At 44.2% G+C, this 121523-nt stretch overlaps 1 protein-coding gene across 2 annotated transcripts; it reads left to right on the top strand.

Moving 5' to 3' along the window:
• The first annotated feature begins 43709 nt into the window (after positions 1 to 43709).
• Positions 43710 to 112528, top strand: LOC147684132 (cytochrome P450 2J4-like). Of its 2 annotated transcripts, XM_086944517.1 has the most exons (9): positions 43710 to 44332; positions 57919 to 58081; positions 59723 to 59872; positions 69649 to 69809; positions 76395 to 76571; positions 83719 to 83860; positions 105789 to 105976; positions 107768 to 107909; positions 110827 to 112528. In XM_086944517.1, exons 1-9 carry the CDS (start codon positions 44162 to 44164, stop codon positions 111003 to 111005), a joined length of 1473 nt encoding a protein of 490 aa, XP_086800643.1. In that variant the 5' UTR covers positions 43710 to 44161; the 3' UTR covers positions 111006 to 112528. The 2 variants fall into 2 exon arrangements, with proteins under 2 accessions (XP_086800643.1, XP_086800644.1); XM_086944518.1 differs by lacking the exon at positions 107768 to 107909.
• The last annotated feature ends 8995 nt before the right edge of the window (positions 112529 to 121523 follow it).

Below are 121523 nucleotides of genomic sequence, written 5' to 3'. Positions count from 1 at the left end.
CTTGTTGCCCTTCTTGCGGCGCCCCAGAGTGGAAATCATTGGTCAATAGGAAAATACTTTGGCCAAAACCCACCCTGATCTTCAGGAATTCTTCAAATACCCAAGCAAGAGTGATATAAAAAGAGTCTGGGCATAGATCCTAGATGACCTATTCAGCAAAGAGATCAAACTGTAATCAGTAGGGTAGCCACATGAACCATTCTTGGGTTTCATTACTGCACCTGTTCATAAATTCAGATTTACCCGTTTTGGAAGCCCATTTAAAAATGGAACTTAGGACATTCTGCCACCACAATTGGTTAGACATATAAAGACTAGCTCGGCCACCCACCTGGGATGGTTTCAAATCGGAACTCACCTCTAATAAAATACCTGTCTCATGTGCTTGCCACAGACTGATACAATGTGCTTGATGATCCCTTACATCTTTATCATTGAGTATTTTATAAATTTCAGATAAAAACAGGACCCATTTGGAATCAAGAGTCTGGGCCTCTAGGATGGAAGGAGATACTGTATGCACTTTAATTTCAAAGTGCCAGAAGAGCCTTAATCCACTCTAGGCAATAGCGTTGTGCATTTCTGAAAAATTTGCCTCATAAAGTGGGCTCTTTTTTTGGGCCTATTAGAAATTTTTTAGGTGCCCATGGTTATGCCTAGATTTCCTTTTTTATCAGAGATATTTCTGTTCCTCAGTTTATTAAGTTACCTTCTGAGAGGCTAACATTCCACATCAAGTCACTGCCCATTCTCTTGCCTCACTTTGGATGTTATTCGGGGTCATATGTCAGGAGCGTCACCACTTCATTAATCAGCCATACTTACCTCTCTATTGCATTGCTTTCTACTGCTACAGCATTTTTTAAATCCAGCTTATATTAAAGGATTCTACTATATTTCTGCAACAAATTTCTATTGCTTTTGGTATCATTTACATTTGCACACAAGATCCTATTTTTATCCTATACATATTTAAATATCCCATTTCTTTCCTATGAAAGGACATTGCACCAATGATGTAAGAGGTTTGTGGGAAAGGTGATGTTGTGATCATGCACAATATGGCGTAAAGTTTCCCATGAGGTACATTATATGGATACAGCTAGCCACCAGAGAGTTCCATGACCTTATAAATGAACTCACCAAAATGCCTTGTTCCTCTCTATCATCAGGTAAAATCATTTGTGTCCTGCAGAATCAATATAATTTAAGACCGGGGTACTTTATCAAATATGAAATGTTATGCTGATGGGATGCTCTGGTACAGTCATGACTCACTGAACTGGAAAGTGAACTGAGGCATCAATGGCATCTGTTTGACACAATATTTGACACAAAGAAAGCAGGAGGTGTATTTTCACCCAAAGATAATATTGGAACACCTATATCCGACAATAAGTTTCTGAATTATTTGTCTTTGCTAATTTATAAGTTGAATCAAACAGGCCATCAATAAAATCCTTAAAATTGTGTAGAGATTTTCCTATGAACAAAACTAGGTTAGCCAAATGTGCACATGAGTCAAGTAAGAAAATAATCATGAGTGTTATCTTCATACCACTTCCTCGATGGTTTCACAGTTTTCCGACCAAGTCTGCAACATTTCAGATCAGTATTTACTCTACTTTCTCAGTATCTCCTTCGACCACCAGATCTATCTAAAGGGGTGTACATTAAAGCTGGCTATATGTGTTTATTGTATTCTGGGCTATGTTCAAAATAATCTTATTTCTATGGATATTGGGGTCCACCTTAAGTCAGGGATAATATAAGACAACTCTGTATTTGTATAAGAATTGTTTAGGGCACAGCTAGATTACCTCAAGATATGCTATTGCTTCAATTACATTTCTAAGGATTTGCACCAAAAGGCAATGCTACATATTAGCTAGTAGTAGCACTTGAAAAACTGGAAGCGTCCATGATTATGAGTTACATGGTAAATATGGAGTGCTAAAACCACACTGAGATTTACTGTTACTGGGCAGTAATATCATCCATTGGATCCCTAAAATTGCTCTTTGATGAGTAGATTTCATTATGTGCGGAACGTATTTTAGTGGGTGTGGTTTTATTGCACCTGAATTTATTGTATGCAGTTTCCTAACCAGTAAAAATGCCTGATAAATACACATTGGCAGACTTTTTGCATTAGCTGGAAATGAAATGTAAAAAACTGATGTGTGCCATTTGCTGTTTGCTCATTGCCAGGCTAAATGATTGACGTTCAGCAATACAAACAATCATCTTTTGGTTCCTAAGAGTAATCCTCACGTCTTTGACCATACACTTTATGGATTTACAAACCATTATAATCCAACAAAACAACAATCCATCTATTCAGCTTATTCAACTTTCAAGCATGGTTCCTGAGGGGAACAGAAAATGTAAATTCAATGATCTTGACTGGCATGTGCTTGTGGAGTATTCAAAGAGGAAGAAAATCTAATGGAGCATTTGGTGTCATACACCAGTACCAGAAAATATCAAAATTATGAAACAAATACCAAATATAGTCAATTCTATGTCTGCACAGCCCAGGGCTGAGTAAAGCAAAAATAATTCCAGGATCTCAAATGTTGAGGTCATGACCTGCTATTTAAGGACAGATATGACAGCTTAGACGCTGGCGGGAGACCTGCTCCAGAACTTAAATTAACTTCCTGAGAAGAGCATAATAAAAATAATCAGCACTGAGGGAATTGAAGGTGGAGCAGAAGCTGTAGGTGTAGATAAATCACATTAAGTTCCATACAACCATACAACATATGTATTTGCAGCAGTATAACACATAGGACTTATGGCGTGTTACAATTTCATGATTGATGTTAGCAGGCTAATAAAACATCAGAAAGAATTACAAATCAAATCGAGTATGCTGAGGATAAAGGTAAATATTAATGTCAAAGTAGTAAAGAAGTTATTACTCTTGTTGCAGGCAACACAATTTAAGAGCACTCATAACTGCCTCTACATAGAAAGCCCACAAAACCAACGTGTGCAAAAGAAGTGTGTGCCACAATTGCTACAACAGTGTATATTTGCCATTAAACAACACCATCTGTGATCTCAGGCATGGTGGCTATGACCCTTCTACTGAATCCTACCACTTCAACTGACACAATAACACACAGCCAGCTTAGTTCTGGAATAATGACCACTTCCCAAAATCCTGAAACCACTTCAACTGTCACAATCACTACTACTTGTCAACTTTTGTTGGCACCCTGTCCTCGGAGCCTGTCAGAAGTGCCCATGTATGAATGTAAACATGAGGGTGAAGAAGATAGTGTGAGAGTGCCAAAGGAAGTTTGGGATAGACTGTTCCCACGCGAAGCAGGGTCAAAGCTGATTTGTTTATGGTTGGGTCCAAAATGTAGTGGCATTGTGGGCAAAGAATGAAGGATTGGGATGCAGCCAGCGTGATTGCCAGTGTCTGAGATTAATCAAGCATTCCATTCATCCCCTTACTGTTTTTGCATTTGATGCCCTAAGTGTGCCATGTATGCACAGACATGGGTCCTGGCTCACTGCATCACTGGAAGAAAGCTGAACTGGTCCTAGGTTCCCATGAGGAGCAGGGTCAAGGCTGAATTGCATATGGATGGGTCCAAATTGAGGTGTCATGGTGGGCAAAAAATACAGGATTGACATGTGGCTCGAGGGATTGCCAGTGGCTGAATTTAGTTCAAGCATTCCATCCATCATCTTGTTTTTTTGCTTTTGATGCCCAAAGTTCACCGGGTATGCCCAGATAGGGTTCCAGACCTCACTACACCATTGGAACCAAGCTATAGCTCATTGGAGAGCCCTAACTAGGGTGACACTGGTCCTAGATTGCTCGTGTTCCCCTTCACAGAGGTCAAAGCCTGGCATTTTGGGCGGGGCTATACCCAGGAGGAGCAAGGTCAAGGCTAACCTGCATATGCTGGGCCCAAATGGAGGTGGTATGATGGGTAAAAATATGTTGAATTGAGATGTGGCTCTGAGTGATTATCAGTGGCTGATATTAATTCAAGCATTCCATTCATCATCTTGTTGTTTTTGCCAAAGGAAGGGGCATACATTTAGTGGTGCCCATCAGCACAGGAATATAGCTTGTGTCATATGAAAATACCACCACCTGTCACCACCACCTCTGTTGTATTTAATTTGGCTGACGTTTTGAAAGAATTGCTGCAATGAAGGATACTCATGCTTCTTTACAGTAAAATACTAAAGACTCCCCAAATGCACCAATCACAATGAGGAATCAGATGGTGTCTGTGTAACAGTGCAAGTCATTTGGGATGTCGTGAAATGAACAACGTGCTATTGCATACAGTTGCGAGGCAACATGAGGTCAACTCATAGGCAACAAATTATAGACCTTTCTGACGAAGAAGGCTAATTCAATGTGCCATTTGCCAAATGATGCATGCTGTAAAAGAATTACCGTCGTTGAAGGAAGCTCCATCAAAAAAGGTCATGTGTTATCCAAACCCAGGGCCAGCGGTAATTTGACTGCTGCCTGTGGATTTATCCTGGCTTACCAACCAGCGGCTTGGCGAGAGGTGTACAGCACACAAGAACATTGCAAAAGCCCATGAAGGGCGGAATTACAAGAAGCAACTGGCACGCACTGCGACAGGTTATGAGAGTAAGTACAATGATGGAATACTCACACATTGAGGCAGAATGTTCGATTGAGGCATTTTAGTCGATAATCTAACATAAACTATAAGTATCAAGACGTTGCCTTTCCACCATGGCGGCTGCTATTGAATGAATACCTCTGAAGTCCTTCCTTGTTTACCATCATTTTCAAATTCACCAATGAGAAGGGTGTGCACATTATTTAAACAAATTGAATGTTTTGCAACAATTGGTGCCACTTCGACCCTCTCTGTCCAAACCATTTAATGTCCACATTTTGAAAACCTAGGGCTAAGTCAATACGTCTCAGTTATGCATATACGAACCACTCTAGCATTTTGAAGGTATGTCTGGGAGGAATGGACAGATGTATGTAGCTCATGCAGTCTGTTCGTAGAGTAAGAGATATGTTTAAAGATGGGGAACTGCTTTATTTTGCCATACAAAATGATACTTGATTAGGAGATGAATAGCATTGTTTTTTAAAAGTAGGGTACACGTTTGTTTTGTGGAAAAGCATCTTTGTGATTGGTTAAGAAAAATCAGTTTAAACGTGGAGTAAATATCATAGCATAAAATTTGCTCAACTCAACCACACCTGCTACTTGCATTTGGAAGGCACTGTTCAAACTTTAAACAATTGTGAACTTTTAACCTGCATGTGCCGATAAATGTTCGGGAAAATGTTGCAAAAAATATTGTTAGGTTTAAAAAAAATGGATGAATTTTTAACCTGCTCGTATTGTAGAATGTTCTAGAAAGTGTGTTGATAGAATACGTTGCACTTCTGACTTCTAAGTGTCCTTAAATATAAAAAAAAACTGTTAACATGGAAAAAATTTAAAAAAACAATAGAGAGAAGTTTTGAAACCTAAAAGAATCAAGGAACCATTCTAATTTGTTCATTATGTGTATTTATGTGTGGAGCAACAAAATTACAGCTACAACAGCACCAGGAAGAGGAAGCACAGGGAGTGGGGGAATGGGGGGAGATGGGCACAATCGCACACATGCACAATTAAGTACAGCACAACTATAGACAAACATGGTCAAAATGAAACACATCAATAAGAAGGACAAGTCACACAACCCGCCAACATCACACCACTGAACGGGCATAGAAGTGAAAACCACACTGCCTGAAAGGGAGAAGGGTGAACAAAAGCTCACATGAAGGAACATCTCACACACAATGAGGCACACACACATAGGAAGCAGAGTCCACCAACATCCAAACACAAACATTCGCACAATCGAACACAGGACACAAATGAACTCGCCTGTGGTGGATAAGCATCCAAAAGCATCAGTATGAAAGAGGCACATGAGAACGCATAAGTACAAACCCACAGTCCGGATGGGGTAGCAATTCACGTATGGCAGGCAGCCAGAGAGTGTGTGACACCCATATTTGCATACAAATGAAGACACAACACAATTGGAAACAAGTGAAAATGTGGAAACTTTATAAAAACAAGCATTGGCATATCCAATAGGTCTCGCATTTGGGGTCTTATAAGTATTTAGCCATTCAACAGTTGGTGTTGTTGCACCAAGGATATTCTGCTGCAATACAAAATACTTATAGGGTCCATAAAGCGAGATCTATTGGCTATGCCACTTCTTGTTTGCCTTGGAACGAAGTGAGCACAAGTGTGAGAATTACAACCTCTGCGTTAGCCCTGAGTCTGGCCTGAATCCGATGCTGCTGGTGTCCGTCTGGTGAAGCCACCGCACGGGTCATCGCTCCCATCGTAGCTGGTAAATCACCAATAGAATAGTTGGGGGGTTGAGGGGATATGCGGACTAGCACATAGTAGCACCATATCCACTTTACAACAGCGGGCACTGCCCTACTCCCAAACCGGCCGCTGTTAGTGGTGCTACTATGATGAGTAACAATGGCAGGTGATTGCCCAGTATAAGGCAGAGTAAAGATGGTCTCCGCGGATAAAAATATGGCAAGTGTTATGCCCAGCCTACAGTGCAGAATAGAGGCTGTGCGTGGGGGCTGCAGCCGAGAGTGATGTTATAAGCAATTACCCATGCAGAGTGGAGCAGAATCCCCCCCAACGCGCCTCTCCCGTGTTTCTGGCTCAAATGCAGGTATTTGTTATTTTACCCCCACATCTAATCCATGCAGTTCCCCACGTTCAGACATCATACCAGATATATCTGTGTGTGTGGTTTGCTTGTGTGTGTGACTTCCCTTGTGTGTCCTTGATAATAAAAGTAAAGTGAACCAGCTGCAGTACTTCACTGGGATTCCCCTGGCTGTGACCCAAATATGCTTGCAATACAAGGGATCTTTAGTTTCAGATTGGGAGGGGCAGTGCAGTATATGATTTGCATCACTGCTGAGTGGTTTTGTGTGTGTCATGGGATATATTTTCATCCAAGCCTCACTTGTTAGCCAGCAGTACCATTCATAGTGACATTTTGTGCAAATGTTTGCATTGTTGTTGAAAGTTAAGCGTGCAAGCTGTGTGCATCTGTGAGTGCACACAGAGAATCCCACCGGTGCGAGGGCCGTGATCTGTGCGTTCTGTTCAACATCCTGTGATTCTGGGCAAATTCTGGGCAAATCATCTAATCTCCCTGCGTCTACCAAATAATGAATGTGTCCTTGTGTAACGTAACTGGGGCTCGTGTAAAGCGCTTCAGTGCCTTTGGGTCGAGTTCACGCTATATAAATCTGCACACACAAAAGATAGACTGAGTGACCTGTACACTAGCCATGTTCTCTTGGCTCATTATTTGCATTCGCTCCTGTGGTAGTTTACAACCCTCATAAATGCAGTGAGTGTCCCTTGTCCAGATGGCTGGGATAAAACGTACACAGTTCGTCCGACTTCCGTAACACTGTAAAGACGTGCTGACCAATATTCTTTCTCCACAACAGTCTGCTGTGAATAGGAGCGTCTGTGTCCAAAGGAGATTGCTTTGACTTTGTTTTCCGTGGCATACTGGAACAAGCGCGCGCTGAAGCTGACGAGGAGGGAGTGGGAGGGGGAGTGGGGGCGGGCACAGTGGTGCGGCTGCAGTTGTAAAAGGCAGAGAGAAGGTAAGATTGACAAAGGGAAAGATAGGGATCAAAAAGCGTGGTGCTGCAGTATCACAAAATGTCAGCTGTACAATGCTAAAAGAAAGGCACAGTATAGAGTGAAAGGGGCTCGTCATACAAACTCTCTGATGTACTCTTTCAGTGTAGGAGTCTGCGTCCAACAGAGATTGCTTTCACTTTTTTTCCAGTGGCATATTGGAACAAGCGCGCACTGAAGCTGACGAGGAGGGAGTGGGAGGGGGAGGGGATTCACACCTGTAGAAAGCCAGATGGCAGGATAGCTGTCCATTTTGGGTGCGCTTGTGTCCCTAACAGCAAGCTGGTGGCCGGCAAAGGTAGCACTTTGAAAAACCCCTTACTAAAACGTGAGCCGAGTAAGCAGCGCATGCGTTGCTCTAGGCTCGACCTAAAAAGTGTATGTCAGATTGGCCAAGAGTAGTGCCACGATATGCAGACAAATGCAGCAGCATGCCTGAATAAGGAACGTCGGTAAACGTCCATGTTCACCTTGGAGTAGTCCCTCACCAACACACGTCAGTGTCAAGCAGCGTTCATTGTCCGTTCCTCGGACATAATTCGATGCCAATGCAGCCATGTCCACTGTTGTTTTGGGACATGTGCCCAGATGTACAACGTGCAATGATTCGGTGGGATACGTGCAATGTGGCACATCGAGTCGTGGTTGCAGGTACCGTGTCACTTGCCCATGAACGCGTGTGCAGCTGCGTAAGCAAGGTTCTGAGTGATGGTTGGCCACAATATTTGACATGTCGTCGACGTAATCCATCAGCTGACCAGGCCAGATGTGCAGACTCCAACCACTGTACCCAATGTGCACCAGAGCAGAATCGGTAAGTGGGTCAATTTGCTCACTGCATACTACGACACATGCAATCTCCCAGCCCAGTCCCAACATGCATACCAAATATCCATGCATGCCATACATCGGCATAGCGATGACACTCCTGGGCGTGGGCCAACAGGGGGCGCACACACTCATCGTAATGCATGTCACCTACCCACTCGTTGGAGAGGCACAAATCCATGCACCACTCGGATAGGCATGTGCAACATTGGAATACAGGTTGAACGCAGGTGACGTCCGCAATGCGGAAGCTCAGACGGTAAGTGATCCACAGTACGGCCAAAGGCAGTGCACCCAGGACATGCAGTAGATGTGCAAGGTATAGGTGGACATGAATGGAGTTGACCATGTGTTTGGGATGCCCTGCCATTGCGTCAGTGGCTCTGCTTGTAGCTGCACTGGCTTGCCGTGTGCCAGTCTTGTGCATGAAATGGCACAGCTTGGTGCAATGTTCTGGGTGTTTGTGCAATGGGTGCAGGGGTGTGGTGGGAGCACGTGAGAAGGCCATTTAATGCGCGATAACTACGACAATGGACTTTTGAGTGTGGGATGTGTACTTGTTTTTATCAAATCGGGCAGTGAGTAGTGTGGGAGACGGATGCGAATATTATCGTTTCTGTCAGGGGGCTGGCCACTTGCAAGTTCCTTCTCAGAGCAGCAGATGTGCTAGCGCAAGATTGCTCAGACAAAGAACCTTTCATCCCTACAGTAACTTCTCCAGCTGCATTCATACAGGATGTGTACAAAGGTCGGTCGTGGGTGTTGTTGGATGTCTGCGACCCTGGTCATCATGGATGAGATGCCCAGCACATGGCACATGGGCGGGTTGACTGTGTGTTACGTTGCCAAACAGCTACTCCTCCCTCCCACGAGCCCCCACACTTTTGTATGGTGCGCTGTTGTATTCCATGCACTCCTACGGCACACCATGGTAATGCCTATTCATGCATGTCCTGTGGCATTCCAACCACACTGTTATTTAAAAAACAGGGGACCCCTATAAATAGACTAGCTATAACACAGGGTATGAAACTAGTGGAAGGAAGTTATAGCTAGAAAAGGTACTAAACTGTTGTTAACTGAAAGAATACCCTTCTATGTCTCAATTGTAGACATATATGAGATAAGCACTCTATAACAGCCTGATAGACAAAAAGATTTTTTATATACTTATTTTAATTAGTTTATTTGAAATATTTTTTTCCTTTTTGTTGACTTATACAAAGTTCATATTTAAATAGACGAATCAATGATACAAAAAGTGCGTTTGAAAATCAAAAATAAATTACATGTGAATAAATGTATACAGTATCAGAAACTATATACAAATCCATGCAATAGATGCAAGCGTTGATTCGGGCAGTGCGGCAGATGTCTTACAACGCGCGTTTCGGCACACAGCCTTCATCAGGTAGCCGTCCACTACTCTATAAAACACATAACATAAATGTAAATAATATAGTACGAGTGCCTCTCTGACATAACCAACTGATAAATGCCGGTATTCACTAAAAGAACAGAACTATTACATCTATATATACACTTGCACAATAGGTAACCTAATACATTACATTATTAGGTTGACAAAGCTTTCGATTTGATAATGTCATAGCTTCACACAATGAATAATTAGAATAGAGTGAAAAGGGAAAGTTTTTTTATAAACATATATACATTTATCTACAAATATCTCAAACAATACACAATACATTCATATCTACATATATTTACATTGAATTATACAGTGTCCTATTTAAAACGACCAGTTCAATCATCCTAATCATTATGACGCATTGCTGTAGCTTTTATTAGACAGTTCGCTACCATGATTTGAAAGGGTATATGGGATGGATATTCTTACCATAGTATAGATGGCATACAGGGATATACTGTGGTTTCAGCTCGGTTGGCATGTTAAAATGCATGTAATAGGGTTCCCTGCCGATGCATGAAGATTTAATCTATAAGTAAGGAGATGCCTGTTAACCCCTTCACTGCGGCGGCTATTCCGCCGCAGTGCTAAGGGGGCGGGGCGGCCGCATGCTGGTGACGGAACCGCTCCGTCACCAGCCTCGGTTGAGCTGTGCTCATGACGGAGCGGTTCCGTCATGGCCCGCCCCGCTCAATAGAACGTTCAGCGCAGGCGCGGAATCCGCGCCGCGCAGGCGTTCCGAGAGGGCCATGACGGAACCGCTCCGTCATCAGCACAGCGCACCCGCAGCTGATGACGGAGCGGTTCCGTCATCAGCGTCCAAGGGGTTAATGGAAGTGATCAGAAGAAGATTTAAATCAATGAACAGTAGCTATAGCTGCTATTTATAAATCCTATACCTGTAGATGGTAAAACAATGAAGAAAGGAGCCAATATATTTATGTATTTTAACCTTAAACTGGGCCGTTTATTTGAAGCATGGCATGACTATATGTTCTGCTGGTCCTTCTGTTCTGAACAGCGATGGTCTATGTTGCCGATTTTTTTTTGGTTTACTTTTCATATGTAGAACCACCTTGTCTGAACAATGAAAATAATACTAAACCTCGTCCTATAAATATCCACAAGATGGCGCTGGAGTCACATTTTATGTAGTAGATGTAATGCAGATGGATCACTTACTAATAGGATCAATTTCGAGGTATCTGTTCTTGTTCTCGTTTTATGAAAACAAACAGGCCCATATATGAATAGTTTCGATGAAAAAATATGTCAGAGACTCTTCCTGGACAAAATAAAATAAACATACAGGCAAAATATTATAAGAACCGTAGTGCTTGGTAACTGTGATAAAGTGGATTACTATAAATAGTTGAGTCCACGTGTATTACTTACGAGTGGGAGATCTAGACGAATGGCAAAGCCAGCTTTTCAGATTCATAAAGGAGGGAGAGGGCGATTGATTCAGAATGTTCGGGATTCTTAACCTAAGGGATGCATGGGTGTAACAATTAGCTAAATACATTCAATATTCGTGTAAATCCTATTCAGCTAATTGAGATACAGGGTTAGCATTTATGATTAATTACCTGATTCGTGAACGGTTAAATCTTTAATGCTTGATAATAACCGCCAATTGTTATACGTTTTAACTGGAGGCTGCCGCTATGGTCGGCTGTGATGATGTTTCCCTGTAAAAGACCGGGAGATACAAAGGAACAGCCATAAAAAGACAAAAAGCGCTTAGTGGCGTCATTATACCTTGGTCAAGAAACGATGCGGACAAACTTCCGTCTGGAGATTACTGGCTCCTAGTGGGCTCTGTGGAAAACGATGTGAACCGAGCCCCATATCGCCTTGTTCTTTTTAACTAGGCAGGAAGTGCTCGATGACCAATGACAAGGTCAAATATAAATTCAAACAGCCGAAACGAAATATGGTTCACGTGTGGCTTAGAAACACGGCAACCGACCTAAATACTCTGATCACGTGTTCGTGCGTGCTTAAGCCACTTGTAGAGCCACGTGTATTTTGCTCATGTCAAATGTGCCGAATTGACTGCAAGATAAATTGATGTTGGAACCTAGTTGCAACCGATCACAAACCACAAATTCACGTATTAGTGCGGGCTTAACCCCTTATAAAGTCGCGTATAATCTTTTCACGACAATTGTGCCAAATTGACCGCACGAACGCTCGACGTTGAAGGCCAATTGCAACCAACAACGAGACGTCCAGAAGATGTCGAAATACTAGCATGAACAGATGCCACTGACGGTAGTTATACCTGGTAATATATGGGTTGCAAATGTGACCGATAACGAACCCCCTTAACGGTGTTGGAGTATTAGCATACACACATGCCACTAAGTGCTTGGTATACCTTGTAATATATGAGTGAATATAGTAAATGAAGAAAAAGGGGACCTGTTCTAATGATTAAGATAACCGTATGCGGGTGTGATCGCACTATATATGAAGTTATTAAATGAGTATTAATAGAGTGACACGTGTTGTGTTACCCCGTAATTAACCAAGGAAAGGAGAAAATATTAAAACAAAGTAATGGGGCTCTGATATTATATTTTATATAACGATGGAGTTATCCACAATTTGATGTTATAGAGCAAAATGGAAGGAAAAGAGGTGTATGTCTACCTGGTTGAATAGACATGCAATCAGTATAAGGACTCGGGAGCTTCAGAACTCGAAACCACAGTATATCTGTTATACAAGACCACTAGGTACAAATAAAATTCATACTTATAAACAACCCGTTCATGATTTCAGATTACAATGAGGAAACATTTGTTATAATCAAAGTACCTGCATAAAACCATGTGAAAAAACGGCCATAATGTTTTTACCCTTCGATTTATAAATAGGCATATCGCTGCACATTATCTTGGTTATTGGATGTATACATAGCAAATTATATATTCTTGAATATAAATCATTGGAAACATGTTGAAACTCTAAACTCGTTAGAATTTACGTTATAAGGATATTCTAATTCTAGCTAAAGAACAATCAGGTCAAATGATTGCATTCTCCCACGGTAGTTCTTGATTAAGGCCATTTTGGACTGTGTTTAACATGAAAATATAGTACACTTCTCGTTTCTTCCTGAGTTTATCAATATCAATTCCATCCTTAGGCACCATTTTCTCCAATATGAACCACTTGATATCTTCAGATGTGTGGTTACACTCAAGAAAATGTGACACCATTGGTGAATTAATTTTTGAAGTACGTATTGCGGACCTATGTTCTGTTAGTGTGGCATTCAAAGAACGAGAGGTTTCTCCCACATATCCTTTCTCACATGGGCAGATTAGTAGGTAGATTATGTTTTTTGTTTTACAATTCCTCATACATTTGCTTGCAATTTTTTGTCCGTTATATTGCACTTCTTTAGCTTGGATGGCAAGGGGGCATACTATACATGTGCCACATTTAAAATTGCCTACCAAAGGTGTCATGTCTGTGATGTTGTACTGGATGGGCTCCTTATCTTTGTTGGACATACGAGAGCGGACAATCAGATCTTTTAGGTTTCTATTTTTTCTGTATGCGAACATTGGTTTTTTGATTAGTTCTTCTTTGCTGTTATTTACGTTTAATAGATGCCAACAGGAACAGATGGTTTGTCTAATCTGTTCGTTCAATATAGAATGACGTGTGACAAAGACTAAGTCATCCGATCTAGTTTTAGAGGAGCCTGATAAGATATGTTGCCGATCATAGAATCTGGCCCGTTTATAGGCATCCCGAACCAGCCGGTGCGGGTAGCCTCTTTGAATAAATTTCTCCTTCATTTCTGTGGATCTCAGGTCATAGTCTTCAAGTTTAGTACAGTTTCTTCGTAAACGAAGAAACTGTCCAAAGGGGATGCTGCTATTTTGTTTAGTTGGATGAAAACTATTAAAATGTAACAATGTTTTACGGGCCGTTGGCTTAAGGTATAAGTCTACAAATAGTTGTCTGTCATCGTGTTTTACGGTTATATCCAGGAAGTCCACTTGTACATTACTTATTTGAGGCGTGAACTTTAAGTTTTCATCACATAAATTCAACCATGAGATGAACTCATGGAGAATGTCTTCATTGTCATCCCAAATAAAAATATTGTCATCTACGTACCTTGACCAACAAAAAATGGACTCAAAAAATGGCGCTATCTCATTGAAAATATATTGTTGTTCGAAATATGCAACGTATATGTTAGCTATAGTGGGCGCACAAGAGGCGCCCATGCTAACTCCTTTAGTTTGTTGGAACAAGTCGCCACGGAACTCAAATACATTTTCTTCTATTATGATCTTTAGGCATTCAATAATGAAATCATGATCACATTCAATTTCATATAGATTCATGAACCATTGGACTGCTAAAATGGCACCATTACCCGGAATGTTGGAGTATAAACTCTCGACATCCAGTGTGACTAGCCACTGTCTGTGTACATTGAAGGGTGTACCTTCAAGGGAATTGATAATGTGACACGTATCTTTGACATAGCCAGGGATTTTATGGATATGTGGGCAAAGTATTGCATCCAAGTATTTAGAAATCGGTTCCGTGACAGATCCGATCGTCGTGACAATCGGTCTTAAAGGTGGATTGTCCACATCTTTGTGGACTTTTGGGATACCGTAAAAACTGGCTAGTTTGGGGTTCTCAATATTCATATATTGGTATTCCTTGTCACAGATGATTCCATTTCGTAATGCTCTGTTGGTTAGCTTAAGGATCTTTGATTTAATTTTGGTGGTGGGATTCTTATTAATCTTTTTGTAAAATCTGTCATCGTTAAGCATGCCTTCAATTTTTTCAATGTACTTTTGTTTTTCCATAATGGCTATACCCCCACCCTTATCACAGCTTTTTACTATGATATCTGTAGATGTTTTCAAAATGTTAAGGGCTTCATGTTCTTTAAGAGAGATGTTGAACGGGGTTTTAGGTACATATTTTGTTATATGTAGTAGTTAATTGTAAACGACTTGTTAAAAGATCTTTACTTCTGGAGCTATTTGTTCACAAGATGGAGTAAAACTCGATTTTGGAGCTAGACCAGATCTGTTAGTCAAACTAGAAATGTTTTCTTTGTCTTTGAAAAAACATTTAAGACGAATTTTACGGAAACATGCATTGAGGTCATTGAACAGTTCAAACTTATTAAGCCCTGCATGAGGTACAAAAGATAACCCTTTCGTTAAAAGGGAAACATGCAATCTCCCAGCCCAGTCCCAACATGCATGCCAAATATCCATGCATGCCATACATCGGCATAGCGATGACACTCCTGGGCGTGGGCCAACAGGGGGCGCACACACTCATCGTAATGCATGTCACCTACCCACTCGTTGGAGAGGCACAAATGCATGCACCACTCGGATAGGCATCTGCAACATTGGAATACAGGTTGAACACAGGTGACGTCCGCAATGCGGAAGCTCAGACGGTAAGTGATCCACAGTACGGCCAAAGGCAGTGCACCCAGGACATGCAGTAGATGTGCAAGGTATAGGTGGACATGAATGGAGTTGACCATGTGTTTGGGATGCCCTGCCATTGCGTCAGTGGCTCTGCTTGTAGCTGCACTGGCTTGCCGTGTGCCAGTCTTGTGGATGAAATGGCACAGCTTGGTGCAATGATCTGGGTGTTTGTGCAATGGGTGCAGGGGTGTGGTGGGAGCACGTGAGAAGGCCATTTAATGCGCGATAACTACAACAGTGGACTTTTGAGTGTGGGATGTGTACTTGTTTTTATCAAATCGGGCAGTGAGTAGTGTGGGAGACGGATGCGAATATTATCGTTTCTGTCAGGGGGCTGGCCACTTGCAAGTTCCTTCTCAGAGCAGCAGATGTGCTAGCGCAAGATTGCTCAGACAAAGAACCTTTCATCCCTACAGTAACTTCTCCAGCTGCATTCATACAGGATGTGTACAAAGGTCGGTCGTGGGTGTTGTTGGATGTCTGCGACCCTGGTCATCATGGATGAGATGCCCAGCACATGGCACATGGGCGGGTTGACTGTGTGTTACGTTGCCGAAACAGCTACTCCTCCCTCCCACGAGCCCCCACACTTTTGTATGGTGCGCTGTTGTATTCCATGCACTCCTACGGCACACCATTGTAATGCCTATTCATGCATGTCCTGTGGCATTCCAACCACACTGTGACAGTGCCGTTTGGAGGTGGTGCATGCCACTTTACAACATCGACTGCTGCGGCCATTGTGGCAGGCCACACCAGAACACAGAGACACATTTATTGCACTTCCTGCACACGGACACATTCGAGACACCCCGTGCCCCTTGCCGGATAGGCACACCCCTGAGCTGACCTGTGTGTGCCAGACCAGTCCAGTCGCTTGTGCATGCAGGAGGATGCCTGCGTAGCTACATGTCCAGGGTCACTGCCAACGCTTAGGTGACATGTTAACCTCAGCTGAAGACAGCACACTGTGATGTTGCAGGGCCCCTGACTATCATGCTAAGACAATGACCACATGGACACACTTGCTCAGATGCGGGTTTGGGGGGCATTGGCGGTCCTGGTGTTGTTACGATGAGTGTTGTGGCCCTCATGGGTATTCCTGTATCATGCTCATTGACTCTATGGCACCTGGGGGTGTTCCGGTGTGGCTCTTGGCTGCGTTCCCTTTCATGCTGCAGATAGTCGCCTTGCTTAACCCCAGCAGAAAGCAGGTGTAAAATCCCTGGTGTTAAAGCGGCTTATTGCCGGAATTTGTTTCGCATCGCAGTTATTGTCAAAGTTGTGATGTGATTTTTTCGTGTACAGAAAAATAAACAAACTGGGCAGTGTATTCCGTCAAGATCCAGCATCTGACCAACTATTCCCAATCAATATAAATACAATGAGATTTCTTCATTGATTTTGTGTGTACACTCTAAGTGCACCCACTAAGACAGTGCAATTCAAAACAGGATTTTAGTATTTAGAATAAATCGCAAAGCTGCACCTCGTGTCTTTTTGCACAGGAACGGCTACTCTGTATTTCATTATCAGCACTTTAATGCAACTAACGTTGAGATACATCTAACACACTATTCAGAAGCTGGTGCAAACTGCAGACATCACCAGTCCACGATAACTGCCCCAAAATTTAACACCATGGTGGACACCACTAACTAACAGTACTAGGAACAAGAAAGAGTCACACAGCACTTAAGAAAACAACCAAAAACGTTATTGAATTTTTTCTTTCAAACTTTATTTTTTCATAAACAGATATACAGAGGATAAACTAATAAACTAAATTTAACAAAAAGAACACAAAACAGCAAGGCGGAACACTCCTATGGGGACCATTAATGTCGGCGACACAGCCTGGAAAATAAAGCACAAAATACGTAAGTGTGTAATGCGCATATCAAAGGAGTGAGACACAGAAACAGAGAAGGAAAAAAAAGCCAGAGAGAAAAAGAGAGAGAAGCAAAGAAAGGGCGTGAGAAAGGGAGAAGGGAGAGACAATGAAAGAGGTAGAAGGCAAGGAAGGAAGAGAGTGAGAGTGAGAGAGAGAGAGTGAAGAGAGAGAAGTGAGAGAGAGAGACTGCAGCCCCTGCGCATCCATGACCAAATAGTTACCTGCTGCCACCGAAGTGTCTACCAGTGGGCACTCCACGTGCCCGTCAAAGCTCTGCGGCCCGGCAGATCTCACAGATGTCACTGAGTCCTGAGTCATGAGTGTCGGAGACCACATCAGCTTCTCTGCGGCCTGGCAGATCTCACAGGTGTCGCTGAGTCCTGAGTCATCAATGGCAGAGACCACATCAGTTTTTGGTGCTGCTAACCCTGTGCAACACAAATCAGCACCACGTGGTGGTAGGCCTCTGATGGCCATAACTTAGGGTGCGACTAACCCTGTGCAACTCAAGTGTGTGCCACGGGGTGGAAGGCCCTTGATGGGCACATCAGCTTTGGGTGGCACTACCCCTGTGAATCTCAAGTCCGCACCATGTGTTGGTAGGCTTGTGATGGCCACATCAGCTTGGGTGGCACTAACGCTGTGCAACTCAAGTCTGAGCCACGTGGTAATAGGCCCCTGACTGCCATAAAGCTCAGTGTGTGACTAACCCTCTGCGCAATTCTTCATGGACTCTTTATGATTGAGACCTGTGGAGCTTCCGCCATCCAGTCACCACCGGCAATAAAGGATGTGATGTTGTCGATCCATTATATTTGCGTGGTCACATGGCCTGTGCCACATTTGCCGGATGGGTGTGGTGTGCAAACCTGCCCTCAGGGAGTGGCCGTAACATGTTGACAACTAGACCACTGACCTGCACACCAATAGCAAGTATGCCTGCAACAGTTAGCTATGTGGAGGGGAGGTGAAAACGTGTTTTCTCAATGGATTTTCCATAGGAAATTTTAGATAAGGCTAGAGGTCAAACTGCTGAACGGAATTACGCCAAATGTGGCAGGGAGAAAGTTGTTGGTCCAGAAAGCGCGCTTTCTTGTATCGAGTGAAAATATAAAAGAAAAGTCTTGGGGGCAATTTAATATACCGGAGCTCTGTCTGTGTGAGATAACTCTTTCACGCTCCCTCTGCCCAACATCCCCACTTTGCAGCTATGTTGTTAGAAGCCAGCCTGTCGGCTCATAGCGCTCTACCTTTGTGAGCTAGTAAGCTACTGTGCCTGTATCTCTGCAAGCTACAACGCTGCTGTTCCTTTGGGAGTGGACGGCTCGTAGTTCTCCCTCTGCGAGTCAAGCCCAGGGGCCGCAGCTTTCCTCTGCGAGCCTGGGTACAAACTGTTCATAACTCACACTACATAAATATTGAAAAAACATTTTGTGATTCAGTCCGTCAGCTGGCATCTGTCCGAGGCATTTCTGAAAACACAGACCAGTAATGTTATGAGAACCACGGTGTGAAACGGTCTGTTAATTTTAAGTACATCTAGATAGAATCACAGACCGACAATTAGTAACACAAATGCCCGTGAATTAGATTTTCCCTTCAAGAAATGAGGACAATAGTATTTACGACCAATACACACATTTAGACCTGTTTTTTCATCTCACAGGTCAGAATCTCGCCCCACAGCATTTATGAGTGGTGCCAAAAGGATCACTAGGGCAAATTAATAAAAACCATGGCAGTCCACCTTCCAACAAAGCTTCTGAAGGGATTGAACAGTACCCTCATTAAAGGGTAAGTGTCGTATTAGAAAGTTGTAGGTGATTGAATAACGGCATGCATCTAGAGGGTTAATACTTGGTCTCTGTAAACCCTTATTATTGAGGCATTAGACAAGTGGCCGATCTGAAGAGATAAAAATGTATTGTGAAGATAGCAACCATTCTTAGTGGGCAGCTAAACAAAGGCCCCCCATGTGAGTATGTATAATTTGAATAAGAACATGATAAATTAGAGGAAGCAATGGATAATTAATACTGATATCCTTCAACAGAAATGGATTAACTTATCCACATAGAGATGGAAGTTTGAAGTACCGTCCAATAGAAAATATACTGATCCTCTAGCAAATTACTGAAAGTGGGTAAGAGATTGACATATATACCCAGAAGAATATATGACTTTGGGCTATGTAAAAACATAAGGTCATTGGAACAATATATAGGAACTGCCTGGTCCTTGTATAATATTTGAATAAGGGTAGTGGAACACCATATAAGAAAGTGGGTGTCATTTTTTAGACATGTTTGCCTAATATGAGGCATCTCCATAAAATACCGGTTTTTAATATTAAGTATACAGTTCGGTATAAACATTGGAACAGAGATATAGAACCTAGGAGAATATAAAATACATATGTAATAATACTAGAAAGAAAAGAGTTTCCCCTCCGGAGGTAAAGCACACGCAGGTAAGCCTCATACACACAGCAGGAGCAGCCTGTGCACTCACAATCCTCATCAACATCCACACTGCCTACGCGTTTGGGGCGCGGTGCCCTTCTTCATGGACAGCTTGTTTAGTGAATGAAGGCAAACTGACCATTACCAGCAAATTCCCTCTTTTATTTTTAATTTCACAATGCACACTCAGGTGAGTAGTCCAAAGGCATTCTGGTACTGGTAATGTAGATAACTCCCCAGTGGGTCGCCACCATCACTCCACCATTGAAGTTCAATTCAAGAGGCATTTATATGTCCTGCATGTAACAATACTAGCACACGTGAGTTACATGAGATTAATTGTATGTATTTATTTTTATATTGATTATATGAAGATTCAATGTTTTCATTGTTCTGTCCAGAGGAAGGTGTTTGTACATAAGAAAAAGACACCGAAACGTGTTGACATAAGGACCAAGTTTTATACTGTTGTGATGGTATTTGATTTATATGAACTGTAATAATTATGTTATGTAGTAGTTTTTGAAGTGAACATTATTTAATGTATTTTGGAAAAGAAGACACTAGCTGTGTTTCACTTAAATGAAATATCTTCATGTTGAATTTTTTATCTTTTAGAATATTATGTACATGTTGATGTTTTTAATTGCTCCAAGCAAAATGTTTTGGATAATGTTTTGGATTATACCCAAATCTAATTCTGTTTTTTAAATAAAAATAATGGAAGGATATGATTCCACGTGTTGAGACATATGTATCTTTATAACTAGATTCCCTATGGTTTACTGTATATTGCTGAGATCAATCACACTATAATTGAATAACACAGAAAGGAAAGCTTTTTTGTTACTTTGTATTACCCGGTCCTTTCTGGTTTACCTGGGAAACTCTCTTTTTATGTGGAGGACTAAGTTAATGGTACCTTTGGCGCTCAGCGTGTGTGCAGCTTGCGATCATGCATGGTCCGTGAGGACCGCACTGGGAGCAACGTGTCTTGCCTACTGGACTGCGTCATCTGCAATCACCACTGCATTAAAATTGTGAGCCCTGCTGTCCGCAGTGTAGAATGAAGGCAATAGTCTGTACAAACATAAGTCTGTAGTGCTCTGCCGCTGGGTTCGCAGGGGGCCTGTGTCGAGGAGGCCCGCGGTCATGTTGGAAGCCATGTGGCAGAGTGAGGGCTGCCGCTCTGGCAGACTTGTTGGCCTTCCCACAAGTGAACTACGCCCAGGACCTGGCCTATTTATTCATACTCTTCTGCTGGAGTGGTGTACCTTGGACCAGCCCACTCCGCTTCCGCTTCCTGGGGGGACAACACAGCTACATGACTGAGATCTTCCCCATTGCCTGAAGTAACATGGGTGTGTGCACAGTGCAAATCACCACAAGTATCCAATGTATTTGTCCACATGGTGAGGTTTCTGCTTTGCATAGTGAGGTCTGTGCAGCACATCACCGCTACACTTGGCATTGTGTGCATTATTATTGATGGATGACTTGCCTCCTTCACACATACTTGGTTGCCACATCTCCCAGCATTCAGCTATTGTGCGGCTGAGGGGCCATGGTGTTTTTGGAAGGTCCGTTGTCCTGTTTTGAGCTGCGTCAGTGGTATTAGGGGGGTGGTCAGGGGGAGGTTCTGGTGGTGGTGGCACTGGGTGTTGTGGCCTTGTTAGGTGTAGGATCTGCATGATCAGTAGCTGTATAACGTGTTGGTCTTTAGATGTGGCTGTGAGTTGGGTCGAAGTCACGCTGTAGATAGTCAACCTCCTTACACCAGTTAAAGGTTGATGTTAATTTCTTACTGCTAACTCGGCTTATCGCCTGCTTTTTGGATTGCATTGCAGATTTGGCTGGTTGTTGAAAATGTGGGGAAGTGATGTTTTAGTTTTTTTTTCCATGGGAAAGCCTACTTTGCATATCATTAGCGTTAGTTGTGGCTCTCATTTTTGGCAATTTTTTGGGCGGAAGGTATCGATGGATAAGTGGTGAGATTTGTAGTTTTGACCAGGCTGAGAATGGAATGATAATTAAAAAACACAGAAAAAAAGATAGGTTTAATGAACATTAGAATTAGAAATTAGCATGTAAAAAACTTTGAAATTCACTGAGAAAACCGTAGGTTTGAGACTTTTTGGTTAGAAATTAGCATTTAAAAAACATTAAAATTCACTGAAAAAAATATCGGTTTCAGAGACGTTATAGTTAGTTGGACATTTCACTCATACAAAACCATAGAAATTCCCCCGTTATAGTTAATTGAGCTAACTATAACTCGCGCCCCCGCAATGCACTGCTGATGACGTCACATATTAAATCATTCATGACATGGTCAGTGACATCACTGATGACATCACTGTTTATCAAAATCTTTTACATTGTGGATATTGTTAGTTATTATTGCACTCGCACTTCCTGTTTTATCCTTTTTACTTCATTATTAATTGAGTACACACATAGAAATGCTGCATCTTAGCGATTTCCTAGGTATTTACAATTCTCATTACGTGATACTTGACTATTTAAATCTGGTGTACTAAATATCTACTTTTAATTGTGTTAACTGTATCATGGGCTCCACTGCTAAGGAAGAATATGTGTTTATCTTTTTTGGTTTTACAACCGAAATAAAGATTATGATGATGACATCTCAAATGACATCACTGATGACATCATCCACGTGAAAATCTGATGCACCTTATCACACTCTAATATAACACTTGATACACCAACTCTAAAATACAGACTATCATTTTCGAAACCATGAACACACCAATACCAGTTAATACATATCCACTCAATAATTCCTAGCTCTACACACACATCCACTCATTCACCCATACAGTCACTCATACATACAGTAAGCCATCAATACAGCATTATCATATGCACTCACATATCTATACAGACACTCACACACAGCCTCTCATTCATAGAGTTGCTCACACACCTAGTCAGTCATGGAAATAATCAATCACTCTTTCATTTACTCACCTGTACAGTTATACACACACCACCTCACTTATTTAAACATATACTAACACATACTTACACTCTAATACAATAACTAATACAAGCACACACTGATCCATACAGCCACTATCACAATCACTCACACTCACATATAGTCATTTATACACTCCAACACTCACATATACTGCCTTTCACATATGCAGTTACTCACACATGTACCACTGAGGCATCCATTCACTTACCAACACACCCATACACACACTCACCCAGCCCTTCACAGATACAGCCTTGAACCCATACACCCAGTGAATCATCCACTCACACTACTATGCACAGAGTCACCCCCCACCTACCCGCACAGACACTCAGGCACCCATACAGATACTCAGACAACCAATCAATAGCCCATATAGATCCTCATTTAGCGACTCACCAACCGATGTATATCATTCTTTGTTTTAATTAAGTTTTATGTGCAGGTTGTCAGTGTTGTGTCGTTATATGTTGGGAAGTAACTAAATTATATTTATGTCATGAATATATTTTTGTTAATAAATACTTTTTAAATAACAATGTTTATTCGTATGGAAATAATTTTTGCATTTTAGTTATCATAATATTTGTGGGTATTTGCAACATGTATTTAACATTGTAATATGTTTTAATTTTTTTAAACTTTTAGTATTAAATATATTTGTATTTTTTATTCAGCATATTTGTATTTTAATTTATTTCATTTTTTTTTCAATTTCCTTTTGTGCCAGATATTTTATTTGTTTTTAATGTTGTACTGACTAGAGTGGAAATAGTACATTTTACCCCTCCTCAATCCAGCACTTTCCCTACTGTTACATGTACTGAAGTGACAATAGTAAATTATACTTCTCCGCAATCCAGCACTTCCCTACTGTTGCACTGCCCGGAGTGGGAATAGTACATTTTACCCCTCCGCAAAACAACACTTTCCCTACTGTTGCACTGACTAGAGAGGGAATTATTATTATTTTTTTTTATTAATCATACATTGTATTGTTGTGTTAAGTGTAGTGGATATATTAATATACATTGTAGTATTTTGCAATGTTATATTTAATATAATTTTATATTTATTGTAGGTAGAATAGTTAATCTTATTTTTGTGTGATGTAAAACATTTTGTTACTGTTGTGTGGTGTTAGGTGGGAATCAATAATTTTATATTTATTTAACGTAAACATATTTTCTTTTTAATGGAGTAGGAAATGTATATGTATTTGTTTTAATTTGTAATAATTTATTTTATGTTTATTTTATGTTGCAGTTTATATAGTTATGTGATTGATTTATTTAAATAATTATATTTTTAATTTACCCAAAAATCTGTTTGTATCTTATGGCTTATTTTGCATTTAAAATAAATGGGGTCCATTTTTAAAGTTTAGGGCCTTATTTCGATGTGGGGATACAAATTCAGTCCTGGGACTGACCAAGACCGATCGCTGGTCCCAGTTGCCTCATTAGGATTCTACCGAACACAGTTCAGTCGCATTCCTACATTTCAGTATGGGAGCATACATTACGGCCATAATGCATGCTCCCATAGTGAAATGGGAGGTGTGGTTCATCTCTCAAAGGGCCTGCCACAAGGTGCAGGAATCAACAGGGGTGCCCCTCAATCTCCAACCAGAGGCCTTGCACCCAAGGGTGCCCTGCTGGGAGCCCCCAAACATGCTCTCCGACTTGGTTTCAATGTTGGACAAGACGGCATAGAAACCATGTCAGAAGCCATGCATTGTAATCTCATGGGTAGAAAGGCCCACTCTTGAGATTACAGGCTGGATTCTGACTGGCCAACATGCTCACTGAGCTTGTCGGCAGCCAGCCAGAATGACTGGTCGTATTACTTTCCAACCGCCTATAACTTAATTAGGCGGTCAGAAAGTAAACTGAGGAGCCCATTATGATGGGGCTCGGAAGGCTCCGGCTGTCGGTGGGAGACTTCCAAGCCACATCATAATCAGCCCCTTTAAGTTTATGGTAAATTTAAATATGTAGCAAAACTAAAGGGGATGATGGACGGAGTGATGAACATTGCAAGCACTCACCCCCAGTCAACTGATCTGGGTTTAATCCATCATCATTCTTTAGCTCACTCCGCCACCTTAGTTCAAACATGGCCATATGCAAATCAGTCTGAACCTGTGCCTCATGGGAACAGTCCAGCTCGAACTGCCAAGCCATGTCTTCCCTGGACCAGAAACAAGCATCCTGGAACCGGTTGCTGGCTAATCAGCCGTCATCAACCAGGCTAACTTGAATCCAGTAGCAAAGTGACCCGGCGGTAGCGTGGTATAGCCGGCGGTCCGATTAGGATAAACCGCCAAAAGTCAAGTCAAGTCAAGTCATAAAATTTATATAGCGCACTACATACCCGGAGGGTTTCAAGGCGCTTGGGGAGGGGAGGGGGACTAGACATCCCTAGGGAGGGGGATTATTTGTCAAATATCCACGTTTTAAGTTGTTTTCTGAACGCTAGGTGATTCTGGGTGAGGCGAAGGTAAGCGGGGAGTGAGTTCCATGTTTTGGCAGCCAGGTATGAGAAGGATCTGCCTCCTATGGTGGTTTTGTTGATGCGAGGGACAGTGGCGAGTGCTTGGCTGGAAGAGCGAAGTTGGCGGGAGGGGGTGTAGAAGGACAGTCGAGAGTTGAGGCAATCTGGTCCGAAGTCGTAGAGTGATTTGTGTGCGTGGGTAAGCAGTCGGAAAGTAATCCTCTTATTGACGGGTAGCCAGTGGAGGTCTTTAAGGTGGCCAGAGATGTGTTCATTGCGTGGGATGTCTAGTATGAGCCTGGCTGAGGCGTTTTGGATTCGTTGTAGTTTCTTCTGGAGTTTGGCGGTGGTACCTGCGTAGAGGGTGTTTCCGTAGTCCAGTCGGCTCGTGACCAGAGCATGGGTGACTGTTTTCCTTGTTTCGGTGGGGATCCAGCGAAATGTTTTTCTGAGCATGCGAAGGATGTTGAAGCAGGATGAGGATACGGCGCTGACTTGTCTGTTCATTGAAAGTGAAGAGTCCAGGATGACGCCAAGGTTCCGTGCGTGGTCTGTCGGGATGGGTGCTTTTCCGAGGGCTTCCGGCCACCAAGAGTCGTCCCATGCAGAGGGGGATTTACCTAAGATGAGGACTTCTGTTTTGTCTGAGTTCAGTTTCAGACGGCTTTGTTTCATCCATTCGGCAACTTCTTTCATTCCTTCGTGTAGGTTAGTTTTGGCGGTGCTGGGGTCCTTGGTGAGAGAAAGGATCAGTTGAGTGTCATCCGCGTAAGAGATGATGTTGAGGTTGTGTTGGCGGGCGATGGTCGCGAGGGGGCTCATGTATACGTTGAAGAGGGTGGGGCTGAGTGAGGATCCTTGTGGTACGCCGCAGATGATTTCAGAGGCCTCGGACTTGAATGGTGGGAGGCGGACTCTCTGGGTTCTTCCGGAGAGGAACGAGGTGATCCATTCCAGAGCCTTTCCTTGGATTCCGATGTTTCTGAGGCGCTGTAAAAGGGTGCTGTGGCAGACTGTGTCGAAGGCTGCAGAGAGGTCGAGGAGGATGAGGGCGACTGTGTCTCCATTGTCCAGTAGAGTTCGAATGTCGTCTGTTGCTGCGATGAGGGCGGTCTCAACCAACCGTGGTGGAAACCAACCGTGGTGGAAAGAGCCAACAAAAAAATGCCCCATTAGTGTGCACCACAATACCCAACACAGGTCTCACAGATGTAACATTCACTTTATCTGAATCACCTCAAAGCTTCACAACATTTACAGGGTGGCATGTGTCCAGGCAACCAGCATCACAACTCACACCATGCACCCCTGTCCCACCCCCGATCAGGATGGAGCACACCCTCCCACCCAGGTGCATGTGGCAGGCATTGTATCTCTCCAACCAAACTCACAGGCAGGTAGCCATTTACCAAGGTTGTTCTGTATGGGGGTGGGAGGCCTGCAATTCAACTCCCACCATACAACTCTGTCCCACACCTGAGCAGGATGGAGCACGCTCCCCCACCCAGAAGCATGTATCAGTCAGCAGATCACTACAAACAAACTAACAGGCAGGTAGCCATCTTCCCAGGGAGGGCTGTTTGGGGTGGGAGGACTGTACCACATCTCACACCAGGCACACCTGTCTCACCCTTGAGCAGGATGGAGCACTCTCTCCCAACTAGATGCATGTGGCAGCCATTGTATCTCACTCATTAACCAAACTTACAGGTAGGTAGCCATTTGCGAAGGTTGTGCTGTCTGGGGGTGTGAGGCCTACAATATAACTCCCACCATGCACCCCTGTCCCACCCCTGAGCAGGATGGAGCACTCCGACATACCCAGAAGCATGTGGAAGCCGTTAGATCACATTAACCAAACTCACAGGTAGGTAGCCATTTTCCCAGGGAGGGATATTTGGGGGTGAGAGGCCTAAAATACAACTCCCACCAGGCACCCGTGTCCCAAAGCTCAGCAAGATGGAGCACTCTCCTCCATCCAGAAGTATGTGCCAGCCATTATATTTTCCACCTTCACCTAACAGGTTGGTAACCATCTTAACAGGGAGGGGTGTCAGTGGTTGGGAAGCCTGCACTACAACTCCCACCAGGACCACTTGTGTCAAATCTCAGCAGGATGGAGCACTCACCCCACAACCATGTGTCATCCATTGCATTGCTCTCCATAAACTTATAGGTAGGTAGGTAGCCATATTAACAGGGAGTGGCATGTGTGGGTGGGAAGCCAGCACTACAACTACCACCAGGCACCCCTGTCCTACCCCTGAGCAGGATGGGGCACGCCCTCCCACCCGGATGCATGTGGCAGCCATTGTATCTCACCAACCAAAATCACAGGTAGGTAGCAATTTACCAAAATTGTTCTGTCTGGGGATGGGAGGCCTCCACTACCACTCCCACCATGCACCCCTGTCCCACCCCTGAGCAGGATGGGGCACTCCCTCCCACCCAGATGCATGTGGCAGCCATTGTATCCCACCAACCAAACTCACAGGTAGGTTGCCATTTACCAAGGGTGTTCTGTCTGGGGAAGGGAGGCATACACTACCACTCCCACCATACACCTCTGCCCCACACCTGAGCAGGATGGAGCATGCCCCCCCCCCACCCAGAAGCATGTGGCACTCATCAGATCACTACAAACAAACTAACAGGCAGGTAGCCATCTTTCCAGGGAGGGATGTTTTGGGGTGGGAGGCCTGCACCACAACTCACACCAGGCACGCCTGTCCCACCCTTGAGCAGGATGGAGCACTCCCTCCCACCCAGATGCATGTGGCAGCCATTGTATCTCACTCATTACCCAAACTCACAGGTAGGTAGCCATTTGCGAAGGTTGTGCTGTATGGGGGTGGGAGGCCTTCAATACAGCTCCCACCCTGCACCCCTGTCCCACCCCTGAGTTGGATGGAGCACTCCAACACACCCAGAAGCATGTGGAAGCCATCAGATCACATCAACCAAACTCACAGGTAGGTAGCCATCTTCCCAGGGAGGGATGTTTGGGGGTGAGAGGCCTACAATACAACTCCCACCAGGCACCCTTGTCCCAAAGCTCAGCAGGATGGAGCACTCTCCTCCATCCAGAAGCATGTGCCAGCCATTGCATTTTCCAGCTTCCAGGTAGGTAATCACCTTAACAGGGAGTGGTTGGGAAGCCTGCACTACAACTCACACCAGGACCACTTGTACCAAAGCTCAGCAGGATGGAGCTCTCCCCCCACACCCACACCCACGTGTCATCCATTGCATTGCTCTCCACAAACTTACAGGTAGGTAGGTAGACATCTTAACAGAGAGTGGCGTTTGTGAGTGGGAAGCCAGCACTACAACTTCCACAAGGCACCCCTGTCCTACTTCTGAGCAGGGTGGAGCGCTCCCTTCCACCCAGATGCGTGTGGCAGGCATTATATCTCACCAACCAAACTCACAGGTAGGTAGCCATTTATCAAAGTTGTTCTGTCTGGGGGTGGGAGGCCTACACTACCATTTTCACTATGCACCCGTGTCCCACTCTTGAGCAGGATGGAGCACTCCCTCCTACCCAGATGCATGTGGCAGCCATTGTATCTCACCAACCAAACTCACAGGTAGGTAGCCATTTATCAAAGTTGTTCTGTCTGGGGGTGGGAGGCCTACACTACCATTTTCACTATGCACCCCTGTCCCACCCCTGAGCAGGATGGGGCACGCCCTCCCACCCGGATGCATGTGGCAGCCATTGTATCTCACCAACCAAAATCACAGGTAGGTAGCCATTTACCAAAATTGTTCTGTCTGGGGATGGGAGGCCTCCACTACCACTCCCACCATGCACCCCTGTCCCACCACTGAGCAGAATGGGGCACTCCCTCCCATCCAGATGCATGTGGCAGCCATTGTATCCCACCAACCAAACTCACAGGTAGGTAGCCATTTACCAAGGTTGTTCTGTCTGGGGGTGGGATGGAAGCCCTGCACTACCATTACCACCATGCACCACTGTCCCACCCCTGAGCAGGATGGAACACTCCTTCTCATCCAGATGCATGTGGCAGGCATTGTATCTCACCAACCAACAGGTAGGTAGCCATTTACCAAGGTTATTCTGTCTGGGAGTGGGAGGCCTGCACTACCACTACCACCATGCCTCCTTGTTCCCAAGCTCAGCAAGATGGAGCACTCCCCCCACCTAGAAGCATGTGGCAGCCATTGCATTGTACACCTTCACCTAATAGGTAGGTAGCGATGTTATGCTCATTTGTTCCAACCCTGAGCAGGATAGAGCCCTCCACCATACACACACACAGATGTGTCACAAATTCCACTCAAATGTCAAAACAGAACAGGTAAGTAGACAATGCATGCACCCAGCCATTCCTCTCAAAAATCACGTTGCCATATGACAACACCAGCCCTCTCAACACACCAAAATTCACACAGATCCTATTTCCACTTACAGTGTGCAGCCAGACAAGCAAATGTAACTGACACCGAAAACCAAAAAGTGACTCACCAATTCACATGTTGATGAAAGTGTGTGCACAATAATGCACAGCACTGAATGCCATGTGTAAATGCCAGGGTGATAGAGCATCAATGACCATATGAGAACAAAGAAAGCATGGTTGGCAGGACAAATTGAGATTTGCACATGACATGACAAAGGTATGCATAAGATAACAATGGCCAGTCCATGCTCGGATATAACCTTTGCCAGGCAGAGTAATCAACAAAGATGCTTCACATTAAATCATTGTGGCGCTAGTCGTCAGGTGACAACATGTCCTTGTAAACACAAAATATGCATGTGGCGCATTGTATGTACTGACATGTCACACCATGGACAAGCAATGCATGTCCTGCCACATCATGTCAGGATGCACAGTAGTGTGCAGACAAATTATGTGACAACTAGTAAACTGTTGTGTGTGAACAGTAAATAAGGTACATCTAACACCAAGCTGAGGACGACAACAGCAACCTGCTGAACCAGTCTCCCCCGCAACATGGACTCTTGAATGTTGGCTGGCTGGATCGGGGTCTCCAACTAGTAGCTCCGGAGCTACTGGTAGCTCACCAGCCCCCTCAAAGTAGCTTTCAGAGGTGAAGCCAAACCAAGCCGATCTCAGAGATTCTGTGTATATTAAAGAAGACAGCACTGCTTGTTTCATTATCCGTAAGAGTTACAGACAGCCAAACCAATGACAGGACTCTTGAAAACACTCCAGCACACACTGTGTTGGCCAATCAATCAATCAGGGATTTATAGAGCGCACTACACACCCATGAGGGTCTCAAGGTACAGGGGGTATGGATTTGGGTTGCTCCGGTCATGGGTGTAACATGCCAATGGAGACTGTGCAAATTTCATGTGGCCAAATGTAGAACCTTATTGAGTGGAGTGGAAATATAATATGGGGAAGGTCCCATAGATGATTTATTTAGTCATTTTTGCATGTTTTCAGCCCAATTTAGGGGCATATGTACAAGCCACTATAGCCACCTCAACATCAATTTTACAGATGTTGTGGTGGTGATAGGGGCTGCGCCTTATGTACAAGACACTTATCGTGGCTTAACGCTGCCTTGTACATAAGGCACCCTTTCACACTATGGTTAGCTTGAAAGGGGCATACAGTGGGTGTTGTGGTGGGTGTTCCACCGCAACACCCATTATATTAGACACTGCCCCATATGTACAAGAGTGGCGTACATAGGAGGCAGCACCAAAATTAAGACCAGGAAAATCCTGGTCTTAAGTTGGTGAAACGAGGAGAAACACATTATTTCTCCTCATTTTTACCTTTTCCATGTGCAGCCCACAGTGAAAAAGCAAAATGCCATGGTTTGTTTATGTACAAGAAGGTGTCCCTTCCTGTACATAAACAGACCTTTGAAAAAGTGCAATTTTGTAACTTTCATGTGTGCTGCATCAAGCAGCACACATGAAAGTTACAAAATGGCATTTTAGGATTGTTTATGTTCAGGAAGGGACACCTTCATACACATAACCAATCCTCCCCTGCACACACGCACCCTTGCACTCTGGTGCAAGGGTGCCTGCTTTGGCGCTAAGTTGTTAAACTTAGCGCCATCGCAGGAGGAAACACAAGGCTGCACCACATTCTTGTAAATATGGTGCAGCCTTGCGTTTCAGAAGTGGCGGAGCATATCGTTAAGCCAAGGAGGCTAACAACATGCTCTGCCCCTTCCTAGTATATATCCCCCTTGATTTTTAAATCTTGTCTAAGACACACCATATGCTGTCGCTTGCAAGACAAATTGCAAATTGTTCTCCAGCAGTGGGCTTAGAGGCCTCTCATTGCTTATTGTTGTTTGACTTGATGGTCAGTCACATTTGATTACATCATATTGGTCAGCTGCCGTAGACTACCCTCCTTTTTGTGTGTGTGTTACTTCCTTTGAGCATGGATGCTCTACTTGTGTCCTTTCACTGCTCCATTAAGCGCACTACGTGAGTGTGTGTGTTTCGAATGGCTCCCTCATGTGCTTCTCCCACCACTATGGGGCATATCATTAAACAATTATCGCTGCTTTAGCGGCTGTTTTCGGCCGGATAATTGCATCGCACTATTATGAAGGTCACCCTATTGGGTAAATCCTTGCCTTAGCGCCCTGTCCCTGAACGCCCAGCTTTGCATCTCTAATGAGATACAAAGTGGGCGTTCCATCCCAAAATAACGTGAGAAATGTCACTAACCAACATTTCTCCTATTTACAAGCTGCAGGATAATGAGCATAGAGATAAGAAAAGTAGCGCTAACCTTGGTTATCGCTACTTTCCTGACGCCTGCTTTCAGGTTGACTTAGCCATAATATCCAATGGAAGGTGGATATTATGGCGAAGTCTGGCATGCCCTATCAGCAAGGTATCGCCTGTCGTTGTGCGATTATCGCTGGATTGCCAGCGATAATCCCACAATTTTCAGCTAACTCTGGGATTTTTATCACTTTTGAGATAAGTGTCGCTTATAGAGTGCTATCTCAGTGATAAAATCCTGCGATAGCCGGCGATAATTACCCTCGCGCTAGCGCGCTGAGGAATAATTATCGCCGGCCCTTGATAATACGCCCCAAAGTTCCTTCGGCCAGCTGACCTTCTGGTGCTGCGGTGTTAGCCTCCTCCCCTCCCTCCATCCCTCCTGCAGTTGTTCATGTTGCACAGATAATATGTACCAGATGTTTGGATATACAATGTACATGGATGCTGTTGACACAAGAAGTGAGGCATGTTCTCAAACAATAAAAAGAGATGAAGAGAGATATATGTCTCTGGAGTGGGGGCTTCCCTCATGCATTGCAAGGACTTTGACACAATAGAAAGATGTGGAGGGGTGGTGAATAACAGTTGGTTATATTGCTTTTACTGTGGTAGTGGGAAGCAGATATGATATTCAGCCATGATGGTATTCTGTCACCGTTCATTTATAAATGTTGGTCCTAGTCATACAGATGTATTTAAAGCAAACAAGATGGGATAGGGAGCAGTGTTTTATGCGTAAATATGATTTTGGGCTGCGCACCACTTTATTAGCACATATTTTGCCACTTTTTTTGCAGAAGAAGATATTCAGAGAAGCGTTCATTTGTGGTGTTCCTCTTTTCCTATTCTAGATGTGGTAGTTTGTGAACTTGACTTATTTTGCTTTATGCATACCATTTCTTTGAATATCATGCCCATTGCTGTACCTGAGCTAGCTGTGCAATGTTGTAAGTGTCTGTGTGCACAGAATGTGCCATTAGCAGCTCCTTAAAACCTGGCTGGAAGTCAGCAGCATAACCTGAATTTCAACAGACTTTGCATCATGACGCAACGGTGAAATGTTCACCAGACTTTGAAGAGGAGAACATTCAAGAGAGTTCCAACAGGGAGAAGTTCGGCCGAGTTTGATGAGGCAGAAGTTCAGTGGAGTTATCCAAAGCACATGTTCAGCACAGTTAGTTCCCTTGAAATAATATTGGAGAGGAAAAAGTACAGGACAGTTTATACATGTAAACATCAGACTAGGATAAAGACAAACGAGTTCAGCAGAGTTTGTAGCAGGAAATGTTCAGGAGAGTACACAAATATAGAGGTTCAGGAGAGTTTGAAAGGGGAGATGGTCAGCAGAGTTCAACAATGTCAAACTTCAGCAGAGTCATCAAGGAACAAAAGAACAGCCTTGTGAAACCGGTGAGCTTGGAGATACTTTCAAGCGCAATTCAGAAGGATGTGAACCGTCGAGTCATAGTGAAGATGTATAGAAATCAATGAGTGTATTGTGAATTTGTTGGTGAGTTTTTTTCAGATGTAGATTTATAAATTGACCATCCACCCGCGTGTATCTTGTCGTCGTTTAAACAGGGATGGACAACCTTGCTACAATAACTAGAGGATCAATATGCTCCTTTTTGTAAGTAATAGGGACAGGGTCATGACCCTAAACATTTTTTTCCCCTTATTTGACCTACTGTGCAAACTCAGGATACAGTACTTAAGAGGAGAATGTGACAATATGTCTTGCTTTATTTCTCAATATAGTGGTCACCTGTTTCCAGTTGTTCGCCACCACTGGGCATGTCCGCATGTAAAGAGATGCCTCTTTTTGCATGATCATCCCCAAAATGTTTGACTGATGCTGTGGGTGATTTGGCACTGAGAAGGCACTGAGACCTGCTAACTTGGCCTCTGTGCCAGTGCTCTGACCATTAAAAGTATACGTGTGATTGGCTGATTCCCAAGTGGCATACGTTAACTTACTTGTAAGTCCTTTGTATATTGAACTTGGGATTCCCAGGGCCTAGAAGTTAAAGTGCCCCTCATGGGCTGCAGCACTTATTCTGTCACTATGAGTGTGACAATGAACAACATGTCACCCAGCCTGCCACTGCAGACTAGACAAGCTGCTTTAAACTGCTAACTTATCTTTGTCATTTAAACTAACGACTAAGTCCAGACCTCTCTTTTTAATTTAGATAAGTCACTCATAGGATAGGCCTGTCGAGTCCTAGGGCAGGAGGTGTGTATTGAAAAGATGGGCATATGTTTAAATATGTCCTAACAATAAAGGCCCCAACATGTGCCAGTCATCCTCCTGTCCCTTCTGTGGCTTACAGATTCATTGAGCAGACAATACATCTTGCTATACTTACATGTACAATGCCTCACTCCTCTTTAGCTCAACCTCACAAAGTGGGGTCACCCTTTCTCAGCCACTGGTTGGGTCTATCATAAGGTGGGGAAGGGCCTGGTTGCCCATTGAATAGCAGTCACCACATCCCTAGAGGCAAGTTGGGGCATACACGTGGCACCCCATCAGCCAGATCTCAGATCACATCTGTACTGGAAAGACGACCGAAGAAGGGCTCCTCTGCTGTTCCTTGAACCCAGACTGGACTGCACCTCCTGATCCTTGAGCAGAAAGAGATAGAACTGTGACGGTGGATCCCTGCTCAATGAAAGTTGTCCACTAGCCCCATGCAGAAGAGGTCAACTCCCAAAGTCAATTGGCTGACTTTCTGCTACAGCTCCAGGGCCTCAAAAGTTGAAGAAGACACCTTATGCGAGTTGGTAGCTACAATTGCTTGATCGCCACTGACAGCTGAAACGCAGCCGGAGAGACCGAGATCCAACACTGTAAAGTTGTACCCCAGTCTTCTGCACCCGGGAGTATTGTCGGCATGCAGTTTGGCCACCCAAGATGGACACTAGCCTTAGTTAAATGAACAGCTGGTTTTGTTGTGACTGGAGATCAGTAGACCCACCATGTTTGCAGACTGAGGGGTGGCCCAAGGAAGTCCCTTGTTGACAGGATCATCATCCACAGCATTTTTAGCACCTTCAGCATCCCATATGCCTTGCATCAGAAACATTTCATTGATGTCTATGGCATGAGGTAACTGTCCTGCTGAGCATTACTGGCCCCTGTTACTTGCTCCCTCTTGGAGCTGGTTGCCAAAAGTGGGCTATAGTAACCAAACACAACTTTACAAAAGCTCCCAAAGTTTTTAAAGTAACAGCTAACTGCATTAGTTGGCAACACTTATTTATAATTGGGGTAAAAAAGAAGCAATTCATGATTTCCTTAATAATTGATATCCCTCCAGTGGATTATATTTATTTTGGTGTCTAAAAATTCATAAAAATTAAGAAGAGTTTTATTAAATTGATGTTGGATTTCCTTTGAGTTGTGAATCCTTCTTTTTTGGCTGTTTTGGTAGTTCTACATCCTTTGCTCTTGTTACTTTGATAAAGGCTGACTGCTCAGAGCCAGAGCTACTCAGGGTTGAGCTAAGGTTGTACACACAAGCCTCAATGGACACAAGACAGGTTTGTGAGTGTATTACAGGGTGAAGCTGCTCAACCACACCATGTAATAAACTGCATTTCCTCACACCACAGTATCTGAAAAGGTGCATCCTCAATGCGATAACATCAAAAGTGGTCTTTTGAACTGGCTTGTATATTTTACCCAGCAATTATGGATATTTTAGTGCTTAATCTTAAACCAGGTAAAATGTAATCTTGCATTACTTATCACAGTTTTATGCTAAACTAGTGTTTCAGCCAATTCATTATAGAAAGAAAATCAAGGTAATGTCCCACTTTCAAATATCTTTAGGGGTTTTGTCTTTACCAGTAATTGAAATTACTGCCAGTGTAGCCAATTCCAGTGGTTTTGCAAGGAATCCCTCCAGTTTACAGTGTGTGTAGAGCATGTCATGCTAGTATAGAAAAGGATTTGATCAGACCCTAACACAATTAGTTCTAATTTCTTCAATTTCAATTTCTTTATTTGCCACAAATCTGCTCCCATTATAATGGTCACCTAATACACAACACCCACCCTGATGCCATCCTGCCACTTTAGCCACACCCCACATTTGTGAGAATGGGGAAGACTCAAATCCTGGCTGTCACAAGAAATAGGTTACAGCAAACAAATGATGGACGGAATGCTGACAATACAAACATTCTCACCCCAGATAAACGATCTGGGTTAAATTCATCATACTTTTGCCCTCTACGCCACCCCAGTTTGGACCCAGCCATATGCAAACAGTCTTGACCCTGTGCCCCATGGGAACAGTCCAGACTGAACTGCCAGGCCAGGTCCTCCCTAGACCGTAAACAAGCATCCTGGTACCCGTTTCAGGGTATGTCACCCTTCTTCAGCCAGGCTAGCTTGAATCCAGTGGCACAGTGAGCAAGGGACCCACGTCTGGGCATACCCATCCCACTAAGGGTGAAAAGTGTTACAGCAAACAAATGATGGATGGAATGCTGGCAATGCAAACGTTCTATCCAAGTCAAAAGATCTGGGTTAAATCTATCAATTTTTTGCCCACTACCCATCCCAGTTTGGACCCAGCCATATGCAAATCAGTCTTGAGCCTGTGCCCCATGGGAAGAGTCCAGACCGAACTGATAGGTCAGGTCTTCCCTGGACCGAAGATAAGCATTCGGGTACCCGTTTCAGTGTATGTCACCCTTCTTCAGCCAAGCTAGCTTGAATCCAGTGGCACAGTGAGCAAGGGACCTACATCTGGGCATACCCATCCCACTTAGGGAGAAAAGTGTAGCAGCAAACAAATGATGGATGGGATGCTGACAATGCAAACATTCTTTCCCAGTCAAAATATCTGGTTTAAATCCATAGTTCTTTTGCCGACTACGCCACCCCAGTTTGGACCCGGCCATATGCAAAACAGTCTGGACCCTGTGCCCCAAGGGAACAGTCCAGATCAAACTCCCTGGACCGGAAACAAGCATCCTAGGACCGGTTTCAGGGTATGTCACCCTTCTTCAGCCAGGCTAGCTTGAATCCAGTGCACAGTGAGCAAGGGACCCACGTCTGGGCATACCCATCCCACTTAGGGTGAAAAGTGTTAGAGCAAACAAATGATGGACGGAATGCTGACAATGCAAACATTCTCCCCCAGTCAAAAGATCTGTATTAAATCCACCTTTCTTTTGCCCACTAAGCCACCCCAGTTTGGACCCAGCCATAAGCAAATCAGTCTTGACCCTGTGCCCCATGGGAACAGTCCAGACCGAACTGCCAGGCCAGGTCCTCCCTGGACCGGAAACAAGCATCCGGTTACCCGTTTCAGGGTATGTCACCCTTCTTCAGTTAGACTAGCTTGAATCCAGTGGCACAGTGAGCAAAGGACCCACGTCTGGGCATACCCATCCCACTAAGGGTGAAAAGTTTTACAGCAAACACATGATGGACGGAATGCTGACAATGCAAACGTTCTACCCCAGTCAAAAGATCTGGGTTAAATCTATGTTTTTTTTGCCCACTATGCCATCCCAGTTTGGACCCAGCCATATGCAAATCAGCCTTGTGCCTGTGCCCCATGGGAACAGTCCAGACCGAACTGCCAGGCCAGGTCCTCCCTGGACCGGAGATAAGCATCCTGGGACCGGTTTCAGGATATGTCACCGTTCTTCAGCCAGGCTAGCTTGAATCCAGTGGCACAGTGAGCAAGGGACTCATGTCTGGCCATACCCATCCCAGTTAGGGCAAAAAGTGTTACAGCAAACAAAAGATAGACGGAATTCTGACAATGCAAACATTCTCCCCCATTGAAAAGATCTGGGTTAAATCCATCATTCTTTTGCCCACTACTCCACCCCAGTTTGGACCCAGCCATTTGCAAATCAGTGTTGACCCTGTGCCCCACGGGAACAGTCCAGACCGAACTGCGAGTCCAGGTCCTCCCTGGACCGGAAACAACATCATGGGACCAATTTCAGGGTATGTCACCCTTCTTCAGCCAAGCTAGCTTAAATCCAGTGGCACAGTTAGTAAGGGACCCACGTCTGGGCCAACCAATCCCACTTAGGACGAAAAGTGTTACAGCAAACAAATGATGGACGGAATGATGACAATGCAAACATTCTCCCCCAGTCAAAAGATCTGGGTTAAATCCATTGTTCTTTTGACCACTACGCCGTCCCAGTTTGAACCCAGCATATGCAAATCGGTCTTGACCCTGTGCCCCAGGGGAACAGTCCAGCCCAAACTCCCTTGACCGGAAACAAACATCCATGGACCGGTTTCAGGGTATCTCACCCTTCTTCATCCAGGCTAGCTTGAATCCAGTGCACAGTGAGCAAGGGACCCACGTCTGGGCATACCCATCCCACTTAGGGTGAAAAGTGTTAGAGCAAACAAATGATGGACGGAATGCTGAAAATGCAAACATTCTCCCCAGTCAAAAGATTTGTGTTAAAAACATTTTACTTTTGAACACTATACCACTCCAGTTTGGACCCAGATATATGCAGATCAGTCTTGACCCTGTGCCCCATGGGAACAGTCCAGACAGAACTGCCAGGCCATTCTTTTACAACATGTTTGGGGACCTACAAGCTTTGAAAGTCTTTTAACTGTTCATGGACAATTAATGCCTACCTACCAAGCTGCATGTAAATCACTTGGACTCATTGAAGACGACCAACATTGGAAACATACTTTAAGTGATGCTGCCCTTTCAGATTGCCCAAATCAACTACGCCAATTATTTTTTACTATTCTGTTATTCTGTAACCCTTCGGATCCTATGTCTTTATGGGAGGAATACAAAGAACATTTATGTGAAGATATACTACATAGAAAACAACAAGATTCACATAATGACTCAATACCATTCACTAATGGCATCTTTAACCAAGGACTCATAGCAATAGAAGACTCCCTCTATGAACTAAATGAGAAATCTTTAAAAGATTTCAAATTGCCAGAAAGTTATAGAACAATACATAACAATAACAAACACACTCAAATACTACCTTCAAATTATAACATCCATCAATACGTAGAACAACATTTACCAAACTTAGTTCCGGATCAAAATGTTGCATACAACGCCATTGTTCCAAGTGTGGAAAGTAAAGAAGGTAAATTATTCTTCTTAGACGCACCGGGAGGAACAGGGAAAACGTACTTAATAAACCTCATACTAGCTAAAATACGCTCTTCAGGACTATTGGCTCTTGCTGTAGCATCTTCGGGAATAGCTGCTTCTTTGCTAACTGGTGGGAAAACTGCACATTCAACGTTTAAACTACCTTTAAATGTTTCAGTGGAAAAAGAGTCAACGTGCTCTATACGCAAAAATGGACCCTTAGTAACACTGCTTCAAAGAGTCTCTCGTATCGTGTGGGACGAATGTACTATGACACACCGCGCACATAAAGACGCCGTCAATAGAACTCTACAAGACATTCAGAATGTTAATACCATAATGGGTGGTGTTACTTTTGTGTTTGCTGTAGACTTCAGACAAACTCTTCCTGTTGTTCCAAGAGGAACACATGCGGACATACTAAAAGCATGCTTAAAGGCATCACAACTCTGGGACTGTGTTCAAACTCTCACATTACGCACAAACATGAGGACACATTTAGGTGGTGGAGATAGTCACTTTGCTGATCTTCTACTCCAACTTGGTAATGGTGAAGTACCTACCAATAACAACAATATTAATATTCACAACTTTGGTACGCCAGTGTCTACCTTACAGGAACTCATACAACATGTATACCCGGACATAGATCAGATTGTTACAAAAGACTTCTGGTGGATTTGAGAAAGAGCTATAGTTGCACCCAGAAACTCAAGTGTCAACCATATCAATGAACACATACTACTTCAAATACCAGGAGACACAAAAGTCTATAAATCCATTGATACAGTATTAGAAACTGAAGACGCTGTGCATTATCCTCAAGAATTCCTAAACTCACTTAACCGATCCGGACTTCCACCTCATGTACTACAAATTAAAGTTGGGATTCCCATCAGGTTATTACGTAACCTACATCCGCCTGATCTATGCAATGGGACACAACTACAAGTTATAAGTCTTTTACCCTATGTCATTAAAGCTACTATTCTCTCTGGCCCTGCCGCAGGACACTTAGCACACATTCCACGCATACCCATGATCCCAAATGATCTACCATTTCAATTTAAATGCTTACAGTTCCCTATTAACATTGCTTTTGCTTCTACTATTAACAAATCTCAAGGACAAACATCTTTGTATGTTATAGGCATTGACTTACGAGAAGACTGCTCTGAAAGCCTCCAGTGGATTTTTTTCATTTTGGTGTCTAACAATTTATAAGAATAAGATCTATATTTAAAAATGTATGTTGAATTTCCTTTGTGTTGCATTGCGTTGGTACTTCTACATGCTTTGCTCTTGTTCCTTTGACAAAACTAGAGCTACAGCTACTCAGGGTTTAGCTAAGATTTTAGAAAGGAGCCTGGCTGGACCCATGGCTGGTTTGTGAGTTTATTACATTGTGAGGTTGAACAAACACACCATATATTAAACCGCATTTCCTCACATAACAGTATCTGAGAGGGTTCAGCCTCCAAGTGGTCTCATCAAAACTGGCGTTTTAAACTGGCATGTATATTTTACTCAGCAATTATGGATAAGAAAATTGTGTGTAATCTTAAACTGGGAAACATGTAATCTTGCCAGAATTGCTGTAGAAAGCACATTATTACCACGTTTTGCATGTTGAATGTTAAGGATTCCATTGTAGATGGGACAATTAAATTGATGCATTGGAAGGCAGTGTTGCGCATGCTCACATGTTAATCTGCACAACTCCACCAGTGCCACATTGGGCATTTGTGATGTCGTGGTAAACATGTCATAGAGGTGATAGGCACACAAGGTTGACTTCGACCAAGGAATAGTTGACTGTATTTAACTTTGTAGGTATGCACACCCATACAGAAGTAATAAGGTATAGGTTTGTGATCTATTAGTGTTGTGTGCTGACTCAGATCTCACTGGTGACTGACAGATCCTTAAGCTTTTGATCTATCATCATTGTGTGTTACCTAGATCATATTCAGTGACTGACACAACATTTAGCTTCTGAAGGATTTATGTACGTGTGCTGACTCGAGGTATACCCAGTGACAGGTAAAACATTTTCAGGGCAAATACACAGAGTTTGTAAAGCGAGGAACAAATGACACCAACAGATTTGATTACAAAACAAAAATCAAAACGTAGTGGTTTTTGTGCCTCCTTCAATGATTGACAAACCGCTTTGGGCTGGCACAGAACATATTTTAGTGCAAATGATGTTCATTTATGTCAAATAGGGGTATGTAGTTACAGAAATGTTATTGCTAAATGTGTTCATCTGTTGTGAGTAAGTTATTGTTAATAAGCATGTTACATTTTTCTGGATTATCATTTTTCCTACTCAGACCTGGAGAACCACAAGTACAGTGGTCAACAAAAAGGTATATTTGTCTATGTCTAAACAATATGACAGTGGATAACAAAATGGTTCTATTGGTACATTGTCCAGAGGTGGAAGGCCATGAAGTACTTGAAGATTTACCAGAGTTGGATACAGAGGAGGTTTGTGGGTTAAATTAATTATACATTTTTGTTAAAAAACTTCAGTTACATTAGTTTCTGAAAAATAAGCACCTGCTTGGAGCATTACCATTTTGTAAGAGTGCTGGGAGAGAATAAAAGTCTGGAGGAGTATGTTACAAATCTTCAAAAACCAGCTGGAAGTTGTAACTTTGGTAGACTGTGTGGAGACCATATAACTGATCAATTGCTTCTCAAGAGTAAGGAGGAGGGGTTAAGGGAGGAATGTTGGCTAAAAGTTGAGCCACATTTGCACGAAGTATTAATGACATCTAAAAGAGTGAATCACTTCACTCATTGGAGCTAAAGAGGAATTCAAGTGTAAAAGTGCAGACACAAGTTAGTGCTTTGAAAGGTGTGAAAGAAAAGGAAGTAGAAAGAATGATGGGGGAATTAAGGGAGCACATACTAGGTATGTACAGAAAGGGCACATGGCCAGTTTCAGAGATTGACCTGCTAAAGAAAGAATTTGTAACAAAGGTAGAAAAGGGTAATTTTATGAAGTGTTCCAGGTCATTAATAAATGTCAAAAAGACATATGAAGTCAAGGAAATTTGTAGGGAAGTTATTTTACAATTGTGTAGTAACATGGGCAACCTGTTTGATCTCATAAGTGTGGAGGGTTCGAAGCTGAGAATGTTCTTCGACTCATGCTCAAGATTGACAATAATGCCTTAGAAAAACTACCAATGTTTGCTGGGGAATGTAAGAATCTGAAAATATTCTATGTAAACCAAGAGGGTTTGGTGGATAGGAAATCCCTGTGTGAGGTTATTTTTACAGTAAAGTAGAGTTTGGAAACAAAATAGTTATTATAAAAATGTATGTTTTCGAAAGGGTGATGATGTACTGCGATGACCGAAGCAAAAGGAGAAATACCTTTGTCGAAGTTGGAAAACTTGAGTCATGAGAATCATCAAGAAAGCAAAGGAAGAAGCAGAAGGGTTAGGAAAACTCAGAACCACAAACACCTGAAAGAAAATGTTCAAAACATAAAAAAGAAGAGGAAAAAGGAGTTTTGGTTGCATGCATTATACTAGTTTAAAATATAGTCTACTTGTATCTCCGATTTGGGGTTCAAACAAACAAACAAAAAGGGGAAGAAGTATAATGTTGTGGAATGTTTATGTTCAAGAATGTGATATAATGCCATGTGGAGGACATTTTCTATGTGGAGCCAGTTGATGAGAAAGCTGGTGGATGAGGTCTGTTTGGAATAAAGGACTGATATATCCATCCATATGCTGTGCCATTGTGCCTTATTTCACATTCTGCTTTTGAGGATAATGTTCCTTGCACAATTTAAGTCATTTACCGCACAACATCCACAGTCAACACTCCATTTTTGTGTCTAAAAATGCATTTAGCAAGACAAATGGACACCCCTAGACAGCCAGGTTCTCTGGCCCATCCTCCAAGCACAGGCCCACAGCCCAGAATACCTATTCTGTCGCCAATGTATTTGCATGCACTGTGGAGAGGGCGAATGATAATAGAGAAGTGACAAACAGCAAATCATCCGCCCAGTGTGTTATGTACAGAGCAACTGGAGAATATTCACATTATCTAAAGAACATAGCTATGGTCATCTTTTTCTAAAATACCCACTGTAATTATTCCTTATTTGCACCTGAGGAGTCAATTTAAATCTAATTTACCCTTTACAATATAAATGAGTCATCAGGGCCTGTAGCATAGATTCCAAGCACTGGACAGAAGCCCAGAAAAAGAGACGTTTTTATTGACAGTACATTTGCATTCACTTACAATATGTCAAGCAAGGCCAATCACTAGCAGTGAGGAAAGAGCAAATGTTCCAACATACATTTGATAAGCATGTTTGTCACACAAACACACCCTCTGATTGAACAGACTGAGGATATACGCCTCCTCTGGAGTTCTTATACAAAGTATAAAAGGGCAGAGAACGTGAGAAAGAATCAGTTAGGCAAGGTGGGCTTTAATGAAATAGAAAGAGACAACGGTGCACAGGCTAAGCTTATGTACAAGAAGATAGACATTGACATAAAGGAGGAAAGGAAGCAGAGAGATGTGGTGGTGAAAGCAGGCAAAGGTAGAGAAAGAAGGTGAAATTGGGTAAAATAAAAGGTCAGCTTAAAAGGCAAGGAAGGAGAACAGCCATTCATGGCAGAGAAAGACATGCTGTAGAATCAAGGTACAAAGGGAGACAAAGAGAGAGATAGGAAGATATAGAGAGTGAAAGAGATAAAGAGAAAAAAGGGTGCAGGAGACAGCTAGAGAAACAGATACAGGATTCACAAATAACAAGTCACGATTTATAGAAAGCCAATAGGGAAGAATAACACGTAGAATTGTTTAAAAGTAAAAGTTCATTGTTTAGGGGAACAGCTCGAAGCAGAGACAGGCGTCCACCATGCCACTAATCACAGAGCTGTTCATTGCTCTGTTTCTTACTCTCTTCATTGCACATTACTTCAAGCTTCAGTGGTTGAGAAGAAGATACCCTCCTGGACCAACTCCTCTTCCCATCATTGGCAACCTGTGGACCCTAAACTTTACTCTTCATCATGATACCCTCATGCAGGTACTGTAGACCTGATTAGAAGGTTGTTGTTACTTCTGTTGAGTATATAAATGTTTCCCAGCTGCGTGTGTAGTTTATAGTGCTCTTTACACACACACACAAACACACACACCCTGATACTTGGGCCTAAGAAAAAGTTGTAGGTGGGTCACTGGTCATAGATTGTTTGTTCTTGTTGCTCTGGCACAGTGGCTCGAGCTAGTTTGTCTTTGACCCCACTCACACCCCCACACCCCCCCACTCCCCCCCACACACATGCATGTGCACACACACACACGTACACCCATACATATGCACAATCACATACATACACACATGCACATATATGTGTATAAATTAATGCAAACACACACACACACATAATTACCTATCAATCAAAATGCTTCTTCTACTGCTCTTCCATCCACCATGATAATGTTGTTCAATTATAATGATACTTTTAATGCTGCATGTTTTCCCATGGGTGCATTTTTAGGTCTCCTGTGTACCAAGCATAATCTTTTCCTAAACTAGTCTATGCCCAGTTTTACTTACCTCAATCAAACTCCTAAAGGTGGCTTCTCATAGGCGTGTTTTCAAGATGACCAATGAATTCAATAGCGTGCCAATGCTCTGTGCCACTTTATGTTGCTCTTTTTTTCACTATAAGAATAAACCCATTTATAACAAGACCGAGAGGAGTTCCCCATGTGCTGTTTCCACTGGACTTCTCCCTGCCCACAGAGAGTAGTAAGTGAGCACTCGGACTAGCTAGTAAGTTGATAGTTCCTGCGGGTGGGTGCTCAGGTGCAAAGGTTCAGAAAAATTTACTTGGTGCAGGTTTTAGTGCACCAAGTACATACTTTTCCTAAACTGAACTGCACTCACTTTTACTACAAAGTTATCTCAGTCAAACTCTCAAGGATGGATTTGCACATGCGTTGTCCAAGAAACCAAGGGTCTTGTTTGCTAACTAATGCTTTCTTGCTCCCTCTTGTACACCAAGAGCGAGTCAGTTCATTAGCAGTCTACACAGTAAGAGGATGCCTCATCCTGCCTTCACTGAGGTGCGAAGGATCAGCCAGGGATTTCCTCAGAGATTCATTAGTATGTGGTGTCCTATTGATGTTGGTTCAGGACAAGCAGCTGCCTATTCCAAAAACTCCATGTATCCACTTTATATGTGCCTGCTCACATGTCCCTCTTACTTGGGCTCTTTTAAAATCAACACTGTTGGTGCCAGAGTTGTTGGCACAGTTTACAGGTTTTGCATTCTCAGGCAGGAGATTTTACGCTCAAGTTACAGAAAGTGCAATAAGCTAGTTTCGAAATACATGTAAATGTAAATGTACAGGAATTTATATAGCACAAATCACCGAGCGGTTTCTAAGTGCTTGCTTAGGGAACCCGTCCTGGTATTCCCCCTGTGAGATAACCCCAGCAGGGTATCCGCAAGGTGAAAGCCAGGCATCCCGCCACGAGGGGCCGTTGTGGAGATTAAGCAAGCGATTGCCCAGAGTTGCAGAGTGTGAACCCGTGAATCGAGTAGGCACCGGAGCGAGAATTGTCGAGTCCATGGACATTTTAGGACTCAAGACCCGGCGAACCGGGAATTGAACCCTGGTCCAAGGCTGACCTCTGCTTCCAGGTCTGCCTCCTCTTACCAGTGAGCCACACTTCTCCACTGCCCAGAGATCATGCATTATCAAACCAGCTTTCACATTGCCAGAGTTAAGCACACATTGCTCTGCCTGTTTCTATGTTGACTATTAAGTGACCATGGTGATGTCCACATTGATCTTGTAAAGCACATCACACATTGCCCCACCACACAAACAAACACAATAACAGAAAGATATGCACAAAAAGAGAAGTGCAGTGCAAGCTTTCCTCACACTTAGGACAGGTAAAGCACAGGTTGGAGAAATGCAAGATTCCCTCACACACAAAGCAAGAGCAGCACAGACATCAGCATTGCAACCTTCCAGCATACACAGGCACTGCACAGGAGTCAGAAGTGCAAGTGTTGCAGAAAATAGTACATCTGATGGAAACAGCAATGAAGATGTCCAGCAAATTCCCAGAATAACCACAGCAATGCAAGATTCCCTTGCAGATGACATAGGCAACAGCCGTGCAGGGACCTCTCTAATTATCATCATCATAAAAACTTTATTTCGGCCTTTATGGCCATAAAAGCACAGATAAAAATACAGTACATTACATTCAGCTCATAAAAAATAACCATTTCTCTGCACGAGGCACCAAGAAGCACATTGTTAATATAGACTTACAGTCATATTACATAGCGTTCTCGCCGGCCTCAACATACCAGAAACTAACCCATAGGTATGCAAGCCATAAAATACATTTATAATATACTAGCAGCCCGCCCCGGCGTTGCCCCGAGCAGAAGGGGGCTGGGGGCAGCATTTTCGGCTTTTGTGCACTCCCGTCCTGGCCCCTGCCCGCCCCGATATAGCCTAGACCGCCTCCCGCCTCCCGGCCGCCTCCCGCCTGCCTCCAGCCTCTGCCTTACCTGAGCCGCGCTCCGGACTTCACCGCCACTCCTGGGCCCCCGCCCACCTCGACATTGCCCACACCGCCTACCACCTCCCGCCTTGCCTTTGCCTTACCTGAGCCGCTGCTCCTTCCCGCGCTACGGACTTCCTCGCCACTCCTCGCCGTTCGTCACCGCTCCTCCCCGCCTGTCGTCATCACGCACATGTAGGTCGCGGTCAGCGCTACGTCGCGGCCGGCGCTAGTTTTAGGGGACTACTTTGATTTTAAATTTTAATTTTTTAATTTACGTTTTATTTTAATTTTATGTCGCCTATGTCCATCTACACACCCTGAGGATTCCAACAATATATTGGGTGTGTGGATTGGCGCTGTGGTTCCCGAGTTTACCTTGCCAAAAGGTTTCTGTTCTCTCTTTATACTAGTAGTATAGATGGGCAGCATGGTGGCCTTTGCGTTGATCAGACGGTTGGATTCTATAAAGTGCACATGCATAACCAGTAAGAAGGCCATTTACAGAGAGCCAGCATCACTCAACTATAAATATAAAATTCGATAAAGTGCTTGTGCAGTACTTAGGCAACGTAATAGCATTTGCATTGTTTGAAAAATCAGGGTCAGTTAAATGGATATGCAATGCCTAAACAAAAAAAAGGACTAAACAATGTGGGCTGACCCTCTGAGTAAATGTGTGTTGATCACTGTTGTGATAAGCACATGGAACCATTAGGTTTTCTTAAAAGACCCCTCACACACAAACCTAGTTGGTGTCATGCTTCATTGGGGTCCCAACTGGGTGGCCGAGTGCTCCCCGGTTGTGCTACAATGCCTGATTACAGCGGAGCTGGTGTGGGGTGGTTAGTGTGAAGTATAGGATATGGTTAAAAGCTGGTGGTGCAACTACTGGATGGATATTATTTGCTCCTAGTTGACTAGTAACGTAGTCTACATGTTTTAGCCCAAAAAAGTGAGTACAGTGGGATTTCTTCAGGACCAGGTTAGTGAAAAACGTGAGTGGCAAAATGAAGTCACCATGTGAATTTGTGAAGTGCCTGCACACGTGCTAAGGTGTGTGGCAGTAACTTTAGGGTTTCGGGGTACTTACAGATACTCTGTCAAATAAAAACTCTAGATGTAAGTGCTAGGCAGAGATTTGAGGCTCAGGAGTGCGTGCAGGCACTTCACCAATTCATATGGCAACTTCATTTTGCCACTCATGTTTTGCACTCACCCGGTCCTGAAGAAAACCCACTGTACTCACTTTTTTGGGCTGAAACATTTAGACCACCAGCTTTTAACCATATCCTGGGCCTCATTAATAAATACTACATGCAAGGATTCCCAGAGATATTTTTAATTCACAAACTTCACACTAACCACACCACACCAGCTCCGTTGTAATCCGTCGTTGTAGCACAACCAGGGGGCACTCGGCCACTAGGTAGGGACCCCAATGATGAAGCATGACACCAACTAGGTTGGTGTGTGAGGGGTCTTTTAAGAAAACCTAATGGTACCATGTACTTATCACAACAGTGATCAACACATATTTACTCAGTGGGTCCATTCACATTGTATAGTCTAATATTGAATTGGGGACAATGACGAACCCCTTAGTTCCCCTTGCTCTCTCCTTGTTTTTCACTAAACAAAAAGAAGCCCATTACAATAAATCTGTATTACTCAACTATCCCACAAACCTGGCTCTGGGCGCCATAAATTGGCCTATGGATATTAGTTTCAATAAAGTGCAAATGCAATACGTCAGCAGCATAGTGTTTTTAGCGTTATTCTTGAACCGCACTCTATAAAGTGCATGTTCAATACATAAGCGGCTCAAACAGCATTACAATAATCTAAAACCGGCATTTTTAGTGCTATCATGTGGCACTCACCTAGCAGCATTCAACAATAGATAAAATGGAGAAATATAAAAACAACAATTTATACAACACATCATAATTAAAGATAAGATTGTTAAAAAGACCTAGAGTGATATCATTCAGATAAAAAAGGGAAGAACAGGGCCCTGTTTAAAAGATATATAACAATGGACCAGCGGTTTCATCTTTAAGATAGCCAACTATGATAATTTACCCGCACCCTGTAGGTTTCAGAACGTCACTCAGCTCGTCCCTATATACAGCCAGTTCAGGGGTACTCCACAGATGTCGCCAAAATAAAAGGGGTCTAAGAGCTGCTTCGTCTGCGATTGGTCTGGTCCCAAGATCCATTTGGAGTGGTGTAATTGGGGAGCTAGGAGAAAGCCTAGCATAGGAATTCACAATGCTCGCTAAAGAGCCAGATGGACAATGATCCCAAATTTCAGCACCATACAGGACCGCACCCCTGGCTTGTGTTTTATAGAGTTCCACTGCCGGGCCAACAACTTTGTGGGTACAACTCCTATATACCTTTGTCAGGTCCCCAGTAGTCCGAGCCAACTTTAGACTTGCTTTCTTAATTTGCACAACACAGCCCATTTTTTCAGTGAGCATAATCCCAAGGTACTCAAAAATAGCCATCCCCTCTAATGGTCTCCCATCTAGACGGGGATTTGGCCAGGTACTATTACTTTCAATGAATGCCATTTACTTGGTTTTCTGAAGATTAATCTCCAGACCCCAGTTTCTACAGAAAACACAAAAAATTTCAAGGGCCCTCTGAATTCCCATAGGTGATTTTGAAAGCAGGAGGGTATCATCCGCGAACATCATAGCTGGTATTTCGCGGTTCACTAACCTGGGGGCATCAATGTCCTTCCCAGCAATTAACGACTCAACTAAGCCATTGATAAAAAGACAAAAAAGGGTCGGGCCAGGACACAACCTTGCTGTACACATCTTTCTACAAGTAGGGGGGCTGTGAGTTCACCATTTTTGCCGTACCGAATTTGTGCTGCCACACTTTATACACACCGGGTTCCAGTATAATAATTGTTACCTAAAACTGTGATCAGTGGTAGAGATCTTTGCTCTAAACCCGGTTTGGAGGGGGCTAAGGACATTATGGTCATCCATCCAGCTCTGGAGTCACCCCAGGAGTACTCAAGAAAATATTTTTTGGCTTACATCAATAAGGCTGAAAGGGCGACAATTAGCAGGGAGAAGCAGAGAACACTTTTTAAAAGTTGGTAGAATTTCGGCCCTGCCCAGGTGGTAGGAAAAGCCATACCTTGCAAGATAACATTAAACAAAGACAACAAATAGGGGGTCCAAATAGTAGGTTCAGAATGATAGAGGTCCCCGGGGATCTTACCTAGCCGTGTAGCCTTAGATGCTGTTATACTGCTCAGTGCATCAATATTCTCTTTGAGGGAGATCGGAGGGGCAGCTAAAGAAGTTGTCTCAGGGGGCGTAAGTGTATTGGCCACAGGCCCAACCTCATCCTCCACCCTTAGATAAATTCAAAGTGTGCCTTCCATACATTCTCCTCCATGTTGGGTTCTATAGCCAATTTGTCTTCTTGGGATCCCAAGTTAACCACATTCCAGAAAAATCTCATGTCATGAATATTTAGGGTGCTTCTAAGGGTATCCCATTTTGACACTCCCAACTCCTTTTTGCCTTCGCGATGGCACTTTTGTAGGCTGCCCTTTTTTGTCTGATTAACAGCCTGTTATTTACTTTAATAGCAGGGATAAGATCTGACTTGGCCACATCACAGCTGTCATTATACCATGGGTGATGAGGTTCTTTAGTCCCTCTTGTCCTTTTATTTGGATGGAAAATGTTGGCCATAGTAGAAAGTAAATCTTGATGAATATTACACATTTTAGAAAGTCAAATGGAGATGCCATCGTTCAAAGTAAGTTTGTTCCCGACCATGAGGGATGGAATAATTGATTGGTATACGGAGGCCAGCTTTTCTTGCGATTGAACAAATTCCCGCCAACAAACTCTCCTCCTACAATTGATCAGTGTTAAAATAGAATCAGGTGGTGGTAGAGTTTCCGATACATTCTTGGTACAGGGTGAAATTACCTCTATGATGAGAGCATTATAGTCGCTATCATAGCGGGCATGATTTTGAAGTCTAACATCCTGTGCCAGGATTTGTATCTACCAGAATGTATTCTATGATAGAAGCATGCCACGGTCTAATGAAAGTGTAGTTCCCCGGTGTATAGGATGTTGCATGGCCATTGCACGGTTTTAATGAGAAGTTCAGTGTGAGGGTGTTCATCTGCAACACCAGTGGAGTCCATGCCTGTGTTGGCGGAATGTTGGGCTCTGGGATGGCCCAATGTAGGTCCTCGTCACTGGGGTTACCTGTAGCCAGGCCATTAAATGGTTCGAACTGACAGTTGAAATCCCCACCTATGATTACCCGTATCAGGGATTGTTAGTAAAAGGGCGGTCAGTTGGTCAAGAGTCGTTGACCTTTGGCCATAACTAACCGGCCGTGAATAGACTTTAATCAGGGGAATTTTGACGGTTGTGCGAAAGGTCAGAAAGATACAGAGGATGTCACATGAAGAAGTCTCTATCTGTTTCGCAGCACAACCCAGATGAACACCAACCCAGGTACACAGTCCCCCTGATGGTCTTCCCCTACCCCTACAGGTAGCTGTAATACTAAATGGCGCATAACCCATTCTATGTGCGCCCACCCTAGCTCATGTTTCCTGGAACATGAGGATCTTGTATTGTTCTATGAAGGACCTCCACTCCAGGTTATCAAATTTGGTGGTGAGTCCAGCTGTGTTCCAGGAAAGGAACTACAACCTGGGAGGGCCAGTGCAATTATCTGGAATACGGGACTGATCACCAGACTTCACTGTGTGACCTTGGGGGGGCTGGTTTAATCGCCTCCAACCCCACCGACCTTGGGCCATTACTGATATCAGGGTGGCCAGCTGAGGTGGATAGGGGTTTTGCAGCTACCCACTGTTGATGTTTGGTTGCCTTTGTATTCCCTGGGGGTAGATTAGGCTAGAGTGGCCTAATATGGGCCTCCTTCTGTTCTCCACTTTCAACTCCTCTCTCTCCACCCACATGCACCTTCAACTGTACCCCTTTTGCTTTAGAAATCCACTCCATGGTATGGACTCCCCCTGTTGGCTTGGGGCCCCCAGTGTCTCCTTTTGGTAGTCTGATCTCTCATATGAGGGTCCGGTGCTCAGAAGTCAATTTACAGACCCTAGAGAACTGAATCTATTTGATAGTGGTAGATTGTAGAATAATTAACTGGGTTGGTCCTCTTCCAGAATAGCATACTGCCTATTCTGGTTCCTCGCCCACCTTTCACCTATTGTGTGGGTTAAGCCCTGGGAGGGGGGGCGGGGGGGAGTAAACCTGTGGGAGGGACCCAATTCCCCTATCATCCCTTCGATGATTGCGATCTAGGAGAGATCCTAGAACCATTGGGTATCTAAAGTTTATCACAACGCTATTCCCAGAGACATCTTTCGGCCTCCAGCCCACCCATCCCACCCTACGTGTCATGAGAATTTCATATGCATCTTTGTAAGAAGGTTGCCGGTGCTTGGCCAGCCAAAACATACATTTATTCTTAAAATCAGAATGAGATTTCCTACACCCCTTTTTCAGCTCTGGTACTCCAGTTAAAATGAATATGTAGGGTGTTGAGTCCGGGGGGAGTTTAATGCCTGGCAAGGCTTACCTTGCTTCATTGCTTTCTACTCGTGGGGCAGACCTTGCACCAGCCCTGTGACTAATCCCCTGTTATGGATAGTCACATGATTGTGGCCTTGCTGTGTGTGGCCTGTGATTGCTTATTGCTTCTACCTCTTGGATATGCCCCTGGCAGTAAGTACTATCATCTTTTCTTGACTTAGCTGGGCTACTCATGCGTTTACTTGTACCCACCGGGTTAGTGTGGTTTACAATTGTGGTGGGGGTCGTATTGTTTGTCACTATGGGTTCCAGCCTAGTAATGCGAGAGGCTGGCTGTAGTTTCAGATAATTTGCAGACTCACTTCCCCTTAAGATTGCCTCTGTCTTACCAACCCTTAACTCAACCAAAGTTGAAAGCGTATCTACCCGCTCCATCAAATTGTTAAGTTCATCCTTCACTATGGCTCTTATTTTGGGACCTGTAAGTCCACGACCCGGTTGGTCACCCAAACTGGCTACTCCATGCCTACTTGTAATGGAGACCCTGTCCCAGCCTCCCTCGAGTCACCAATCACTATATGTTCTGCAGGACGTTTCTTGCATTTGGTCTCCACAATTACAGCTGGTTTGAGTTCCCCTTTTCCAGCATGACCATGATGAGCACCTCTGGGTGCAACTCAGCACTATGTGTCTCGCAACTCATTGCACGTGTCCTTGAGTGGGGTGTTGGAGAATCCGGAGCCAAGGCTGATGGTGAGCTTGAGGCATCATGGCTAATAAGTTATAAGGCTAGATCCAGAGTTACTGATAGGTGCCTTTCAGTCAATTTGATTTCCGTAGCCACTGCACCTATTGCCCTCTGGAGCATCCTGTAAAACGAGGTTGGTTAGAAGGACTTTACAGTTTGTAGGGGTGGTATTTGCTGTTCGCCATGTAAGTACGCTTTCCCATATTTGCAAATGGCACATTGGAACAAACCAGGCCTCCTTAAAAACGTATGGCCACGTTCAGACCTCTCACTAAGTCCCGCTATAGGTGGCTACCCAGAGCAAGGGGGGGGGAGTGATGAAATCAGTAGTGAGCAAAGCTGTGGGCGACAACGAGGAGATGAGAGCAGCTTGGAAGTACTTTAGCAGCAATGAGGCACAACTGAGTGATAATTCACTGACCTTAGCTCCCATGATGAGTACGTACATCAGGTCCAGAGCTCTCCAGGAGCAGGCCTCAGAGGGGTGGCCCAGCCCAGACTCCTCCGGGTTTTGCCCATGCACGGCCCGGGGTCTGATTTTAAGCGGCTCCTGGTGTTGGAAAGTTTGTCGCCACCTCTTGCACATGGAAGTGTGGGGGCTAGAGTCCCCAGTGATGCAGGCAAGGGCAGAGGACAATGGTGACGGACTCCCGCGCTGAGGGAGCTCAGGTCCGATTGTAAGCGCTTCCTGGGTTGCTCGCGCTGCATCGCATTTGGCAATGCAGCAAGCGCAAGGAAATTTGTTTTATTAATTTGTTTGTGTACTTACCTCTGTGCAGCCGTATTCCACAGTTTACTACCCCCCACCCTGCCCCTCCACCGCCCCACATCAGCACCCGGAAGGACTCCAACCACGGGCCGCTACTGCTGCTGTGTGTGATTTTTATTTAGGCGCCGCAGCACCTGGGGCCACGCTGTGTGGCCCACCAGCCACCAGAGGAAGCTACATTCCATCTAATGCATTTGGCATGTCTGCTGCCCCTTGCTGGCGTGAACCTTAATTGCCTGAAATCATCAGCGCAACTGTCTCTGTAGTGCCTCAGGTACTCAGGAGAGTCTTTATTGTTACCACTTACCACACTTGATGCCAGTGTTTATTGGAACACCAGCCAAGACGTGTCCATTACCCCATTGATTAGGAGAGATGTGTGTTGTCCTGCGGGACTTAACATCCCTGTCATTGGCCCTCTGGCTGCAATACTGTGCTGGGAGAACCCTCTTATTAACCCCTCATTGGCTGGCTGGAGGTCCCAGCCTTGCTAACATTGACTGCCCTAATGCCTAAGTATAGATAACCATTCTCCAATAATGAGTGATGTGGAGGAGACCTACCAGGAAGAGGATAGTTTAACCTACGTCCCTATTGCTGATTGCTTATGTAAGTTTGTGGATGCCTCCATCTCTAATGCAGTCCTGCAGGTGGGGGCCCCCATGAGGAGGAAGTTTCTGCAATATGCAGAACATTGTTTCAGATCCCTCCCTAGGAGGGAAGACCCCCTGGGATTATGACCCTGTTACCCCCAGAAGAGCCCACCCCACCAGTACTGCTCCACAACCGTAAGAGGGGTCCTGTGCTAAGCTTTTGTTGCTTGGTGACTTTGTAAGCCGCTGGATAAGGACTTGCACAACTGTGTGCGGGTGGCATGCAGATGCCTCTCCCTGGAGAACAACGTGGCGGTCACACCTGACATTGATGAACGAATGGCTAACTTCTTGCTGAAATACGTTCATGATCCCAAGAAGGGTATTGGTCGTCCTACCGGGCTTGCCAGGACAAGCATCCGGACATATCGGGTCCCCTGATGCGAATCCTAGATATGGCAGAGGATTTTGATCCATTAGGAGGATGGAGCCAACCAAGGTGAATGTTCAGTCTTTTCCCCACCAGGGCTTGTGGGCAAACTTCAAACATTCATCCACCCTTGGGTCCTTCAGACAGTATGGGGATTCCATATGGAGTTCTACAGCTCCCCTGTCCAGGAAATGTCACCGATTTCCTGGTTTTCTCTCCCGCTTACGCTGAGCTAGTTGGCGTGAGGTATCGGATATGCTCCTCAAATAAGCCATAATGCAATCCTCTCCTCATCCAAGAGTTTTTTTAGGCTCTAAATACCAAGCCAACCAACTCAGACAGTACTCAAAAGAGCCCTGAAGAACGAGGTCTAAGTAATTGAACGTTGTGATATCCACAGGAATAATAAAGATTAGCAGTAAATAATTAGTCCATTTTCTTTCTGGGCCTATTTCTTCACCATTGAACATTTATTTAGGATAAGAAAGGTATAGGGGCACGTTACAGTTAATCATAAAAACAACACGTAGGACTGGGGAATGCATATGGCGGAGTCCAAACAGAGGTGGCATGGTGAGCAAAAGAACGATTGGTTGGGAAGCTACTCTGTGCGAATGCCAGTGCTTAGACAAATTGCAAGAATTCCTCCTATCACCTTTTGTGTGTTTTATTGTCAGATCAAGTAATGTGATCTTTGACAACTTTGGTGGCATTTTTGGTGTTGGTGGTGGTATGATCTCTGGGCCATGTCTGAAACTCCAAAGCTCTTAATAGACTCCTGACAACTATTTCTAGTTAGAGAATTGTGGCTTCTCTTGTGTTTCGGTTGGATTCCCTAGATTGTAAGATATTGCCATATTTTAAGCTTTCATCCACTGCTCGACTCAATTGATATTATCAAAAGCACCTAGGGAGGAAGGGAGGAAGGGAGGAAGGGAGGAAGGGAGGAAGGGAGGAAGGGGGGAAGCAGATACCCCCTGGAAAGGGAGTCTGAAGTTGGCCAACATTCAAGTTCCCTCATGAGCTTGTGAAGCATTGAAATTGAGTCTGCTAGATTAAAGCTTTGACATTGACAAAAAAGGTATATGTCTGTCTGATGAGAAGCTGCAGGTTATTGTACAATACCTTCCATTCAGAAGATGGGTCTCCTAGGTGATAAGACCATATGAATAACTCCTTTGAAGTGAAATGCTGTGTCTAGTGCGGTGGGTAAAATAGTGGTCTTTTTTTGTTCAGGTGATATGTATAATTTTGTGTATTACACAAGAGAGGCGGTCTCCATTTAATATCATACATGATATGTGCTCTCATATCCAAAGATAGGGTCCAAACGTTGCTAGTACAGAGCATGTAGCTGCGGCACAGGTCTATCTTTATAGTTCCCACAAGACATTTTGTTTGTACCAAGTCCCTGGTATTTGCCTACTGTGTATTTATGTAGCACTTGTACCTCAAGACAACAAGGTTCACCCAGGAAACTAAGTGACAGTACATGGATGTGGCATTTTTATTCGTTTAGACAGTCCAGTGTACTTGATTTGAGCGCACCATAACTTCAATAAACTCCTATATGTTATTTCTAGAGCAAAGTCTTTAAACAGGTGTAGGACAACATTCGCATAAGAGTCTGGACCATGTGAGGGAAATTCAGTTGTGTGTCTAATTGCTATTAAGACCTAATTTTAATCCAGAATAGAGAATTTATGATTTACATCGCTTCCGTCATTTGGATTCTATATTGCCCTCTTGTATAAATCAACTGTAATCTGTGCACCTTTTTAATTGGTCGTTTTACACTCAATCATGTATAGGACTCAGTTAAGACAATTTCAAATGTGATGATTGACAAACAGTACCTTAAATTCTCAGAAGATAAATAATGCATAGGAAGAGACATGGTTTGTGTGAGGCGCTATCTTCCTGGATGGTACTCTCCAGCTTAGTACTCTACATAAACAGGGGTGGCTGCTGCCAAACTGAGGTGGGTGGATGGGAAAAAAATGGTTGTATGACACTACAACGCGGGCTATTACCATGCGTGCCATTACACCGCTGTTTTTACAATGAAAGTCGTTACAACGACTTGCGCTGTAAGCACTGGATAGTGGAATAGTTTAATTTTCTATTCCAACTTCAGCCCATGTTACAGTAGGGAAGGTGTTGGAATAGAAAATTAAACTATTCCCTATCCAACAGCGCCCTCCAGCGCAAGTCATTGTAACAACTTGCGTTGTAAAAGCAGCGTTGTAATGGCAGTGCGTGGTAATGCCCGCGTTGTAAAGGCTGCTTAACGGGGAAAAAAAAAATATATATATATATATATATTTAAACTTACCTTTCCTGCCGGCCACTATGATTTTCTGCTCCCGTCCCAGCACCACAATTCCCATAAACACAGGCTCCCAGACCATACCCAATCCCAGCGCTTCTCCCAGAATGAGGCAAGGACTGGAATTGGGCGGTGATGGACGGTTTTCTGGTCCAGCACAGTCTGGGAGCCTGTGCCTCTGAGAGCTAGGATATCTCCAAGGAACAACCTGAAGATATCTGAGTGCACGTGTTGGTTGGGATGCCTTCCCAAACCGATGTGAACACTTTTAGTGCCTACCACTCCTCCGCCCCCTGTTGGGTGATACTGCGGTCTGGCCCCGCCCTGCCATCTACTTGGGGGACTGAAAGTAAAAGCAAAATGAAAATTAAATTGTTTTATTGTCAATTTATTTTTCCTCTGACTGCTGCATTTCAGCAGTGGGGCGACGCTCCTCCGCCATAACGAAGAAGCCACCCCTGTACATACAGTAACATAAGCAGTACTTAGCTAACATCTCTTGCCCAGGCTGCCCAGAGTCTGAAATGGATAGTAGTTACCTTCCCCCAAGAGATCATATATTTATTGGCAAGGTTAGTACTTGTCTTCCTCTTCTTTGCTGTTCCATTAAATCGCTGCATGATTACTTTCCACCCCCAGCTTGCCAAGACCTATGGGAGCGTGTTCACAGTGTGGCTGGGGCAGAAGCCAGTGGTGGTGCTGAATGGATGCCAGGCGATAAGAGATGGTCTAATCTCCCACTCCGAAGAGCTTGTTGGACGCGCTACAACCGCAACTTACCAGGATCTTACAAGGGGCAAGGGTAGGTAGCCCTTGCTTCACAACAGCATAGTTAAGCAGAAAATAACTTGTTTTTTATACTGTGCTTCATGCCACACTTTAGTCATTTCTAAGCTTTGTAAATAATAGGAGTTATTGAGATCCAGTTTAATGGCACTCAATTTACCAACCTTGAAGAACAAGATGCAAGTATTTGAATGTGTGATCTGCACAGCCTTTTCCAGCATAATAGGTGCAACTCATTCAACTTTTCAGGGTATTAAAAAGCAGGGGTCAGAGAGCAGGAGGGGCAATTCGTTGGGTGATGCATGGATGGGATATGAACTGTGTAGATATTTATGAGAGCTTTAACACCATCGCTGCTGCAGCAATTCTCCTCATATGCTAACTATTCTGCATTCCCATTGTTCATGACGAGCTCAGCTCGACATCAGCACAGCTCAACCGTGCCTCATGACGAGCTGAGCTAGTTATGAGCATCAAAGGGGTTAATAACTTCCTGAGCGAATATAAACGGTTCTCTTAGTGGGATTGTAAGACTTCCTCTTCCCCTATTCCGAGTAAAGCGTTGTGCATTGGGTACACATTGAGCAAGGGGATGGATGGATGGAAAGTGGAGCAATATTGGCACAGACGATGAAGAACTAGGGCTGTCAGGGTGGGCAGACAGTGAACGCTGTGCCTTATTCACATAATACAGTATTGCCGCCACAAGGGCACAGTGTGTATAGTGACCCGGTTGTCAGGAAGTCTTCTCAGCAACCTTCCCCCTCCAGTGGGTTACAGCTCTGTGCTCTCTCTGTCAAGGCCCATACAGTGTGAGCTACTGACAGTGGCGGCAGAGCTGCAAACCTACCTCTGAACACTGGTATGTTATGCAGATTTGTAGAGGCACTATCACCCAAGAGAGTATCCTGGCACTGAGCTAGCTCTCGAAACAGAGTAGGCACAGTGGTGCAGGCATACATTTGCAACAATCAGATTCAAAGAACTAGCATTCTGTACATTCAACAAAAAACAGTGGGCCCGATTCACAGAACCAACTTAAGACAAAATCCTAAACTTACTACTTTTGGTATTCACAGCAGTTAGGATTTTGTCGTAAGTTTGTCTTAAGACAGACTTAAGACAGACTTAAAACAGACTTAAGTTAGGATTTTGTCTTAAGTCTGTCTTAAGTCTGTCTTAAGACAAACTTAAGACAGAATCCTTACTTCTGTGAATACCAAAAGTAGTAAGTTTAGGATTTTTTCTTGAGTTAGTTCTGTGAATCGGGTCCTGTGAATCCACTGTGTGTCCTGTGCTGCAGAAATGGGGCTCCTGGAAGTGCAAAGGAGGAAGACAACTGTAGATCCCACAGTGTGTCAGCGACTCTGACAATCTTCAAATGTTGTTTTCTCAAGCTAGTAAAGGCAGCGAGAAGAGCTGAATGAGTTGGAGAGAGAGAGAGATAGATGGAGGGATTGGTATTTGTAGCTCAAAAATGAAAGTCCTTGACAAACAAGTCTCTCTTGCAGCCTTTTGCATAGAGAACCTCTACTTGTCCATGCATTCCGCTAGCAGAGAGGACCAGAGCATTCTTTAGCCAGACCTAAAAATAAAATGGGTATATTGCGTTGAAGGGACAATTAACTAATAATGTAACACACAATTGATTACTTAGGAGTTATCTTTTCCTCTGGACACAACTGGAAACAGCAGAGACGCTTCGGCCTGACGACTCTGAGGAATCTCGGGGTTGGCAAGAAAAGTCTAGAAGCCCGAATCCAGGAGGAGGCCCAGAGCTTGGTGGAGTTCTTTGCGATGACGAAAGGTAAATGATCTCAGGCCCAGGTGCCACTTCTATGATATTAAACATCTGAGCCCCATAATGGGCTAATTCAGTTTCATCTGATATAATGTGAATTTATTTATTTATTTGCATGGTTTTATATAGCGCAGGATAAACACAAAGGGATGTCTGAGCTCTTTACGTAGAAAGGTTACTACTGCATGCAAGCAGTTTGCAAAAGAACAGGTGCAGTGGTTAGGATACAAATGATCGTTTTGTGTAGCTACATACATTTAAAGCAGCCATCATCCACATTAACAGTTTCCAAGCTAAGCATTAGTTGTGAGGATAAGTGGAGATTAACAAACCAAAGGCAAGAACTAAAGAAAAGCGATTGCAAGCGCGCACCATTTATCTTTCAACATGGCCGACAAAATCAGACCAAGATAGAGTGAACAAAGATAGCCTTACTGTTATCAGCCCATTTGAAATTCACAATGAAGTTAAGTCACAGCGTGGCAGTAAAAAGCATCATGGTGGCCATCTCCAACCTCAAACTCCATCACCAGAAAGGAGGCAGTCATACTACTGGCTGGTCACCAAGATGTGATCTCCTGTTCCATCTCTTGACTTCTGGTCTCGCTGGACACCCACAACATAATATCACTTTATGGATATATATCCAGTATCCACATCAGATGGAGGAAGTTCAGATTTCTTAGACTGGCACCAGTTGAATATCAGCCAAAGATTCCTTTCTTCCTATGACGGAGGCTGAATCTATGGTGGTTAAGCCTGCACTAATCAACATGGACAGTGTCCCCCACTCAGTATAGCACTACTCTACGCTCACGGAGTTTGCGAAGTTTGCGCAACTTCGCACTACGCGAGCTGCACGTAGCACAGTGCGAACACGCGTAGTGCAGCGTAGCGTAGTGCAGCGCTCATTTTTTGCTTGTTCGTGGTCCTTAACGTCATGTTCGCAAAATGACATCCCGGCGAGATTCTCAACGCGGGGAGGTAAGGTTTTTCATTGTGAGTGGTTGCTCATGCTCGCGACCGCTCACAATGAGAAACTACCAGTTCGCGTTGAGAAAGCTGCAGCTCGAGTAATAATCTACTCGAGCTGCAGAAAACTACAGCTCGCACTGTGCAAGATGCTGTTTTCAATGATTGCACAGTGCTGGATGCTTGTCCGCACTGTGCAATCATTGAAACCGCATCTTGCACAGTGCGAACATGCTACTACGCAGCTCGCGTAGTGCTATGTGAAGTTCACGTAGTGCGAAGTGCACTTCGAGTAGCTTCGCGTAGCGCTACTTCGCAAACTACGCCCACCCCTAGTAATATATCCAACAAAATATATATGCACCCGACCCCACAACACTTTTGATTTTCAATCATTTATTATCAAACATATACAATACTTTTTTGTTTTTCATTAGTTTTTCATTTGTTTTGTCCAAGTTAATTCTAAAAGGCACACTCAAACATATAATAAACAATTCGCAAAATGATATCTAAATAGAGGAAGAATAAGAGTAAGAAGAGCCCACAATCTATACTGAAAAGACATTCAATGGTTGTACATGTTTCCCAAGTGAAAAACATAGCAATCATGTGAAAAGACAATCCGATAAAATATGCTACTACATTAAACATATAAACAACATTACATACAAAAATTCACAAAATGGACACAAAGAATTACAAAACAAGGGGAAGGTTGCACCAACGTGAGTTTCGGAATTACCATGTACTTAAAAGTCCTTCATAAAGGCGCAGGATCGTCATTATTCGATAGTGGTTAGAAAGGCCATCTGTAATTATGGTACTGTATCCAATATTAACATTCAGCCAACTACTTAACCTGTCTCATCAAAGCTATTGCCTGCCTGTTTCATGAGGAACATTTCACTCACCAGGATTTTATTTTGGAGCTGTCAGGGATTTCAACTGAAATAACCATACTTTCTGCCAAAAACAGATGGCTCACAGATGGTTGCTATGTGTCCAGTGGCACAAACAGTTTTCTGCACATCCTCATGTTGTGTCGATATGACAGTAGATATTAATGTAATATAGGTGGGAGAGAAGTAAAGCGATTGCAGCCTGAACCCTGTGGAAGCTGTCATGAAATGTTGGTTGAGCATCATTGGTACCGACTATGAACAGAGTTATTCTTTTTGGCAAGTAGAACATGGCTCTCTTTAGTTTACAAATTGTTTAGTGGTCATAAACACTTTGGAACTCAGAACAGCATATAGTGTGTGTAACTTCTGTGCTCAGTGTTGAAGCTGTATTTCTCTGTGTCACCTTATTGCTTGCATTGTTTTTCTTTTTTGGCTACTAATCTTATTGCACAGAACCGAATGTGACTTGTTACTTTGCGAGCTATTACATTGCGTTGCATTACAAAGCAGTTGTTACAACGACCGCGTAGGTACAATGCAATGCCAATACTACGCAAGTCATTACATCGACTTGCAGCAGATGGTGCGCTAACATTAGAAATGTATAATATACTAGCAGCCCGTCCCGACGTAGTCCGGGTATGAAATAGAATGTATGTAATGTGTGTATTTGGCAAGGGCAATTTATTTTAAAATCTCGCGGTAGACAACATTTTTTGTTTCATTAGAATAGGGATGGAGAAGGCCAAGCTGCAGCCCTGGTTGATGTTAGCAGGCACGTGTAATTGGTGTAGTGATCCGCCGCCTGAGCCCAGCTACAGCCCTGGTTGAGGTTAGCAGGTGCGTGTAATGTCGTTGAATGAGAGAGTTATCAGCCGCGGGTAAATCCGTTTAATGAGAGAGGAGAGTGACAGTGCAGTAATTATCCAAGCAGACACGCTCATTTGCTTGTTCCCCCGCTTCCGCTTGAGGGCCAGATGCAGGCCTGTTTGATGTTAGCAGGCGCGTGTTCCCCCGCTTGAGGTCCAGCTGCAGCCCTGGTTCATGTTATCAGGCGCGTGTAATTAGTGTACTGATCCGCCGCCTGAGCCCGGCTAGAGCCCTGGTTGATGGTAGCAGGCGCGTGTAATTAGTGTACTGATCCGCCGCCTGAGCCCAGCTAGAGCCCTGGTTGATGGTAGCAGGCGCGTGTAATTTCGTTGAATGAGAGAGTTCAGTAACAGCGCGCCGGAGAGGCTGCAGTAAGGTTACTTACCAGGCCTCCAGGTGAACGCGTTTGTCATGCCCCCAGCACACGGCCACAGCAGACGATCTTCTGAATAATGTACGACCCACGTGGCATGAAGGGCGGAACGTAGCACACACCCCCAGCGTGCCCCTTGATGCGGTGCAATTGCGTTCACATGGCATGAAGGCCGGACACACGCCCCCAGCGTTTCTCATGCCCCCAGCGTGTCACACCCCCAGTGTGCCCCTTGATGCTGCGCAGCAACGTAATTGTCGTTTGTATGTATGACTCACATGGCATGAAGGGCGGACACACGCCCCCAGCATTTGTCACGCCCCCAGCACATGGCCACAGCCCACGATGCGATGGCCGTACCACACGCCCGAGCGTTAGTCACGCCTCCATCCCATGCCCACAGCACAACGCAGACACGCCCACAAGGGACTACTTTCCTGGCACGGTTCTTTTATCTTTTAAATGTATAGAGGAGTTGGCCTAACGGCTAAGGCGCTCGACCTCGGACCTGGGGATCCGGATTCGAGTCTTGGTAACGACGCCAAACATCCTGTGATTCTGGGCAAATCACTTCATCTTCCCATGCCTAACAAAAATGAATGTGTGTCCTCATGTAACGTAACTGGTGCTATGTAAAGTGCTCTGATACCTAATTCAGTTTCGGTCAAGTTTGCGCTATATAAAACTCTGCAAAAAAAAATAAAAAAAATATGGTGGCCATCTGCATAGCCTATGTCCTTCTGCTGCAACTGCCCTTTCCAACGCTGTATTGGGTGTTATGATTGGTGCTGTGGTTACTGAGATTACCCGCCTCAAAGGTTTGGGCTCTCTCTTTATAATATTAGTATGGATTATGTTCTTTTGACCAACCTCATACCTGAGGAGGTCCATCTGGCAGTTACTAATGACTGAGCCTACTCATCTCTAGAGGAGCCTTTGGTCCAGCTAGATAGATTGGCTGTGGGGGCTAAAATCTATTTGCATTTTTCCATAGGAGTTGTGATTCCTGAGGCACTGGAGTTGGCACAGTCTCACCATGACTGCGTCAAACACCCAAGGTTCTAACCTTGTTTCCATCTTAACATGTCTATGTGGGCTATGACATCTCTGAGAACCGCTTGCTTGTGTTTGAGGCTCCATTGGATGTCAGGGTTCTTGAATCCAGAGTTAGCAAAAAACACTATTGGCAACCGTGGAACCTTTCCAAGGTGATAAAAGCCAGAAATGCACCTCTGTGGCCCTGTTATTTGGGACGCTTGGTACTCAATGCTGTGGCCTGCTCGTTCCTTTTTCGAGCCAAGGGGCCTCCGGCATCTCAACAAATTCAGTGAATACGATCACTTCTCCCCCCATGACCTCGAAGGGTGGTACCCTTCATGCAAGCCGGGTATGAGAAATGTCACAGAACAGACCTGTGATATTGCCTCAACCGGAATGCTGCAATATCTTATCCACCCGAACCGGGGGGACAAATTTCCAATTTTCCAGAGGACTTTTGAACCTGGCTGCCAAGGTGTTCCTTAATGTAAGGAATATCATGGCTACCAGTAGATTTTGGGACCTACCTCAACATTTTGCAGACCGTTCACAGGGCCCCAACTATCAAAAGAAAACGGCGCTCCACCTCTGGCTCTTGGAGGCCGATATGTAGGCACGGTGCCTTTCTGTATTGAGGTTGGTGTTGCTCCCTTATGACTCACGGCCCCAAAGTGAGGACCCGAAGCTCAGGTCCCAATCTATCGACAAGTCCAGGAGCTATCTGAAAGCAGCCTCTTCAAGGCGTGTTCCTCGCGGCCCCACGCGGGGCTACCTCCTGTCTGCTCACCGCTGTCTCAGGAATCGAGCCGCGCCTTCTCATCTGTGACCACGTGTTCAAAGTCGAGAGCTCCTGATGGTCCTTCATTTAAATGTGGCATCAGTGACCCTTTGTCCCACCCAAGACTCTGCAGAGATGTTTTATGTGTGGATTTGGAGCAATCGCTTGCTGGACACGCGGTAAATGACCCACACAGTGGATACCATGCCATGACCATGTCACTGTATCCCCTACCGGTGCGCTCAAGAGTGTGAGGGTCCCAGAAACACTCCTGGACATTTCATTGGATTCATGCAGAACACAGCATTGTTGCCAGATTGTCTTTCATTCCCAGTTTTCTGCATCAGTGAGGCGGCCAGGCCTGGCAGGTCCCTGTGGGCAGGACTCACTTGTTTCTATGCAGGGTCCATAGCCCTGACCTGTAACCTGCATGTATTATAGGATACAGGGCCTGCAGGGTTCACACTCGGATGAGTCCCAGTGTGTGGGCTCTCCTGCTCATCCTGTGACATTGTCCCTGTGACAAACCCTTTGGGACCCCCAGGGCAGCGCTGGCCCGGTCTGCAGCCCATACTAAGGAATCCCTGGGTAAGTAGCATTGGCAGCATTTACTGGGCTGATGATATTACTTTAAAAAAGGGATCTAGAAAAGGCCCAGCAAGAAGTGATGACACCTGACGTCTGTGTGAGCATCACCGGGCGCGCCGCTGCAGCGCCGGGAACCTCCCTGCACCGCATGGAACGCATCAGAAGACCGTCACTGCTTTTACTCCAACATATCATTACCTGCACTGTTATTATTGATAATGCAGTCCTAGTGCACCCCTAAGCATTATGCGGCATGTGGAAGAGAGCGCTGGCCCGGTCTGCAGCCCATACTAAGGAATCCCTGGGTAAGTAGCGTTGGCAGCATTTACTGGGCTGATGATATTACTTAAAAAAAGGGATCTAGAAAAGGCCCAGCAAGAAGTGATGACACCTGACATCTGTGTGAACATCACCCGGCGCGCCGCTGCAGCGCCGGGAACCTCCCCGCACTGCGTGGAACGCATCAGAAGACCGTCACTGCTTTTACTCCAACATATCATTACCTGCACTGTTATTATTGATAATGCAGGTCCTAGTGCACCCCTAAGCATTATGCGGCATCTGGGAGAGATACCCCTCAATATGCGGCACCCGGGAGAGAGGTTCCTGGATGTCCCGGGGTCACTCTTCTGGTATTTCTTCCCTGAGGACTTCGAGGAACTTTATAAAACCCTTCCAAAGTGCCGAGGGTTAGAAGGGCCTCGCGCTGACATGAGCAGGGTGCATGAAAATGTAAAACCCTTCCGAGGTGCCGGGGGTTAGAAGGGCCTCGCGCTGACATGAGCTGGGTGCATGAAAAGCGGACGCTCCCTTTACGGAATATTTTAAATGTAACCTCTGTTCACTTCGATTTCTCATCGCTGTGTCAAGATAACCTATGAGTTTCCATTGCTGAGATGGCGCGCACACGGTTGTGCTAAGATGAAAACAGGGCGGAGACGTCAGCAGTTGTAGCGCCTCGATGGGACTTGGTCTCTGCGTGGCGCTACTTCTGCTGTGCTGCGCATGCGCAGACACCCGCGGCTCTGCCTGCAGGTTACACGTTTGTTAGCAGGAGTCTTACTCCAGGGATGGAGCCCTGCTCCTGGGGGCCTCCCTGGCGGTCCACGCCGCCCACAGCGCCTCGGAGCCCCGCTTCACTGAGGAGCCGGGGCACGTCTCCTGTGAGGGGTAGGAGAGGAGTGGTACACTGCAGGGGGGCTGTGAGAGGTCTCCTGGCCCCTCCTACCTCTGGGCATGTCCGACCTCGCAGGGTGTTGTTTCCGCGCTCCTGGCCCCTCTTGGCTCCTGGCTCCTGGCTCCTAACTGACCTGTTTACTTTACCAAAATGTCTGACCCGTGATGCCAGCACGCACGTCGTTAGCGCACACATCCACCTCAGAGATGGCGCTACTTCCAAGGGACTACTTTGGCAAAGAACGTACTTTGCCCTTCTAACATATATATTTTTTTGGTATATAGCCTATGTCCATCTACACACCCTGACATTTTCAAGCATGTATCGGGTGTGTAGATTGGCGCTGTGGTTCCCGAGTTTACCTGGCTCAAAGGTGAGAGTTCTCTCTTTATAATAGTAGTATAGACTATTCCAACTCCAGCGTACGCAACAGTAGGGATGGTGTTGGAATAGTAAACTCTCCTATTCCTTATGTTAGTGCGCCATCTACTGCAAGTTGATGTAATGACTTGCGTAGTAATGGCATTGCGTGGTCACAACGGGGTCGTTGTAACAACCGTGTTGTCATGGCATCGCGGTGTAATGACCACGATGTAAAGGTCGTATCCACACAGAACCATATATATACTCAGCGTGAGTCGAGCGGAGAAGTCCTCCAACCCACTTGGGATTTTAAAAGTTAATATTCCTGCAGCAGAAAGGCAACTCACTTGAGCTGTACCGCAGCAGTACCACAAGTACCAGAAGGCTGTGTTGATGCCATGTCCACGGGGGCAGGGACTTGTTAATGTATTTCAGGTGCGCTGTTTGCCTGTGACTCCAGATATGCCTGTGATGAAGGGCATCGGCTACAACAATGACTGGGGGTTCCCTGTTCTCCACGCTGACAACCTCCAATAAATGAATGAAGGTCATCCACTTGTGCAGGCTCTTTCTTCGAGGGCAACTCTGTGTGTTGGATATATATATATATATATATATATATATATATATATATATATATATATATATATATATATATATATATATATACACTCCCAAGACCGCCTCATGAACGAAGCTGGCAATTGGCTGCTGTTAATGACAGGCGGTGTTTGCAAAGGAAGGAGGGATGATTACACTCTCTTCACAGCCCGGCTTGGTTCGTGTATTGAGGCTGAGGCGTTGGGGACCCGAGGGATGCCTTAGCACTGTATTAAAAGGGACACTAGCTGCTACACGGCTCCAATTTTGAGAGGCAATTTTCAGCGTCCAAACGGATTTACAGAGATCCTGCTGCGGTACTTATCATCAAGGTGCATTTTGGGAACTGTAGTTATAACATGGACTGCAGTTGCCTCTAGCAGCGAGATCAGCTGATCTCCCGCCAATGGGAGTGCCACAACTAGTTCAAAGGTGGGAGGAGGTGTAACCTGGGTAAACAAGCAGCATCTGAGGAAGGCGACAAGCCGAAATGCATTATTCCCAGCTGTTACCTATGAATAAAGGCTTCCTGACAAGTACCCCGCTGTGTCCTTGGATTGATTGAAAGAAGTAATCATTTTGTGGATATTTACGCACCTGCCAGGAGCGCGTTACAAGGACCCGCCTTACAAGTTGTCCCGGGATTTTGCTGGCAAAATGAACTGTGGTATTCAAGGTATTGAATTCTCCCGAGACCGCCTCATGAACTAGCCTGGCAAGTGGCTGCTGTTAATGACAGGCTGTGACTGCACGGGGAGGAGCGATGATTACACTCACTTCACAGCCCGGCTTGTTTCGTGTATTGAGGCTGAGGCGTTGGGGACCCGAGGGATGCCTTAGCACTGTATTAAGGGGGACACCGGCTGCTACACGACCTCACCTTTGAGAGGCAATTTTCAGCGTCCAAACGGATTTACAGAGATCCTGCTGCGGTACTTACCATCAAGGTGCATTTTGGGAACTGTAGTTATAACATGGACTGCAGTTGCCTCTAGCAGCGGGGTCAGCCGAACTCCCGCCAACGGGAGTGCCACAACTAGTTCAAAGGTGGGAGGAGGTGTAACCTGGGTAAACAAGCGGAATCTGAGGAAGGCGAGAAGCCAAAATGCATGATGCCCAGGTGTTACCTGTGAATTAAGGCTTCCTGACAAGTACCCCGCTGTGTCCCTGGATTGCTTAAAAGAGTTAATCGTTTTGTGGATATATATGTATATATATATATATATATGTGTGTATATATATATATATATATATATATATATATATATATTGAAAAAGCCACTGTGGAGAAACAGCGCTCAACTACAGGTACCAGCATGCTTTTTTTTGCTCACTTGAGACGCCCACTTGGAACATTTAATTAAGAGCATGCAGCTGATGGCGCCATGACGAGCATTACAGTGCATTCCGTGTGGTCATCCTATGAGGAAGGGGCTATGCAAAGCCCCGAAACGCGTCAGGACTTTTTTAACCTAGCTGTCTGAAGAAAATAAAAGCGCAATGTTTTACCTGAAGTCTGGTCAGGCGTACTTCTTTCCTTGTGAATGGGAGTTTTGGTTGGATATATATATATATATATATATATATATATATATATATATATATATATATATATATATATATATATATATATATATATATCTCTCTATATATATATATATATATATATATATATGTTGATATAGAGGTTTTGTTCTTTGATACAAAAAAAGAAACTCTGGAAATTCATCTTCTTTCAACTTCATCTGTTTTGCACTGTGTCTAACATCGAGCCTCACACCATATCTTTTGAGCCAGACCTTCACTGATCAAAGCAAGCTACTGCCAAAGTCAAGGAGACTTGGGAAACCAATTTTCCATCGCAAAGAGAGTAATCAATTTCTTGATTAGTGCCGGACACTTGGGTTCTCACATCTCATTGGTAGGTTGTCCTTGGACGTGAGAAAACTAGGGAAAAGAAGGAGTAGATCGAATTCTTGAAAAAAAACTCTTAAAATTTTTCGGCATATCATTTCAGTCCATTGCTGTTTTCCTGGTTTGATCTGCCAAGGACCCTACAACTCTCTGGTTTACTATAAATTGCTTCAATGAGTTACTTCTTTCTTTTTGTGGTTGCAGGGAGGAGCTTGGATCCCTTTCAGACGATTGTCCATTCTATCGCTAATGTGATCTCTGCTGTGGTTTTTGGGCACCACTTCTCCAGAGACGATGAAGAATTCAATCAGCTCATTGAAGCCAATGATGATGTTGCTCGCAAACTAGGCAGCGCGTGGGGCAGGGTGAGTCTTAAGATGAATTCATATTCTAAGGGAGTGGTTAATCAAAGGAAGCACAATCACACTGAAGGGGGCCCATGAGAGGATACCAGGGCAGGGGAACAGGGGAAAACACAAGTATCCATCAAGAACACACACACTGCCTGTAATTAATCTATGAAAAAAGCTGTACGTCACGGATAAAGAAAAAGGGAACTATGTAATACCGTCCTCAGGAGGCAAAAAACAGTGTGCAACAGCAAAAAGGGGTAGGCTGCTGTATAACTAATAACTAATGCCATGAAACCATGCTTATTAGGGCATGTATCTCAAATGTATTCTACCCATTCTCGTTATATCAAAATATCAAATATACATGTAATAAACCTTTAATAAATACTCCAATAAATACAATACCACATCAACAAATGATTGTACATACTAGTGGTGCCCAGGCTTGACAAAAACATACAAATCAGCAACACATACTATTAACAGAAACATACTCACTCACTCACTCACACAACCCATTGCTCAATGGTGATCCACTGCATCAGACACAATAATCTCCATAAATGATAGTTGAAGGTATTATACATAAGATTAGACACAGGATGCTTCATAACTATTCCACCATGCTGAATGGCCACAGTTTAGACATGTGTCCCCAATGAATAATTATTACATATTCTTTGAAGCTTCATGTAGATCTCAAGGGGAGACAAAAACATGAACATTTTGAATGAGAAGTGTCGATCAGTGGGCACCAGCACCGACGCATGTTTCGGTGGATGACCCCAGATGTGGGTCACACCTTCTTCAAGGCACATTAATCATAATGCAGCAGAGGCTGCAGGTGCCTGGGAAACCTATTCTAGTATCAGCTCCAAAGGAACTGAACAGGAGCCCTGATCATATGGGTCAGTCTTCTGAGAACTGGGGCACCCTTTTGGATAAAATTATGACAAGCTTTAAGATGAAGTACCCACCAGGGGGCCTGGAAAGTACTGATTAGAAGCGAGGGTCTTCTATCCATGGACCAGGTGATCAGGATTTCTTCTCACCTTGAATGACGGACCAACTGAAATGACCAATGTTTATTGTCCCCAATCGTCGGCTTGTGGGTCGATAACAAATTTCACAAAAGAAACGGATCCGGAAGCATCCACGGGGCTTCCCCCAATGAGGAAACAACCTGAGCTCTCTGTTAAAGTTAGAAAGAGAGAATTAGGCAGAAGATTGACGCCCAAGTACAGAGAAATTGATTGAGTAAAAGAGTCTGTAGAATGAGAAAGAAGTTAACGGAGAAAGAGAACGTGAAAAGGAAGAGCAGAGAGAGAGAATATCAAAACATAAATGAAAAATGGAGAGAGCGAGTAGGAGAAAAAGGAAAGAAAGTATGCTAAAACAAGAAAGCAAAGACATGTATAGTAAAAAACTGCAGCAGTAGTAGAGAGAACATGTGCAAGGTCAAAAAAACAGGCCTAAGTTGATCATGGATAAAATAAATGGGAGGGAGCACACATCCAATACGGAGAAAATAGAAAGACAAAAAAGAAAAAATAGAAGTGAGGTGAGAAAAGTAGAAAACAATATATATTTTAGGAGAATGAGATATAGAAGGTGATGAGAGATGAATACATCAGTCACAGGATGAGATGGAGTAATTCTCAATCTTACCCAATTTCGCAACAACCCCTTACTGGAACAGATCTCTGGGCACTTGAGTTGAAAGAGATTGCTCCATGACTATTTTGGAATAAACTTACATCAAGGGGCAGTTTGGATTTATCACAAAGCCTGATGTTTCCAAAGGTAGAAATACTCTACCACAGCTGACATAATTTCCATGTTCCCATGACCAGTGATTATTTTAGTACCTTACTCTCTTACCTTACAGAGTTAGGTAGGGAGTTCACCTAGGTGTTTGCATATTTTGCAGTATATTAGTCTACTATTAATCCAATTCAAAATTATTTAAAATATACACAAAATAGAAGAAGCAGATTGATAATTCAAAACAGAAGATAGCAACAGAGCTTGCATCATGCATTAAGGAAAAAACACAGTACAGCTAGCGAACAGTATAGTATGATGTGTTCCTCACTTATATATGTAGGTTTAGGTAAGAAACTTCTCACCATTGAAATTGAATTTACATTGACTGTGTTTAATTCCCCATCAGTTGTGTGCTTTAGTTTTTAATCCATCTGTCCTCAATTCTTAATGTCGTCACATTTTTATTAAGATTTTATTTTTTTCTACCCTGTACTTTTGCACATTCTTTTCTCATGTAAATCACAAACTACATGCATGCTCCATTACTTGTTTTTAGTGCCCTAACTTTCTCGTAGGAGTGTAGGAAACTGTATTAGAGACAAATCTACTTTCACAGCCGATATATTTGAGACGCTTCTCCAAACAAGTAGCAGAGATTTGTAGTTGTTATGGATCCTGGCTGTGGGTGGTGGGCACCAAAGGCCTTAGGAGATTGGGTGAGCGGGGACCAGTCGAACAAGAGGTAGAGTATGGACATATTAAACTGAACCTTGAAGCTCTGAGAAAGAGAAGCCACAAAGGTGATGTGAGTTGTGACAACAGGATGTGGGAGCACACCGCTGACCTCTCAGGCAAGGTTGGCCCCGGCATTCTGGGAACTGCAGTCTCTTGTAGCTCACTCCGATATTTTTGAGCATTTCGCCAAGGTTGGCACAGATAGTGCTGATCTCTAGACACGTGTTTCTGGTTTATTTGCCGTCATCAGTAGAGAATACAGTCTTGTATTTTGGGGTTTGCTGAGTAGGCTGCCAAACATTATATCAGGTCCGGTATCTCTCACTGGCGCGCAGATGCTTCATCTACGAGCTCGTCAGCTCAATGACTCACTTGAGTACTTTATATAGATAACAGGATGTGGGAGCACACCGCTGACCTCTCAGGCAAGGTTCGCCCCGGCATTCTGGGAACTGCAGTCTCTTGTAGCTCCCTCCGATATTTTCGAGTTTTTCACCCAGGTTGGTCCAGATAGTGCTGATCTCTAGACATGTGTTTCTGGTTTATTAACCGTCATCAGTAGAGAATACAGTCTTGTATTTTGGGGTTTGCTGTACAGCTAGCGAACAGTATAGTATGATGTGTTCCTCACTTATATATGTAGGTTTAGGTAAGAAACTGATTACCATTGAAATTGAATTTACATTGACTGTGTTTAATTCCCCATCAGATGTGTGCTTTAGTTTTTAGCCATCTGTCCCCAATTCTTAATGTCGTCACATTTTTATTAAGATTTTATTTTTTTCTACCCTGTACTTTTGCACATTCTTTTCTCATGTAAATCACAAACTACTTGCCTGCTATATTACTTGTTTTTAGTGCCCTAACTTTCTCATAGGAGTGTAGGACACTGTATTAGAGAAAAATCTACTTTCACAGCCTATACATTAGAGACGCTTCTTCAAACAAGTAGCAGAGATTTGTAGTTGTTATGGATCCCGGCTGTGGGTGGTGGGCACCAAAGACCTTAGGGGATTGGGTGAGCGGGGACCAGTCGAACAAGAGGTAGAGTAAGGAGGATTTATGGACATATGAAACTGGACCTTGAAACTGTGAGGAAGAGAAGCCACAAAGGTGCTGTGTGTTGTGGGTCAGTTCTAACACAGTTACACAATATGTCACCAAGAACTAAACACTAATCATGGTAGGAAATCCAAGCTCAAGCTTGACACAAACAGCAAGACTTTCCTTGGAGAATACATAGGAGAATCAGCATTTGTGTAGATTGGGTTTAATCTATGTTCTCTTGCCTAGTCCTAACATAGGGGCCGATTATGATCGCGGTTTTCCTGCATCTTCCGGGCCGGCGGAAGCCACCGCTGGCCCGGAGGATGCGGGAAAACCGCTGCGGAGCCTCCAAAGACCCACCGCCAAATTAGGATGGCTGGTGGGTCTTGAATTCCGTCCACAGCTTTTCCGCTGCGGTCGCCTTCCGACCGCAGCGGAAAAGCACTAACATGGCTGGCGGTGTATATCAGCCACCGCCAGGAATATTAGGATGGAGGCAATCACATGCTTTTCCGCGGCGGGTTTTCCGCCGTGGAAAAGTATACATATCTTCACTGCGAGGGTGGGGGGTGCACATGGGGGGTACCTATGGTATCCCTGTGCATTTGTATGCAGAAAGCGGCAGGCACCGCGCGGTGCCTGCCACTTTCTACATACAAATGCAATGCGTGCATTTTTAACGTTGCTGCGGGTGCAGCTTGAAGCAGCACCGGCCGCAATGTTAAAAATAGAGGATGTGACCGCCAGGGTGGCGGTCACATCCTAATTGCACAGGAGGGAACGCCGCAGCCCATGCGGACGTTCCCTCATCCTCGGTGATCGCGGACGGAATCAAGTCCGTCCGCGATCATAATCGGCCCCTATGTGTCATTTTAATTGTAAAGTTCATACCACAACATTTTCAACTTATGTTCTAAACTTTTCTTGCAATGCATTTTCCAATTTAGTTTTGCCTCAGACACTCACTCAAAAACCACAGTTGATGCACAGAATGCAGAACAATGTCATACATTCACCCGTGTACAGAGATCTGGGCCTAAATCCATCGGTTTTTTGCACTCCACACCACCCCAGTTCAGACATGGCCATTGGCAAATCAGTCTGACCCTGTGCCTCATGGGAATAGTCCAGCCCGAACTGACAAGCCATGCCTTCCCTGGACCGGAAACAAGCTTCTGAGGACCGGTTTCTGGCATTCCAGCCGTCTTCACCCGGCTTGCTTGAATCCAGTTGTGTGGAGAGCATGGGACTCACGTCTGAGCATACCCATCCCACTCGGGGTGACAAATGCAAAAACCACAGTTGATGGACAGAATGCAGAACAATGTCATACATTCACCCCAGTACAGCGATCTGGGCCTAAATCAATCATTTTTTTGCACTCCACATCAGCCCTGATCAGACATGGCCATATGCAAATCAGTCTGACCCTGTGCCTCATGGGAACAGTCCAGCCCGAACTGCCAAGCCATGCCTTCCCTGGACCGGAAACAAGCTTCCGAGGACCGGTTTCTGGCATTCCAGGCGTCTTCAGCCCGGCTTGCTTGAATCCATTGATGTGGAGAGCATGGGACTCACGTCTGAGCATACCCATCCCACTCGGGGTGACAAATGCAAAAACCACAGTTGATGGACAGAATGCAGAACAATGTCATACATTCACCCCAGTACAGAGATCTGGGCCTAAATCCATCGTTTTTTGCATTCCACACCACCCCAGTTCAGACATGGCCATATGCAAATCAGTCTGACCCTGTGCCTCATGGGAACAGTCCAGCCCGAACTGCCAAGCCATGCCTTCCCTGGACCGGAAACAAGCTTCCGAGGACCGGTTTCTGGCATTCAAGCCATCTTAAGCCCGGCTTGCTTGAATCCAGTGGTGTGGAGAACATGGGACTCACGTCTGAGCATACCCATCCCAGTCGGGGTGACAAATGCAAAAACCACAGTTGATGGGCAGAATGCAGAACAATGTCATACATTCACCCCAGTACAGAGATCTGGGCCTAAATTCATCGTTTTTTGCATTCCACACCACCCTAGTTCAGACATGGCCATATGCAAATCAGTCTGACCCTGTGCCTCATGGGAACAGTCCAGCCCGAACTGCCAAGCCATGCCTTCCCTGGACCGGAAACAAGCTTCCGAGGACCGGTTTCTGGCTTTACAGCTGTCTTCAGCCCAGCTTGCTTGAACCCAGTGGTGTGGAGAGCATGGGACTCACGTCTGAGCATACCCATCCCACTCGGGGTGACAAATGCAAAAACCACTGTTGATGTACAGAATGCAGAACAATGTCATACATTCACCCCAGTACTGAGATCAGGGCCTAAATCCATCGTTTTTTTGCACTTCACAATACCCTAGTTTAGACGTGGCCATATGCAAATCAGTCTGACCCTGTGCCTCATGGGAACATTCCAGCCCGAACTGCCAAGCCATGCCTTCCCTGGACCGGAAACAAGCTTTCGAGGACTGGTTTCTGGCATTCCAGCCGTCTTCACCCTGGCTTGCTTGAATCCAGTGGTGTGGAGAGCATGGGACTCACGTCTGAGCATACCCATCCCACTCGGGGTGACAAATGCAAAAACCACAGTTGATGGACAGAATGCAGACGGCTGATAGCCAGAAACCGGTCCTAGGATGCTTGATTCCGGTCCAGGAAAGACATGGCTTGGCAGTTCGGGCTGGACTGTTCCCATGAGGCACAGGGTCAAGGCTGATTTGCATATGGCCATGTCTGAACTGGGGTGGTGTGCAAAAAAACGATGGATTTAGGACCAGATCTCTGTACTGGGGTGAATGTATGACATTGTTCTGCATTCTGTCCATCAACTGTTATTTTTGCATCAGACACTCACGCAAGCACTTGTCCCAGAAACCCACTCACATAAATGCAGGTGTGAGGCTTGATGACTGTCTGGCCATAATTCAGAATGTATCTGTTTTAAAGGTAGATTGTGTCTAACAAGAACATTCAATTTATTTGTTAAAGCTTTAATCAGTAAAGGATACTCTGCTTAATCAATACAATATCTTTAACTCCAGCTCTTTGATGCGTTCCCTTGGCTGATGCAGCATCTTCCAGGACCTCATCAGGATATCTTCAGGAGCAATGCCTTTCTGGAGGAATTCATGAAGAAGGAAATACAGAGTCACAAAGAAAACGGAGTGCCTGAGGAGCCCCAGGACGTGATTGATTTCTACCAAACTAAAATATCAAGTGTAAGTGTTCTCTTCTCCCCTGGTGGCTGCTCTTGTCAAGCACCCAGGAGGTGTGTTGTACATAACACAAGCAATGATAAGAAAAATGTCACACAACACAATTCTGTATGACTGATTGATTTCTTATGCAAATGGGTATTTATACTAAAATTAACAGAAGAGTAAAGTGTGTGAGTAAATAATAAAAAAGCTCAGTGTTCACAAAATTTGAATAACCTCAGCTTTTACCTAACAAACCAAATGAGCTTTCAAAAGCCAAGCATTTTTAAGGTCATACATCAACACCTTGTCAGTTCTTTGAAAACCCTTCTTACTCTTCAAAAAGAAGGGGCCCCCATCATCAGCAAACTTAGCACCTCACCTGATTTCTTACAGGAATAAACAGAAAACACAGCCCCAACAAGTCAACTAAACCCTATTGACAGAGATCCTTTCACAGCTTTACAAAGGATGTGAAAGGCAATAAATGTGGCAATTAACAGAAAACAAAATGAATAAATACATCACACTTCACTAATTAAATTGTCCTTTCTTCCTTTACCTCTTTATATATGCTTATAAGTAATTATATTCCACCTATCAGAGGGAGATACTGCTCTTCCCAATCACTCCTCAACCTGGGATTATTGAAACTACCCATCTCTCTCATTTCTGAAGTCTTTATTCAGTTCAATTCCTCTACTTAGAGGAATCAATTAATCCCATTCATAAATACTACAGGCATGAGACCTCATCCACATCCATTATGCCCCTATGTCAAAGTTCATAACATAACCTTACCCTAACCCCTTCTGGGTAGAAAACTTTGGGGGGGGGGGGGGGGTGTCCAAGCAAGCAATACCCTGCTGGACTCCCCCGGGTCTCTAGTTTTGAGAAATGTGTGGGGTTGGTAGTTTCCCAAGATGGCCGTCGAGCAGGGGCCAGAAACCTAGGTGACCCCCCCTTGCAAAACTAGGATGTTTTGTGATAGGTCATTTTGATGTCTCCTCAGTAAGTTTTGGGCCCTTGACTGTCAAAGGTACTTGGGCCACCCACACGAGTGAGGTATCACTTTTATCAAGAGACGTAGGGGAACACTGAGTGGTAGGAAATCTTTGTCAGCCCATGATCCCACAAATTTGCCACACAGAAATTTGAGAAAAAAGGGATTTTTTCAGCAACATTTTAAGTTTGCAGGGGTTTCTGGGTAGGAAAATGTTGGGGGGTCCATGCAAGCCATACTTTTCTGGACTCCCTCAGGTGCCTAGTTTTGAGGTAGGAGTGGGTTTGGTAGTTTCCCTAGATGGCCACTGAGCTGGGGGCCAAAAACCCAGGTGTCCCCCCTTGCAAAACCAGGATGTTTTCTCTGGTAGGTTATTTTGATGTCTCCTCAATACATTTTGGGCCATTCCTTGTTGCAGGTACTTGGGCCACCCACCCGAATGAGGTACCATTTTTATAGGGAGACCTAGGGGAATGTTTGAGGAGGATTCTGGGTAGAAAAATGTTAGGGGGTCCAAGCAAGCCATACCTTGCTGGACTCCCCTGGGTGTCTAGTTTTGAGAAATGTGTGGGTTTGGTAGTTTCCCTAGATGGCTGCCAAGCCCGGGCCAAAAACCCAGGTGACCCCCTCCCTTGCAAAACCAGGATATTTTCTTATAGGTCATTTTGATGTCTCTCCAATAAATTTTGGGCCCTTGCCTCTTGTAGGTACTTGGGCCACCCACACGAGTGAGGTACCGTTTTTATCCAGTGACCTAAGGGAATGGTGGATGGTAGGAAAATTGTGTCAGCCAGTGATCCCACAACTTTCCGACACAGTAATTTGAGAAAAAGTGATTTTGTTAGCTAGATTTGAAGTTTGCAGGGGATTCTGGGTAGGAAAACGTTGGGGGTCCATGCAAGCCATACCTCGCTGGACTCCCCCAGGTGTTTTGTTTTCAGAAATGTGTTGGTTTAGTAGTTTCCCCAGATGGCTCCTGAGTCCAGGGCCCAAAACTCAGGGGTCCCCCTTGCAAAACCAGGTTATTTTGTGATAGGTGATTTTGATGTCTCCTCGATACATTTTGGGCCCTTGCCTGTAGCGGGTACTTGGGCCAGCCACACGAGTGAGGTACCGTTTTTATCAAGAGACCTGGGGGTATTGCTGTATAGTAGAAGAAATTTGTTTTTTTCTGATACCAGATTATATGAAACAGTAATGGACAACAAATGTGTGGATATAGTCACATTTTGAGGTTTGCATGGCACTGTGAATAAAAAAAAACTTGTTGGAATCCATGAGAGGCACACCACCCAGCACTCCCCATGTTTTTGGTTTACAGAAATATCTAAAGTTGGTAAATTTTTCCTAGAGACAGACTACACCTTAGCACAGAAAGACAGATAAGACAAATATGACTGCCTATTCATCTGTTCCTCAAGTACACACACATACTGGTTGGATTTGTCACGAGGGTGAGTGAAAGGTTCAAAATGTAAGTTTTATTAACAGGAGATTACACAAAAAAGAAACGCACTGTTAATAATTAAAAGATACCAACCTCTTTACAGGCCATTCACACACCTTTCATACTCGACACACACTTTCTCACCACCAGCTGAGGCCCTAGCACATTACAACACTCACATCAACAGACATTGTGGAGACAATCTACACCCTGTCATAGAGAGACACAAAAGAGAAATATTACTTTAAAACAAACGATTCCTTAAGTACACAGACATACTGGTTGGATTTGGCACAAGGGTGAGTGAAGGTTTAGATTGTAAAATTCTATTAACAAGAGATTTCACAAAAAGGAAATGCACCCATCACTCACAGCTGGTGAGCTGTAAAACCACAGCAAGGCACCAACCTCTTTACAGCCCAGTCACACACCTTTCATACATGATGCACAAGACCATTCACACAGCCAGCCTCGGGCCCAGAAGATTACATCATTCCATCAACAGACAATGCCATTCAGGGGCTCATCACTTTCATATGCACACATTGACTGACACAGCAATCACACTGGCTGGTGGTTGACAAAGTGTGCAGTGGTATTTCTTTAGCAGAGTATGTAATGACCAGCAGTAAGTCACTACTCACACACCGCCAGCCAAGCACAAGCCCACGCACACTGCCAGCCAAGCGCCAGCCCACGTACACCGCCTGCCCAGTGCCAGCCTATGCATACCACTAGCCAAGCATCAGCCCATGCACACTGCCAGCCAAGCGCCAGCACACAAACACCGCCAGCCAATCGGCAGTCCACGCACACCACCAGCCAAACACCAGTCAAGCACCAGTTCTCGCACACTGCCAGCTAATGCGGCAGTCCATGTACACCGGCAGCCAAGCACCACTCCACGCACACCACCAGCCAAGGGCCAGACCCCGCACACTGTCAAATTATTTTTTAACCATAAAGAAAACACAAACCAATTGGAATTTGATACAAAACTGTAACTACAAACACAACAGTGGTAACTAAAGACATAATTCTAATGCCAAACATGAAACTGAACAACAAATAAAAACCATACAGACCAGGCAGTGGGAGGAATTAAATCGGGAAAGTGGTGATCTTTCAATCTAGCCACATCCTCCACCACTCCAATTCTAGGAACACTTGCCTGTTCCACTATAACAAGACTGCCTTTGACAAACTCCTGAAACTGAACAAAAGTCATCTTTGACACTGGAGATCACTCCTTGAACACAACAAAAGCATTAAAAGTTGCAAAATTGAAAAGATGGATGACCAACTTCTTATACCAAATATAAGCCTTACGAATAGCAGTGTAAGGTTCCAACCTTGATCTACTCTATCAACACTGCCCATGTGCTCATTGTAGTATACAATGCACACAGGTATGTGCACTTCGTCAACCTGACCCCAAACAGCCACAGTGGAAGTACTTTCATGATGGATGGTAGTCAGCATGTACACATCCCTTCTGTTGACAAATTTCACAGCTAGCAGTTCATCACTACACAAGGCACTGCAATCTCCCCTCTGAAGCTTTTTGCAAACAAGCTGTTTTGGGTAACCTTTGGGGTCAGAGCAGAATGTGCTACAAGCAAGAGTGTCCACTTTGAACATTTCCTTAAACAATTGCACAGCAGTGTAGAAGTTATCTATGTACACATTGTGACCTTTGTTAAAAAGTCCTCTAGCAAGTTCCCACACAATTTTCTCTGAAACTCCTAAAGTGGATGGACAACCAGGGAGGACAACAGTGGAATCCCTACCAGTGTAAATCCGGAAATTAAAGACATATCCTGTCTTAATATCAGACAACATATACATCCTAATTCAATAATGTGCCCTCATGCTAGGAAAGTACTGTATAAAAACCAAACGACCCTTGAACAGGGCCAAAGACTCATCAATAGCTATTTCATTCCCTGGGGTATATAGCTCTGAAAATCAATCTACAAAGTGATCAAGAATAGGCTGCATCTTAAAAAGATGGTTACAGTCAGGGTGATCTCATTGCAACAACGAAGCATTATCAACAAAATGCAGCACCCAAAGCACAATTAAATACCAATCACGACTCATAATTACAAGAAATATTGCTGGTGCCATCAATGGACTAATAGACCAATATGAAGCCGTGGACGGCTTCCTTATCAAACCCCTCAAAAAAGTAAAACCCCAAAATTTCTTCATCTCTTCCAGATTTGTGGGAGTCCATTGGGTAGCTCTAGAGTGGGGCCTAAGTCTGTCATTGTTGTCCCTCAAATGCTATTCAGATTACAAATTAGTCTGCTTAACAATCTCGGCCAAAAAAACATCATCCATAAACAACTGAAAAAATGTATAGGCAAAGAATTTTCACAATTCACTCTACACCCTGCATCACCACTTAAGGCAGGCAACTCAGTTGCTCCGTGTTTGGATCAACTCAGATTCCAGAACTTCCAATGGGAAACCCAGCAGCCACAGGCTGTAACCCAGATGCCTCTTACTGCACCATTGACACATTAGTGTCCTCCTCTGAAACAGACACTTCTTCTGCACTGAGAGTATCCTTATCCACACTGAGATTAGCTTCATCATCAGATGATTCCTCGTGGGCAGAAAACTCACTGCCAGAATCTTGCACTTCGTCCTCTCCCTCAGACACACTGTCAGACTCATAATCATGGTCAGAGGAAATTTCAAAAAGCATACCAACCACCTGCTGATCAGTAATTCTGTGGCTAGCCATAATCCTTACTAACAAATGTAATTTGTCAAACAAGTCAACAACAACAAACACTTTGTAGAATAACTAATAAACAAAATGTGGCTTTATCACAAATACCTATATACTCTAAAACTATACTACTCACTTGTCAGAAGCAGATAGACTCACCACCACCTACTCTGTACAGACACAGGAGGGACCAATAATATCCCACTAAAAAGAAAATGACACATAATACAACGCATAAGAAATCACAAAGAGTTTCACACTCAAAACACAAACTAAATATGCTGCTGTTATGACACCACTTACAAAAAAAAATCACTCATGCATGACAATAATATTCATTTGGAGTAAACACAACGAAGAAAATTCGTACCAAATAAATGCTATTACCCGAAACTGTAGATCAATTACTGCTGTAACTGCAAACAAGAACAAAAAGCTTTGCAATAGAATAAAAAGGAGAAATAAAACATTAAAATAACATATGCAAATAATGAACCAGTCCACACACATTCTACCAACCAAGCTGGGGGGTAGGTGGGCCTAAATACGCAAGAACAATCCGCCCTCAAGGGGGACAGAAACAGCCAAAATATTCCATCTCATAAAGGGAAGAGCCCTTGCCCAAGGGGCCACTCCCTACAAACATTTATATAAAAGAATAAATCCCTGGTGGCCTAGTGGGCATTCTAAAATATTATTGTGCCGATCTGCCACCCAAGGGCACAGAAACGGACACACAAAATGCCCCTCAAAAGGGAGCTACCCTTGCCCAAGGGGCCTAACGGGCCATCTGACATCATTTTGGGCTGATCTGCCCCCCCCCATGGGGGCAGAAGTGGCCAAACAAAATGTCTTCCAGCGGGAAGTGACCCTTGCCCAAAGGGCCGATCCCCACATGCATTCGTACCATAAAAAAAAGAACAAAAACAAAAAAAATCCCTGGTGACCATCTAAAATTAATTTGGGCTGATCTGCCCCCAGAAACAACCAAACAAAATGTCCCTCAAAGGGGAGCCACCTTTGCTCAAGGGGCCACTGACCTCATGCATTAGTAATAAAAAAAGAATCCCTTATGGCCTAGTGGGCCATCTTAAATTTATTTGGGCCGATGTGCCCCCACACCGGGGGCTGAAATGGCCAAACAAAATGTCCCCAAAAGGGAATTGACCCTTGCCTAAGGGTCCGCTCCCTGCATGTTTTAGTAATATAAAAAAAATAACTAACACAAAATTAATAAAATTTAGGGGGGGCAGAAACGGCCAAAAAAAATGTCCCCCAAACGGGCTACTCCCCACATGCATTGCAAATTTAAAAAAAAATAGGCTAAAATAAAAATAATCCATGGTGTCTAGCGTGCATTCCTGCTGCACAATCGTGCAGTCTTGCAGCAGGACTGCTCAAAGAAACTTTGGAGGAAAGGAAAACCTTTTCCTTTCCCCTGATGCCTCTTTCATAAAAGAATTTCCCCTCCCCAATGAGAAACTCACTTCCTCTGTCCTGGACACGGTGGAAGAAAATGGCTTTCACTGCGTCCAGTTTCATCTAATGATGCACGCTGATGTCATTAGATGGCTTGAAGGAGGAGGCCCGGAGGAAGGGCTTCCGCTGTCCTCCTGGTAGGGGCAGCATGAAGGGTGGCCCACGGGGGAGCTCCAATGCTTCCTCCATGGGTTGGTGCTAGGACGGCCAGGAGCCATCCTGAGCACGTGCCCACCGTGTCTCAGGATGGCTCCCAGTCGTCCTAAGCACGAAAAGGGCTAAACTAGCTCACCCAATGTAATTTATACTTATGATAAAATGAAATCTGCATTAATTAATTCTACAGTTGACCGTACTAAATTTCCATCAATTCCATTTTGTGACCAAGATTAGACTACTTTACATCATCAATCAGTTCCCAGAGTTACAATGTCTTCACAATAGGCTGTTTTAATAACTCTTATTTGTTGCGTTTGCATAATAAACTTCTATTTAGGGCTCTCCTGAGGTCACCTCTACATTTGATGAGCATAACATGGTCCGCCTGGCAGCTGATTTGTTTCTAGCTGGGACAGAGACCACCACCACCACCTTACGCTGGACTCTCCTGTACATGGTGAAACACCCAGAAATCCAAGGTGAGGGGTTGGATGGGTACAACTGAAAGTATGTTGCGGCCCATATGGTTTGAACTCAGAAATCTAAGGAATGGGCTTGTTCAGTAGATTAGCAAATGTTTTCATATAATTGTTTTGGGAGGCATGATATTCCACTAAGAGATGGATGTTTATTTACAGTTGAGACACAATTTATGTGGGCTGTCAAACCCACTCAAAACGAAGCACTGTTTGCAGAATGTACTTTTTTAGGCATACAGTCTATGGCATCAATTCACCAAAATACCATGGGTTGCAGAAATTAGATCACACAACCTTTATACATCTGCTATTTTTATCCCAATTTGTAACATCTCATTACTTTTGACCATGTCAACATGCAACATGAAGAAATATAAAGGGATCTTTGACACTGGTGAAATTCTAAAAATATCAAAACGAGCATTAAACATAGTAAAAAAAAAACTGTGAGATTAATATAACCACAAAAAGTTTAAAATAATAAAAATGTTTAAAAGGTTGGAAAACTATATTTTAATTAATACAACATATAGTAACCAGGGTGCAGCCACTATTTATCAGATCATTCCACATCAGCCTAACAAACCAATAGCTGATGCTTCATAAATTACTACAGAGACTTTTCTCTTTTTTGCTGACTAGTTTATACACTACCAAATGTCACTATGAACTGATGCACAAACCAATTTAAGAAAACTGGTGTTGTTTTGTGCTAGTTGTGGTAGCTCTTCTATGTATGGAAAAAACATTAATCACTGTGTGATTTAGTATTGATAGAACTAAATGTGCTTGAATAACTCTCTTTATGCATTACTTCCAGCTCAGTTTGGATTCAATTGAGATCAATCTTTCAACAGTCAATGTAATCAATGGAAATTATTCCTTCAGGAGTTTCTGTTTCTATTCCAACTATATGTCAGGTACAGTGCTCCTTTAGGTCAGCTGCACAATGACACATTTCATACGTTTAAATTTCAGGCCTGATTCACAAACGTCACTTTGTGGCAAGTTATGTAGTACTAAAGTAGTACTACAAAACATACAACAAAGTGCTATTCACAAACTGCACTTTTGAAGTAACGTACACCGTTGTAGTAACATACACGTGCAACTTACTCTTTTGTAATAACATGTATGTGTAACTTACACTTTGGTAGTAACATATACTTGTAACATAAACTTTTGTAGTAACTTACAATTTTGTAATAAATCCAGCACTACACATGACCAACCACTCGTACAATAACACCCCCCTATTCTAAATAATGGAGTTAAGGGCTTAAAATTAAAGCCCATAGGAAATAATTTTAAATAAAATTAGACTATATAAAATAGTTAAAAATAGAAATGAATGTACAAATAGTACACATATATTTATTTGTTATTGTTAAAAAAGATGTAGAACTAGTACATATTATTATTTAATTATAAAATATTTATTAACCTGTTTTTCATTACACATAATCTAACAATTCATTTTATTCAAACTCATTAAGTTAGTTTTAATAATTCTATGGATCACTTACAATAATTATTCATGGAAATTACAGTTTTTCATTAGGAAGGAATTCATTTTTTAATTTAAATGTCAGAAACATTTTTAAATTAAATTAAATGTATTGCCTTTAATTAAGGTTTTAGGTCAAAATTAATTTAATCTTCTTCGATAACTTTATTTCGGTCACAGTGGGCCATAAAAGTACATGATAAAATACATAGAGCAGTACATTTCAATAATAAATAACATAAAGCATATCACTGACAAGCACAGTCATATATATATACACACCAGGTATATAATTCTCCTGATTTTGTGACATTGTTTTAATTTTACTTTGCTGCACTTCTCCCCTGTTTTTAGCAGGGTCTTGCCCCCTCCCTCATTCCGCATATAATTGGCTCCCTCACCGCCGTTTTGGCGGGCCTGGATCCCGGGGGTGGTTCACTGTGGGCGCCATTTTGGGTAGGGCTGTGAATGTAGCTTCGGGCGCCATCTTGGAGCGTCCTCGCGCTCGCGCTAGGATTGGTGAGCCTACTTAAAGCTCCCCTCTCCCGCGCAGCGGGACGCGCAGGTGAGGACGCCGTCGCTTAGCCGGAGTCGTGCCAGAGTCCTGCCCGTCTGCGCTCGTCCGCGTCGAGGCAGCGCGAGGCGGGGCAGGCTCTGTTTTTCATCACAGTGTTGCTTCGCCGTTCCTGGCAGGTATGTTGTCTTACACACGGTCAGAGCTGCTGGCCATAGGGCAAATGTCCAAAGGATGTGTTTGTAAGCCTGTGGACCCATTAGTTGGTCCTTATAGCTGTGCCTGTAAAGGCTGGTCACTTAAGAGCCCTACTAAAATCCGTTCCTTGGAATATGCTATTCCAGTCACATGTGCGTGTGTTGCATCTCGAGATCTTCGTATTTGGTGCCTAAACGTTAGATCACTAGTAAAGCACCACTTGTCTATTTATGATTTGATAGAGAAAGAGGATCCCGATGTCTTTCTAATGACAGAAACCTGGCTTCAGGACTCTGATTCTGCCATATTGAATCTTGCATTCCCCCAGAACTATACCGTCTTCACTTCCAATAGGACCACAAGAGGTGGTGGCATCGCTATGGCAGTCAAATCCTGCTTTCCGGCTGAATGGAAGCCCTCGGGACTACCCGCATGCGAAAGTGCTATTTTCAAAGTCGCTTTTTCCCATCAATTCACTTTCAGTGGTTTGCTCATCTACCGTCCCCCCGGCAATGATTCTGTCTTCAGGTCCGCACTGGCCGATATGGTCAGTCCTACAGCGCTCGGTTGTGCCAATTTTAACATCTTGGGGGACCTCAATATCCATTTCGATAATGGGTCATCCACTACCGTGAGCACTCTGCTGGCGGATCTTGAAGCTCTTCAACTCGCTCAGCTCGTCACCCTTCCAACCCACTCAGGGGGCCATATTCTTGACCCCTTTTTTTCCACACTTGACGGGGTGAGGTTGTCAGATCCGAGGCTGATGGGGTGGACTGATCATCTGCTAGTAGAAGCCTTCTGTCCGGTCCACGATAAGCCTTTTATATCTATGGACAGGCCTATCCTAAAAAGGCTTTGGCACAAGCTTACGCTTGAAGAGTTCTACAGTATACTGGAACAGAAACCTCTGAGCACTTTTATTAATGTGGAACAAGGTTACCAACAGTTCTGCGCTTGGATCACCGATGCCCTGGATTCTCTTATACCTCTGCGGTGGTCGAAAGGCCGGACAAAAACACCCAGTCCTTGGTATAATGAGTCTCTCGCAGAACTGAAAAAATCTTGCCGAAAAACAGAGAGGGAATGGAGAAGATCCTATGACCCTGCTCTGAAAACTCTGTATTTTACTGAGCTGAAGCTCTACCATAGAGCTATTTGCAGAACACGAGCCGCATTTTACGCTCACGAATTTGCTACCAGCCCCAATCCATCAAAACTGATCTTCAAGGTACTGAAGGACCTTATGAAAAACAGATCCACCTCAGAGGTGATTTGCACAGACTCCCACTGTGATAAATTGGCCTCCTTTTTTGTGGAGAAAGTGAAAAAAATCTACCAAGGGTTTGACACACTCCACCAGGATCGAGAGGTTAATGTCCCCGATACGATGGGATATGAGACCCTGGCTATGTTACCTGAACTGTCTATTGAGACCTTTGACAGGCTCAGCCTCAGGGTCAAGTCATGTTCTCCTGCGGACCCGTTAAAGCCAGCCTTTATCAACACACTTTCCCTGCTGTGCCGTGACCCCATATTGAATCTTATCAATATGTCATTGTCCAATGGAACGGTACCCACGGCATGGAAACAGGCAGTGGTCACTCCTACACTAAAAAAAGCCAACTCTGACCCCCGGTTGCCAGAAAATTATCGACCTATATCCCTGTTGCCTTGGATTGCCAAAGTAACAGAAGCCCACGTCAACTCTGTTCTGTCTGAGCATCTGGCTCGCAACCAGATCTTGGATCCCAGTCAGAACGGCTTCCGGTCGGGACACAGTACCGAGACGGCATTACTCTACATCACGGAACATCTTCGCCAGGTACTGGACTCAGGTCATACTGCAGCGCTTTTACTATTAGATCTAAGCGCTGCCTTCGATACTGTGTCCCACCATATACTGATCCAACGCTTACAGGAGGCGGGAGTGACGGATGTCGCTCTCCAGTGGTTTCGGTCTTTTCTAGCGGATCGATCCTTTAAAGTGGCTATACCACCTGGCCAATCCGCCACCTATCCCCTGGAGCTGGGGGTACCACAGGGATCCTCGTTGAGCCCTACAATGTTCAACCTCTATGTGAAACCGTTGGCTGGTGTCGTCAAACAGTGGGGTCTTACGATGGCCTCATATGCGGGCGACACACAGCTAGCGGTGACACTTAGTGGAGACCCTGAGGTGGAGGCCCCCAGATTCCGTGCGGGTCTCGTGGCAGTAGCAAGCTGGCTTCGCACCAACTGCCTTCAGTTGAATGCCACCAAAACGGAGGTGTTGGTACTAGGGAAGCACGCTGAGCTATGGGGTAACCAGTGGTGGCCATCAGAGTTGGGTGTCACTCCTATTCCAGATGCTGGAGTGAGAAATTTAGGAATCTGGTTGGACTCTGCGCTCACCTTCAGAGACCACACCAAGAAGGTGGCTTCCACGTGCTATGGTATTCTGCGGGGAACAAGGCCGGTTTTAAAGTACTTTGATCCCCCTACCAGACAGCTTGTGGTCCAGGCCTCAATACTATCTTGGCTGGACTACGGCAGCTCGCTGTTGTTAGGGGTGAATCAAGCGGAGGCCTCTAGGCTCCAAAGGGTACAAAACGCCGCGGCACGGGCCATTGTGGGCCTCCCCAGACATTGCTCAGTGTCTGGTACCATCACGGCCTTACATTGGCTCCCGGTCAGACAGCGAATCAAGTTCAAAGCGCTGTGTCTGGCCTTTAAAATTTTGAAATCTTCTTCGCCGCCGGCACTTGCCAACCTACTCACGCCCTATATTCCTTCGAGATCCTTGAGATCGGAGGGGCTTCACCTGGCTGTTTGTCCACGCTTTAAACTGAGCAGAATGGGTGGCCGCTCCTTTAGGGTGCTTGCGGTAGGTTTATGGAATTCGCTCCCGGTACACATCCGAGCTCTTGAAGACTTGCTCGCCTTCAGGCAGGCGATTAAAACGTTCCTGTTTCCCGTGTCTGGTTAATCTCCTTTCTTTTATTGTGTGTTATGTTATAGTGTCTGTCAAAGAGCCAGGACGCCCCTTTGCTGGGGCAGCTGTGCGCTATAAAAATATAAATAACATAACATAACATAACATAACACCTATTTACACTTGTAAAACCATCACTTTTAAAAATCTGATTAAACCGTTCTCAATAGTTATCGGAAGTGTACATTTGATTTCATAAAATATATGAGTCACCATTTTTTTCATTAAAAGATTTCTGCGTTTTAGACACATTCCGTTTAAAAAACAGGAGACGGCAAAAACGATAGGAGGGTGTGTATCGTATTTTAGGACTCTAAAAGCATTGCCACATTCTCTAAAACCCAGGTTCCTGCAGATTGGTTTCACCCAACAATTGCGCACCGACTAGTATTCAGGACAGAAATAGAAGACATGAATTTCGTTTTCAAGATGGTGTTTGCACGTGTTTTTATTCAAGTCCCATTTACTAGTAAATGACCTGAGCGGCAGACTACCCATTCTAAATTGCATGTACAACTTCCTTGCCGATGCCGGATAAATCCGGTCAAGGAAGTCCTCCTTTTTATACTCCTCTTTTATTTGAAGGAACTGCGAAGTCAGTCTATCAGCTGAGGAGCTAACATGAAGAACCAGTAAATTATGCTGCCTATACTGGTATACCAGATCCGCCCTGGATAATACCGGGTACGATACATCAGGTGATCCCCAAAGCTCTGGTAGGCCAATCCTGCCACAAAGTTCCTTAATGTGAGTCAGCCACGGGTTTTTCTTAGTTCTAATTGCAACCCACACCTCCCTGAACTCATTTCGATAGGAAGCCAATTCAGGGACAGACCAAAGTCTTTTCCAGTAAGTGAGTGGCCTTAGTGACACCTCGTCCTCCATAGGGAGTAGCCCTGGGTCCAGCTTGAGAGGCACTAACGGGGTGCTAACTGGTAATCCTAACAAAATCCTCATAAATGAGTGTTCGACCCTGATTAGACTTGTAGGCCTATGGTGCCCCCAAAGTTCTGCCCATATATAGAAGCCGCTCTCACCTGTACTTTGTAAATTTCTACAATAATGCTGCACTATTTTGTTATTTTATTCTACATGAAAGCAAATATGTAGAGTAAATTTCCGTTAAAATGTAACATAAATATATATGTAATATCTATTTTTAATTCGAAAATACTTGTTTACTTTTTCTCTGTACTATAGCATGCAGTGATCTCCACCCTGAATGTGGATGTCAAGGCAGTGACTTTTTTATGTGCGTTAATAATTATGAAAATTGATGTACAGATTTCATTAAAATTCTTTAAATGATTTTTATAAAAGTGTATTGTTTTTCAAATTTGAAATAGGCATTTCAAATATTATATAATTAAAAAATAAATATATACATTCTTTATAACTTATGTTTATTATTGATGTATATATTTCAATTATTTAACTATTCAAAATGAATTGATTCCATTTAATATTATCTCCTATGGGGGCTATCTCAAAAGCACAGATAGTAAATACTGAAAATTAGTAAAGTACTCAATAGTATAAGTTATTTTTTGTGAATCAGGTCCAATATATTTAATATCACAACTCAATACTAGAAAAAGTATGCACTTTTTCAGTGCATTCTTTAGTTATGCTTTGTATTGTCTGACTAACATCAGTGAAATATCCGCCTTATTTCATCACTTAATTGGTAGATCTAGCTGGCAAGGAGAAAGGATCACTTACCACAAGCCCCCCAAACTAATGTATTTAGGTGTAATTCAATAAGTAGATGATGAAGATGTTTCTCTGGAACATGATTGGTTTTATAAAGAAAGAGAAGCATAGATTTCTACATTCGATTGTGAGAACAATGGTTTTTCAAATAATGGACAACAGAAACAGTAAAACACATTGGGCCTCAAATCACACCACTGGCTGGCTAGTGTGAGCAGGCAAAGCACACTTACTACCTCCATGTTGGTTGGAGATTGCTCTATCTCCTCTTCCCTTGGCCCTGCTGGCCGATGGAAGATCGAGGCGATGTTCATTCAAGTGGCTGAATAGTGCGACTATTAGACCACTGTAAAAGGAGTTTTGTGCCAACAGTTAGCCTTACTCCAAGGACATGGTCACCGTTTTATATCTTGATTGTTCTTGATTGAGAAAGGGCCGAGAAGGGAGTGGCCAGGGAGGAGACCGGGCAAAATGGGCCCGATTCACAGAACTAACTTAAGACAAAATCCCAAACTTACTACTTTTGGTATTCACAGAAGTTAGGATTTTGTCTTAAGACAGACTTAAGACAGACTTAAGACAAAATCCTAACTTAAGTCTGTCTTAAGTTTGTCTTAAGACAAACTTAAGACAAAATCCTAACTTCTGTGAATACCAAAAGTAGTAAGTTTAGGATTTTGTCTTAAGTTAATTCTGTGAATCGGGCCCAGAGTGTCTCCTATGAGCTCCTTGTGAAAGCACCTATTACCCCCAACTCATTGAATCCCATCAGTATTGAACCTGGGCACAACCTCATCATGCCTGACTGGAGGCAAGAGCACCCCATAAACAATGCCGGGCTCGGAGGGGAGGCCCTAGCAAGGTGCATCTGCTGGCAAGGCAGCAGCCATCTTTCTGGCGAGCACCAGACCTTAGATGCAACATCCCAGTGATCCATGAGGACAAGTCCTCAACAAAGACAGCCAAAAGGAGATGACGCAAGGGCCCCAGCAGAAGTGGGCCTTTTCTGGAGGCCAGGAGTGAGATTTGGGGCTCCTTTAGGCTCCTTTAGGCGCTCATAAGCAGGCCCAGACAGAGTCCCCATCGATGTGCTAGAGATGGCATCCCGAACTGCTGTGAAGCAAGCTAAACTCGATCTTGAATCAGGGGTGGAAGTAGCCTACAGATGATCCCTAGAGCTGAGAAGAAGTGGGTGGAACCCAATCTGGCAGTGGTCACGTCTCCGTAGTCGGAGGTTCTCACACAGTGCAAAAGCGAGCCTGGACAGGGTCCTTGAGGTGGGGATGATCCTGATGGACCCTATCTATGCAGTAGGTCCACCCTGGGAATCAGCAAAGGCTGAAGGTGGTACCCAGAACAACAAATAGAGCAGGCAGGTCCATATGAGGTAGGTTGCCATAAAGATGACCCCTGGCGGGTGAAGGAGCTGGTGGGCTCTGATGTGGCAGTGCGCCAGTCTGAGCAGTGAACTGCGGCTGCATGAGAATAACAGGGTGGCAAGCGTGCAAGTGAGGCCCAGCCTTAAGGTGGAGCTTTGCTGTGACCTCTGTTAGGGAGACTTAAAAAGGAGCACAACATTCAAGTCACAGAGGCCGCAAGGAGACAACTACAGCATGTCATTGGATGGAGGGGGCTTTCCTATCCAGGCGGGGTGCATCGCGCCAGCAGCTACCACTGGTTGGCTCACTTTAGGGACCCTGGAAGGCACAGTGAATGGACTTGGAGTCCTGGTAGATGGTATTGGCAGGCCTGGAGCGAAATAGAACCCAAAGATCCTGGTGCCAGGGGGTGGGGCTTATCTGAGGTTTTGTCATTGGGTTGCTTCTCTGGGATCGGGGCCCTTGGTGCCCTTGGACTCATCTGTTCCCTTGCGCTGATAGTGTCCAACAGAGACATGCTACAGAAACCTGAGAGGAAATGTGGGGAAGAGCTCCCAGCCGGAACTAAGTCATTCAGGGGGGAAAACCGGGTCCCCAAGCCCGAGCGACCAAAGAAGACATCCAGCTATTAATCTCTGAATTCCAAAAAGACATGAGTTCACTCCACCAGGATTTCACTAGGCTCTTAACTGATCTCTATGTGGAATATACTCTCGCCTAGCACAGGTTGAGTCAACTGTGGCCGACCATACACAGGACCATATGGATCACAGGTCGTGCATAGAAAAGTTGGAACGCTATCAGGCAACTCTACATGACAAGCTTGATGATCTTTAAAATCTCTCCGGAAGGAACAACATTCAGATCAAGGGCGTCACACTTTGCCCACATACTACAACCATCCAATGACCTGAGTTCCTCCATGATTGCACTAACCGGGTGTACTCGGCGTTCCAGCTACAAAAGAATCTCTTCCTGAACACTGTCACTAGAGTTCATTTTTTCCACATAAAATGGAAGATCTTACAGACTGCACGGCAACAGGAGCCAATACTGTTCCAAGGAGACAACATTTAACTTCTTCAAGATATCTTTGCCCACAAGTTAGCCTGACAGAGAGAGTTCTGATAAATCACAAAACACCTGTAAAATCACAAAATACAGTACAGTCAGGGATTCCCCTTTCATCGCCACTTTAGCTTGAGAGACAAGAGAATTGCAGTTCAGACAATCAGCATGCGCCCCCCGTCTGGATGAGGATCCCCCTAGGGATCCAGGACCTTCATGCAAGTGGACCAAAGAGGTTTTTTGCCTTTCCAGTCGACTCGCTCGATAAGAAAGCCCACAATCAATGGCATCAAGGAAAGAGGGAACAAAGATTGGCGTCTGCAGACACTCCACCTTGAACTTTTCCAGAGACACATCAGGCCATACCAGGGTGCCATGGAAGGAGCCAAAATAAAAGTCCTTCACTTCCTGCTAGACATTGATTCCTCGACTCCTGAGGCTGACTGGGGGTGGGGAGGTCACTCCCGTGATCCTTGCAGTCTGCCCCAACTTTTCCATATAGTATATGATGTTCCTACTATTCTCTACCCTCTTCTCATCCTGGAAGATATTCTCCTGGATCCAGGCCTGGAGAGAGGTCTGCAGAACACTGCAACTATATTTCTTCAGTTCTAATTATGTTTTTGTTGCAATTTTGTTTATTATTAACTTAAGTCACACACACAAATAGCATAGTCCGAGATGACATGATGGGGACACGTTTCATTAACGTCCACATATTCAAAGATAGTCATACAATTTGACATGAAAACCCTACACATAGTCTCATTTAAAAGTACAAGGCTTAAACTCCTCAGTAAAGTATAAAGCCCTGAAAACTGACTTATATAGAAGGAGGTGGACATGGCGCTGCTCCAGGAGATTTACCTTCTTAAAATCCACACCAAGCACCTGTACTACTATTGGTGGCCAACACAGTTTTACTCTTCATATACCTGCAAGTCTATAGGCATGGCAATCCACCTCCTTAGTGATCTCTTCCTCAAATTGGAAAGCACATACAGGGACCGAGAAGGGCGACAGATGGGGATACAAGGCATGCTGGGCTGTATTTAGATGACAATAATATCTGTTTATGGACCAAATATGGAGCGAGAAGAGTTCTACTCTGACTTACTCCTGTGGATATCCCACTGTGCAGTGTGTGGCGATCACGGTAGAGCTCCAAGACCCAACCCTATGGGACCGTAGCAAATATATATTACAACACAATTTCACTGAGAACGATAACGGGGAGGTGCCCCGCTTGCAACCCTTTGGGACGTCGCTAAGGCGGTCTTCAGAGGAAAATTAATCTCCCACATGACTGCATTTGAGCGCAGGGTAACATTTCTCAAGCAAGAATTAAAAACTCAGATATCACAGGCTGAGGGACAACATAAGAAAGGGGGCTCGAATAGAACCCTATGCAAGTTTCAATGAGAGCTCAAACAGATACTGATGAAGGAGGCAGCTAAAAAGTTATGTCAATCCAACAGTGGTGCTCATGGAGGTGGTGGAGAAGCTGCAACAGATGATGGCTCTCCTCTCACTAGACACGGAAAAGGTATTTGATTGAGTGATTGGGCATATTGGTCGAGGGTACTAGATAAAGGTAACTTAGTCCCCAAGATGAATACGTTGATACAGGCAAACTTCAATAAAAGCTGTGTAATAGAAAAAGAGAACTACCCTGCCAGGGTATACTTATATGGTCCCAACAGCAAGATCCAAAGGGATAAGGGGTGGTGACATGAATTAACGCATCGGAGCCAATGATATATCAGAACTCATTCAACACAATTGTTTGAGAAATAGAAAAGTTTTTATTTTTTTAAAAATGACAATTTATAAGTGGAGTCCATAAGAAAACTTTCTAAAGCATATATACAGACACAGGAACAACATTTTTTTCTTAGGTCTAAATAAATGTCATCATTAAAAATTCATACCAGGAAAAGAGTTTATGAACGTCCCACACACTCCCACAGTCATTCATTAAGCAGACATACACATCTCAATCTCACTCACTATAGAAATAGTGCAGACATACACCTACAGGTATAGGAAGACCTAGGGGCCTGCAACATAACAATCAATGAGCTGTCTGCAAAGCTCCAAATTAATGCTGCCTTCATGCCTGACATCCCACTACTTAGGGGTATGAGGCAGGGATGTCCTTCATCCCCCGTCATCTTTGCCTTGACCATGGAACCCCTAGTAGCTAGAATCAAGAATAATCCTGCAGTCCATGGTATGATGGTGGACGACAAAGAGAACAAACCGGCCCTTTTCTCCAATGATCTGGAAATTAGCATACCAGCACTATTGGAGGAACTAGATTGCTTTACACAGACATCATACTTCAAAATGAACTACTCCTGGGGGAATGAGGTAGCAGATTCTCAGAGAACCCTTCTAGATCTGATCCATAGAGGTCGATTCACATGGGCCTCATCAGTCATAACACATCTAGGGGTTTAGCTCCCGACCCACACGAGCGCCCTTTATAACAGCAATATTCCACCCTTTCCTACAACTCTCTTCAAGGACCTCTGTAGATGGGACAAGTTAGAGATATCTTAGTTAGGATAGCTCGGTAGCCTCAAAATCAATGTCATGAATCTGGTCCTATATGCCCTTCTGACCCCTCTACTAGCTATCCCGAAATCAACCCAAGAGCAGATCCGGACCAAAATGCTCAATGTTGTATAGGAGGGTATATCCCAGATGGTAGCAAAATCATCTGTATTCTGATCTTCTGCTGTTGGGGGCTTGGGCTTCCCAGGCACAACTGTGTACATGCTAGTGGCTCAGTGCTAGCCTTCTGTTGACTGGAACAATGACCGAAGGGTAAGCCAGGGACACAGGTGGAAAAAATCTTTTCCCTTTTCTCTCTTAGTGGACTTTTGTGGCTGCTGGTCGCTGCTTGGGCAGGCTTTCCCTCCCATGCCATTGATGGCCAACCTCCTGGCCAACTGGCAAACAGTAAAGAGAAAACAAGCATTCCTGCTCTATTCTTACCACACTTGCTAATAACATGGATTTCCCATAGGTGTGTCGGTTCCGGATTCCTTTTCTTGGGACCAAGGCCGGTAACCTTCTCCAAAGGACTTTTACGACGACGACCTTAGGACAAGAGTCACTAAGTATGGGCAATACATATTGGGCCACTCGGGCACTACACTAGGCTGGGAGAGACCATGATTGCAGAGCTGTGTAATATCTAGGGAGGATTGACCAATTGATTCATTATAGACCAATAACATTAGCCGTAAAGGCATATTATGGCTAAACCACTACATCCTAGCTCTCACCGCCACCAAAAATCATGCATATGTGAAAAATGTGGCCACTGACATTTCAAATGAGTCTTGAGGCTCTATATGGCAGAGGGCTTCCAAGTCATCCATTCACTATTGCTACAAGGAGAATGCCTACACACTACTCACATGCTGGTGCCTCATACCAGTGTGATTTCACAGGATATTCAGAGGTGGCCTACCTAGCTGCAAATCCAGGCATTTTCAGGATGCACTCCCTTACCAATGTTTCCTGCCCCATGACCCATTACAGATCCTTCTAGGGAAGCCAGGGGAGGATCGACTTTATCCTACAATGACTCATCAGGGGTGGCTGTTCTCTCAACTTCTTCTGGCTGCATGCGGCCAGAAATGGATAAAACTACAGGCCCCCTTACACCAAGCTGTCTGCTTTCTATTGCATTAGGGGCCGCGGACTACTGATTGACGGAAGCGCTTTCAGAGTGTGCAGAGCGTGCTGACACAGGTGGGCGAGGTTGCAGCTTGTGGGAGGAGTTGGGCGAGCGGTGAGCAGTGGGCGGCGAGCAGCGCGGAGGCTGTGGCTGCCTGAGACCGATACGGTCTGTAACCGGCTAGCACCAAGGTGCTGGCTGCATGTAACCCGTGGCAGGGCTGAGACCGAGGTGCGGGCTGCTGCGAGTTGTGATCCACTGAGGAAGTTGTAAGTAGTGACGCGGTGAGGACGGCGAGGACGGGGCCAAGTAAGTCCCCCAAGTGAGGGGTGAGCGGCGGTGGTGTTTGTTTTGCTTTGCTTTGCCTGATCGCAACTGCTCGGGAGTAAGACGAGCCCCCTGAGCCGCTCCTAAGATCTTAAAATCAAGATCTCATTCCCCCCACGGACGCACTTGTGCTCCCCCTGCTAAACCGTCCCAGCCTGTTCCTGAATCATCCTGAACCACTCTTCTTCCTCCGGCTGGTGTAGGTCCCCAGTAGGGCCGTCCCCAACGTGCCACTTAGCGCCACTTAGTGACTGCACCTCAGGCCTAGGGCCCAAGTCCCGGCTGCCTCGCGTCCTCGTCTCACATCCCCGCTCTGCCCTGCTCACGCCACCCCAGCCGCCTTTCCTCCCCCGGTTGCTGAGCCGTCTAAGGCGCTCGCTAGTAAGCCCTTTCCAGCTCTGGTCCTGCTCCCCCGCCCCCTCCAACCCCCTCAGCCCGTTGCCACCACTGCTGGCCCCACTGCCCCGATTGGAACTGGGCTGCGACGGCTCACGCGCTCCCCCCTACGTGTGACCCCACCTAGTAGCTGTACCTTGGTAGCTGTGGTGTCGCATCTGGGGGGGAGCACTTAGGAGCCAAAGCACGGGCCACAGGCAACAGGAGTAGCTTGGACCAGCGGACAGGTGTCCGCGAGTGAGGGGTTGCGTAGGGACCAAGTGTGCGGGGGTGCCCACGCGCTTAGCACTGGCCACGTGATCTCACTATGATAACACAAGTCAAGATAAGATAAGATCAGAATTCTTGCTCCGGAGTCACCTTGGCCCTCCACGATCCTCCACGATTTTTTGCTGTCAGCAAAATAGAGAGCGCTTTAAGGAAGCCCCTCCTGACCTAGTTCATAACCTTATTGGCTCTGGATTGCCCGTCCAACAACAGAAGATGAGATATGGGAAAACAAGAAAACCCCCCTCTACACTAAAATGGAAGAAACCTAAACAGTCGGCAACTGATGCGGAGCGTCCCCCTGCCGACCATACAAGCCCATTGGCCACTACGGTCACACTGAAGGCCCCAAAATCACCACTAAATGGATGGCAACACATTAACAATAGCAGTACGCATCCCTCGTGTGTACCATCTCTGAATGGTTTAAAATCCTTCACCCTTTTGGACTATTTCAAAAAAGCCCCGGTGGGGTTAAGTTCCCTTCTTTCCCTCAATCCTCAGAGGTAAATAAGCCTTGCGACGCTGACCTATCTGTAAAGCCAACCACGTACTAGCTACAAACGTTGTCAACATCAACTAATAAGCCTGCTCCTGCCCCCGATGTGTAAATTTTTGGGTCTGCACTTGTCGACCAGAACATCGTCTCGGAGGACTTTCTGAGGGTTATTCAAAACCCCTCACCAAGCTACCAATATTCACTAAGTCAGCTACTTCGCCCACATGACATTCACAAGCAAGAGGCCTGCTCCAGCCAATCACCCCCTGTGAGCCTAACTTACAACCTAAGCCCTCAAGTACTGCAACCACAGCAATCAGAGAATCTCTCAACACCCCTACCTTAAATCTCTGACAGTGCCTAGGGAGGTTACCCCAGCGCCGCACTCTCATTTAATTTTCCCACAAATTCACGCACAAAAGGACCCTGCATCCAATTTTGATATATTTAGTTCCCCCACATTACACGCCCCAAGCGCATCAGAGGGGAGCCCAGATTCGACAAAACCCCAACAACATTTACGCCCACCATCAGCAGCAATTATAACCTCTTTAAAATTGCCACAAAAAACTGATTCAAATTACCAACTGTTAGCGGACCTGTCCTTTTTCTTCAAAAACCCTCAAAACTCACCCAATCCAACACCAAAAAAGAGCCACACCAAGAAGTCTCCACAAAATCGAGCATCTGGCCTCAACTACTACAAACCTTTCAATCGGCAGTCACTGCCCTAAATTATCACTCGGACAAATTGGACACGCAGGTTGATCTACTAAACACTTTAGCACTGTTCACAGCAGGGATCGACAACAAACTGGATAAATTGAATAATTTAATTATAGGAGCACAATCATCCTAAAAATTAGTACAGTCGGTCTGCTGCTGATCACCCATCATGGATTCACTCTCCTCGCTTCCAGCCTTCCTATCCACTGTCATAAGCGAGGTCAAGCAATTGAAGGGAGGCAATCTATCCGAATGTCCACACCAGCTACAGCAAAAACCCACAATTCTGAATTCTGAATTACCCAACCCTTTGCTTACACCTGCAATCGGGACTCAGCCGAGTGGGGCACCAGAACCCCTAACAATTCAGATCGACCATCTAGACGACCCTCACCACCCTAAAGGCTCTCCCATTCCAGGAGTGCCGACCGCACCACTGGCATAAAAAATTGGGCAGTAAGCGGGCAAGCACACCCCACCAGCACTATCGTGGTAGGGGCGCCTGTCAACTCAGCTGCTGTCGTTATCACCAACCCTGAAATACTCCCTGCCCCCTTGCCTCGCACTAGCAAGAGAGAGCGCAAACGTCAGTGCAAACAAAGAAATAAACTAAGACTAAATCCAACAGTCCACCCTCCCAAACTATTTCCGTTGTTCGTAACTGCTGTCAACAAAAAAGTCCTAAGCGTCCCACAATCACCATCAACGTCAACAACTCCCTGTCAAAACCCACCCACGGGAGACTCAACTTCAAGTGCCTGTCAACAGACCCCTGGTTGTAGCCAAGATGGTATTTCCAAATCTGCAGAAGCAGCGGCACAGGAGCCTCAGCCTCCCTCTGAAACATTAAGGGTCAAACCCAATGATCCAACTCAATCAATGACCACAGTAATGACAATCCAATCCCAACCAGTTCCTCCTTCAAGCTCACCCTGGTTGGAAAAACTAAACACTGGACCTAACCTTTTCAAAAGTAATCCACAATAAAAATCCAACCTCACTCTTAAACACCCAGACACTGAGCAGAGGCCCACGAAATCCTCCCCAACTCCAACTGGGATTGGATGAAGGTTTCTTAATCGATAAAACAACTCAGTTCAACCATAGCCCAAGCAGCAAGGGTGCTAAATGCAATCTACAGGGTTCCAAAATACTCTTCGCCCCTGAATATAAATCAAAAGGTCGGCATGACACCCTCAATAGGTCAAATATATTAAAATTAGTGAATGGTGCCCCGGGTTTTGAGGCCCTTAGATCGGACGACATTGAGTCCATTGAATTCCTTCCACCAAGAGGCACACAACCCACCGAGGTAACTCTGGTGTCCTTCAGATCAACCACTTGGGCACGAGCATTCTTGGAACACAAGGTTACCTTTCGGGAATGGGGCATCAAAATCTACCCCTATTCCATTCCAGGCTACCCCACAGTGCTATTAAACCACCCAGCTACCCTGCTAAAAACTGAATCCCCTAGAACTGGAGCTAAAACCAGGCCATATTCAATCTTAAAAAATGCCTTAGGAATAACAGAAGTGAATACAACTCCCTTGAGTCCATACCCTAACCCTGACAAAACCCAAGATTGGGGATGGCTTCCGGCTGCCCTGTCCTGTAAGAAAACAGATTGACCACGTGAAGCACCATCTCAAGACTCAAACTGCAAAGCCCTGGCCCAATTAACATCTCAAGCACCTCCACTTGTAAATTCCTTAAATCCTGAGCCAGATCCGTCTTTTACACTGTGTTCAGGGAACATTAGTGGTCTCCAACATAAAATTACTAACTTAGAGACACACTCCTTCATATTGGGGCACACTGCAATAGCCCTTCAAGAAACATGGGCTACCCAAAACAGTCCTATGACAGGCTTTATTGAATTTTGGAAACCAGCAATTAGAAACTTTCCTTATGGCCATCCCAAAGGTGGCCTGTCAATCTACGTTTCAAACAACTTAAAGGTCCGATTGTGCCACTAAATGTTGACGAAGACTGGCTACTTGGTGTTAAAATCAACTCATGGAGCAAACTACGCCCACTCCTACTTCTTAGCATCTATATTAACCCGAGTACACGCACAAAAAAGGTCCATCTAATCCGCTTAATGAAAATTGTGTGCGACCTGGCTGCGGATCAACCTAACTCTGACTGCATAGTTTCAGGGGACTTTAACACCAACCTCTTTCAGGGTAACACTGAAGACTACGAAGGGCTTAACCCATTCGTATTCACTGAGGCAGAGGCACAGTCCAAACCACCAAACCAAGCCTACTGCGGTCTGGGAGAACTTTGTGTGCTGCAACTGCACAGTGCCGGATTCCTGGTAATGAATGGCAGATCCATGGAAGACACTCCACCAAAATGGCCTGGACAAACGGCCGCAAACAATCCTATCTAGACTACACCATCTGCAATTCGGCCCTGCTTAAACACCTGGGCAACTTCAGTTTTCACCCTTGAACAGAAAGCGACCATCGTCCCCAGACTGTTAGCCTCAACGTAAAGCCAGAGTTCCATAAACCTGCCTCACAACATGCACTGAAAGTACTGTAAAAACTTGAAGCGCCTAAGATGGAGTGAAGATATAAGTCCCAATGTCATGAAGGCAAGTCTGGCTCTTATATCAGACGGTACTGACCCGGCGCTCTTTCCAACTGCTGTATGGTCGACGCTCTGCTCACAATTGATAACCCTCTTCCCAGCTAAACAGTTCCCCCACAAGGATTCTTCTAGTCGCCAGTTCTCAATCTCAAGCGAAACGAGGGCGCTGAAGAAATCCAGAAACAATGCCCTGCGGTCTCTTACGAAATCCCCAGGAAACAACGAGCTCCTGAATGTGTACAAAACTGCTCAAAAATCATTCAGGCAGGCTATACAAAAAGATTGAAAAAATGAGATGGGGGAGGGTCAGAAGGGCATCTTTAATGACCAAGGCAACTTGGGCCCCTACAACAACTCGCAAAACAAAGAGAAGTGGCCTGGTCAAAATTACTGTAAGTGTGCCATGTTGAGTCTAGAACCGTGAGTCCATTAATTACACTGAAGCGATAGCACAGGGCTAGAAGAAATTCCCATCAGCCCACCCATCTGGTGGAGTATCGTCACGTGGGAGATGTATCATAAATCCAAATCTTGATCAGCGCACCTGGTAATGATGCAAAGATGGATTTTGTAGATATAATCTTAGACCACAGTGCTTCACTGGTGATGCTAATGGAGTGCAGTGCAAGTGAGAAGTGAGAGTGAAGATAAAATTGACTCAGAGGACCAAAAGTCAGTTTATTTGGTATGGTATTAGGGTCGAACTTAAAAACAACGCCCAATAGTTTGAAATAATAACTATATCAAGGCATGGTGTAATGAGGTCGACATGTTTCAGCTAGATGGACAACTGGTCCTAGCTTTCTTCAGGACCTATATACAAAAAGATTAACAATCTCACCAAAGTCAATTCTGGTGCAAATTAATATGGGAGAGCAAAAACCGCAACGCAAGAAAATTCTGTGCTTTAATCAATCGCCACAATTCTAGCCCATCCAGCTCTGGGTCAGCTAACATTCAAGAAGACAGCTGGTCCGCCTTTCTGACAGACCACTTTAGGCCCCTAGAGGGAAAAGTGCCTACAGAAACATGCATCCCCAACATGACGGAAATAAGCCAGAGTAAGAGTTGCAGCAGGCCCACTGGTTGCTCAGACCCCTGCAGTGATGATCTGCAGAACACTCAAGAAATGGTCACTAAGGTATTGTCAAAAGCAAGATCGGACGGAGCCCCTGGTCCAAATGGCCTATGACAGAACTTATTTAAATCAAACATAGCATTTTGGTTGGGTCATTTAACCAACCTATTCAACTTTGCTCTAAGAACTTCAATCATACCGGATTCTTGGCGCGGCACAATAATACATCCAATCTATAAATAAGTCTAAGGCTAGAGTCTAGAGGCTAAGCACTATGCAGGCATTCTCTAGAAGGAGCTGAGAACATGGGCGGAACATTACAACCTGATTCCAATGAATCAAACTGGCTTTACCACCAAATCTGGCTCTCTGACTAATTTACTGACATTGTCCATAATTGTTGACAAAATATGTTCTACATCCAGGGCTGGTTTTTGTTGTTTTGTTGATTTTAAAGCCACCTTCGACCGGGTTCCCAGGGCTGTCCTATGGGAAAAGCTAAAGAAATGGGGGATCCCAGTAAAACTTCGGGAGGCAATTATTCAATTACACTCAGGCACTTGGGTTCAAGTAAATTTGGGGTCCGGCACACATCTCTCTCGGAATATCATGACAACCAGAGGCGTTAAGCAGGGATGTGTGATGGCCCCTCTTCTTTTTAATCTGTTCATAGCAGACCTGCCGTCAGCCCTAGAACAAATTAACAGTCACCCACCAAAGATTGGAGGCTTGCATATAAGCAACCTTCTCTACACTGACGACTAAGTCCTACACGTGTGGGATTGCAAAGGCTTCTGGACAAATTATACAACTATACCACCGCAAATAAATTAGTGGTTAACTTTAGAAGAAAACGCAACATCGGGGGTGGCTGGTTGTATAACAATATGAGCCTTGCAATAGGAAGCACATACAAGTACTTAGGGGTCAAATTTGACTCTAGGGGTAACTTTGTTAAACAGCGCAATCATTTCAAATTATTTTTATCTGATCGCATTTTATCATAACCCGCTGCTATTGAACTGTTGCTGCTACTTTTTATCTGATCTCATTTTATAATAACTTGTAGTTATTCGCCGACTACTAGACCGTTTTTTTAAGCCCAATATTGCTAATTGATAGTACCACAAACTTCTTATGTTTTAAAGTTCTGTTAAAGTTATGCTGACCCTGTGTTTTTTTTTTATAACCACATATATATGTAATAAGATGCTGCATAACGCAATTTGGAAGATTTGCATTTAATATCTGTTGTGTAATTGATTTTTGTTTTTCTCGTCTTAATAATGTGTACTGTTGTTGGCGCTCTCTTTAAGGATATTTTATGTCCAAATAAAGATTATTATTATTATTACAGGCAACCTCGCTCACCATGTGGTAGGGGATGGTGTAGTCTATGCATGCCATGACATTGTTCATAATAGGGTCACAGAATTTGATTCAGTATGGCACCCTTTTACCACTTACATTAAAAGATGGCAAAGTATGGGGGATACATCTGACAATGTCCTAAACCTTGTCCTGACCAATCGGACTAGACAGCAATATGTCCTTACATATGCCAGGAAGCAGGAGATCTTGAGTCTGCCTGGGTGGGTTTGGATGGCAGACGAGGGGACAACAATGCATGAGTAATATCCTGCGAGCTTTCATGGGGTCAAATACTACTCAATATAAATTTTCCACCATAACAAAGCTGTAATATGTGTCTTGGTTTTTTCAAAACCTAAAATAAAGTTGTTAAAAACAAAATGCCTAACAATTAATGTAGCACATAATTAAAAACCAAGTAAAAGTTTCCAATTTTGGTCCCACTGTAAAGCTTATGAATGTATTCCTCCCATTTAAACAAGAAACAGAGTATGTATTTGTCTGAATATGCAGTCTATTCGATTAATTCAGCAAACACCAAAATGTATAGGTATCTTGTTTACCAAGAGTGCAATGTAGATACAAATTTGTTATTGTATGCTTTGATATTGCTTTTATTTATGCAACAATACAACTGCATCTTCTCCTTGTGTATGTTTCTTGTGACTATATTTGAGCTCTTTTTATGATTTTCCAATGGTCTTGAAAGCCTCAAAATATTTGTCAGATTATACAATGAACTGAATACGTCATGTGTTATTAACTGCTAATAGAGTGAACAAGTAGGTTACAGACACCTGTCTATCATGACCTATGGCTGTGACCAACTGTTTCAAGAGCTGATAATAACTCTTTGATAAACCCTTACAAATTCTTGACCATTTCATACTTACCTTATTTGTATTTATCTCAAAGACTTTTTACCTATTGTTTTAAAATGTAAAAGAACAAAACAGCAGTAGGCTATAAAGATAGTAGGGTAACGAGTTTACCCAATTCATGAATTATCAGCACATTTTCCACATAAATATATTGTAAAAAATTGTGCAAGATTTTTGGTACCACTCTGGAAGACGGGGAGAGATGTACTGGTTATCATTTGATTGCTGACCCACAGAACCCCAAAACTAAATAAAAATTAGGTTTTTGGACACACAGAGTTAGGCACCTGTTGGGGAATTTTGTAAAGGTCCTAATAAGTACAAAAATACACTGCTCATCAAAAAATATTTTCTCCCATTGTGGTATTATATAAGTGAATATAATTAATTATATTCTTTTGAACTCCTGATCAGCCCTCCTGCCCCAGTAGGCTTCCACTACACATCAGAGCCTGCCTGTGGAAGCCGATTGGGGCAGGAGAGCAGATCAAGAGTTTAAAGGAATACAATTATTTTTTATAATTCATAATACTTTATTATTTTCTATATTTAGGTGGGCAAGGGGCATGCTCTATATGAAAACGTGCTAATTAGTATATATGCGTGTTGACTACTGTTGAGCATGGTGGGTCAATCTATTTAAAAGTTAACCCACTTTGGCAGGTGAATACGTGTAGACATTAGTGGGTTAGAATATCACCAGTTCCCTTATTTTTGTAAATATATCTCTCTCCAGAGAAGGTTCAGAAGGAGCTTGATGATGTCCTTGGACAGTCCCAGATCATTCACTATGAGGACCGGAAGAGGCTTCCCTACACCAATGCCGTGATCCATGATATCCAGCGCTTAATCAGCATAGTACCTATTGGTCTTTTTAGGAAGACTGTGAAGGAGACCTCATTGCAGGGATTCAACATTGAGAAGGTACGTATGCACCAGCATTGAGAGACAAAATGGGATGCAGACTGAGCAGGTTCCTCATCTTGCAGTATATAGGGACGTGTGGTGGGGTGACTACATCAGGTGTTAAGGGTGCGTTAGGTGAGGAGCTTTTAGAGTTCCCAAAATTAGTATGGATAATCTTGTTTTTCTGTGGACCACTCCCCCTCTTTCTCCTTTTTTTCAGGGGTGGGCCTTGGGCTTGAGGGGTTTTGAGAGTTTTCTTTGATTTTTGAATAGACGTTGCTTGTGGTAACGGAGTATCTGGCAGAACTTCTACCTCCGGAACCAAATTACAAGAAGAGGCTGAGACATTTATGATCGGGTCGTTAGTTTCAGCTAGTGGAGGCGATCTGTCCTGCAAAAGTAGTGGGATACTGTCACTGAAGGATACCTCACAACCCTCCCTTTCGCAATGTGTGCTCGGAATCGGTGAGATAGCTAGCTGTAAGGGGCCCAGAGACGAACGCTTGTTCTTAATAAGTTCCACTGAGCGGCGTCTCTCGGCCCGTCACTCTGCAAGTGCGATTTCCCTGTCAGTTTCTGTGGTAACCCTGAAGACAAAATTATCAAGTGTGCCTCGATTGACTCCTCCGGCCAATAGAGGCTTATCTTTGGGAAGTTACGACATCATGATAATCACTAGTCACTATGGGGACCTAATTTAAGCACACTAAAACACTAAAAGTAGTCTCAAACAGGTCGCTAAGAATGCATTTATAACGTAAAACCAGGTAGAGTACTTTAAGTGAGTCTGCTTACTCGAAAATTATGGTAGAAATCCTTGTTGTGTAGTGAACATCAATGTAAAGGGGGGGGGGCCAGCTCGGCCTCCTTTGGCCTCTGAGGGCCTAAGAGGGCCCACCCTTTGCCCAGGTTTAGCCCGTCGCCGCCCGCGCGCGTCCCGCGATGCGGAGGGAGACGCGATGTTTAAGCACCTCCAGGCGCAGAAGTCTGCGTGGGTGGGCGGGGATGGACCAGCGGGAATTATGGGACTTGTAGTCCCCCCTCTCAGCGGCCGCTTGGTGGAACTGGCGGTGGCGGGGGGGAACAGTTGACCAAGACCCAGCGCACCCACAGCGCGAAGCAAGAGGCAGAGGACTCCCGTCCGACAGCAAAGAAATGCCCCAGCAAGTCCCGGGCGTCAGCAACCACTCCCAAGAAATGCCATCCAAGGAAATTTGTTTTCTACTGTTGAGTTCAACATTCCCATATTTTGATTAACTGAACACCATATAACACAAAGAATCCTGCCAGAGAGTATCTGGCTACATCCTTTCTAAATCAATATTGTCCAACAAGCCAGCTGGAGCATTTAAAGTTCTAAAGCCATCAAACAGATGACCTTTAAAAAGAAGTTCAAAGTAAACATATTGCTCTATATGCTGAGGGGCTCTGTCTGCCTTCTCAAAGATATTGAATTCCCATTGGACCACTATTCGCGTTGATGTGCCATTCAAGTTGTTCACGAATTACATCTAAAAATTCTGTATTATCATTCCCCAGATAGTTTATGGCTCTATGGTCACCTTCCCCCCAAACTCTCAATGATCATTGTTAAACTCGCTGATATGACTGCATGCGTTTTTGAGTCTGGAAAGATTAAGACGCCTGTCCAACTCCTACCTTCTTAGAACAAACTGTAGAACACTGACTCCAACCTTAGGGAGAGTTGTGCTGTATGAAAATGTGAAATAATAGTTATTTAAATATTTTAAATAATAGGACCATATTATGTCTATCATTCTATTCCACTAACCTGGTTTTTGCTCCTAGGGTTCCCTCATCATACCTAATTTTTCCTCTGCTCTGTTTGATCCTGACTACTGGGAGACACCTCGACATTTTAATCCAGGACATTTCCTTGACAAAGAAGGGAAGTTCATGAACAAGGAGGCCTTCTTGCCCTTTTCTGCAGGTACGCCTAGTCAGAGTTAAAGATATTTAGGTCCTGATTTAGTATTTAACATATAGAGTAGTGTCCATCAGAATATCGGAGGACATTACATCCTTCATCTTCATTGTACTTTATCCACCAAATTTAAAATTGACCGCCGGCCAAGCTGTCATCTCTGAGATACAAAGGAAACTGCCAGCACAGTGGTTCCTTTCAATGTATAAAACTTTTGGTGGATGGCGGCTGTCAGTTTTGAGCTGTCCACCAATTTGGTTTATTGTTTTAGTTTTTCAGAAACAAACTACCAAGCAGGCATCTGAAAAACAAAAACATAATCTCCACCACACCATGAGAGTTTTCTCCAGGGTGTCAGTGTCATTATTGTTTGTTCCTGTGCTCTTGACTGACAGAACAAATGGATTACACCATCCTCCCTAAATAGGGCGAATTGTGTGAGGTTCTTCCTCCAACAACCCTTATGCCATGGAGCCAGTAGAGGAAGGTTTCCATCAATGGATCCCACGGTCCCGTAGATGCATTACTTAAGGTCCACCACACTCTAAATGAGCTGGGCGAACTGGGGGTTTAGCGGGCAGCGTATGCCATCGCATTTGTGATGGGGTTCCCTATTGCCAAACTCTAAACCAGGCCCCTAAGATATTATGATCATGTAACGTCATTCTTCTCCTCCTTGCACCTACCTGAGGTCTCTAAGCCTTTGTTCAAGTTAATATGGTATTGGCAATTCAGATTTTTTTTTTAAAATACTTCTCCGTGTCTAGTTTGAGGTTTTCGTTTTTATTCAATACCGATTAAGATCAGAGGTGAGTGATACATGTGAAATCACAGACATCACCTCAACATCTTGTTCTGGCAAAATACATAATAAAGGGAAGGATAAATAAAACATAACAGAGAATGACTACTCCACTTGACTTTTGCTGTCGATCTCAGGAGCTATGCATGAGTTGGGCGGACTTGTGTAGGAGCAGATCTGAATCCTGGTCCAAGTTGCAAAGAGTGAGAATTCCTTTTCAAAGGGTCCATAAAATGCTATTGCTCCTCTGTAGTTAAGGTTGACTTCACACTTCTTAAGAAATTCCATTCTTGCAACGTTGTCCCTTTTGTTTATATGTATGTCTGCAATGTGTCCTTTCCTTCCATGCTAGACTCCTGCAATATAAGTTCAACATACATACAATCATGCAGCTTTCTCCCTGACCCCCCCCCCCCTCACAGAGGAGTGTGATCTCCTTTGTGGGGGGGGGGGGGATCACACTAAAAAGGTCCTTCCTCCTTACACTGCCCTGGGGCAGGAACGTTCATTCCATGCCTTGAGGAGTGGTCGTTGAGGAATATGCAACCTAAGAGTCAAGGAGTGTGACAAATGCCCACCCTCTTTCTGATTTACATTGGGTTGGGCCTGGGGGAGGTTCAAATTTACGCATAGGAGCAGTTAATAGCTGTGTCCCCTATTTTGTCCAAGTGTAGGTAGGGGTGGAAATTGGTCCAACATCTCCCACCTTTCTCAATGAGTGGTAATTCTGCTGAAGCTATGTAGATACTGCAGGTCCAGCATTCCACTGTGTAACATTACTCTTGGATTCTGAGTTCTAGCGACTGGAATGAAGGACAACTAGTGATACCAATGTGCCAAACTGAGAACTTGCAAAATTGCTATTTTTCACAACCCAAATTTAGCTATGCAGTTCTCTTCCTGTCCTCCCAGCCTTCCTTCTAAACTCTGAGGTTTGTTTTGCCACTCTTCTCAAGGACAATGCTGTCCCAAAACAAAAAAAGATCACTTATTATTCATGGTCACTACTTTGCTTTCAAGCTATTTCCTATGTCACCCCAATATCCTAACGATTCAGGTGGTCTGAGCCATTTGTGAAGATCTGCACATGAAACTTCAAGATGTCTGTAAAGAAGTTTAAAAAAAGGGAGCTAGTCAAAAAATATATTGTTGTAAGAAGGTTTTTGCTGGAGAAAGCACAGCAAGTGTTGTTCTTAAGAGGAACATTTCCTGACTGAAAGTGTTTTTGAGAAAAGCTCTCAGCAGGCCAAGCATGGAAACCACAGCACCAAGGGGCATATTTATTAAATGTTCGCGCAACGCAGGACGGCAAGCAAAGTTTCTGAGCTGCATTGCAAGAAGGGGAGAGGGCTGAGCAGTGACATATCTACTACAGTATTGAGTGCTTCATCTCTCTCTCTACACTGGCGCACTTTAGGCTGCCTAGAGCCAAACCAAACACCCTTGCACCGTGATGTAAGGGTGCCTGCATTAAGAGCAGGATTGTTTTGTGCAGGAAGGAATACAAAAACAATCGATAGAGGCATCTTCCTCTTTCTATGCGGGCTGTAGAATGCATCACGTATGAAAAGAGGAAGTAACATTGTTATGCCTCTCTCAGTTAGGCTCATGCTTTGATACAAACCCAGGTTTACAAGTCTTTGTAATTCTGGCTTTGCATCAATTGACATGGGTGTGCATGGGGACAGCATATCCATGTAATACCTAGCCAATGCATAGTAACACAAGGCAGTTTTATATTTACTAAACCAAGCAAAACCACTAAAATTGACTTTGCATTGCTTAGTAAATACCAAAAAGGATTTTGTGTCTGGGCTGTGCCATAAAAGTGACGCAGCCTGAACCAAAATCATAGTAAACCTGCCCAAAATCTGAATGTACAGATATGCCTCCCTGCATTCAAATCTGTTATTTAAAGTTATTGTACTGTGTAGAGAGATGCCTCTCTGAACTCAAAGCTGCTTGGAGTTTCGCACTGTATTTGTGCTGCTATGCACCTTGCCCATCCCCCCACATCAGGGGTATTCCTTCTCTCATGTTATTGGAGATTATGTATGTTAAACATTGCATGTGACAGCTTTAACAGAAGTGACTGCAACTGTCTTGTTCTTCATCATGTAGGGCACCGTGTGTGTTTGGGTGAGACTCTGGCCAGGATCGAGCTCTTCATCTTCTTCACAAGCCTCCTTCGGGCCTTCACCTTCCGACTTCCCGAAGGGGTGAAGAATGTTAGCATGGAGCCTATTTTCGGTGGAACACTACAACCTCAGCCATATCAGATCTGTGCTTTACCCCGCTAGGCAGAGAGGGCCCTTGGACTGAAGAAAAGGCCCATGATACAGAATTGTTTTATATATAGTATCAGTGTACTCCTTGCGCCATCGTATACCTACCTACAAATGTTGTATATTCAGGGGCAAAACAATAGCCCCAGCAGCCCGAGGTGCTAGTGGTCCACCAAGATCCAGGGGGCCCCGTCCGGCACGATGCATGGGGAGTAGGCACTTGACATGAGAGCACCTGACTGAGCCCAAAGCGTGAGTGGAACACATTCATGTACTTTACAGAGGGGCCCCCTCAAGTTTTCCTACAACACTGTGTAAATTAATTCAACCACTTTTAATCTAACGCCAGCCATGTTATTTTGCTAAAGTATTCAATAATGCTGTAAAATATATGCTTTCAGCCACTTTCCACATTTTCAGATGACCTTCTGTGTGTTAGAACCTGTAACTATATCAGGTCTTCTGACAAACTATTAGAGAATCTTTCATTCTTTCAGCTTGTGCACCTGTGACTGCTCCTTCCCTGACTTTGTGACTGCATTGGAGCTATAATCTAAAAGTGATCTAAAAGTGATACCTGGAAGGGATGTGGAATAGAGTACTCAGTTCTAATGTTTGTCCTGGGGGTATAGCAGGCCAACTACCCCTATTAATGTTGTCTTTTTAAAATCTCCGCTAGGGCAAGTGGGCTCATATGCTTTCTAGATCTCAAACAGGTATTCATGTTTGTTGGATTATGATGACTAGAGAACATACCTTGGACAAACACCCACCCCTCTACCCATAAATGTGCTCCCTGATGGACTTAAAAGCGATCACTGATGTAGACAACCACACAAGAGGATAGGTTCCTATCCATCGGTGAAGTGAAGTAGTGTGGCTCACTGGTTAGAGGCGGCAGACCCGAGAGCAGAGGACGGCCCGGGACCAGGTTTCGATTCCCGGCGTGGCAGGTTTCTGGACCAGGGTCAGCAGACTCGATAATTCTCTCGCCTCAGTGCCCACTCTGATCAGCGATCACACTCGGCAACTCTGGGCATTAGCTTGCCTCATCTTCACTGACGGCCCCACCAGACCGCCGGGGATGCCTGGTCTCACCCTGGAGATACCCATTAAGGGACCATCTCTCAGGGAAGCCAGGAAGGGTTTCGCAGCGGTCGAAGCGCCTTGGGACCCTACGGGTAAGTAGTGCGCTATATAAATGCCAATACATTTACATCGGTGTTGCAATAAAAAAAACAGTAGTTGGTTAGATGCTAGAGATGTCCACAGCACCAGACTTTGAAAGGAAGATGACTGAAATCCCCTAATAATCTCCAATTAGAAGTGCTTCTTGAGGAGCCAACTTGATCAGTAGGAAACTCGTATTGATGCCGGGTATGGAGATGTGACAGGGTTTCGGGTGCTTATGATGGAACTTATCATGGCTCCACGACTATAGAAAATAAAGAGGACTTGACTGTTATCATTTCACTTGCTCAGGTAAATTTGATTACATTTATGGCGAATCTTGTGTAAAGAATTTCTTACATTGGCAAGCCTGTGTCTTAATGACTATAGTGCTCAATACATTATGAATAAGCCTTGAGGAATCCCGCATTGGGCAAAAAGCTTGGCGGCTGTGGAACATTGTGTTTTAAAAGAAATAAAGTCTGAATTTTCTACACAAAGTGACTCTCTTGGATTGGAAAGGAGTGTTCCTACAAGAATACGAATTGAAGAAAAGTGGTGACTGAACAGAGGATAAAAGTTGCTACATGTGATGTGCGCTGGAATTTTGTTTCTGATGAGCAGTAAGAAGTCTTCATCACAATTTGAGGTGCATTCATGACCCTCTGAGGATTTACCTTTTGGAAGATGATGGGAGAGAGGCATGAGGTTAACAAACTGGCTCTCCCCTGCAGATTATAGAAGGTATGAGAGATGGACTTTGTGGTCAGATTGAGGACATTAAGACATTGCCAACACCTAGGAAACTTCTCAGTTACATCTTGATTTATAAATTAGGGCTAGCAAAAGTCAGTGCTGTGTGTTTTCTTGTATGTGCATTACATTCTTCTTGTGAACTCATTAAAAAAAAATCATAATATATCAATCCACTTTTTCTGTCATTGATTTGATGGCTGGTGCTGATTTGCTAAAACTGTGCCTAGAAACTATAGGAATGCACTTAGCATATGGAAACTTAAAGCAGGGTGGAGGGGTTGCGGTTGATGTGTCTTCTGCCACTGGGCAGAGGAGGGCTTAGCATTGTGGCACATATTGTCAACATTATTTTATTTTATTTACATGTGTTCATTGGTTAGTAATAGTTACAGAAAGTTTTGAAGAATACTTTCCAAAAGGAATACATTGGTGGGTAGAGTGGGAAAAGGCCAGGCCACAGCATATAGAGAGAAAGAGTGTGGAGGTATGCCAAGACACAATATAAAGAGTGGAGGGGTAGGGCATATTACAAGAGGGCACAGTAAATAGAAGGAGGGAGTGGAGAGGTCGTGTTAGGAATCAGGAAGGAGTGGAGTTGTTTTAGAGTGACCCTAAAAAGAGGCTTGGGGTAAAGAGCTGATTCGGGTTAGGTTGGAAAAGTAGGGATGGAAGTGCTTAGATAGTAGAAAAGCGAGGCATTCAAGGGTGGTCCATTCTTGCCACTAATACAAAACAAACCTAACCACCTGCGGTTATACATTCACAACAATAACCAAAAGCAGTGTTAGGGGCACCATTACATCTGTGAGGGGCGGATTACGAGGCTTTCAGGGCTCCTTACCTGCGGACTGCGGACTTCACTGCTGGGTGCCTGACGCTGTGGTTCCCCCGCCACCGTGCTGAAACCATCGCTCGGCCGCGGAGAGGGGAAAACCACAGCCCCCAGCCTGCCTCGGGGGACTGTACCGCCCACTTCCTTTCCAGCGCGCCCAGAGGCGCTTAAACTCACGCAGCTCCCTCCGCCTCGCGGACGCGCGCAGACGGCGCCGGGCGGGGCCCGGCAGAGGGCGGGCCGTCTGTGGCCATCTGGGGATGACAGGGACGGGACGGGCCAACTCCCTAAGATTCTACTATGGGTAAGCGCAAACAACTATGCAATGGGGGCCAAGAAAGTAACTAGGCAAAGATACCACGCAAAGCAGACACTATAATTTCTTATCTGACGTCAGCCATGGGCATGATTTCAAAGGAAATTTCGAATGCCAAAAAAGAACTTGGCTTAACTGCGTTAGCAACTGGAGAGGGGGGTGGTTTCCAGGATGGGGCGTCGCAAGAGTCCGTAGCTGCACAACCCCTTATACATCTCGAAACCGATCAGGGCCCAAGTACTGTATTGTGGGCATAGAGGATTCAAAAAAAGGCGAACAGGCTCCCTCGTTACCCCAGGAGAATACCCTGATCACACCTTCCAAACCGTGTAAGGGGGACAAGCCACCGAAGAAGTGTAATAAGAAGACTAAGCACACTTACATTTTAACTGAGACTATGGAGGATGAACTGGTTGATAGATTGAGTAACACAATTGAAGGGCTTATTAACCTGCACTTAGAACCAGTACTGACTAAAATTGCTAAGGATATTGTTGATGTTTTAAATACGTGTGTAGCAGGTCTCTTAAAGAAATGCAGTGCTCTAGACTCTGCCATTCAAGAATACCGCGAACTTTCAACTAGAAAAGGGAATTCCATGCTAAGTGTTACCCCAAGGGAACAACAAGAACCAGTTCAAAAACCCGTAGTAAACAGTGGGAAAACGGGGTTGTTCTCTGAGGGAATTATTGGAAATCAACCTTTGGGAGGTAGTATACGAGAAAACCAGTGCAGCCCTATACTGGTAGGCACAAGATATCCCATTAAAGAATCATATGAGCAGCCGTGTAAGTTTAACGTTGAATTACCGCCTCAAGCTTCTCCCCTAGTGGCCGTGTTGACAGGAGTTTCCCCACTGAAAATAAATGAGTGTGAAAGCACCACAGACCTAATGGAGCGAACCAAACTTTGGTGTAAAAATTACTGTAGCTGGGATATGGATATAGCCGCCAGTATAAACATGGTTAGAAGAGTAAGATGGGTTGGCTCCAAAAGAAAAACACTTAAAGGGGACTGTGTGGTGATAAATTTTAAAGACTATCACACTGCAGAACATTTGTTTTGGGATGGTTCTAATCTGTTTTACCCGGGCATTAGGCCGTTTCCCCTTGGTTATTTCTATCCACCACCCCAAAATAGGGTATGGCTCCCTCCTGTTCCAGTGGTGAGGGCACATGGCATACCACAAGTTGTGACAAGTCTCGGGCACAGGGGCTTACAACCCGTGAGAGAGGAAAAGGCTGGGAATAACGTATGGCTTCCACCTGTGACAGATGTAGGGCATTTGAACAAGGTACGGCCTCCATCTGTTGTATCTGCTCCAGTCATAGCAGCACAGGTTACACCATCAGTACTGCCAACACTCGTGCATGGGGGGCTACATCCTGTGTCAGAAGAAGGGAATGCACACGGGGATGTGGATACAACTAATGAGAACTCAAATGTCCTGGGATGCACACTGGCGAACCGTTTTTCTCCACTCTCAGGAATGGATGAAAACGACTGACTAAATACCCACCAGGAACAGGGCTATGTTGAGGGGGCACCATCATCACCCCGTCGAGTGATGAGTTGGAATATAGCTGGCATAAGGGCAAAAATGGGAGATGCTTTATGGACGGCATATCTAAAAACATTCGATATAATATCCCTCCAAGAGACCTGGGACCTCCAAAACTGTTTTTCCTTGGACGGATATTGTCACTTTTTCATCCCAGCAAGACAAAGTGTCCCTGGGAGAGCGAAGGGAGGTCTGATTAGCTTATTCTTTTAGAGATAAAGGGTTCTCTTACACAGCTTGAAGTAGGAGGGTTTAACAGTCTAGTTGTAGAATTATCAGTATCCGACATACAAAAAAGTACTATTTATTAACGTCTACAACTCCATGGAAGTAGATAATAACCTAGATCTACTTGAGCAATTTCTTTTTAACTATAGCTTAAAGTCATATTACTTTGAAATTTTTCTGATGGGAGACCAAAACATTCACCCGTGTGAAAATCAGTGTGGGAGTAGGGATTATGAGGGCCCCCCGTTCTCTGCACTATCTCACTTTGAACACACAAGACAGGGTGAGGAATTGGAACTCTTTTTGGCGAATTGGAACTTATATGAGTCAAGTTGTGTGGAGGTTGAAAATAGTATCCCAACATTTAAGGGCAAAGACAAAGGCACAATCATTGATTATGTATTTTTAACATCGTCTATGTTATTTCAAGTTTTTAGATATCTGACAGAGGTTTCTGTTTTTAGTGATCACACTCCCGTGATAATTGAATTAATCCCAGGGGGTCCCTTATCCTTTAGATCTACATCTCTAAGGTTGGGGAGGGAGGTCATCCTTAAAGACCAGGGGAGAAAATTGAAATGGGCAAAAGTGGTCCCAGAGACCTTTCTATCAGAGCTTCTACCTAGAATAGAGCAGAAGATTAATACTTGCTTAGATGTCGATGCCGAGAGCCCTGACATCATAAGTGCTTTTAATAAAATTTGTGTACAAGTCAACGAAAGCTTATTAATTAAAAGAAAGCGAAAACAGCAGACTGGCAGAAGATGGTTTAATAAAAAGTGCTCTCAGTCCCACGCTGCCCTCCTGAAAGTCCTAAAGGCAAGCCCCAGGGATAGGGGGCTTATAGCCTCTCGAAGAGCAGCCTGTAAACAAGTACTAACAGAAAGAAAACAGGAGCTGCGGGAGGAAGCCTGGTGAAAACTCCTCTCAATAGAAGTACTGAAAGATAGTGGGAAATTTTGGGCAACAGTAAACCAGCCATTGTTCACAAATGATGATAATTCCCCCTTGGACTGTAACATCGTGGATGAGGCGTGGATAGCCCATTTTGAAAATATTTATAGTCTTCCAGGAAATGGCCAATGTTCCCCACATAAGTTGTCTGATAGTGCCCTCTCTCCTTTAATTTTTGAGGTCTCTGAAGTTGAAAGGGCTATAGGAGAAATGTCTAAAAACAAGGCTGCTGGACCAGATGGGGTGCCTGCGGATTTGTTTAGAGCTGCTCCAAATTTATGGTTAAAAATCTTAACCCATGTTTTTAACTCTATAGGCCCAGACAGTTTAATAGCCTCGTGGGCCTCCTCAGTCATTATTCCAGTCTTTAAAAAGGGTGCTAGGCAGGACCCTGCCTGCTACAGACCAATTTTCTTTAATCGGTTCTTCTGTAAAAATATTGGGTCAGGTGGTACTGCATTGACTGACTGAGTGGCTGGAAGAGAGAGGGGTACTGTCTAACGCCCAATATGGTTTTAGATCAAAACGGAGTACTAGTGACCAGTGCTTAAACCTTCATCTTTTAATTACCAAGTATACGGTGGCCAAGGAGGGGTCACTATACATGGGGTTCATGGACCTCTCCTCCGCGTTTGACCTCGTAAATAGGACAAAGCTCTGGAATATACTTTTAGACATGGGAATTGATGCACCCTTGGTGCATTTTTTAGCAGTCCTTCATTCTGACCTCTCAGCAAAAATTTGGGTCAACACTGAGGGGCGATGCACAAGACACTTTAGGTCAGATAAGGGGGTCAGACAGGGGTGCATTTTGGCTCCCCTGCTGTTTACATCATATATAAAATGCCCTTCAACTTGGTGAGGTTTCCCTAGACATTCGGCGTACTGGGGAACTGGTCATACCAGTTCTTCTATACGCGGATGACGCTGTCCTCCTGGCACGTGCTGGGGTAGGTCTTCAGAAGCTGCTGGATGCTTTTGGAAGTTTTATGCAGAGCTTGGATTCAAAAATAAATGCAAAAAAATCTCAGGTTCTGATTGCTGGGAGGGCAAAGCGGGACAACAGAATAAAGATGTTCTTCTGTAGTGGGGAAGAGGTCTGTAGGGTTCCCCCTTTCCCTTATTTGGGGGTTGTATTTGACGAAAAGGGAACTTGGCGCCCACAAAATATTAGCCGCAGTGTGGCATTTGCAAGGACCACATCAGGACTTACAGGGTTTACTAAAAATCTGGGGACTAGACATGTAGAAGCAATCTTAATGTTATATAAAGCTAAATGCTTGACAGTTGCAACATATGGTTGTGAAATCTGGGGTTACTCAGCTCAGAGTAAAATCCAGCTAACAGAGAATAAATTCTTGAGAGGGGTTCTCTCTGTTCCTCAGTCTACCCCTACTTTTTCTACTCATACTGAACTGGGAGTTGGATATGTTATGGACCATATCAAAATTGCACCTTTGATATATTGGTTAAAGATCTGGCTAAATGAGGAAATTTCACTAAACCATATTATATTGAAAAACTGTCTGGCGTTGGACAAAGCCAATAAAATCCCATGGTTGGCATATATAAAATCTGGTTTCCAAAAAATAGGGCGTGCGGTCCTTTTCTCCTCACCTGAAACTATAACTAAAAAGGACATCGCACTGACAAAAAATGCTATGTTGGACCTGTTATCACTAGAGCGAGAGGAGATCGAACTGGTGAAACCAATGGCAAGAGCCAACTATGCCCTGGTTAGCTTGCAGGTCCTGAACCCTATCTGATTACAGTGAACATCCCATACCATCGGTACCTCCTGATCAGATTTCCGTTCAACCTGATACACTACTCTTTGGCTTCCTTCCGAACTTGGTGTTCCCCAGAACAGGCAGACCCATGCAAATGCGATAATTTCTCAAAACGTGATACATTACACTTTTTTATGTTTTGCGACTACTTTCAGGAATGTAGAAGGAAGTTTTTATTCCCAATACTGAGGGAGGCTGGATTTACTCAAGTTAGGCCTGCACTTTTGTACCTACAGCAACTAACTTCACCCCGAATAATGTTCCATGTCGCAAATTTCCTGGTTGCTGCTATTCGCATTAGGAAAAAGTACAATATTCCAGCACCAGCCCTATGTGTCCCTGATTAGAATATTTTTTTTTTAAGGTAAATTGGTTTTAGGGTCAAGCACAATCATATGGTAGTCTCTTTTTAAATGTTTTAACTCTATATTTATGTATGTGTCAAAATTATGTCAAACTTTATACAATGAAATATTTATTATGTATTTTTTATATATATAATCAAGTCTTTAATTGAGTATTTAATTGTTATTCTGATTGTACCATGTCTTTTTTGATATTAAGTATTCGAATAAAGGAATTTTGACTGACTGACTGACTGGCAATGTTACCCAAAAGGCATGTGATGTGGGAACCTCCTTTCCCGCATTGTCCTTGGTATAGGAGTGGAATTACATGATGGCTAATACTGTTATATATATATATAAAAAAAACAGGGATCTTACACAAACTGTATAAAACCTGACCCTTAGTTCCTTATCACAGTACAGTTATTTGCGTCTCTAGTCATCTGTAAATGAATGATGAAGTGTAAAAAGTTATTACAGTTGAACTGTAACATTATAATGCTTGTTGTCACTGCCAGCAGAGATGGCAGAAGTAGGATCACAGATCCTAATTACAGCTGCAGTTCTGCACAAAGAAAAAAAAGCAGTCTTTTCCTTCTGATTTGTTTTTCAAAAGGAATAGTGATCAGCTAAAAGGAAATATATATTTGGATGCTATAGGACATTACAGGAAAGTGCATTTCTGCACATTTTGTGCTACAGCTTTGAAGTATAAAATACTTTTTTTCTAAGTCACACATCCTATAGAAATAAACACACTCCCATCATTTTAAAATAATGGCCACCGAAGCAGCATTTGCAAAGGCATCGGGAAGAACCGCCATGACGGCGATTCCTGTCAATGCCTTTGCTGTTTGCTACAGGGCTGCATCGGAAGGACAAAGCCCTGTTGCAAACAGTATTCTTTTTTTTTCTTTTCAACTGGGAGTTTCTTTCTTGAAAGAAAAAAATGTATGCTCCCTCGTCATGGAAGGTTTCTCCCATGGCGGGGTATTATTTTAATTGTTTTACTGTTCCTTACCGCTATGTTTTAACTGGCGGCACAGTACAGTAAAAAATTACTATATGTCTGCCTATTTAAATTGGGTAAGCGGGCTTGTAGGCATTTCTACGATGGTTCTGACTCCCCAGGGCCGTCAAAGATGTCTGTCTATGGCAGAGACAGAGATATCGCTGGCATGGCCAAATTTAGGTTTGTTTGCAATCACATTTGGTAGGCGGACTACTAAATAGACAGGGAGGGAACTTTGTTGCCATTAAAATGGAGTTCCCGCTCACCAATATATAAATCAGGCCCTAGGTCATCTGCATACATAAGGCAATGAGTATGTGCCCCGCCTATCTTAGGGGAGAAACAATCCACAGTCCTCAGCACTTCTGGGAGATCAGAAATACAAAACTGAAGAGTAAGGGGTGTAGAACTCATTCCTGCCTCAAACCATTGTTTATTGGGATTTGATCCATGAAAATTCTTAGCTCAATTAGGTCGATGTGAATCCAGTTGTTGACATGTAATTTCCTTATCAAAGCATGCAGGCCTTGGAGAATACCACATCTAGCTAATTTTTCCCACAGGATCTCATGGTCCACTAGTTTTAATGCCAGCTTGAAGTCAACAAAACAGCAACATAATTTGGCCACAATGCTTGTTGCCCTTCTTGCGGCGCCCCAGAGTGGAAATCAATGGCCAATTATAGAATACTTTAGCCAAAACCCACCCTGCTCTTTAGGAATTCTCCAACAGCCAAAAGCCCAAGCAAGAGTGGTATACAAAGAGTCTGGGCATAGATCTTAGATGAAACATTCAGCAAAGAGGTCAAACTGTAATTTGCAGGGTGGCCACAGGAACCATTCTTGTAGATGGGCTATATTACTGCACCTTGTCATACATTCAGATGTACCCGTTTTGGAAACCCATTTAAAATGGCATTTAGGGCATTTGGCCTCCACAATTGTTTAGCCCACCTGTGATGTTTCAAATTGGAAATAATCTCTAACAAAATATCCGTCTTCTGAACTTGCCGCAGACTGATACTATCTGCTTGATGATCCCTGTCATCTTCATAATTTGGTCTGTTATAAAGTCCAGATAAAAAGAGGACCCATTTGGTTGCAATTAAAGAAGTTATTACCCTTGTGGCAGGAAACACATTATAGGAGCACTCTAATCTGCCTCCAAAAAGTTTCATAGCACTATCTAGAAAGCTCCCACAAATAAAGAGTGCCAAAGAAGTTTGTGTCACAATTGCTACAACAACAGTGTATATTTGACATTCAACTATAGCACTATCTGAGATCTCAGGGCACTGTGGCTACGACCATTCTACCGAATCCTACCACTTCAACTGATAAAATAACACACAGCCAGCTTGTTTCTAGAATAATAACCACTACACAACATCCTGAAACCACTTCAACTGCCACAGTCACTACTACTAGACAACTTTTGTTGGCACCCAGTCCTCGAATCCTTTTAGATGTGCCCATGTATGAATGTGAACATGAGGAGGAAGGTGAGATTGTGAGACTGCCAAAGGAAGTTCAGGCTGGACTGTTCCCATGAGGAGAAGGGGCAACAC

This window comes from Lissotriton vulgaris, chromosome 11 (assembly GCF_964263255.1).
Source record: "Lissotriton vulgaris chromosome 11, aLisVul1.2, whole genome shotgun sequence".
Lineage (NCBI taxonomy): Eukaryota > Metazoa > Chordata > Amphibia > Caudata > Salamandridae > Lissotriton > Lissotriton vulgaris.
This window is presented reverse-complemented; position numbering and strand designations above follow the sequence as displayed.

Excerpts from the sequence above, each read along its gene's own strand:
- LOC147684132 (XM_086944517.1), top strand. The coding sequence starts at position 44,162 with ATGCCACTAATCACAGAGCTGTTCATTGCTCTGTTTCTTACTCTCTTC. Across the intron at positions 76,572-83,718 it reads ACCAAACTAAAATATCAAGT|GGCTCTCCTGAGGTCACCTC; the intron begins GTAAGTGTTCTC and ends ACTTCTATTTAG. Across the intron at positions 83,861-105,788 it reads GAAACACCCAGAAATCCAAG|AGAAGGTTCAGAAGGAGCTT; the intron begins GTGAGGGGTTGG and ends ATCTCTCTCCAG.